Below are 118,849 nucleotides of genomic sequence, written 5' to 3' on the forward strand. Positions count from 1 at the left end.
ACCTTGTCTAGATGCAAGGGTCGACGTAGGGATGAGAATCGGTATTGTTCTCATATGGTATGTCTGATAATTATATGATGTCAAGTTTCAGTAGCTGCCAAAACACAAACACCATAACAACTATAGCCATTGTATTTCCTTGGAATTCTACTAATGAACATGAACAATAACTGTGAGAAGTACTGTAGCCTCTATAATCCGCCAGATCATGTTGCCACTTTGATTGCAATTGTCTGTATCAATGTCTATAGCAATCCCTGCCACTTTATAATTTCCTTAGTACAACCAGTCTTGCTTCCACCTATGCCACCTTTGGCAGAATAATTATCAGTGAGTTTGATGCAGACTGTACGGTTGAATTCATTTCTGTGTTTCTCAGGGTTTGAATTGTCTGTTGCAGGTTGTTTACGGGGGGGATCTTTGGGGTCACATATCCTGGTGGTGTACTTTTTTGGCTAAATTGTTAACGCAGTGTATTAGCCTTGGTTTATGAGTTAGCTTTGTGTTTACTGTAAGCTTATTTGCAAGCAGATATGTTGGAGGGTCCTTTGATGTTGAATCCCTAGTGGAGAATTTACTTGGGCAGCTTCTGGTAACCAAGCAATTTTGGTTCATGTGTATGATATCACAAACTCTACTAACCCGCTAATCATGTATGGCACAACCAATATGAAGAAGGTGATAAGTCTCTTGTACATAAAAGCAAACTTGATTTTGGAGATCCTTACAGGAAACATCAGATGATATGTAGGTAGGTGTATCTGTCCTTAGATAATCTTTTGTAATTTTATGCAATGCGCAGAGGGTCTTTAATTTTTTTTGTTTTTAATCAGCAGATGCTTATCATTGTATTATTGAACAGGTATCATCAGAAGGCACCAACATCTTGGACAGCGCTTACCACGGCATTTATTCTTTGTGATTGGTTTGTTAGTGGGATATATTTTGTATGGTGCTGCAATTCATATTGTCAAAGTTGAGGATGATTTCCATGAGATGCAGGAACTAAAAGTTCGAGCTGAAGCTGCTGATGTTGCCAAATCCCAGGTAGAGTTCTTGGTATTTCATTAGCATGGTTCGTAATGATTTCCAAGGGTTATTTTGTGGTCTCACTCTCTAACTGTTTTTTTCCTTTTGCCTTCTGTTTTTCAGTTTTAAGCGACTGTTTCTCATGAAATTAGAACACCAATGAATGGCATCCTAGGTGATTCCAAGAGTTCTCTTATCTCTCCATATTATGAAGTAGCTTGCACTTCTGTTGTACTTTCTCATTAGTTGTGTGTATTAACTTCATAATGTTGTATAGGATGCTTGCTCTGCTTCTAGATACGGAATTGAGTTCAACTCAACGAGATTATGCTCAGACTGCTCAAGCGTGTGGAAAAGCACTGATAGCATTGATAAATGAGGTGCTTGACCGAGCTAAAATTGAAGCTGGCAAGTTAGAGCTAGAAGCAGTTCCATTTGACCTGCGTTCCATACTTGATGATGTCCTTTCTTTATCTCTGAGAAGTCTAGACACAAAGGTTTAGAGGTATATCATGTTGTTGACTTAGTATGGTGGCTTGAAGATCACATTTCATTGTCCAAGTCACGTAATTTTTTTATTATATTTCCTTTTTCTTCAGTCAACTTACATAGTTCTTTCTTATTTTTTCATCTTTCCGGTCTCGTCACTGGATGCTGTTGTTCCTAATGCTTGCCCAACCTCCAATTCTCCAACCTTAACGGATATATTTTATCGTGGAAATAAAGTTGGCGGTCTTTGTCTCTGATAAAGTTCCAGACATTGTTATGGGAGATCCTGGGAGGTTCAGACAAATTATAACCAATCTAGTTGCAACTCTGTCAAAGTAAGCAATGTTTTCAAAGTTCATTTGTCTGACACTATTTGCATTTACATTTTCATTTACTTATTTGAAGCTGTGTGGAGGAAATATCTCTGAAACTGTTGATAACTTCAGCTCAAACTATTAATAAAGCATTCCTCCACCATCTTTCAACTGTCCCATGACAAAGAGGGAAATGTTTAAATTCTTCTTTTTCTTTTTGCGGCAATTACTTTGTTTACAAATTTCAATGCACTTCTTGATGAGAAATCTAACCTAAGAATTTTGCAGTTCACTGAACGAGGGCACATATTTGTTAAGGTTCATCTAGCTGAAAATATAAGTGCCACAATGAATGGAAAATCTGAGACATATCTAAATGGAGGATCAGATGACATTGTGCATATGGCTGGTGGTTATCAGTCCAAAACTCTCAGTGGATGTGAAGCAGCTGATGAAAGGAACTGTTGGGATAATTTTAAGCATCTGATTGATGATGAAGAATTTTGCTTTGATGCATCAAGTGAAAAGATGACCACTATTCAAGTTTCTGAGCAAGTCACTCTGATGGTCTGCGTAGAGGATACTGGTATTGGGATTCCCTTTTCTGCCCAGGATAGGATTTTCATGCCTTTTGTGCAGGCAGACAGCTCAACCTCTCGAAACTATGGTGGGACTGGTATTGGATTGAGCATCAGTAAGTGTTTGGTTGAATTAATGGGTGGCCAAATAAGCTTCGTAAGCCGACCCCAGGTTGGGAGCACATTTTCCTTCTTGCTGCAAATTTTGGTACATATAAGAAAAGTTCAATCGGTGATGCGAAGAAACATAATGTGGAAGATCTACCTTCTAGTTTTAGAGGACTGAAAGCCACAGTGGTTGATGGAAAACCTGTTAGAGCTGCTGTGACTCGATACCATCTGAAGAGACTTGGGATAATAGCTAAAGTTGCTAATAACATTAACAAGGCTGTTGCTTTATGCGGGAAGAACGGTTCATTGACATCTGGGTAAGCTCACATCATCCTTTGCTATTCTTTTAGGTTGGGTTTCAACCCGCATGAAACTGAGAACCTTTTTTAAAAAAAAAAAAAAAACCTGGTTGTATATTGCACTGTTGTCCCACCAGATTTCATTACTTATGTAACACCGCTTAGATAGCTTAGTCATGTGTTCCTAAAATACTAGGTGTGCCATGCAATCAGATTACTTCTCGTTTGAGTCTCTTCTATTTTGTTCATTCACTGAGTTAATCTAATTGAGTATGGCAGAGTGTTCCTGCCGGATATAATTTTGGTTGAGAAGGACTCGTGGATATCTGGAGAAGATGGAAGCTTCAATCTTAGGCAACTAGACTGGAAGCAGAACGGACATACAATTAAGTTGCCCAAATTGATCCTTCTTGCAACCAATATTAGTAATGCCGAGTTTGATAAAGCTAAGGCTGCTGGTTTTGCTGATACTGTGATCATGAAGCCTCTGAGAGCTAGTATGGTAGCTGCTTGTCTTCAGCAGGTTCTTGGTGTGGGTAAGAAGAGACAACAAGGAAAAGACATGCCTAATGGTTCCGCTTTTCTTCGGGCCTTCTGTGTGGAAAGAAAATTTTGGTGGTTGATGACAATATGGTGAACCGGAGGGTTGCTGCAGGTGCATTGAAAAAGTTTGGAGCTGATGTGAAGTGTGTTGAAAGTGGCAAAGCGGCGCTTGAGTTGCTTCAACTGCCTCATAATTTTGATGCCTGCTTCATGGACATCCAAATGCCGGAAATGGACGGGTATGGAATTTTTTATGCTTGCATTTAACTGTTTGCTCTTTCATAACTATATTTAAATCATCGATTATATCTGTAAATAATATTAAATAAGTAAGAGTGTTTTTTTTTTTTTTAAAAAAAAAAACCTCAGTTATATTAAATAAGTAAGCTAGATTATTTTTAACCTTTATGTCGAAGCTTTTATCATTAGAGAATCTGTCCTTCTGTGGCAAGTGAGAATATGTAGTTCGATATTTACTCTTAGATTTAATTGAGCGTTTGACAAGATGTCTTGAGTAGGATTAGGCTATACACACATCAGTACTTTTTTCAAATCTGACCTGAACATCTCATACTGCAAATACAATCAACCCTAGCTTAGAAAGGAAAAATTGTATACTAGAGTTTTCACCACCATAGCAGATCCACACAATCACAGGATAAAATAAGACCGAAAAAAGTGACAACGGAGAGAAAATTAAGCCATTTCATAAACTATGAAGTCAAGCTGTCCAGCTTCTTTCTCGGTGGTTGCATGCATTAATGGTAAGAAGATGATATTTCCTCTTATCAAATCCTAATCAGTTCTAGTACGGTGCTTTTGTAACTTGCTGCCGCTTCTTTCAAGAAAACTTATCCTTAGATATGCATGGGCTTTGTTACATTATCTAAATATTTTGAGGTTTGCAGATTTGAAGCAACACGACGAATCCGGCTGATGGAAAGCAAGGCAAATGAGCAGGCAAATGGTGGAGGTAATGAAGAAAATGCCTCTGAAAGCGGGTGGCATTTGCCAATATTAGCCATGACAGCTGATGTAATTCATGCTACCTACGATGAGTGCCTGAAATGTGGTATGGATGGATACGTGTCCAAGCCCTTTGAGGAAGAGAATCTCTATCAAGCAGTTGCAAAGTTCTTCAAATCCAAGCCTATCTCAGACTCATGACACCCAGCCATTTTCTGAGTTGAACTGAGCAAAGAAACCAAGATGGGGACATATTAAGAGGTGAGTTGGCCGCCAGCATTTTCCAGGTTTGGCCGGCTAGTTGTGCTTCAATGCAGATCCCAACACACGGCGAACCAGCTTGGTTACTAGGAAATCAGTGATGATTTCTAACCAGCATAAGTGAGACGTGATTAGAATTGGAGTAAATGTACCTCATAGCCCTGCATTATCCCCACTTATGTACAGTTTTTCAGGAGGGAATGGGCGGGCATGATGTAAATTCCATATATCTCTTCTGCATCACTATATATACTTATCTTTTTCACAAGGGGTTTTCCATTAGTTTTGGCCAGCGGGGTTTTCGGATTTGTAAAATTTTGTTGCAATATTTAATGTCTACGTTCAAAAGAACTTGCGCACGCTGGCAGAGAGGTACATTGAGATTACGAATCTAGTTTTTTTTTTTTGGGGGTAAAAACATAAAGATCACGAGTCTAGCTACGACTCCGGTATCAGTTACTTTGTGGGAAAACAATCTACTGGTAATGAAATCTAGTTAATGTATTCCTCCAATTTTATTTTTTGACATATTGTATTGAAATGGAAAAAATTTAAAATTTGATTAATTCTATTTTAAAATTTAGTAATTTTTAAATTTATCATCATTTAATGCACACACACAATATATGTTTTTGAAAAAAGAACAATTTACACAATAATAGATGATGGGTTGTGACTTCTAAACAGGAAAAAAGAACTTGGCTAATCATCAATGTAAACATAAAACAGAATGGAAAGGTCAGGTGGGGCATGAGCGAAGGTTTAGGGTTCAAACGTTGGTCATGTATATATAGTACAGCAAGCTAATCATGAGAGTCAAAATAAAATACAACTCATAATATACTAAAATAGAAACAGTGTGATTTATATTTATTTCTCTTAACACTAACGAGCGCGGTCAATGAAGCAGAGGGCCAGGTCAGACACAGCTCATAATTGAGAATCGTAAGTCATTTAATTCGGCTAATTGGATCTCTTGACCAATGACTCTCGCCCCCACCCCCCAGCTATCTCCCTACAATTTTTTTAAAATGTTGGGCCTATCCCATTTAAAAACAAAAAAAATCGATATGGGCTTCCCCGCAGCCCGTCCAGCATTGGTGTGTCTTTCTTTTGCTAGGTATACTATCCGACACTAAATGTGATATTTTTTTTAGTGGAGATTTAAATTTTAATTAACGAAAAATTAATTCTTTCTGGTAGACTCAACTTCATCAGTTGCATCAGTCTTAATATTGAAACAAAATGGGTTGATGTTGGAGTCAGAAACTAACTCACACGCATGCGCAGCGTTTTATTTTCAAAACTTATAATTAAGCTCACAGTTTTCAGTTGGGCAACCTGCTTGACATTCCGGTCATTGATCCCTTCACTTCAACGTTTTTTGGGACTTATGGTGTTATAGTAAATTATATGTCTTCTATGCCCACCTATTATATTTGTCACGATGATTTATTAATTACCTGATATAAATTAAGAGATTTCATTAGAATTAATTAAATTGCAAGCAATTTTATTTTCTTTCAAGGTAAACAAATGAAGTTTCTTTTCCCACCCGAGAAGTATAGTTGGAGTTATATTTATTTGAATGGAATTTAAAAAAAACAAAACAAAACAAAGATGTTAGCCGACGATTAAAAGAAAGTGTTCTATGAGTAAAACTAAATGGGGTAGGAAATAAATGGCACACATCGTCCAAGTTCTTTAAAATCAAACGTGAGGCACATTCCAATGGCATTGCTTCTGTTACGCGGACAAACGTGCCAGCTGTTATAATTAAGCTATAATCAGCCACCTTGCTGTTTTCTTCCACGAAACACTTTACCCTCCTTATAAGATGTCAATCGAAGAAATTGACACTTCAGTATTAATTACAAACATATGCTTACAGCGCAGTATTATATCCTATTCTTAATATAAAAGCCGATTGAAAAATGGATTTTCTCATACATATAATATATTAATCCATTTTGTACCTTTATTACTTGCAAGAGTTTTCACTGAGAGATAATTACTAGCCAATCATATAATGCATGTGATTCAAGGAAATATTTTGGAGGAACCAACATATATTTGTGACAAATAATCAATTTAACTGATTTTATTAATTTTTTAAAATTAGTTATCTAATTTTTATATTAAGAATCGGAGGTCCTAAAATATTGGACCTTCAAGCGGTTTTGTTCATAATGTCGTGCACGCTTATTTCTGACCCCATGTATCTTTTGTTTTTAACGTATAATTGGCCCACTGTTAGAAAAACTATCAAGAAAGTAATTAAATTGGTTAATTACCATTTTCTTCACTCCCTTCATCAATTGTCTGGTTCATTGAACACAGCCATGCAAAAAAGATACAAGCTATTGTTCTGTCCAGAACAAACGTTAAACTCTTTATCACTTAAAAAAAAAAAACTGTTGAGTTACCTAATAAGATATAAAAAATTAGCACGGGTTTCATTAAAAAGAATGGAGGATATAATAAAAAGGAGTAAATAGATTATGGTTAGATGGAAAAAAAGAAAAAGAAAACGGATGTGGTTTATCTCGCGGGAGTTAAAGCGGCGAGGGAGGGCCTACGATCGTCGCACATTCCAATAAATGCCAATGTCAGGCACTGTTGGAGTTGTTGACCAATGGCTTTTATTTCTACGTCGTATCATTAATATAAGATCCTATTTATTTTTATTTTATTTTAAATATAAGATCCCAATCTACTTTATCTTTCATATTTATATATTTTTTTCAAAGTAACCCTTCTAATAATGATAGTTTTAGTCAATACACTTGACTAATAAGAATATTTTAGAAAAGACAATACTTATTTAGACAAATAACTAACTCAACTTACTTTTTTAATCTCTTCAAATTAGTCAACTGGCTCTTATAATTAAGATCAGATGTAGTAGCTTCTACATTAATCCATCCGTACATTGTGCGGGTCAAGTTTCGGTCAAACCCAATATTTTACTTAAAATTGGTTTATGATATTAGAACACTTTAATTAATTTGTTGTAAGATTTTGGTTTACTGACTCCGTGATACTATCTATTCATGATAAAAATAAGGAAATAACAAAAAAAATATTTATTGAAGTTTAAAATGATAAATAGATAGTGTTCACTATTTTTATAAAACATTGGCTATTTTATTGTTATAAAGATTTTTACATGTACGTTAAAATTACTTATTTGTACTATATACGGGGAATAATTAGGCGGTTATAAAAATATAAGTAAACGCAAATATAAAAAATTTTGCAGACTTTTTTTTTAAATTTCTTTTATTAGAAACTGTTATATTCAAGATATTATCAAGTATTAAATATGAATATTTGTTTAATAAGAATTCAAACCTTAGTTATTAATCCTTTCCGTTAAAACCAACGTCGTTGGTAAATTTGCGGGCCTTTAATATGCTCTTAAGTGCTCTTAAGGTATCATAAGCTGTGAATCTTTTATTTTAATCTGATAAGTGTGGCTTCACGCTCGAATAAATAATACACACAAGATTTTCACAATGACCTCGCTTCTCACCCAGGTAAAGTTCTCCGTGTTTATTTGATTCTGTTCCTTTCTTTTTTCGCCTTTCAATTTGGAAAATTCATCTTTTGCCAACTGGACAATTCTTTTTTCTTTTTTTAATAACAAATTCTTTAATTTTAATTCTATATGGAACAATCCAAATTAAAACCGCCCACACAAATGGCTCGATGAGGCCAATTGGCATTTGCAACGCAAGACCAGTGGTCACAGATCATAGAAAAATTAAATCCGGTCCATGAAGTTGACTTTTATTGAGGCCAGCTATACCCTTTTTCTTTTTTCTCCTCTTCCTATTAAATTTAACCTAGATTATATACAATTTTCCTGTATTTTGAACCATACACTTTATTAACTATTAGAATTGCGGGTGATACAAAATTATGTTAAAAGGATATTATGTTTACGATTGGAGGGAGCATACTATTTTGAATGTGATACACAATTATAGATAACATTTTAATTCAAGAAAGTTAAAATTATGAAATATTTAATTTTCTCGACCTATGATAAAGTTAAAGCCCCCGGCTGCATCTGATCTGTTGGCCTAAAAACCAGTTCAGCGGTTATATTCTACTCCTCCGCTCTTTAATATAAGACCCATTTAACTAGTTTGATTAAATTAAGGAAGTTAGGTAAATTAGTTAATTATAAGAAATGTAACATGTTTTTCCTAAAATACCATAATCATCTTTCTTAATACCCCCTCTTTCTCTTCTACTTGATTATGGTTAAGGGAGTATCCATAGGGGTAATTTAAGAAAATTGATAAATATGAGAAATGAGTCTTATATTTAGGATCAAAACTAACCCAATAATTAGGTCCTATATTAAGGATCGGAGGAGTATCTATTATCAACAATAATGAAAAAAGGAATAAAAGATAAAACTATCAAAAACGTTGCCGAAGCAAGAACTAAAAATAGATATATTTGTATAGTGGGAAGAAAAGTTGTTGCCTTTTTCGTTTTGTCTATGTCTATGCCGTAAATTCGATAAAATCCTAACCTAACAAGAAAGTTTTAAAAAACCGAATCGGCCGAGTTTTGCAATTTAATAATTAATAATTAATTAATGAATTCTTATCTCACGGGCATGTACACCCATCAACACGCCTTATTACGTCTAGCCTACTCACCTACGTTACGTACAGTTTCCTTGTCTCTGTAGACTTTAGAGCGAAAGCAAATGCATTGTTTGGTTACAGGCCATCGATCCTTCATAAAACATCCTTCGAATGCGGGCCCCACACGTCATTCACGCACGATTTTCTCTCCGTCCACCCAACATAATCAAACAGTTCACAGTTTTATAGTAGTACCTTACTACTCTCTTCTCTCTGCTTCCTCTATTTCCGATTTTCCGCCGCCTGATCTTCTAATTTTATTCGCTTCCCAAGACGAAAGTCGGTGCTTTTTCACTCTTTTCCGTCCCAAGATTCTGATTTTTTTTTTTGGTGGGTTTCTCATCGGATGGAATGTTGTGATTAGCGTGCGCCGTCCTTCGTCCCCATAAAATTACCCTGTTTTCTTCGCGTCCCACCACAGCTCAATTCTGTTTCTCTTCTTTTTTGTTTCCTTGCAATTTCCGGGTTGGTTTTAACGGGAGGATGAGTGGACAGAAACATAAATATTGGATAAACTGTTCAAGAATACCGTGTAAGTCTGTTTTCCTCGCGTCTCTCCAGCAGGCCGGCTCTGTTTCTCTGTTTTCTCGAACTTTCTGGGTTGATATCCTCTGAAAAGGAAAAAGAATGGTGAAACCTCACTTGAGTTTCGGGCTTTCTTTTCTATGTCGTATCCTTTTGATTCTTTCCATGGTCTTGTTGGCCAAGTCTCAGGACGCAACGGTTATGACCATTCTCAAGAACTCGATCAAGGGGTCGAGTTCACTCCAATGGTCCGACCCGGATGTCTGCAAATGGTCTCACGTTCAATGCAATTCTGGGAAACGGGTCACGGCAATTCAGATTGGGAACTTGAACCTGCAAGGGTCATTGCCAAAAGAACTCTCCCAGCTCACAGAATTACAGCGTTTCGAGTGCCAATCAAACAGTCTTTCAGGGGCATTTCCGTCATTAGCCAGTTCCCTGCAACACCTTTACATTTCAGACAACGGCTTCACCTCTATGCCTTCAGATTTCTTCAAGGGCATGTCGACGTTACAAGAAGTAAGAATCGACAATAACCCTTTTCCTCCGTGGCAAATTCCAGACATACTCAAGGAGTGCGTAGCATTACAAACATTATCGGCGCAAAATGTTTCTTTTTTCGGAGAAATTCCAGATTTTTTCGGCAAAGATGGTCCATTCCCAGGTTTGACTAAATTGTCCCTGTGTTTCAATCAACTCGTAGGTGGGTTACCTTCGAGCTTCTCAGGTAGTTCGATAGAGCTACTGTGGGTGAATGGACAAAAGAGTACTTCTAAACTTAATGGCACGCTTGCGGTGTTACAGAACATGACTTCATTGAAGCAGATTTGGGTTCATGGTAATTCCTTCACTGGTCCTATCCCAGACCTGTCGCACCATGATCAATTGTGGGATGTGAGTTTGAGGGATAACCAGTTAACTGGTGTTGTTCCGTCGTCTCTTATGTCTCTTCCTAGCTTGCAAGTCGTGAATTTAACTAATAATTATCTTCAAGGACCGATGCCTGCGTTTAAATCAGGAGTACGTGCCGATATGCAGGGAATAAATCAGTTTTGCACGACCAAGCCTGGTCAGCCATGTAGTTCTTTGGTGAATGCTTTATTATCTGTGGTTGAACCGTTGGGTTATCCCTTGAAGTTTGCTCAAAATTGGAAGGGCAATGATCCTTGTGCTGGTAACTGGATAGGGATCGTTTGCGCAGGTAGAAATATTACGGTTGTGAATTTTCAGAGCATGGGCCTTTCTGGGACTATTTCTCCTAATTTTTCCAGCCTCACATCTGTAAAAAGGTTGCTTCTTGCTAACAATAATCTCACTGGCACTATACCTCGGGAGCTTACAAGCATGCCTCTTTTGCAAGAGCTGGATATCTCGAATAATCATATATATGGTCAGGTGCCAAAATTTCGGGAAGATGTGATTCTTAAATCAGGTGGGAATCCGGATATTGGAAAGGATAGGCCCACTCCTGCGGGACCCGACTCGGATAATACTGCAGGTACTGGTAAGAAACATCATTCAACAGTCATTATTATCATTGTTGTGGTGGGGCTTGTTGTTTTACTTGGTGTGGTAGTTGGGGGGCTCGTTTGGTTCAATAGAAAAAGGAAGCGTTCAAGCAAAACACAAGGCCAGAATGGCGTAGTGATACATCCTCGGCATTCTGGAGACAGAAATCACTTGAAAATCAGTGTTGTTGTGCTGGAACCGGCGCTAATGGAGGAGGAACTGATGGACGGATTACCAGTACTAGTAATGCAGCTGGTGATATTCATGCCGTGGAAGCTGGTGGTATGGTAATTTCAATTCAAGTTTTAAGAGAAGCTACCAACAACTTCAGTAGAGAGAACATACTGGGGAAGGGCGGTTTTGGCACCGTGTACAAAGGAGAATTGCATGATGGGACAAAGATTGCGGTGAAAAGAATGGAATCTGGAATTGAGGGTGAGAAGGGGCTGAGTGAATTCAAAGCTGAAATCACTGTACTCACTAAGTTCGTCATAAGCATTTGGTTGCTCTCATGGGGTATTGCTTGGATGGAAATGAGAGGCTTCTTGTGTATGAGTACATGCCTCAAGGAACCCTGAGCAGGCATTTGTTCAACTGGAAAGATGAAGGGTTAAAGCCACTGGAATGGACAAGAAGACTTATCATTGCCTTGGATGTTGCTAGAGGAGTTGAATATCTTCATGGTTTGGCCCAACAAACTTTCATTCACAGGGATCTTAAACCATCAAACATCCTGCTTGGTGATGATATGCGAGCTAAAGTGTCTGATTTTGGATTGGTTCGTCTTGCTCCAGAAGGAAAAGCCTCATTTGAGACCAGACTTGCTGGAACTTTTGGCTATTTGGCACCAGAATATGCAGGTATGTTGCAGACTCCTTAGTATAAATAATGATTCTATATGAACAAAAATTGGTTGCAAATCTACGGCAACTGTAACATGTTTCTCAACCCCCCGGGGGGGAAGGGAAACACCTGCATTGGGAAAGCAGAAGAGACCAATCATATGTTAGAAATTTTCACGGGGCTCAAAAAATAATTTTATTTCTTGCGTTGATTCTATGGTTTCTTAGCCTCATTGCTTTATAATCTTGCTCCTGCATTGATGGTGGAGATGTGGGTCTTCGTTCACTGAAAAAGCTATCTTAAGACCATCCATTGCTCTTGAAAAACGTGTCACATGATTTCATATTGTTGTCTTGTCTATGCCTTGCTATAGTTCAATTGGCTGAGAAACTGAAATGTGATTTTTCTTTTCATAAATGATTGGGTCAGTAACTGGACGAGTGACGACGAAGGTTGATGTATATAGTTTCGGAGTGATTCTTATGGAGATGATAACTGGTCGGAAAGCACTCGATGACAGCCAATCTGAGGAGAATGTCCACCTTGTGACATGGTTTCGAAGAATGACGCTGGCGAAGGACACATTCCGAAAGGCCATTGATCCAGAAATAGATGTGAATGAAAAACTCTACCCAGTATCAACACTGTTGCGGAGCTGGCCGGCCATTGCTGCGCAAGGGAGCCCCACCAGAGGCCGGACATGGGCCATGCCGTGAACATGCTGGCGCCTCTCGTGGAGGTCTGGAAGCCTGCAGAATCAAGTTCTGATGACATTGGTGGGATTGACCTTGACATGGACCTACCACAAGCTCTTAAAAAATGGCAGGCGTTTGAAGGAATGAGCTCCACCGCCATGCCCATGGATGCTACTTCTTCATCCGTGGTTTCCAGTGCAGATAGTACTCAGTCTAGCATACCCCCAAGGCCATTTGGACTTGGAGCTTCTTTCACTTCCTCAGATGGAAGATGAAGTTGGATAGGCATTTCATGGCGGGTGTATTACTCTTCAACCCAAAACTAGCCTCAAGCCTATATTAGTTTTATGTTTTCTAGGAGCAACAAAAAATATACTTTCTGCTACAGGTTTTGGCATGCAAGCAATTTAGAGATGATGTAAAAAGATTTTATCTTTAGTGGTTTTCATATGGGTTTGAATCAGCTGATGGGTTTTGCCTTGTTGCAAGGAATTTTAAATTTTTCACAGGTTTGATTTTGCTTTTGAATGCAAAAGAAAAGGGAAAAAAATCTTAAATGGTGTTCGAAATATATCTCTTTTTTTATGATCAAAATCATTTAAATATACGTTGGCAAAAAAAAAAAAGAAATAGTTAGGTGCAACTTTAACTATAATCTTATTTCTCAGTTGGAATTTTGTCCCTAATATTTTTAGTAGTACAATTTGTCTCTAATTTTTGGGTGTGATTTTGAACATGAGAAGTAAAATTACACTAAAAAAAAAATTAAGGGTCAAAATTGTACTAGAAAAAAGATCAAGGTCAAAATTAAACCTTAAAAAAAAGATCAGAGATAAAATTATATCTAAAAAGTAAGATTAAGAACAAAACTATACCACTAAAAGATTAGAAATAAAATTACATCTGAAAAATAATAGAGTTGCGTCTTAACAAAAAAATCATTTAAATCCAACGGAAGCCAGGAATACAGTCCCCACGGGGACAGAGAGTGTGTTCTCGAGCGCCGAATGTGGTGACCGATGGGGTCATGAAAGACGGACACGTGGTGGGAAGAGAGTGATCGGTGGGAATATGCTTTAGAGGTTTAATAGAGACGGTTAATATATTGGGAATAAACTGAGATATGAAAATGATGTATTGTGGCCAGCTGAGCTCCTTCACACGTCGTGATTTATATTCCTTCTTTTATTAGGATTCACTTCCTGTCCAATCCAAAATGGACTTTGGCCTTATCCCCCACGTTACTCCACAAACCCGTAGATTCCATTTTTATGTGGGGATTGCAGTGTTGTCGTATCCTAAATTATGATTTAATTAATAAATTAAAATATTTATGGTCGCCCACGGTAATTTCATGGTCAGGTGAGTCCTAACAGAATCTCATGAAATCCATTTTTTTAGATAGAATTTTGAATAATTATAGTATGTGATCTCCGATCTACTCTAGAAGCAGCCACAAAAAAAAGGAAGCAATTTCACTATACATTATATTACTTGACACCTTATACTAATTTTTAATATAAAAGCTATCTAAGTTAATTTAAGTAGATGAAGGAAACAATTTCACCATAATATTTTTTCCCAACTTGTAACGGATTTGAGGATATTAAAAGAATTAGTTAAATTAATTATTTGTACTTAATATGTATTATTTTTTCTAAAATACCCTTATTAATCATGCTCATTTGTTAAAACTATTATTTGATGAAACTTTTAACATGTACAACTACTGTAATTACTATTTTGAAAGAAAAAAAAGAATAAATATAAGAGACAAAAAGCAGTATTATATTTTTTTGTTAGGAGTCAAACTCATAACCTCTCGTTTACAGGAAAAATAATAGAGATAAAGGAAAATGCAACTTGGTATTGTTGGGTTACCAGACTCCCACTAAAAGTTGATATCTTAAAAGCAGGGGAAGATAAAAGATCATCGTTTCGTGTCGGTAATATAGGATAGCATATATGATAACTTGTCACCCCAATACGATCACAGCAGTGACGATTGAACAAAAGAAAGAATACAGCTAAAAGCTGCGCATTTTATCAGTCCAGCTTCAACTTCAGAGAGTCTCCTCAGATTTCGCCATTTGGCAATCTCTTTTGTTGGGATCAGATTCTTTTGATGCCAATCACTCTACTTTGGGGATTTGAAATCTCCTCGTTATTGTCACTGCATGGAGTTCCCATGCGTGATCCGGCTTTGCCATAATGGCAAGTATAAGACGAGACTGGTTATGGAGAAGGAAGGAATTCTCCTTCTTCTTCTTCTTTTTATTTTTTATTTTACGTGGCCTGGCAACCAAAATACTCCCTTCCCCACTCACTTGATTATGATTGAGAAAGATTCATAGACGTAATTTAAAAAAAAAATTACTACATCGGATCCTTAATATAAGATCCCGTTTGACTTTTACGTTGGTCCTTGATGATGCCTCTGTTGTTAAAGCACTCAATTAAACTAGGTCCTAATTGATTTGTAGTTTAGGATCGACCTAGGTCATTACTTCCAAGGAGCAATTTATGGGTTTCTTTAGGTAAAAATTCAGGTGATAAAAAAAATACTATAAATTGGACCTAAACTAAAATGCAAAATTCTAATTGTAAATGCAAGATGCAAATGCCCTAAAATCTAAATGAAAATTAAATTAAACTAAATGAATGCAATGCATTTTTGGGGGGGTTTTTTTGAAGGAAAATAAAAATAATAAATAAAGAGAATTAATCAGAAAGCAAAGAAAATTAAGAAGTGAAAATTGAGAAGTTCTCTTCAGGTAAGGTAGGGGGACAACTTAAGCTTCCATCAAATTGTCTCCTCCTCCAAGCTCTTTGGTGCAATTCACGGGCATGTGACGCACGGTGGATGATTTAGGTTGGTGAAGCACGCGTGGAGCAATTGATGAGAGTGGATGTTGCGGTATGGAATGGAATCAAGGAATTATGAGAGGCCGTGAGACTAGAGAAGTAGTGGTGAAGGAGGAGGATTTGACGTTCAAGTCTCTTTTTTCCTGCGTTCAATGGAGAAGGATAAAAATAATATGACGGTGGATGATTGAGGGGTCCTAGGCGTTGAATTGTCCTCTCAAATAAGGAAATTATTCTAATGGGAGAAAAGGAAATTTTTCTGAATCCAAAACTCAAGCCCATTAGTAATTAATTGACCCACTTGATATTAGCCATTAGATTGTGCTTAGATTCCAAGAAACAATCTTGCACCATTGGATTTCCTATGTGCCCCTTTCTTGACCTACAAGAATTTGAGTGCATCCATTAATGTAGATTATATCCAAATATAATTAAAAATTAAATATTAAATCTACACAAGAATTAGGCAAGAAAGTGCAGAACTTTCTAAAAATAATCTTTCTAAAAATATGAGACTTGTTTTCAAAGAAATAGGAAAAATTAATTCCAAGTCAAAAATAGGAAAGCACAAAATATTCATATTTTTAATCCAAAATCTCAATTTTTATGCAAAATCCAAAAATCAACCAATTAATCCAATTATGCATAAAAAATCTAATTAAGCTCAAAATTATCATTTAAATCCTGAATTAATGTGGGATAAAATATATAAAAATTGGGCTTTATCAGTCCTAAATATAAGACTCCAATCCATTTTGTCTCTCAAATTTACTCATTTTTTCCAAAACAGTCATTCTAATAATTATACTACCTCCGATCCTAATTATAAGGCCTAGTTGACTAATTTAAGGAGATTAAGAAAATAAATTAAGTTAGTTATTTGTAATAAATAAGTATTGTCATTCCTAAAATATCCTTGCTAATTAAGTGTATTGGCTAGCACTGTCATTATTAGAAGGACTATCTTGGAAAAAAATACATAAATATGAGAGAAAATGGATTGGGGTCTTACAATTAGGACCAAACTAAAAGTCAAACGGGGTTTTATATTAAAGACCGGAGGTAGTATTTTTAACCAACATACTCATTAGTAAGGATATTTTAGGAAAGACAATACTTATTTATTACAAATAACTAACTTAACTTCTTTTCTTAATTTTCTCAAATTGGTCAACTAGCTTCTATAATTAGGACCGGAGGTAGTAGTAAATATAAGAAATATGTTTTATGTTTGGAACAAAAATTAACTTAATAACTATGGTTCTATATTAAGGATCGAGGGAGTAAAGTTCTTTTTTCTTTTTGATACAAAACCAAAATAAAAGTACTTTTCTTTTTCGCTAAAGCATAGGTATCCTCTTCTTATTAAAGATAATCCTATTTGAGGTACTGTTAGACACTAAATGTGGATATCTTTTTTAGTGGGAATTCAAGTCTTAGTTCGCAATGTTATGAAAAATTAGTTTTTTTTACTAGACTCAACTCTCGTTAGTCAAAACCAAAATAAAGTCATGATGATCTTGTTTGCTCGGGCTGTACTGCTAGTATTATTGGTGTGTAATGGGCTCAGTCTGGCCCAACCCTCGAGCCTACTTAGTCCATGTTAAGTTTATTTGGGACAGTACCAGACCATGTGTGTTAAATATCCATTTACAACACCATTTTGCTCCCTATAAATGGAATTTTCCCCAAACCCAAATAATTAGAGGTTAAACAAACGAAAAATAAAAATCTACTTGAAAAATTCGACGATAGAATTACTCCTATTTCCCGTCTTCGAGTGATGAGATTTGCTGGGCCTTCATCTTAATGTCAAGTAATGATAATATCAAATACTATGACGTACGGTAATATAGTTCTCTACAAATGCACATGATTATATTTATACATTAAAAATTTAATCTGACAGCAAGAGTGCAAGACATTGTTTTTTCTCAAATTATTTTCTATATATCTCTAAAAAGGCTGAGAAAAATATATCCAAAAATTGCCTATCGAGACCTCGAATTATACTCTGACCGTAGTGACGGGGGATAGACAATTTTGACTGGGCACATTTTGATACAACTAGTATTATAATATATCATAGCAGCTTCAAAGATACAGTCATTTATATTAATCATTTTTATTTTTTCAATAAAGTATATGGACTACGTTACTAATGTGGATTAATTTGAAGTTGAAGCATGTTTCCCACTAGATTTGACAGCCCAGTGCTAAACAGTGAAATATGGAACATACTCTTTTGATCTTATTTATAAGGTAGAGAGAGAAGATTTTTTTTGGGTCTTATTTATGAGTCATTTCATTAAATTTTTACCATGAATGTACTATATTGTCCTTCATTAGTTATAGTGTAGATAGTTATTTTTTTTTAAAAATGTATATATTAAACAGGGTTGAAGTTGAAAAGTTGCTATATTTTAATGAAGAGTTAATGCAGTTTAAAGTTTTTCCTGGTCTGTGTGAAATATATTGAAAGTGCCTTATAAATAGGACTAGAGGAATGTATAAGTATGTATATATATTTCTGTCCATGATGCACTCTGCTGAATAGGTTAATTATTGACTGTTGATTGATATGTTGAAAATCGTATGGATAAATATGCCCTGATATTACTGACTTGCAATTGAAGCTATTTGGAGGGAATCCATTTTGCCTGTTTAACCGCAATAACGAACACTAATGCTGGTTGGAAAAAAAAGAAAAGAAAAAAGGCCTTGATAATATTAACGTCAATGTTAATTATTCATAGCTTTTAAAGGAGTGCATGGCTTCCAGGATCCGCATGAATAATTATTACGACTATATTGCCAATGATATATTTTTTCTTAGCAGTTTAATACGATAACCATTAAAAATGTTTTATAGTTGCTGGCAAAGAAAATGTTTATAATCGCCAATAATTTGTTTGAAGGTAAAATTTTTTTTAAAATCAATTTTATAAAAGATGATTAAATATTAATAATTAATTATTCATGTATCTGGTTAATTACAAATTATTAATAATCAATATCCATATTATTATTATTGTTATTATTATTTTGTTAAGCACAGTCTCCCTGAGGCCTCATCTCAAAGCTCAAACCCCTCCGTTCTCTGTGACAACCCTAATTTCCACGTTTCCACAACTCTCCACTGACATCCATGGAACACCGAGTAGTCAGGACGCTGCTTCTCTCATCTCGAGTCTAATCCCTGATTGATATCCACACCGCAAGCTCAACCAGTTCTTTACCGGTTCTGTAACTATCCTCAGAAAATGGCTCTTGCGCCCATAGAGTGTATATACGTAACAGATGACTGTGTTCGTGAATGGAAGAGTGGCAACCCCTCTCTCAGGGCCTCTGAACCCGTCCCATTGCTTCGCTTCCTCTATGAGCTTTGTTGGACTATGGTGGGTGATTTCTCTAAGTTTTCATACGAATAAACCATATGTTCACGTGTGTTTATATATTGAAAATGTTAAATTAGGGAGGTGTTTAAGGAAGTACCATTTCTTCAATTCTGGGACTAAGGACTGGTTTTTGGTTCTGTGCTGCTCTCAGGTTCGGGGTGAATTGCCGTTTCAAAAGTGTAAAGTAGCATTGGATTCTGTCATTTTCTCGGATAAATCTTCGGCCGAAAAAGTAGCTTCAAATTTCGCGGATATAGTAACCCAAATGGCACAGGACGTGAGTTACTGCTCCCTTGGATCTTTTATTGAGCAATGTTCCCTTCTCTCTGTCTCTGAATCCAGCATTAATTTACTGTTTCTACCTCACATCTATGCTGCTGCTGCTGCCCTGGGCTGAAAAGAATTACTCCGATTCTTTGTAACACCAAAGTGCCTTTTAGACGGTTTTCCAAGCTCCAATTACTTCTTTGCTATTGGAACATAACGGTTGCACTATTATGTCGCTCATTTTGATGAAAAAGCTGCTTCAAAAACATGGAGAAATTCAAAGCAACAGCAAATGGCTCCTAAATCTCTAAAGCTTCATTTTTTTTGAGTATATAGCCACTTTTACTTTATTTGAAGGATCATGTTAATTGTATCTCAAGCTAACAACCGTAATGCTATTATAAATAGAAATAACGCAAGCGTCCATTTTATCACCTCTTTCTAAAGTGTTGCTGCCTAAGCTCCCTGCCCTTGGATATTATTTTGGGTGAGGGAGTAATGAATTATTTTTGAAAGCTTGATTGATGATCTTTCTGTTAATATCTTGTTGTTCAGTACACTTAAATAAACTTGCCTGCTCTCTTGATTACAGCACACAATGTCTGGGGAGTATCGCACCCGTCTCGTCAAACTGGTCAGTATTTGATTTGATCTTCTGATGCTTTAAAACTATTGCCTTTCGTGTAAAGAACAAAGATTTTTCCTAGCTGGGTTTATCTTGGCTCTTAATGACCCTGATTTCTTATTTTCTTTAAATAAGAAATGGGCTTCTTATAGCATGGAAGTTTAATATAATTTACTTCTGTTACCTTTACTTTAATGCTTATAATACACTTGTTTTTAGGCAAGATGGCTTGTGGAATCTGAAGTGGTCCCAATTAGGCTACTCCAGGAACGTTGTGAGGTGTGATTTTCTTTCATCGCTTGTTTATAATAACTTAGTTTTCCTTTCTATTTTTGAGGCTTCTGGTGATAAGTTGAGGCGCCTCACTAATGCTTAATTCTTTTGGGAATTAGTAATTTCACGTATTTACATCATTTTATATGAATGATATGCATATGTAGGAAGAATTTTTAGGGGAGGCTGAATTGATCAAAATAAAGGCTCAGGATTTGAAGGGAAAAGCGGTGAGTAAATGGTTTTCAGAAATTATATGGCATATGATAAATGTCTTAGGTGCTTGCTATATCTCTTCTTTTCTTAATTTGTGATTTTTTTTTTTGGGCACCGGGAGACATGTATTCCTGTATAGTCAAGTGGTTAAGGGGGGCAGAGCAGATGTACTGAGGCTGCATATAGGGTTCGAGCTGTTAGTGATTGAGGTTTTAACAGCTCCAAAGCTTACATGTTGTGGTCCAAAGCCTATATCAGAGGATTAACTATGTGCCATGATAAATTATACTTGTGAGGGGCATAACATTGATTAGGTTGTCATTCATCCATCGATCAGTGCTAATATTTTTCCGCTTGCACATGTATAAATGCTGGAGGTGTTGATAAAGTCCTTGTTGCTCTTCTCTTGTGTAAATGTGTCTTGTCTTGTCTTTTCTTTCCTTGAACTGGCTAACTGTTGCTTATCTCTTGTGGACTTGGGTTTCTCTCCTTCGGCTGCTCTTAGCCTAAAAATTTAATATTGTAACATATTTAATTTCTTTGATTGCTAAGCTTGTTCTCTTTTGGTCCTGTTCTTGCTTGCATCAAATATACAGGATCTATATTTCGGCTTGAATAAAATCTGATGAATCTTATGTATATGATTTTTTTGTGCTGTTGATTTCAGGTCAGAGTTAATACACGGCTTCTTTATCAGCAGACCAAATTCAATCTTCTCAGGGAAGAGAGTGAAGGCTATGCGAAACTGGTATGAGCTCTGGTTTTTGTCTTTTATGCATTTTTTCCTGACCATATTTGCTATGAATCTTTTGTTCCTTATTGCAACAATTTCTGACCAAAGAGCATCGCACTGTCTTTTTTCCTTTCCTCTTGTCATATAGTTCTGGTAAAGTCACCTTTAGCCGGAAGTATCCTCAGAGCATTGAAAGTAAATTACCTCATCCATACAAAATACATCTACTCAGGATTCTACGTTTGCCAAATATTGATTTTTGACTGATTATAGCCTGTAAAATCATACATTTGGTTTTGCAGAACTATGGTCACAATGGTTAGAATGGAACGCATGAGTCTCTTGTCTGAAGTTTCTTCTGTAATATCAATGGCTTCCCCTAATGGATTTACGAAGCAATTGGAATACTTTCTTTTTAAATGTTCCTTATCCTGAAAAAAAAATTAGACTATCTGGATTGGGGTTGTGAGAACCAAACAGCCAATTGATTCGTTGACTGACTGAATATACAAAATCATGACCCTCACGAATAATTTTGCAAATCATTTTAAACTATTGTTAAGAGACATCAGCCACTGATATATGTCCGCCCTAGCTATTGAAAGGGAAGCAATGCTTGCTTTCTGCGGTTGGTGGTTCTGTAGTTTAGTTTTGTTTGTACTGAGAAATGTTTGAATGTCTATTCCTTTGACGCATATCACATTTCAAGCATGTATGCTTTCATTTTTATGTGGTTTTTGTTGCCCCAAAATTTTTTCAGGGGTTTTACTTTGTCTATTTCACGAATGGGAGGATGTAATAAGTGGACAAAGAAAATAAATCAAGTTTCAAATTCTTATATTTGGAAGTTGGATATATTTGTTGGATCAAATCTTGAAATTTCCAGACATGATACTATTGTATGTTGCATCATATTTCTATCAACTCTACAGGTTACCCTTCTTTGCCGGGACACTGAAGCTCCAACCCCAAAAGCAGCTGCAGCTACAATCGGGATTATTAAGGTTTTAATGATTTTCAAGTACCGTTACCATTCCTTTACCCTTAATCAGTTTATGGTCAAATTTGCTAATTTATTTGACCTCTGCAGTCATTAATTGGCCATTTTGATTTGGACCCGAACCGTGTTTTTGATATTGTGAGTTGCTTCTCTTTTCTCTTTTAATGAACACTACTGTGCAAGTTCATCTGTTTTTGGTGATTCTCTGAATGTTTTGATGACCAAGTTACTTCTTGCTCCTTTTAAATAATTCTATTCAGGTTCTCGAGTGTTTTGAACTTCAGCCTGATAACAATGTCTTCTTAGAGTTGATTCCTATATTTCCCAAGGTGGATGGCATCAACCTGGTTTTATTCCTGTGTTCATTATGTGATAATGAATCTGAAGATATTTATGTTTTTATGTCTTTTATGCAGTCTCATGCTTCACAGATTCTTGGATTTAAATTTCAATATTATCAGCGAATGGAAGTTAGCAATCCTGTACCTTTTGGGCTCTATAGACTGACAGCCTTGCTGGTGAAGCACGAATTTATTGATCTTGATAGCATGTAAGATTTTCTGCTTATTGATAATCTAGTGCTGTGTCAATATGTAATAGTAGTCCAGTGGCTGAATGAATGCTTTATTGTCCAATCCGTGGTAATGACCTTAAATTATACTTAAATACGCCATTTGTTTGACTGATAAACGACAACATCACGCTTTATTGTGTGAGTTTTGCTATCCGCTTATTGGTCCAAAGCGGAGAATGGAATATGCATCATATACTTGTAGCAAAAATTATGTTGTATTTTGATTTAGATCTATGACTGTGTGGTCTGCCTGACTCAAAACAATGTGGTTAAGTTTATTGGCTAGTACTTCATACTTACCAATATTATCCTAAGGCCTTGGTCGATATGAAGAATGGAATGAATAAAAGTAAATTTATGGGTAAGACTTGACACTTGTACCCTTACTTTATTATATAAAAGGCATATAACATGTGAGAAATGATGAGTGATGATTGCATGGGTAAAATAGACATTACACAAATTTTCCCATTCTGATTCCTTTACCATCCCTGAACCAAACGGACCCTAATTTTTATGTATATTAATTTTTTTGAAGCTGTTACTGTTTCAGTCCACCTTACCCAATCGTCATTTCCTTGATCAATTTTAAAGACTCTTCTATATTTCCAATGAACTATGCATCTAAAGGTTACTCTAATTTGTCTTTTTTAGACTTCTACTGTTATAAAATAAATCCTGCATCTAAATAGCATTTTGCTATAATTGGAGGGTGGGAAATTAAGCAAGTTTGTCCAGGCTCTGGACCTACACTATTATCAGTTGTTCTTTGCCCCTGGCCAAAGGTGGGGATTAACAATTGCGTGTTTCCATAAATTGAACACTTTGTTAAACAGTTAACAATTAATTTTTCTAACACATAACACTGAGCTGTTGAATTTAGTGTAGAATGCCTGGGATTTTGTATGACACTTAACAATTTGATATGCATACTACAGTAATTTGGTGGATAATGAATTAACTAAGCTGTAGTTATTTCTTATACTTTGCAACTTGCAGCTACAGTTATTTCTTGTAACTTTAGGACCTGACTTTCATCTTGGTTACAGATATGCCCACCTACTTCCCAAGGATGAAGAATCATTCGAGAATTATAACATTTTTTCTTCCAAGCGATTTGATGAGGTATTATGGTTTGACAGTTTCCTGAGCATATTCTTATCTTATTATGCTGGAATTATTGCAACATTTTTTATGACTGTTAGTAAGCATATAATGCTGTGGCATGTTGTGTAGTGGCTTATTCTTTTTATTTGTTAGGCTGTCTTGTTAAAGGTGAGTGGCGGATTGACAGACTTGGGAAGCCCACCTGTTGGTAGTGGCATGGTGGGAGGCAGTGTTTCTTGCTTGAGTGTTGTGAGGTGGCCAGTTTCTTAAATCTCAAAGATTAATAAATTAATAAAAATAAATGTGAACATGACTTAAGTAGTTGATATGACGTCAAATACTCAAATATGACAAATAAATTATCGTTGGGGATGGAGTTCGTACTCAATTGCTAAAAGTCCAAGAACAGATTTTTTTTAAAAAATTATTTAGATTTCACATTTTTCATCTGCCTCTATCATAATCGGACCAATAGACAGTCTGAGTCAATGGTGGGGCCATGAATCAAAATTGTATTTGACTAACTCCTAATGGAGGGCTTGATAGCTGAGACGTGCAATTTGCGTAGAAAACTAAGGCATTGCTACGAACCCATTACCTATTAGAATTAAGAAGCAATACTTTCTGGCTGAGATGAGGAAACCCATGAACATCCATTCTTAAGATCTACACTGCCTTGGCAGGGTATGGTTCACTCTTCTGAATGCAATGCAGTTAGTGATTTCTTCTTATTTCCTTCTTGTTTTATAATTATATGCTTCAGATAGGCTGGTTTGGTTAAAAAATCTATATATTTTTCTGGCTTGCCTAGAATATGAATTGGGTTAGTGGGATGCAGCTGCAGACTATGAAAAATCTAGAGAAGTGGACACCCCAAGCTGCTTAGTTTTTTGGGCCATTTCAGCCAAGGTTCCTGTGGGGTTATACCTTGTTTAGGCTAACTCTGTCTTGGTTGCTGAGGCCTCTGCGTTGCATCACCTTGGTCTGTGCCAGGGTTTGGACAACTGTTTCTGAGAGTAATGGTCTCATATTGCGACAAACTTGATGTTTTCAAAGTTGAAGGTTGCTTATAATATAAGGCAGCCAAACTAACTGGCCTGGCTTGTAAAAAATTTAGTTATCTTAGATTTGAACAAATTTAATTGAATCCTTACCCTGGGTGGACATTTGAGGGTTGAGGTATAGGTGATAAAACTGATTTTACACGAGTAGTACTAGCTGTTTTTCTACTAGTTTTACTGCTTATTCTTTTTTTAATGCAATATGGGCTTGTCGGATTTTCAATGAGGTTAACAATCTTATCACAGGCTAACAAAATTGGAAGAATAAACCTTGCTGCTACTGGAAAGGATTTGATGGATGATGAGAAACAGGGGGATGTCACTATAGACCTCTTTGCTGCTCTAGATATGGAAACCGAGGCAGTTGATGAACGAATACCAGAGCTTGAAAATGACCAAACTTTGGGCTTGCTTACTGGCTTTCTTTCGGTGGATGACTGGTATATCTGTAATTCTAGTTGTAGAATGCCTGCTTTATTGGCTTTCACATGTTTTCTGGCCTTTTTTGGGGTTCACATTTTATGGTTCAGTATACAAAATTAGATGGTCCTCTACTTCCACATATTATTTTATATACCATGTTAAAGAACCTCTTAATTGGGCGGATTTAGCATTGTATGATAGTGGAAGGATGAGTTTTAATCTCCTAGGCAGTTGATATCCTGGCAGTGCTAATGTTGAAATTAGCTCGTATTTTTTTGGATATTTTTTGCCATTCTTGTGTATGTTCAAAGGCATATACGTATCTGGCCAAAAAAAGCCTACTTGTAGAGCATTATAAGGGTCTAAAGCTATTGTATTGGCTAAAATTTCTAAATGTATACTGAGATCAGTAATCTCTGTGATGATGATGAGATAAGTGATTGAACCTGATATTCTTTGAATTTTTTTGGAATATTGGGTTTATGTCTTGATAATTTGTTTCATTGATGAAGTGGAGCTCTCTCTCTTGTACTTTGTCTTGATAGACTTTTCTGTTGGCAAATATTCATTGATAGGATCTTTTGCTTTATATTGCTTTTGTTTTCACAGGTATCATGCACATATTCTATTTGATCGTCTCTCACCGCTCAATCCAGTGGAACATATTCAAATATGTGACAGCTTGTTCAGGTTAAGATTTTGTAAAGTCTATTTCCCCGTTTCTATAGTGTTATCATAAGCACAGATAACATGTATATTTGGTAGAATCACCTCTAATGTTAGGAGATTGTTGTTCTATCAAATTCATTTATGATGTTTATCTTTTCTGATTCAGCATGTAACATGCTTTAAATTACAAGTGCTTCTGGAGTTTAAATGATTCTGCTTTCCCTTTTTTTTTGTTCTCTTCATTATTTTGGTATTCCTACAGGCTTATTGAGAAATCAATTTCTCCAGCATATGATGCTGTTCATCAAGCACATCTCCAAAACCCTGGCCCTTCTTTGGGAGGAAGCAATGATGCTATGGATGTAGAAAACTATTCTGGGCATGGTTCTTTCATTGATCTTCCAAAGGAACTTTTTCAAATGCTTGCTTGTGTTGGACCTTATGTCTTCCGCAATGCTATATTGCTGCAGAAGGTGTGATTCATTATTTTGTCATTCTGGTTACTTCATCGTTGTTTAGTATTGAATGTCTTGTGATGAGTATAATGTCCCTCCTTTACCTTGTATGAGTAGGTTTGTCGGGTATTGAGAGGTTATTACCTTTCTGCCCTTCAGCTGGGAAGTGGTGGTGATGTTGCCCTGAATCCTGAACCTAATGTGAATCGAAATCCTCGACTGCACCTCAAGGAAGCAAGGTTAAGGGTGGAAGATGCTCTAGGAACATGTCTCCTACCTTCTTTGCAGTTAATTCCTGCCAATCCAGCAGTTGGGCAGGAAATTTGGGAACTTATGAGTCTTCTTCCTTATGAGGTTTGCCTTTATGCCAGTTTTCCCCCTGTTACACGATTACTTTTAACCCATGATCAAATAACTTGGTTATTGAATCCTTTATATGTTTAGGCTCGATATCGTTTATATGGTGAATGGGAAAAAGACGATGAGCGCAATCCTATGCTCTTGGCTGCAAGACAAACAGCCAAGGTTGGCAGTCTGTACTAGTTTTAACATAACTGCTCTGGTTGTTGGACGTTTGATTCTCTGTTAGCTTCATTCTTTTTGATTTTTTTGGCCTTGCCAGTTGGATACCAGAAGGATTTTGAAACGACTAGCAAAAGAAAATTTGAAGCAGCTTGGCCGGATGGTTGCAAAATTAGCTCATGCCAATCCTATGACTGTACTGCGAACAATTGTTCATCAGGTGGTGATTTATAATCTTGAATTATGTGGGGAAATCTGGCTGTTATAAATATTATTCATTCTGGTATGTTAATTTTCAATTTTTTTTAAAAATTCAGATTGAGGCCTACAGAGACATGATTACTCCTGTAGTGGATGCATTCAAGTATTTGACCCAGGTCTGAATATTTTGTTGCATTCCGTGTCTGATTTCGTTATGGCTGTTTCTATTGTTGGTACGCACCAAATCATGCAGATGAATATGCCTGGCAATTTACTTTTTCTATCTCAGATAATGAATATAATTTTATAAGAAGATATGTGCTAAGTTGCCTAGTTTCAAGTTTTTCACACCCAGTAGTGGCAAATATTTGAAATTAGCAAATAATGAAAATTTGATCTGCTATATTAAGTCTGTGAAAGGGACCTTGGGAACTGGCTCTCTAAAGCTAGGAACTGTGTTTGTCATCTTTTTCTGTGCTTTTGAGGAGTTTTGGCTGTTAAATTCACTTTTTGTACTCATGAGGATAGTGTGTTGTGTTGTGATCGGGAGTGCATGTGAATTGGTTGGAGAATATTCAGCCTGTAGGCCTACCTTGTATTCAGATTATGACTTGAATGATTCAGAGAACTATTCAGTTTGCATCCTCTGTTCTAGTCTGTCTCAGTTTCCTTTTCTATTCTTCTTTACTCCTGTCTCTCTTCTTTCTTGCTCTGTCTCCGTCTCTTCTGTCTCTTGTAAAGATTATAAACATCGATCAAAGTACTCCTGTTTGGGCTATGGTCTGACAGTCTGTTTGTGGAGGTTGGTTCCTGTCTTTTTTCAAGACTGTAAATCATTAGTTTCGTTGTATTTTTTGGTGTTTTCCCCCTTTTTTAATTGGTATTTGTAATCTTTCTTTTAATGCTTTTTTAGTGCAGTTTGACAGACTTATGAATTTAACTGTGCTAATTTTCTTGAACAGCTTGAGTATGATATATTGGAATATGTTGTGATTGAACGCCTTGCACTTGGAGGACGTGATAAGCTAAAGGATGATGGTCTTAATCTGTCAGATTGGCTTCAGTCATTAGCGTCATTTTGGGGCCACCTGTATGTATATGTTTTATTTTCATCTCCACCCTCTCTGGATGATTGAGGGATGAGGGTTGGTTTATCTTTTGCTTGACAGTACATGAATAAATTATAGAAATTTTGGTTACAATCCTGGTGTTTGCATTTGGGTATTGCTGAAAGAATGCTGGGTGATCCATTTTATGCTTGCTAAAATGTTTATTTCAATGATTGATCTAACAAGTAATTGAGGATTGTCTTTTTATTGTTTTGCCTGCTTTTCCGTGTCTTTTTACTTCCATGTCTTGTTTGATATTTCATTGTCTATCAAGCGTTTTTATGCCTTCACCCCAATGTATGGAATTCACATTTGGATACATCCGGGGTACCTTGTATCAAATTCCAGGTTGCAGATCAACCTTAGCAAATGCAGTATTACTGGACATTTCAGCTTTGTGTCCTTGACTGGTGAGGTCTGATCAATCTAAACCAGTTGCCAGGCATGCTCAGACTGCTGTGTGATTATGGTTATTGGGCTTTGGTGGCACCTTTTTGGAATGGGAGTATGATATTCATTGAAAGGGTGTGCTACTCAGTGTCGTCCTTTTGAAGTCAAACTGTTAGCCTCTTTTCCTTTTCGTCTGTAAGGAAGGCTAGAAAGACGGGAAGTTCTGTAAAAGACATACAAGTGACTTTTCAGATGCAATTGCGTCAACATGTCTAATGGCAAATTGTTGGGCCTTTATAAAGTTCTTTTAAGTAATTAAGTTGGACCTTGGTCTTCCTTGTGTAGCATTGGAAGTTCAGTGCCTTTTGCGGACACACTTAGTTAATGAAGGAAATGGTAATAGATTGAATGTGTAGTAAATGCATGAAATGGGTTGGAGGTCATCCAGATTATTGAGTTCTCTGGGATGATTTGTGGTGTATATCTAGGATCTAAAATTTTCGTGATTTATGGCCATCTGTAAGTTTAATGATGAAATGACTGGTCATAGCATTGTGTAAAGTGGTTTTGTTCTGTAGGAAGGCTGATCCTAATTACAAGCTGGAGGTTAGCCATTCTGTATATGCATATTGTGTCGAACCCAAAGAAGTTAGGGTTTAAGCTGTTACTCTGGTGGAGAGAGCAGAGCCTGAAACTGACTTTGGATGGTTTCTCTGTGATGATTATAATATATTCTGAAATCTTATTACTAGCAAGAGCTGTGCTCCTTTTGTCGGACATGAGTGCTGGGTCTTGTCACCTTTGTGTTGGACTAATATTAGGTAGGTTTGGATTAACTGGATGGAAGTTCATGGGGTTGTAGCTCTCTTGAAAGTGGCATAATCTATTAGCTATTGCTTTCTTCTCTCAATGATGATCGGAACTTCAATATACCATAGGAGTTCTATCTTTAACTTTTCCTGAAGCCGTTAACTGCCTATATTTACAGACATAGTGGAATAGCACTGTTAGATAATAGACGCTTTCTTGAAACACACAGGATACGGCCAAAGAACAGCTTTTCATTTGGTCATATCATCAGTAGGTTGTCTGATGATTGATCAACGGGGATCCAGGACAGGATGGTTTATGATAGCTTTGTCTGTGTAGCTGACATGACCCTGCCTGCTGATGAAATGATTGTGTGGAATTTTCATACTAAGTGTTGTTACTAAGATATATACTCCAAAAGGAAAGAATGATATATTTATGGGCTGCGTTATATATGCTGAAGATACCTGTTAAATGAACAACTTTGGGGGCTGTTACTCCTCACAGAATAGCTTTTTGCATATGAGGAATGTGGAGTGGAATATCTGGAGCAGTTTGGTTTGATTTTCTTCTCTCTATCTACCTCCATACATTTCCTTTCTCTTGATGTTTATGGTAGTTTAGTTGTGAGTAATAATTTACAAGGGATGGAAGTGTGCTGGTACCTTGTATGAATTTTCTGTTTTTTTTTTGGCTGGGTTATGTATATGTTGAACGGGTTTATCGGGTAGCTCGTTAGAATAGGTTCTTAAGTGTTTACTGGGGATATGTTATCATCTTGATGTTTTCGACGCATGGTCTGTTCTATGGACTCTTCCTAACGTTAAATACTGATGCATATGTTATATTTTGGCAGCTTTATGCTTCTGTTGTGCAACTTTATTGTTGAAGTAAAACATTTTCGTTATTCATGAATTTGAAGGGAATTTATCTCCAATTTGCTGTCTGAGTCATCATGTGCTATTCTTGGACTCCATTAGCTTTCATTGGGAACAAATTTTTATATTCAACTTACCTCTCCCCAAGCTTTAGTGAGCCAATGGAAGAGAGAAAAAACTGGCATGAATTGAATTGCTTTTTTTTTTTTGGGTTGTGTTTCCTGTGTGACATTTTAATAATAAATTTGTGTAAGGTTAGTATAAGTCTACAACTAATATAAGGCCAACGTTGTAATTGTTAGCACACTTTCTTTAAACAAGTTGTCACACTATTGTTACACACTCCATCAATTTGAAGACCCAATTAAAAGAACACCAAAATCTAAACTTAGACAACTGGATACTGATTCTGATCCTTCTTGATGTTGACACTCCTAATTTCCATTCAATAACTTTAGAAAATGATGCAGGAATGACAAGAAAAGCTATGCGAGTGACTATATTGTATGTAATGTAAAAAAATTAAAACGTGATTTTCTGGTATGAGATATCCATCTTTTTAGTTGTTCAAATAAAAATAACAGAGAAAATGATGAAATATATTTTTAGTTCAGAAGATATTTTTTTGGGTGTGAATGGGGTATACAATATTTTTTTTTTCCCTATTTGCATCTGATGTGCTGAAACCATGGATGGCATAAAGGTGACTTTAAACTTCTTTCTGGAGGAAAAATTGTCATTCATTACATATGGCTATGGAAGGCGGGTTCCATTGAAGGCTTGAAACTTATTTCCTCAGAGTATCCAACACCTATGTATCAAATAAGCTTCTTATGCTTTCTAGCTGCAATTCGTTCTCCTCTCCAAGCTTTTCCAATCTATCAAAGGGCAAAAATATTTTTATAATTGTTTTTGGCTGCTCGTTTATGTTTGATTCAATTTCCCTTGTTTGCTGGCATCACATGGTTTATCCACCATTTAGACATGGTTCAAGTGGCTTGTTGTTTGTTAGACATGGTTCAAGTTTTTTCTTACGTTCTTTCAGTTGTTGATTTTCTGTAATAATGACTGGGATAATTCTTTTGTGTTCATGTTTTTATTTTTGGACATTATTCTTATTAGTACTTTTATTTTTATTTTTTTGTTGGTCAATGAAGTGGGAAATACGTGAATATGATTATTACGTCAAAAGGGTACAATGTTCGTGAAATGCCTAACTGAACTTTTCAATGATTTGTTTGTTGTAGGTGTAAGAAGTATCCATCAATGGAATTGCGGGGCCTTTTCCAGTATCTTGTGAATCAGTTGAAGAAAGGTCAAGGAATTGAGCTTGTTCTTCTCCAGGTTTCTTGCTGCTACTTTATTTTTTAAATGTATTATTAACCTGATATTGATTGTTATAGTCTGTTTATATTGAAAGAATATAATGTAGTTAATTTAATGGGTTGCAAAACTGTTTGATTGATGTAGAGTTTTTGTGTGTTCAGAGGAATCATGATTAAGATCTTTACTTGGGTTTTCTAACAAACTTGCATAGAAAGCTATTTAATGGTGTGAGAAAATTTTGGTTGTGTAGGAGTCAATGGATTCTTTTCTCTATATATCTATCTCATGGCATGTAACAAAGCCAAGTGCCTTGAATAATTTTTTGAATGGCTTTCTCAGGAGCTCATCCAACAAATGGCAAATGTACAGTATACTGAGAATTTGACGGAGGAACAGCTGGATGCCATGGCTGGGAGTGAAACTCTCAGATATCAAGCAACTTCTTTTGGAATAACTCGAAATAACAAGGTATGTATAGTACAGCTTAGCAGTATTCAGTAAATTCAGTGATTCATATGAACTTCATATGAGGTGCCATCATGAATGCATCGGCAACCTACTTATGTAGCCTAATATTATCTGTACTCTCAAGTCTCTACAACTTAGCTGCATAGTAAGATGTTCTCTAGTAGATAATGCATGAGCCATTTTGCCAGCAATGCAATGTTTTGCATACCAAAGTTTCTTTAAGATGGTTTATCTGCTTCTCCTGCTCATTGGACCAGAAGTTTTTCATTTCAACGGAAACCATATTGCCACTCTTCTATGTAAGCATTTTTATTTTATTTTCTTTTTTTGGAAGCAATTTTAATGGATTCTTAAGGAGGGAAAACTTATAAAGAGAATGCACAACGAACTACGTAGCAAGTTGACAATTAAAGGATGTATTTCACCTTAATTTGCTGAATCACCCCCCTCCCCCGCCCCGGGGGGGGGGGTTTGTGGGGAGGATCCTGAATTAAGCAGACCCTGTTACTTTATTTCAATTCAGGGTTTTGGTTATACTCAATTTTGTTTGGTGCAATTAATCATATATCCCTTTTATTGGCTTTTTATGTCTCATGTATTAGGTTTTCTAATTGAATTTATCTTCCTGAAATTATGCCTAGTTTTATGCGCTTAGTTTAAAGGGGATATTAAATTGTCAATTCAGGCATTGATCAAGTCAACTAGCAGACTGAGAGAAGCATTACTTCCAAAAGATGAACCAAAATTGGCAATCCCCCTCCTATTGCTTATTGCTCAACACCGTTCGCTGTAAGCCTTCAACTAATGAGTACTAGAATTTATGCTTTATATTTTTCCGCTGAGTTTATTTTCTTTGCAGTGTTGTTACCAATGCAGATGCACAATACATTAAGATGGTTAGTGAACAGTTTGATAGATGTCATGGAACGCTTCTTCAATATGTGGATTTTCTTTGCGGTGCAATGACACCAGCATCAACATATGCTAATCTTATTCCTTCCCTTGATGAAATAGTCCACTTGTACCACCTGGACCCAGAGGTTTGTGTGCTCTTTGATTGTATGTTTTGTACAGTTTCTACTTGTTCTCATTAAAATTTCTGCTCCATTGTATCACTATTTCTTTTCTTATGTGCCCCTTAGGGATAGTATTTATAGTACCTCATTATTTCTTTTCATTTTCCCTTACGTAGGTTGCTTTCTTGATATATCGTCCTGTGATGAGACTTTTTAAGAGTCAGAGGAATCCTGATCTATGTTGGCCTCTGGATGACGGTAATGCAACAAGTGATGCTTCTACAAATTCTGAGACTGATCCTGTAGACAATACTTGCAGTATGGTTTTGGATCTTGGATCAGCTCAGAAGGCTGTAAGGTTGTAATCCCAAACTTTATTTTGTATTTTTTCCTAAAATTTTCCCCCATACTTTCAGGTTCATTTTAAATTGTTAAACTAATTTCTTAATGCAATTTATCTTCTATTGTTGATTTTTCATTGATATTCTAGTTTAGTCCAATCATGACATTTGAACTTTATGAAGTAGCGGGTACTGTGCTTAAAAGTTTTCCTTCGATAACTTCTGGGTTAACTGCTTTCTAAATGTATGCAGGTGGTCAGATCTTCTTGATACTGTCAAAACTATGTTGCCTGCAAAAGCATGGAACAGCCTATCCCCTGATCTTTATGCTACCTTTTGGGGTCTGACATTATATGATTTATATGTTCCTAAAAGTCGTTATGAATCAGAAATTGCCAAGCTGCATGCTAATCTTAAATCTTTGGAAGAACTTTCGGACAATTCAAGCTCAGCAATCACCAAGAGGAAGAAGGAGAAGGAAAGGATCCAAGAATCTCTTGATCGTTTGAGTAGTGAACTCCGTAAACATGAAGAAAATGTTGCATCTGTTCGTAGAAGGCTTTCTCATGAAAAGGACAAGTGGTTGAGTTCCTGTCCTGATACCTTGAAGATCAATATGGAGTTTCTTCAGAGATGTATTTTTCCTCGCTGCACTTTCAGTATGCCAGATGCTGTCTATTGTGCCATGTTCGTGCATACTCTTCATTCGCTTGGAACACCATATTTTAATACGGTCAACCACATAGATGTTCTGATCTGTAAGACCCTACAACCAATGATTTGCTGCTGCACAGAATACGAGGCAGGAAGGCTTGGCAGGTTTCTGTATGAGACATTGAAGATTGCTTACTATTGGAAGGTAGTTAATTACTTATTTTTGGTTTGCTACTTTACTTCAGTTTTCATTTTTATTCTGTTGCTAAGTTTCAGTGGTTGTTTTATTTTTTACTTTTAATTATTGTCGGTTGATGTTTTCCTATTTTATCCTTCTGCAGCGTGATGAAGCTATTTATGAGCGTGAATGTGGAAATATGCCAGGCTTTGCTGTTTACTACAGATATCCAAACAGCCAACGAGTTACATATGGGCAATTCATTAAGGCAAGTTTACTCCTTTCCAATTGCCCTGCATTTTGTTCTAGCCTTTGTGGTGTAATCCAATCTATGCTGTCATTACTCTCAATTTGGTTTTTTGGTGACGTTTCATCTTTCTGACAATCAAACTACAACATGCTTGCCTGGACTAGGGTTCAATTTTCAGCACATTCGTTGGCATATGTGCTACTGAAATCAATGTTTCTTATAGCTCATTTCTTTATGTTATTCCTCCATTTTCTTGTTGAGGTCTAGTAGTTTGAATAATGTAGTCAGTGAATAATTTGGCCATCATCAATACATATGCTCAAACTATTGAAGAACTTTGTTATGCCAAGACCATCTGACCTAGGATTATGACATCAAAATTTAGTTGAAATATCTTTGGACACCTGTTGCCATTGTATATTGTAATTTTTAGTGATAGTTCAAAATGGTTCTTGAATTGCTACTGACCTTAGTGGCATGAAAGCTCCCTTGTAGCCGGTTTGATCTGACTTATATTCTCAGGCCTATAGCGTCTGTCCTTTTAATTTAGAAAATGGTTATTGAATTGGTGTGGGGATTGTCTAGTTGATATTTAGCATAAATATCTCATTCCTTGTTGAAATGAATTTTTGCTTCTAACTATGAACAACTTGTTTTTGCTTATAATTTGCAAGAGCCATGATGCATTTGTTGCTGCAAAGGGCTGGGATTTTTTAAACTCTTCGTATAATTTTTTTTTGTTTTCACATCTACCTGAATTGACAGCTCATAACGATTTTATTTGTGCTGCTATATATGGGGTGACCCCTTCGAAATTTGCTTTTTGGCCAATAGGTACATTGGAAATGGAGCCAGAGAATCACCAGGTTACTCATTCAGTGTCTAGAATCTAGTGAGTACATGGAGATTAGAAATGCTCTCATAATGTTGACAAAAATTTCTAGCGTTTTCCCTGTTACAAGGAAGAGTGGGATTAATCTTGAGAAACGGGTAATTTTTTTATTTTTTATTTTTTGGGTAATAATTCATAATATTATTGCAATTTTTTCTTACTGGGTCATCAATGCAGGTAGCTAAGATCAAAAGTGATGAAAGAGAAGATCTTAAGGTTTTGGCAACTGGTGTTGCTGCTGCATTAGCTGCTCGAAAGGTGTGATATTACTTTGGCTATTTGCTTAGAGTTGATAAGTTCTAACACAACTTATTTTATTATTATTTTTTAATTTTGCAGCCTTCTTGGGTTACCGATGAAGAGTTTGGAATGGGTTATCTTGAGTTGAAACCAGCACCAGCTATGACTTCTAAATCTTCCCCAGGTATTTCGGCAACTGTTCAAAGCGGCACTGGTCCCAATGTTTCTCAAATGGAATCTTCCAGTGGAAAACATTTGGACTCCGGAAATACTGTCAAGGAACAACCAAATAGAACAAAACCTTCAGAGGGTAAGTCAGAAAGAACTGAAAGCATTCCAGCCACTAGATCTGATTCTGTTCAAGTAAAACTCAAGGGTAGTTCATTGGTGAATGGACTAGATGCTCAATCATCTTTGCCTTCTGCTGGACATTCTGGAACAGCAAGAGCTGTGGAAAACCAAAAGCAAGTAGATGAGTCCACAAATAGATCATTGGATGAAAACGTGACCCGAGTGACTGAGGTATCTCTTAATTTTTAAGCTGTTCAGTTAGCCATTTTTTTTCTGTACACTGAACTTTTGTATATGATCTAATGCTATCACTTTCACCATTAGTTGTGTTTTATGATAATCCATCAGGGGAGGTTTTTTGTGATTTTTTGTGTGATGATTTGATTTTACTTTTCACAGTCAAGAACTTCAACAAAACGCTCAGTGCCTGCTGGTCCACTTTCGAAGTCCTCAAAACAAGATCCTTTGAAAGAAGACGGTAGATCTGGAAAATCCATTTCTAGAACTTCTGGTTCCTCTAACGCTGATAAGGATCTACAAAGTCATGCATCAGAGGGAAGACATACTGGAACTTCCAATTCTTCTTTGGTGAATGTTAATGGTAGTTCTGCTTCTGCTAAAGGTTCAGCTTCATCGGCAAGAATTTCGTTAGATTCTAGTGGTGGTGAATCTAGAGCAGATGTTGGAGCTGTCAAGTCTTCTGATATCAGGGCTTCTATGGTGAAGGATGATGGACATGATGTTTCTGACTTTGCAAAAGGACCCTCATCTCGTGTTGCTCATTCTCCAAGGCATGAAAACGTAGTTGTTGCTTCAAAGTCTGGTGATAAGGTTCAGAAGAGAGCTAGCTCTGCTGAGGAACCTGACAAACTAGTTAAGCGTCGGAAAGGGGATTCAGAGGCAAGAGATCTAGAGAGTGAAGCTCGATTTTCTGAAAGAGAGAGGTTGATAGATCTTCGATTGTCTGATGACAAATCAGGACCTGATGAACTAAGTGTCTACAGGGCAGGTGATAAGCAATTGGATAGGCCAAAGGACAAAGGCAATGAGAGATATGAAAGGGAACACAGGGAGAGATTGGACCGCTTGGATAAGTCCCGTGGTGATGATTTTATAGCTGACAAATCTAAGGATAGGTCATTGGAAAGATATAGTAGAGAAAGATCTATTGAAAGGATGCAAGAGAGAGGTAATGAAAGGAGTTTCAGTAAACTGCCTGAGAAGGCTAAGGATGATAGAAACAAAGACGATAGAAGTAAATTGCAGTATGGTGATGCAACTTCAGAAAAATCTCATTCAGATGATCGCTTCCACGGGCAAAGCTTGCCTCCACCACCCCCCTTACCACCAAATATGGTTCCTCAGTCTGTTAGTGCTGGCAGGCGAGATGAGGATCCTGATAGAAGGTACGGAGCTACAAGACATTCTCAGAGACTTTCTCCAAGGCATGAAGAAAAGGAACGGAGACGGTCTGAAGAAAATTACTTAGTTTCACAGGATGATGCCAAGCGTAGAAAGGAAGATGATTTCCGAGACAGGAAGCGGGACGAACGGGATGGATTGTCATTGAAGGTATAAATAAGTTATGTTTACTAATATCTACCACTCTACAAGATCTACAACTATATGTGCATTTATTGTTTAGAAGACTTCTAGTGCTCTATATGATGTATTACAGTTCAATTTCATTGGTCATGCTCTACAGTACGTGATATTTGTGTCTACTTAAGACTTAATTCCTTTTATTGTTTATGGTGAATATAAGGAAAGAATGTAATTTGATTATTACAATTTGCATGCTCCTTGATGAGTAAGGATTCTCTATCTCTAAATTGTGGGTTAAGTTGCTTCACTGATCGAAATTAATTCAAAGGACTGATAGAGGGCCCAGACTTTCTGGGATACTGTCATTGTCAAGATAGCCATTTCTGCCATCTCTATGGTCAAGCGTTAGCTAGATGGTTGCTACTTGCGTCTGCTTTGTCATCTATCTTTGAGAGGATTTCTTACTGGTCTTTCCTTTATATTTCTTTCTAATGTATTCCCTTCCTTGTTAGCAGATACTTTTCTATGCTTCTTTCTCATAGCACTCGTTCTTTGTTACAGGGCTGTTTTGGTCCAGCATGTAGTAGTTTCTCAAATATTAAGATGCCCATTTATTGTTGTTTGATAAAAACTGACAGACAACTAAATGCTGCATTTTTCTTTGTTTTCTTTTATGAAGGAAGAGAGGGAAAGGGAAAGAGAGAAAGTGAACATTCTGAAGGAAGACATGGATTTAACAGCTGCATCTAAGAGGCGTAAACTTAAGAGAGAGTATCTACCAACAGGTGAACCAGGTGAGTACTCGCCAGTGGCCCCTCCGCCTCCTCCTGCGGGCATGAGTATGTCACAGCCATATGATGGGAGAGACAGGGGAGAGCGAAAGGGACCTGTAATGCAGCATGCAAGTTACATGGATGAGCCAGGTGTCAGGATGCATGGCAAAGAGATGGCTAGCAAGATGAACCGTCGCGATTCAGAACCGTATCCTTAACTTTGATTTTATTTGCGCTGTGCTTATAGTAATATATTATTTGTATTTTCCGTCAATTCAACAATATACGGGTTGATCCTTCAAGAATTTTGTTGTTACATTGAACATGCATGTTTCATCTGCATTCTAAAGGTAAGTTCATTTACTTTTTCCTTTGCTGTTACCTCTGCATTCATTAGAGGAAGCTTGAGTAAGTGAAGTACTGAAACGGATCTTCGGTGTTATTGCTGTTGGCAGTGCATATTTAACCGAAAAAATTTCCGAGTTTAAGTCCTTTACTGTCAATATAGCTTGTACGACCGAGAATGGGATGACGAGAAGAGACAGAGACCTGATCAAAAGCGACGGCATCGGAAGTAACGGTTCAAGAAAAGAGGGGCATATGGGAATTCCTTATTGAACTCCTGGAAAGTAGTTCAATCTTGCGGCTGCTGTAATTTTGAATTGATGAAAGAGAATACACATAGGTGGTGGGTTCACATTCCTTTTATGTAAATACCCACCCTTGTTTGCTTCTAACTTGTCAGTTTTACGGCTTTTAGCAAAGCCCTCGAGGGGAAATTATGAATATTGAATTGACTACTACACTTGTATATAGCTTTGTATATTCTGGGCGTTCATTGATCCATTGTTCCTGCCAATGTTGTTACCTGAGTAGTTCATGCCATGTTAGCAACCCCTTTATTCCTTTCTGTTTGGTGAAATATCTTTTGAATCTCCATAATTCAAGGAACAATTTCCTTCATAGGCAGTACGGGATGGCCCTTTCTCCCTTGCATTTCATCTAACATTTGTGTTGACTTTGAAAATAATGATTTACCGTTCTGAGGCAATTTGCGCCCGAGGCAAATTTCAATCAGACTTTATAGAATAGTCAGAATTAATACAAATTCCAAAAAAAAAGAATACGCTTTACGTTGTGTGAAAACTAACTGTTCATATTTCAATTTTTTTTCCTTTTTTTAGTGGTTCATTTTTTGAGTAATCGGTGATACACCATTACCATTTCTGAAGGCCCAAAAAGTAAATTAAATATCAAGTATTTCAAGTTCGAAAACAAAGAATGGTTTTGGCACACGAAGTACATTTTGGGGCTAAAAACATGACGCAGGACAATGCGAGTCTACTCCATTACGGAGCCAATGGAGAACTGGAAGATTTGAAAAACGTGTGCTCAAGTTGATTTTATAACTTCGATGACAGATTTAATAATTTAATGCTCTCAAGCATCATTCATTTATACAAGTTATTTTTAACATGTTCTACTTGAATAAAGATTAAAAAAAAAAAACTTTCAAGGACGAATAAAAATATAGGTATTTACAGAGGCCCAGGAAAGAAAGAACGAAACAAGAGCCTCCAACGCCAGTCAAGGTGCCCGAGGAAGACGATGAAGAAAACCACGGATTTAGTAATATTCAAAGTCAACCCTTAATAGTCAGTCAACTGACCCTAGCCGCCTTGAGTACGACTCTTACGACCTGCCATCCACCTACGTGCTATTACTCCCATCTCTCCCTCCCTCGAAAACCAAAACCATGGCTCCTGGCTTTCTCTTCCCTTGTTTCACCCTCTCCTTCTTCTCCCTCATTCAATTCTCAATTTCCCAGAATGCTGTCAATTTTACCTCCTTCAATGCCTCAGGCTCCCCATGGCGTCCAAACGAGAATCGCTTCCTTCTCTCCCCGAATTCCATTTTCTCTGCTGGCTTCTTCCTCATTTCCCCAGATCGGTACACCTTCTCCGTTTGGTTCAAAAACGTCCCGCTTGACGCTGCTGCCGTCGTGTGGTCTGCAAACTTCGGTTCGCCGGTCAATGGCTCCGCTTCCCTCGTCATCACCTCCAAAGGCGAGCTGTTTCTCAGTAGCACCCGCTTGGGAAACGCGTCGTCTGCTTCCAATTCCACATCGCGCGTTCTCAGACTCAGTGACCAAGGCAACTTGAGTTTTGGGGATTGGAATAGCTTCGCTAACCCAACCGACACCATTCTCCCGAACCAAAATATCACGGGAATCGAGCTTCGTTCCCAAAATGGGCGCTTCACATTCGTCAATTCCACGTATCTGAATCTCTCTTCCTCCATGGCTAATTATTACAACACCCCTAGTCCGTTGGTGAGCATGGACGCCCTCGGCAAGATGACTATGCAAAGTGGCGCTTTTCTTACAAGCGATTACGGCGACAATCGGCTCCGAAAAATGGTTCTCGGAGATGATGGGAATCTCAAAATCTACAGTTTCAACTCCGAGCCAAAAACCCCGTGGGTTGAGGTTTGGTTAGCGATGTGGGAACCGTGTAAAATCAAAGGCAAATGCGGTCCTTATGCTATATGCTTGCCTTCAACTGGTATAAATGATTCGACTTCATGTGTTTGCCCGCCTGGATTCAAACAAAATCAAGGAGGGCCTCAACAAGGTTGCGCAAGGAAAACCAAACTCACCAACAACATCAAATTTCTGAAGCTCGATTATGTGAACTATACTAGCAATAGCACTAACATGGACAGTATTCCAGCTAGAAACTTCACAATTTGTGAATCTAGATGCAGAGCAAACCCCAAATGTCTTGGGTTTGGCTACAAATATGATGGATCTGGTTTTTGTTCTTTGGTGCTGAATGAACTCCTATATGGTTATTGGTCTCCGGGCACTGAGGCTTCGCTGTTTCTTAAGGTAGACGTATCCGAAACCGAAGCCTCCAATTTCACTGGGATGACACAAGTTTTGCAGACATCGTGCCCTGTTCAAATCAGCCTCCCACTACCTCCTAAAGATTCGAATTCCACAGCTCGTAACATTGCCATAATCTGCACTCTTTTCGCTGCTGAGCTCATTTCCGGGGTCGCCTTCTTCTGGTCTTTCCTCAAGAGGTACATCAAGTACAGAGACATGGCTACCACTCTCGGTCTCGAGTTCCTTCCCGCTGGTGGCCCAAAACGGTTCTCGTATGCCGAGCTCAAAACCGCCACCAAGGACTTCTCCAACCTCATCGGTAAAGGTGGCTTCGGTGAGGTTTACAAGGGAGAGCTAGCGGATCATCGCGTTGTCGCCGTCAAGTGCCTCAAGAATGTGGCCGGCGGCGACGCCGAGTTCTGGGCAGAGGTCACCATCATTGCCAGAATGCACCACCTCAACTTGGTCCGCTTGTGGGGCTTTTGCGCCGAGAAAGGTCAACGAATCTTGGTGTACGAATTCATCCCGGGCGGGTCATTGGACAAATACCTGTTCCGTCGACCCCGGGCCGGGTCCAAAAATGGGGAAGTATCTACGGATTCGGATCCAAAGCATGACCCAAAGACGGAACAAAAACCCATCCTTGACTGGAATATCCGGTATAGGATAGCCCTTGGTGTGGCAAGATCCATAGCATACTTGCACGAGGAGTGCTTGGAATGGGTTTTGCATTGCGATATCAAGCCGGAGAACATCCTACTGGGGGACGATTTCTGCCCAAAGATTTCAGATTTTGGATTAGCCAAGCTCAGAAAGAAAGAGGATATGGTAACCATGTCTAGGAGGAGAGGGACTCCGGGTTATATGGCTCCGGAATGGATAACGACGGATCCCATCACCTCCAAAGCTGACGTGTACAGCTTCGGATGGTGCTGCTGGAGCTGGTGAGTGGGGTTAGGAACTTTGAGATCCAAGGATCAGTGTTGAACAGTGAAGATTGGTATTTTCCTGGGTGGGCCTTCGATAAGATGTTCAAGGAGATGAGGCCCGAAGACATTCTGGACCGTGAGATCAAGCAGTTTTATGACAGCAGGGCCCATTTTGATATGATCAATAGGATGGTGAAGACGGCCATGTGGTGCCTTCAAGACAGGCCGGAGATGAGGCCCACCATGGGAAAAGTGGCTAAGATGCTGGAAGGCACAGTGGAGATTATTGATCCCAAGAAGCCCACTGTCTTTTTCCTTGGGGATGAATAACCCCGCCCATGTCAAGCTCTGCTTTTCCTTTTGCCTCTTGTAGAATAAAATTTAGGTGGTATGCTTCTTGCATGCACTGTCGTCAGATTCAAGTCTTATGTAAAATGTGTTCAGATGGATTGACAAATCAACCGTCTATGATTGGATAAATAGCCTGTTCTAAAATTTATTTTTTCCTGTAGTTATACGATATGGATTAAAGTTTAAATTGAACTCTGATATTATATTACTTTTTGTATGAATTGTTGCTCTTGCTATGTTTGTGTTTATTAAAGTTGTTCAGGCAGGGACCAGTTGCATACATTCACGTTCACTGGGAAAAATAATGAGGAGACTAGTTGCAAATGCTTTATAGGGACCACAAGCAGCCTCCGGGGATAAGTACGCTTTTTCTCATCTGGATGCAATTCTGCCCACAGAATTTAATAATTCCAACAAGAAACATCGAGCTTACCGTTTTTGACTTTTGAAGGATAAAACACACAATGATAAATAAAAGAATATATTCTATTCAAAGGGAAAGGCACTTTCCCGTTTTTCCTATCCTAGTTTTCCTTTGGTCTGAATGGAGGTAAAGAGAAAATCCACATTACACCAGTGAATCATACATGATCAAACATTAAAGATTCAAAAAGATAAGAAGCTGCGTGTAAGATGGGATACGCAACAACAAATAAGTAATAAAATACTGGACTGCAGGAAGATGCTGCAAGGGCAGGCTTCAGATTGAAGAGAAAGTTCTAGATATAACTATATTGCAATGATACTTTTAACAAAAGCAAATGTTCTTTGCTTTCTCTTGACGAGCAGCATCTACTCATTGAATATCATGAAGGACTTGAAGACCACCTTAGCTGGTCTTGAAGAAGAATTGCTAAGAAGTCAGCATCAGTGTGGTTTGTAGAACCCATTGTCAATTCAGGTTCTGGGCATGGGGGATAATAGTGACCAACAACAAAAGTTCCTTCAACACAAGCCAATTCTTTAAGGTGAGAAGGATTAGGGCCAAGAGCCTCTGACAATAACGCAAAGATTGTATGACCCAATTCCCTTATTTTCTTTGAATATTCAATAGCAATGCCCTGGAAGGACATGATCTTTTCATCAAGGGTAGGAAAATTAATAACACAAGAACCCATGAGAAGCGGACCTTATAAAACTACTACAAAAGCTAAGAAAGTGCAGGAATAATACCAAAATTTGTATCATCAAGCTTCAATGATATATTGACTGTTTAAACATTCACTTGATAAACTGTGTAAAATATCATGAGAACAGTTACCGGCTATGGACCAGACGATATAAAATATAAACAGTAATTTACCCTGTAATAATCATTCTAGTACCCATGAGAAACCACCCTTGTGAAAATACTGTAAAAGCTAAGAATATGCAGAGTTGATACCAAAATTTGTATCACCACAATGCCTGCATACTTCTGGCATATCTTCTGGTTTTGCTGGACTGGGAACCACGAAGAATCCAAGTGTATACCTCCGGTTAGCAGGATTATTTCTGAACAGCTTAATAATGGAATAGTAAATGACTCTCTAGTTTCTTTTTCTTCTTATCTCGTGAGTAGAATTGCTTCCTCACCTCAGAATCTTGTTCATGCAATCTACGAATTCCGTTGATCATTTCACCCAAAACATTATTCGAAATCCCATGATTAATTATAAAAAACCCCATTTCTGGCATGCACTTCCAATTTTCTCAACTACTTGAATGCGTAGACTGAATTAACTGACTTGAGCTTGTGATCCCCATGGTTGAGAAAAGAAAGTTATGGTATAGAGATTCCCGTTGTGACCATTTTCTTTGTTCCACTATAAGCCTGTGGGATATTATCACATAATAGGCTTTAAGATGAGAAGCATATTTTGGTGACCGATAACCTTTTTTGGAGCATGAGACAAATGATCAACTGTTAATTATATACTAGTATTAGTCAATAAATAAGTTATAAAATAGTGGAACTCAATGGCATGCCATGATGGCAGCATATTCATGTCGGCCAAAAAAAAAAAGGGGGCATGGTAGTTTCCTAGTCTTTTCACCTTGGTTTTCCTTTGAACTTATAGGATAATGACGTGCACTTTGTTGTCTATTAGGGCAAAAATCTTCAATAGTAGCGCCCTTATAGATTGGTGGATTTTCTTCTGATAACAGTTCCTTAATTGGACCATGCCAAACCTTCGCTGTACTTTCAGCTGGTTCATCAAGATTTATAAAGAAGCTTGCTGTGGAAATTCTTGGGCCTTGAAAAATCCCTATGAAACAAGCTGATGAACCTGTCATTTGCTATAATCGACACAATCAACAATGACATAGATAAAAATTAATATGTATAATCCTAAATCCTCAAAAATTATTTTGGAAAAGAAGGTTTCATCTCAGATAAACAAGCCGTTCCATCTCAGGAAAGAGGCTTCGTTTCTAATATCATTCATTACACTGTAGCCAATAATTGTCATCAAAAGCAAAGTAGAACAGCATTCATAACATGTTTATGTTACAAGTTAATGCAAAATATTCTAGAAACGGCACATGAATCTTGATGTAGAAATCAATCCCCAAAATAATGCCCTAGTCATAACTTCCTGAAATATCACACTTGCTGTTTTCTTGTGCTAGTGCTTAGCTATCGTAATGACTAAAATTTTTTTAACAAGTATTATATATAAGCTATAGACGGGTAAGGCTCTCTGTATCATTCATATGACCAAAAGTTGCCAAAACCAAAATATTATACTCTTCAGTCCATCTTTCAGCGAAGTACTTGCCTTTTATACTTATTATTTTTAATAGATTTGATCAGCTAGATGAGAGCCATTTCATTTGCTAGCTTGTTTGAGCCTGCGATTATCGAGAACTATTAAACTGCATGCTATTTTTTCTCAAATTTTTTTCTACTGTGAATGTTTTGCGCTGTTCAAGTGATTTGTCCAACTTTTAAACTTCAAGTGATTTGTCTCACATATATATGTAAATTTTGCATGATGACTCAGGTTAACGCCACCATCAGTGACGCAGGTGGAAGTAATTGATTTTGTTGTGCTTGAATTTCTTTGGTTGCACCTTTTTTAATAATATTGCAATCGGAAATATGAAATTCAGCGAAAATGCAGTTGAGGAAATACTTGCTATCGTTCATGAGCTTTTCTCATCTGAAGCAATTGTGCCCACAGAAGTTAATAATCGCAACAACAAAAGTTAAGCTTATCGTTTCTGACTTTCGAAGGATAAGACGCACAATGATGAATAACTAAAATATTCTATTCAAAGGGGAAAAATCACATGGAAATGTTTAGCATTCATCAGTTCATATTGGAAAGGATTTGGTATTACAATTTGTGCAGGACTTGCTGCCAGATTGGAAATGTCTGTAAATGACTGAAACCAAAGGCAGAAAGTTAACTATTATACAGCATAAATCACACTGCATCAGGATCAATTCGATATTATTCTTCATAACTGCTTCATAACCTGAAGGGCTGCAAGGAAGAGTCCCCGTCAAGGCCCTTTGAGAAATAATATGTCAAAAAGTCTTTTACACTTGTGTCCTTATATAATGGTTTGTTTTCTTCCGATAGCAATTCCTTAATTGGACCATAAACCCTTGAGGTACCTTCATCTTTGTATTCATAATTTATGAAGAAGCTTGCTATGGAAATCCTTGGGCCTGTTTGGCTTGCCAACACCCTATGAAAAACACTGATGAATCGGTCGTTTGTAATAAGCTGCACCATCAACAATGATCCTTATCAGTGAAATCCTTCCAAATTGTTCTAGTGAACATGTCGATGATTTGAGTTGCTTATATTTAAGATTCATTCGGTATGTTGTCATCCTTATTTCAATATTTTCTTTGTCAGGAGACATTGACATTTGGAGCAACAGCAGAAAAATTCTAGCATAATATATCACCAGTTTAAATACTGCATCACATCGGTGAATTTTCATCTGTACTAATGAAATATATGAGGTTCAAAGCTTTGAGTGATAAATGCCAGAACAGAACATAAAGAGCATACATGCTGATATGCACAAGCATGGTTTCTTTCATATTCTGCATCATTATGCAGATTCTGGTTAAAACATGGCAACACTGACCTGGAGAAGATCTCCAATGTTAATAACAAGAGCTCCATGCACAGGAGGAACATCGACCCATTTATTATCATGAAGGACTTGAAGACCGCCTAGCTCGTCTTGAAGAAGTATGGTCATGAAGTCAGCATCCGTGTGCTTGGATGTGCCCATAGTCAGTTCAGGCTCTGGGCATGGTGGATAGTAGTGGCCAAGAAGAAAAGTTCCTTCAACACAAGCCAATTCATTGAGGTAAGAAGGATTAAGGCCAAGAGCCTCTGATAATAACTCAAAGATTGTATGACCCAATTCCCTTATTTTCTTCGAATATTCAATCGCAATGTCCCTGGAAGCAAAGGGTCATTTCATCAAGGATAGGAGAAGGATCAAAAGGGTCAAAACACAAGTGGCTAGCCTTGATGTATTGTAAATATAAAACGAACATGATTGTTAAGAACACTGCAATGGCTTCTAAAGAATAGTTCAAAGCATCATAGACTTTCAGTGATAAATTGATTGTTTAAACATTCGCTTGATTAACTCTGTTAAATATCATAAGAACAGTTACTGATTATGGACCAGACAATATAAAATATAAACAGTAATTTACCCTATAATAATCATTCTAGTACCCATCAGAAACTACCCTTATAAAAGTACTGTAAAGCTAAGAACATGCAGAACTGATACCAAAATTTGTATCAACACATTACCTGCACACTTCTGGTATATCTTCTGGTTTTGTTGGATGGGGAGCCACAAGGAATCCAAGCGTATCCCTCCAGTTAGCAGGATTATTTGTGAACAGGTTAACATTGGAATAGTAATTAAATTTCTTCTTCTTTTCTCGTGAGTAAAACTGCTTCCTCACCTCAGAATCTTGTTCATGAAACCTACGAATTCCGTTGATCATCTCATCCAAAACATTATTTGGAATCCCATGATTAATTACCTGGAAAAAACCCCACTCCTGGCATGCACTTCCGATTTTCTCAACTGCTTCAATGTGTAGATCTGAATCGCTGTGTATGCCTGCCAGGTCAACGATGGGGATAGCGAAGTTGGAGTTGTTTTCTGATCTCTCTGTGAGATTCAACTCCCCAGAATAAAACATGCGTGGGATCTTCGTGACTCCGGATTCTAAAAGACCTTTAACTCCAGTTTTTGATTCATCAAATGCTTTAACTTCAGCTTCCCTGTCATAATTAGAATCAGCCGAAGCTGCATCTAACTCACTTGAGTTTTTGATCACCATGCTTAGAAAACGAAAGTAATGGAGAAACCAGTTGTGCCTACTTTCTTTGTTCCACAATGAGCCTATGGGATATAACAGGTTTTTGTCACTGTTAAATGAATGTATATAAATAGTAAAATAGTGGAACTCAATTGCTTGGAAGTTTCCCGTTCCTTTGAATTTCAAGACAAAGGCGTTCACTTCACTCTCTGATTAAGACATAAAACAAATTTAGTCTTGTCAAACTTTTTAAGGTTCAAGCAGATAAGAAGTTCCGCATTGTTTCATCCACTTTGAATGTGGAAAAATGGCATAATCAACAAATATATATTGACCTGTTGCACTGCTTGAAATGGTAAATTTTTTTTTTCTTTAACTTTCTTATTAACTTGAGATTCAGACAATTATTTTTGTTTTCTGGCTAGAGAAAAAACTAAGCTCATAATGATGAAATTTCAACTACATTAAACCCAAAAAAAATAAAAAAACTGATTTCTGCCTTTTCTTTTATTGGCCTCCTTTTTCTATTGTGATTTCTCGACCTTTTCTTTTGGCTCTCCTGCATGCAGGGGTTACAACATAGACTTACGGGTACAAAGAAGAAAGTACCCAGTCATCTCGATTTTCGAAAGTTCACCTTTGTTTCGATTTTTAAAACTTCGTCCTTCGCTTGAGTTTAAACTTCAAGTGATTTGTCTCACATATATATGTAAATTCTCCATGATGGCTCAGGTTAACGCCACTATCAGTGACGTAGATGGAAGTAATTGATTTTATTGTGCTTGAATTTCTTTGGTTGCACCTTTTTTTAAAAAAAAATATTTCATTCGAAAATATGAAATTCAGCGAAAATGCAGTTGAGGAAATACTTCCATCGTTTATGACGTTTTCCTCATCTGAAGCAATTGTGCCCACAAAAGTTGACAATTGCAACAAGAAAAGTTGAGCTTATCGTTTCTGACTTTTAAAGTATAAGACACACAATGACGAATAAAATTAAAATATTCTATTCAAAGGGAAGAATCATAAGGAAATGTTTAGCACTCATAAGCACATATTGGAAAGGATGCGGTATTACAATTTGTGCAGGACTTGCTCGAGATTGGAAATGTCTGTAAATGACTGAAACAAAAGGCAGAAAATTATTATATAGCATACATCACACTGCATCAGGGTCATTTCAACATTATTCTTCATAACTACTTCATAACCTGAAGGCCTGCAAGGAAGAGTCCCCATCGATGGCCTTTGAGAAATAATGTGTCGAAAATTCTTTTACACTTGTGTCCTTATATAATGGTTTGTTTTCTTCCGATAGCAATTCCTTAATTGGACCATAAACCCTTGAGGTACCTTCAGCTTTGTCGTCATAATTTATAAAGAAGCTTGCTATGGAAATCCTTGGGTCTGTTTGGCTTGCCAACACCCTATGAAAAACACTGATGAATTTGTCGTTTGTAATAAGCTGCAAGATCAACAATGATCCTTATCAGTGAAATCCTTCAAATTGTTCTGGTGAACATTTCGATGATTTGAGTTTCTTATGTTTAAGATTCATTCGCTATGCTGTCATCATTATTTTAGTATTTTCTTTGTCAGGAGACATTGACATTTGGTACAACAGCAAAAAAAATTTAGCATAATATGTCACCAGTTTAAATGCTGCATCACATCGCTGGATTTTCGTCTATACTAATGAAATATATGAACTTCAAGGCTTTGAGTGAAAAAGGCCAGAACGTAGAGAGCATGCATCCTCATATGCACAAGCATGGTTTCTTTCATTTTCTGCATAATTATGCAGATTCTGGTTAAAACATGGCAATACTGACCTGTAGAAGATCTCCAATGTTAATAACAAGAGCTCCATGCACAGGAGGAACATCGACCCATTGATTATCATGAAGGACTTGAAGACCGCCTAGCTCGTCCTGAAGAAGTATTGTCATGAAGGCAGCATCGGTGTGCTTGGATGCGCCCATAGTCAATTCAGGTTCTGGGCATGGTGGATAGTAGTGACCAACAACAGAAGTTCCTTCAGCGCAAGCCAATTCATTGAGGTAAGAAGGATTAAGGCCAAGAGCCTCTGATAATAACTCAAAGATTGTATGACCCATTTCCCTTATTTTCTTTGAATATTCAACAGCAATGTCCCTGGAAGAACATGATCATTTCATCAAGGCTCGGAAAAGGATCAACAAGGGTCAAAATACAAGTGGCCAACCTTGATGTATTGTAAGCATATAACGAACATGATTGTTAAGAACACTGCAATGACTTCTAAAGAATAGTTCAAAGCATTATAGACTTTCAATGATAAATTGACTGTCTAAACATTCACTTGATTAACTCTGTTAAATATAATGAGAACAGTTACTGATTATGGACCAGAAAATATAAAATATAAACAGTAATTTACCCCATAATAATCATGCTGGTACCCATGAGAAACCACCCTTATAAAAATACTGTAAAAGCTAAGAATATGCAGGACTGATACCAAAATTTGTATCACCACATTACCTGCATACTTCTGGTATATCTTCTGGTTTTGTTGGATGGGGAGCCACAAGGAATCCAATTGTATCCCTCCAGTTAGCAGTATTATTTTTGAACAGGTTAAGATTGGAATAGTAATTAACTTTCTTCTTCTTATCTCGTGAGTAAAATTGCTTCCTCACCTCAGAATCTTGTTCATGAAACCTACGAATTCCGTTGATCATCTCATCCAAAACGTTATTTGGAATCCCATGATTAATTACCTGGAAAAAACCCCACTCCTGGCATGCACTTCCGATTTTCTCAACTGCTTCAATGTGTAGATCTGAATTGCTGTGTATGCCTGCCAGGTCAACGATGGGGATAGTGAAGTTGGAGTTGTTTTCTGATCTCTTTGTGAGATTCAACTCCCCAGAATAAAACATTCGTGGGATCTTCGTGACACCGGATTCTAAAAGACCTTTAACTCCAGTTTTTGATTCATCAAATGCTTTAACTTCAGCTTCCCTGTCATAATTAGAATCAGCCGAAGCTGCGTCTAACTCACTTGAGTTTTTGATCACCATGCTTAGAAAACGAAAGTAATGGAGAAACCAGTTGTGACTACTTTCATTGTTCCACAATGAGCCTACGGGATATAACAGGTTTTTGTCACGTCGATTTAATTGTACTCAGATTTTAATAGCTCAAACAAGATAAGAAGCATATTTTGTTGGCTGGGTCTGATTTTTTGATGATGAGACAAATTGTCACATGTTAAACGAATGTATATAAATAATAAAATAGTGGAACTCAATTGCTTGGAAGTTTCCCATTCTTTTCACCTTGGTTTTCCTTTGAATTTCAAGACAAAGACGTTCGCTTCATGCTCTGATTAAGACATAAAACAAACTTTGTCTTGTCTTGTCAAACTTTTATTAAAGTTCAAGCAGATAAAGTTTCGCATTGTTTCATTCACTCTGAAAAAATGGCAATCTATTTTGAAAAATGGGATAATCAACAAATATATATTGACCTGTTGAACTGCTTGAAATGATAAATTTCTTTCCTTTAACTTTCTTATTAATTTGAGATTCAGACATTTATTTTTGTTTTCTGGCAAGAGAAAAAACTAAGCTCATAATGATGAAATTTCAATTACATTAAACAAAAAAACTAATTTCTATCTTTTCTTTTAGTAGCCTCCTTTTTCTATTGTGATTTCTTGACTTTTTTTTTTCTTCTTCTGCCCTCCTGCATGCAGAGGCTACAATAGGGGTATTCATAAGACAGGACGAGACAGAGACAACCCTGTCCCAGTACCGTCCCGATAATTGAGATGGGATGGGACGACTTTCCCGTCCCGTCCCAATTGTGAGGGGACATAACTGGGATGGGACAGGGACGTCCCATCTCTCTTTTTTTAATTTAAAAATTAACAATACGGGAAATATAAAAAGTTATAATAAAAACTATGTGAGAAAAATATATAAAAATGATGAAACAATGACAAAGAAAAATATTTTTTGTAATCATGAGAGACAAAAAATAAATAAACCTAAAATATTCACTACAAAAAATATCATGTAATTCATACAAAAACAACTTATAAACAATTAAAAAATAACAATTGATAAATATCATTACCAAAATACTATTACAATGATAAATAAAATAAATATATAACAACTAAAAATAAAAATAATATATTGAGACGGGATTGGGACGGGACACTCCTGTCCCGCATCCCGTCCCGTCCCGAAATAATTTTGTTTCGTCCCGCTTTCATTCCATTTCAAAAGTTTTCAAGACAAAATTGTCCCGTCCCAAAATGACTGAAACAGGGACGGGACACTGGGACGAGACACAGTTGAACACCCCTAGGTTACAAGATAAACTTACAGGTACAAAGAAGAAAGTATCCAGTCATTTCGATTTTCAAAAGTTCACCTTTGTTACTATTATCAAAACTTCGTCCTTCGCTTGAGTTTAGACTATCCTTCAAAATAGAAATAATTAGTGGGGTGTTACTGGTGCTAAAAGGCTATTGGTTAAGAAAAGTTTGATCAGCATGGAAAATTTATTGTGCTGGATTTATATATTGCTGGAGATGTTGATTATAACCTTGGACAAAATATTAGAGATATCAGATATGAATTAAACCAATCATGAGCCGAGACTTCTATCAAGGAAGTGACCTTTAATATGATACTCAAGTCTCTGAAGTGATCAAAATTTTAATCCTTACCGACGCCAATTAGTTGAAGCTTTGGACACAACTGCCAACTCATAATTGATAACTTCTGCTTTGTACACGTAGGAAGGAATACATTTCAGAAATATGATATACAAATATACAATATGATCTAAAGTAGGAATCCATGAGAATCAAAAGTGCACCGATAGATCCCTCTTTTTTTTTTCCATACTTGCTTCATAATTTGAAGGCTTTTAAAGAAGAGTTTCCATCAAGGCCCCTTGAGATATTATTTGCCCAAAAATCTTTAATAGTGGTGCCCTTGTAGATTGGTGGGTTTTCTTCCGATAATAATTCCTTAATTGGACCATAAACCTTTGCTGTATTTTCAGCAATGTCATCAAGATTTATAAAGAAGCTTGCTATGGAAATTCTTGGGCCTATAGGCCTTGCTAAGACCCTATGAAACACGCTGATGAACCTGTCATTTGTTATCAGCTGCACAATGAACAAGGAAACGGATGCATATTAATATGTAAAATTCTCGCAAACTGTTTGGGTGAAGAAGCGTGCCAGTGATCCTACTGTTGGGGAAATTAAGCTGTTTCATCCCAGAAAAAAGGTTTGATTTCTAATATCATTCATTACACTCTAACCAAAAACTGTCGTTCTCTAAAATCATGTATTTACATCAAAGGAAGGAAGAACATCATTTCTAGCATGTTTATGCTAGAGTTAATGCAAAATATTCCAATTATGGTGCATGAATCTTGATGTAGAAATCAATCACCAAAAGAAGGCAGCAGTGATAACTTTTAAAATATAGCACTTCTATTTTCTTGTGTTTAGTTACAGTAATGACTATATGCAAGCCATAGATAGACAAGGCTCTTTGTTCATTCATACGACCAGAAGTGCCAAAAACCAAAATATTTACACTCTTGATCTTAGCACTTGACTTTTATACTTCCTATTTTATAGATTTGAGCGACTGAGGGCCACTTGATTTGCTAACTTGTTTGAGTTTACCATCATCCATACTTGCGTATTCTGATATTGTTATTAGCTGATATATGTTTTCTTGGGATTCCATTGATTCCAACGCAGATTGTTTTGCTACAGTTCAACGAATACATGAACGCAAGTGATAGTTTTGTAGGCAGTTATGACTATGAAGGATAAGATACTAAGGAAATAGGATATCAACATTAACAATTACCTGTAGAAGATCTCCAATGTTAACAACAAGAGCTCCATGCACAGGAGGAACATCAACCCACTGATTCTCATGAAGAACTTGAAGACCACCAATCTGATCTTGCAAAAGGATTGTCATGAAATCAGAATCAGTGTGCTTGGTAACTCCCATAGTTGACTCAGGTTCTGGGCACTGTGGGAAGTAGTGACAGAGAAGAAAAAGCCCTTCCCCACAAGCCAGTTCCTTAAGGTAAGAAGGATTGAGGCCCAGAGCCTCCGACATTAACTCAAAGATTGTATTACCCAATTCCCTTATTTTCTTTGAATATTCAATTACAATCTCCCTGCAAGAAGCTAACAATTTCATCATGCATTGGACAAGGATCAGATTGAACAAATGCAATGAAATTGCAGAGTTGATTCCAAAACTTGCAATAATCACTTTACCTACACACTGCTGGTATATCATCTGCTTTCGCTGCATCAGGAGCTACAAAGAGTGTATCCCTCCAGTTAGCAGGTCTGTCTTTGTGCATGTGAACATTGGAATAGTACCTAACTTTCTTGTTCAAGTCTCTTGTGTAAAACTGCTTTCTTATCTTAGAGTCTTGTTCATGAAACCTTCGAATTCCATCAATCACCTCATCAAAAACATCATTTGGAATCCCATGATTAATCACCTGGAAAAATCCCCAATTCTGGCACGCACTTCCAATTTTCGCAACAGCTTCAGTGTGTAGAGATGAATCGTTGTGTATGCCCGCGAGGTCAACGATGGGGATTGTAAGGTTTGAGTAATTTTCTGAGCTCTCTGTGTGGTTCAACTCCTCAGAATGGAACATACGTGGGATCTTTGTCAGCCCAGAATCTACTAGACCTTTTACTCCAGCTCTTGTATCCTCAAACGCTTGAAATTCTGCATTCCTATCATAAGTGGATTCACTTGAGCCTGTGTTCGCCATACTGAGAAACTAAGCACTTTCTGTTCAATTGAAGCGAGAAGAGAGAAGACCAAAAAGTCAAATCATAGCCCACAATCAAGCAGTGAGGATACGAGTTTTTGTTTTGCTTTGCTTCTGTTTTTTGTTTTGTACTTCTTTCTTTTCTGGGCTAATATCATGAAAGAAACTTTCAAAGAAAAAATAATTATGGACCTTTTTTATTCCACATGCAGACGAAAAGTGACAGGTCATTCAGTGTTGATGAGGACCTGCCGCCGAGCTTGACAGGTTATTGTATCTAGGCCAGTATGCCTTTGGACATTTTTCAATTCCATGCAACTTTTGAATGTGGGATTATTAATTGATGGTTTTTTTTAATTAAAATTCAAAAATCTTGTTAAATTTTTATAGGAGGATTCAACAAAAAATTTAATTATAAAAAAGTCTTTATAACAAGTTATCAGCTTGAACTTATTATTTTTCTCTATTCTGAAACTTGTCATTGTTTATTATTTATTTATCAATAGATTTTAAAGTGATTAATTTTTTTTATAACCTCATTGTAATTCTCCCACTTTTTAAATTTTATTAATAATTCTCTATTACTTTAGTAACAAAATATAAAAAAAATCAAACCTCAAAATTAGGCCTCAGGATTTTTTTTTATGAATCACTAATTGAATTATAAGCAGTGGGGTGTTCAAATCATCGTTTCAAATCTAGTCAAAAAAATCATTGTTTCAAATTATCTAGATAACAAAATTATGATTTGAACGATAAATTATACGATTTATTCCACTTTTTTACTTGAAAATTAAGGGAAAAATAAAAATGGGTAAGGGCTCAGCTTTCTTTGTTTTGTTTTTGCTAGACACACATCGGGCATTAAATACAGTACTCTTACACGCTCAACTCTCTGCGTTTCACAAAATTTAACTTCCAGGCTTGGTATGGTGCTCAAGCAGTTGGGCTTAATCAAGCCCAATTTCTGAAAATGGTCCAAATACATAAGAGGAAGCTAATTTGGAGATCCTTATAATTTTCATCGATTTTGAATCAAATCAGGTTTTTTTTTAAAAATTGAGTCCTTTAATTTTCTCCCATTAGATTTGTTAGTCCCTGCTGTTAAATAAAACAAACACAGTTAAAATTTCTATTAATAGGCACAGCTTTGAAACATCTTCTCGATTTGAAAAATCATGTCCGTCTATCTCTTCCATCATATCCCAGGCTTTGAAACCAAGCTCCCCCCTTCATCTTTTGTACAATATATATTTTTTATGTTAACAAATGGGGCTTTTTATGGTGTCTCCTTGGATCGCCACAAATGGAGCAAGCACAATGGATAGAGATTTCCCTATTAAAGTGAAGCTTGGAAATGGAGGAAGAATGACTTGACTTGAACCTTTGCATTTTGTCAAATCTTTGGTTGAGACCAAACTTAGAGGTTGATGGTACATCTAGGAATGCAATGCTTTAGAGGCATTTAATTTTAACAGCAATCATCACAATTCCAGTTGCTGACCTGTGAAAAATTTTACTTTGTATAGTTGTCGAATGGCTGAAGAGGTGGGAAGGAACGGCGATGAGGTTAGGAAAGGAGAAAATGTTGAGGAACGAGGGGGGAAGCGTGATCTCAGAGCTTGGATCATGACAGAAGAGAAGGACGGGCAAGGTGTTTCAAATGTCCAGCTCTGCTTACTAACAGAGACTGTAACAGTCTTTGTTTTAATCTAACGGTAGGGACTAACAGATCTAACAACAGAAAGTTAAAAGACTCAATAAAAAAAACTTGGGAACTTGATTCAAAATTGATGAAAATTATAAGGACCTTTGAATTAGTTTTCCCAATACATAAATACAAATTTTGTTAACAAGGGTTGTTTAGCCTGATTTTGTTAACAAAAATATGAATTTTGACCACATAAAAACTAAAAATTAACAAAGATGATTAAACCTATGAATTATAGTAGTACTTAAAAATATAACAAAAATTATAAATTCGGTTAACGCTCTGCTTAACAGGCTAGCCCTTTTTTTTTTTTTTTAAAGGTATTGGCTCAAATGACCCGATTAAGCTCATATCCTCATTTTCCTCAGAGCCAGCTTTAGAATTAAGCGGGCCCTAACTAACTCGGCCCATCTAATCGGGTCCAAATTATTGGTTTTAGCCCAGTCCTTACTCAGTCTGGCTGCAGCCCATAAAACTTCTCTCTCTTTATCTTGCAGTTTTGTATCTTGGCCAATGCCGTCGCCCGTAATACCCCACCTCCAAGGTCTTTCCAGCTTCACGGGATGTATGAAGAGCTATCCAAAACGCATAAAGCGGGTCGGGTACACCCCACCGTCCGCATTGGCCGAAGTGCGAAGTGCATGGTCTTCACTTTTGCGCTCAACACGCTAGGGTTTTAGAAGCCAAGCCGGGGTTTTACACATCTTCCTCTTTCTCTCGGTCTTAGAGATCTGAGAGTCAACTATCTCCTCTTCCACTTCCTGCTAATACTTGTTCGATCTTGCTTGCAATGGCGACCATTGCTCCCCCAGTTCCTGGTTCAGCAGCTGACGCTAGTGCACAGAAGAAGGTGGAGGAGAAAGTTGATTACCTGAATCTTCCCTGTCCGATTCCCTATGAAGAGGTCCACCGTGAAGCTCTCAGTCAGTCTCTTTCTTTTTACTTTTTGTTATTTCTGATAGTAAGCTTGGCATTGCTCAGTTCTTTTTCGGATCACTGAGAATGGGAGAACCATGCTGATTGGCCATATCAATTTTTTTCCGAGTTATCCGTATTACTGCTTTTGGTAACGTCCATGATGACGGAAATACTGAAGCTCAGACTTATTTGTATTGATCATTCCAATTGCATTTCTGTGCAAGTAGCAAGAACTGTATGTTGAAATAAAATGAGGGGTGTGCTGAAGCTCGATTTATTTATTTATTTGCTATATTTTTGGATGTAACACTTGAATATATGTGTGCTCGTGAGCAGTGTCTTTAAAACCAGAGCTCTTTGAGGGGATGCGCTTTGATTTCACCAAGGGACTTAATCAGAAGTTTTCTCTTAGTCATAGGTAATGCTAGTATGAAGTTTCATGATATTAATTATTGCGGCTGTCAAGTTTTGTTGAGTTTGAGTATAGTCTTTTTTCTGCTATTTCAGTCTGTTCATGGGGCCTACCGAGGTTCCTTCTCCATCATCAGAGACCCTTAAAATCCCTACTTCTCACTATGAGTTTGGTGCGAACTTTATTGATCCTCAGGTAAGCTGCATTCTACACCCTTTACTTTAGTGGTGGTATTCTTTAAATGACCCCCAGCGGATGATTTTCTACAGTTGATGCTTTTTGGGAGAATAATGACTGATGGGAGGCTAAATGCAAGAGTCAAGTGTGATTTAACAGAAAAACTCACCTTAAAGGCCAATGCTCAGGTATGCTTGTTCAGTCACACGATGTTCTATGGGCTTAAAAATGTTTGAAAGTTTGACGTCCTCAGTTTTGTACTGGCACCCGCACTGGTTGCATAATTGTATTATATCTTTTCAACTCCTCTACAATTATTAGAGGTTGTTACTATTTTGATGGGCTGATTTTGAGTTTAAGGTTTTAATTGAAAATTATTGACACCATAAATAAAGTTTGGGGCCGTAATTAACTGGGATATTTGCACACAAAGATTTTGGCTACCAACAACCTCAGTTGCTTCCCCCTTCTCAAGCTTTTTTGCTTTATGTTTTTCTTTCTACTTCGGCATTACCTGTTATTCCTCATGTGTTTGGACAGCTTACAAATGAACCACATATGTCTCATGGGATGGCCAACTTTGATTATAAGGTGAGCCACTATTGCTTATTACTTGTTTATTATGGTCCCGCTTATGTCTAATGAAACATTTCCTCTTTTAGTTATTCTTTTTTAACGTCCAAGCATGTCTGAGTTTTTTCCATGGGGAAATGAACAAACCTTTATATTTTTACAGGGAACAGACTATAGGACACAGCTTCAATTTGGGAATGGAGCCTTATTTGGAGCAAGTTATATTCAGGTAGAAGATCTGCTTGTGTTGTGTATAAATTTAGTCCTTTTGTTTTTTCCATGTTTGAGTAGAGAAGGCTTTGCTTAAAACAATAAATAACATAGGATGCATGCAAAATTGCAAATAAAGAATATGAAGAATTTTATAAACTTGGGTTCTTTTCCTTGAGTCTGTTAAAACAATGATAACAATGACTGATTATTTTAAAATGTTCCATTTTGTATTTAGAAGGATACTAATTGAATTGTGCAAGGGTTCAATGTAGGAAGTGATGCTATGTAAACATGTGAGCTTCTGAGATAAGGATGATGCTCCTATAAGTCTAATGGGGTGCCCAATTTCTGGAAATAATAAATGCAACATTTTGGTTCGTTTTGATAGAAAAATACTATTTACGTAGTTAGAATATGGAATTACTGTCAATAACCTCGTTTATCACAAACTGTTTAGCCCAACCTGCTGCATGATTCGGGAGAATCAGTTGTTTTATGTCATCGGGATGTTTACTGAAAGCGTTGACTGTCTTCCAGAGTGTGACACCTTATTTATCATTGGGTGGAGAAGTATTTTGGTCTGGTCAACATCGGAAGTCTGGCATTGGTTATGCTGCTCGGTACAACACTGATAAAATGGTATGATTGCTGAGGGGCAGCCCTACCTTATATTATTTGCAGTTTCCTCTTACTTCATTTGCATATCTTCTTATATTTACATTTCTTTATTCTCTCACTTATGTATGACTTATTTTCTTGCTCTTTTGGTTGTAACTAGTTTGGCTTTGAATTGATTGAACTTGTCCCACGGGCGCCATTTATCTATCTTCTAGGATATGTCTCTATTAATATTTTGCAAGTGTTTTTGGCGTTCAGCTGACACATTAATAAATCCAATGACTTGTTTTCGCTTAAGACATTGGAACTGTCCATTGAACGAATTGACTTGTTTTCCTAGAAAACAGTATGAATGATTTAACTTGCTTATGTACATGCAGGTTGCTACAGGGCAAGTAGCTAGCACTGGAATGGTTCTTCTAAGCTATGTTCAGAAGGTTTCTGAGAAGGTGAGCAAATCAAAATGCAGGAGAGCATTATTGTCTTCAACTCAGTGTTTCTTATACAAAATATATTTTTCAGGTGTCTCTAGCATCAGAGTTCATGTATAATTACATGTCAAGAGATGTCACAGCTAGCTTTGGTTATGATTACATTCTTAGACAGGTACCTTTGCTTTTCTGGCATTTTCACTCATGTAACCAATTAATATAACATGGATGCTGCAATTTCAAACAGTTGTGATAATTATTAGTATGTTAGTTAAATTGTACAGCTTTGCTTTTCCTATGATATTGGCAGGAACAGAGTAAAATTTTTAATTTATTGAGGCAGACTCCTCATCTAGATGTTTTCTCGATATAACTCCTTTACAGAACTCTGAAAGCTTGGTGTTAGTTTGATTGATTATTTCCATGATAAAGTGGGGAGGAAGAGATTTTGAACTGAATTTCAAGGATGCATTTGCTGTAGGAACATAACGGCCTAAGTGTTTGTGTGCAAAAAAGACATTCCAATTAAAATGATTACTTGGTCTCTCAAAATCAGAGGGGATTGTACTGCCAAGGGTGTTATTAAGGGGATAATAACTGCTTTAAAGGAAGTATGCTATCTGGTTAGCCATTGGTTAATCTGTTGGTGTCAATCTCCTATCTTACCTCAGTTTTTCTAGATTATGCGTCTTAGTTCATTTATTGATGTTATCTATGGTTAATGAACAAGGATCAACTGCTGGGTTTTAGTAAGGTCCATTATTGGGTAAAATTACTCCCTGTGGTCCCCCTCTTTTTTACCCGTTGCTCCCTGTAGAGAAAACGTAGAAGAAAGAAACACATAATTTATGGTATGTGGCTGTGGAAGTGCATGAGATGATACACCTGAACCTCAACCTGTTTCTATACGATATTGTGATGTGAAATAATAAAATGTTACAATTATGTGGATCACAGTGTGGTCAAAGGCTGTTTCCTCATAATTTATGGTTTTGGAATGTTCATTTGAGATTTCAATAGTTCTGGTAACGATTGCAATTGATTGATTTTTGGCTTCTGAGTTCATTAGTTGACTGAAAAAGTCTGTTGGATGTTTCTTTGGGATTGGCTATGATTATAAATTTTCCATTCTTAAAGCACTCCCTCTGGTCCTATTTATAAGCTTTAAATTTGAGAATGAGTGTGGTCTATTTTATAAGCTTTAATTTAGATTTGTGTTAATATTTAATGTGTTATTTTCAATTTTTCCCTTAATTTACTTTTTCTCCTTTACCAGCATTGCTCTTATCACATTTTTCCACATATTCTTTTTCATCCTTTTTTCTCATTTATTATAGGGATATATTTGGGAACAAAAACATATTTCTAACCTATTTATTATTTTTGACTAATTTTAACTAATTGTTCGTTATCCACGAATTAGTTATTTGAAGCTTATAATAAGGACCGAATGGAGTAGTATGAAGTTGACTAGTATTCAATTTTTCTTGTGGTTGGTATAGTGCCGCCTGAGGGGAAAGATTGATTCCAATGGCACTGCCTCTGCATATCTCGAGGAACGGTTGAATATGGGTCTCAACTTCATTCTTTCAGCCGAGGTAAGACACCATTGCTCCTTTCTGCTTTGAGTCTATGTGAAATGGGTAAAATCCTAGGTTTGGTGGGGGCTATCCAAATAAGTTTTAAGTTGTTGATCTTATATTCCTTTGGACCATTTCTTGCTTAGTTTCTGCCTTTTTCCTTGACATATTTTCATTTATATGCAGCTTGATCACCGGAAAAAAGACTACAAATTTGGGTTTGGTTTGACTGTTGGAGAATAGATTAGGAGGACTGGAAGATTTTTTTATCCCTCATTGCTGGTGCCAGCGTAGCGGGCTTTCTTGCTTCTTTTGATCTGATTTTTTTCTCTCGCTTTTTTGAAATTAGAGAAAGGAAACTGAATGCGGAAAACATCATATATGTGATCCCCAACTTGCTGCAGAAAATTGAGTAGTCATATATCTGTTTGGAACAGGGGCCGAAGACGAGTTTCTATTTGGATCCCGTCTAGTTCCCCTCTTAGGGCCTGTAGAGCGATCAGAAATTCAAAATATTAATAATGCATTTCGTGATGAGATTCATGGCTCCCGTTTTATGTGATGAGATTCATTTTGGTTATTGCCTTTGCCTCTAGTGGTGTGGTTATATCCCACCTTTACATTCCTCAGCTTTCCAAGGTGGCAGTGAGACCCCTGCTCCCAGGATGTCATGGGTCCAATCACATCGCATGTACTGATTGGTTAAAATGGTACTGATATTTGTTCCGCTTTTACATTTGGTAAATTTTATTCTCTTATTGGGGATTTTCTCCTGGCTTAACTGCTATTACTTGTAAATATGGCAGCGTTCTTTATTTTTGTTCTTGATTTTTGTGGGGAAACTTTTTTAACAAGCGCTGTTATGTTGCCAAATTGAAAGAAGTGGTTGATGATTATTGTCGATATAACAATGATGTTAAAGGGACCACAGGTGCAAGCGTTTTACGCGTTCCTTCTGGTTTCTCCAGAGAAGTAATTTTGAATTATCATCTCAAAAAAAAAAAAAAAACACCACGTCACGCATTAAAGGTGAAAGTTGGGAAAAAAAACAAAAAAAATTCAAGTCTTGTGCTTTTTTCTAATAGTCAAATGAAAATATAATAGAACTTACATTTTGTGGTTGTAGACGGTAGACTGCACGGTAATTGATAAGTGATTAATTTACAACCTCCAATAAATAATTAACTCCCCAAAAAGTTAGTTAATTATCCCCTAATTTCCTTTGCCGTTATTCCCTTCTTCCATGCTACCAGTCTTCTTTTTTCCTTCTTAGGGTTTTCTGTAAATCTAATCCAATCTTCCCTTTTATTATTTTGGGAGCACATCGCCTTGTTGTTTTGTTCCCCAAACACCTATTTTGGGCTTATGCTGACCCAACAAGGATCCGTGGGTCTCGACTCCAAATTGGAGCCTCTCAATGAACGGTCAGGATACATCTTTCGATCCTTCCATCCGCCTAGGCCGTCAGATCCCTTTTGTTCGGTCCCTCATATGCCCCAGCTTCGGCCTGTTCGGAATCAATAGCCCGTCGAGAAGGATTAACCGATTAGCCACAATTTTTGGCTACGTTAGTTTCCCATCCCTTTTCGATGCTCATGGAATTCATTGTTTCTCGTCTTCGCTTTTCAAATTTCAAATCTTCCTGAATCGTTCGAGTAGCGTTTGCTTTCAATCTCTTCAACGAGAGTCTGCTGTTAGTTTTTGTTTTATTGTTGCACATTGATGTGTTTTTTCTTCTTATCGTCTGTTAAGGGAGTAGAACTCTAAAGGAGCACTATTTGTCGTCCAGTCTAAAAGATGAAGGTATGCAAATGTCTGAGGTTCCCATCTTTGTTAATTCAGTATGATTTTTATTTGTAATGCTAGAATGTTTTCGCTTCTCCAGTTCAACATTGCGAATCCCACCACCGGGTGCCAGAAGAAGCTTGAAATTGATGATGATGCTAAACTGTGAGTGAAACGATTTTAAAGCGTTCGCTTGCCTTTTGATTTAATTCTGCTTCTCGTTCTAAGCGAAATTGGGTTGGCAAATATATTCTTAATAACTTTAACTGGTAACTGCGCCCCATTGACTTCTCAAATTGGTTTGTTTTCACTTAAATACGACATCAGGCCGTAAGGGGAAAAAAAAAGGAACCTTAAATACGACAAAGCTCAGACGAACTTCTGCGGGTGTTAAATAAAACATTGACAACTCTTCTCAGGGCCTGTTTGGTTTGAGGGGAAGGAGGGGTAGGGAAGGGGAGAGGAGGTTTCATCCTCACCTTGTTTGGTTTGATTAAAAAGGAAGGGAAGGGAGGGTATTTAATGATCTCTTGTTTGGTTCAGGGAGGGGAGGGGAGGGGAGGGATAGGAATAATCAATTTACCATTTTACCCTTACATATTAGTTTATGTTTTTTATTGACATACTACTTCCGGTTCTAATTATAAGACCCAGTTGACTTATTTGAGGAGATTAAGGAAGTAAGTTAAATTAGTTATTTGTAATAAATAAGTGTTGTCATTCCTAAAATATCCTTGCTAATTAAGTGTATTGGCTGCATTAGAAGGACTATCTTGGAAAAAAATGCATAAATATAAGAGAAAAAATAGATTGGGATCTTATAATTAGAACCAAACAAAAAGTCAAACGGGGTCTTATATTAAGGACCGGAGGTAATATTATATAAATTAATTTACAGCTTAATTTAAATCATATAATTTAATAAAAATTCCGTCTTATCATGTTAATATGTGTATTAAAAAATTGGTATAGTAATTTTTTATTCTAATTAATATAATAATATATTTAAAATAATCAAATTAACAAATTTTATATGCTCTAAGAAAAATGAAATTTTATTTTCTTTAGGCTATCTTTTTTTCCAGCTTTAAAGTATATTTAATAAATAATATATTTATAAAAAACAAATAATTTTATAATATTATAATTTTTTATTTAAATAATTTTTATAATATATTTTTAATTATAATAATGTATATATTTTTTATTGTTTTACTTAGGATAATATATTTTTTATTTGAAATAAATATTATAATAATATATTTTATTGGTAGAAGTGAAATACTAAAAAAACTATAAGGGCATAATGGTCCAAAATTTTGACTCCCCTCCAAAAACCCCCAATTTGGAGGGGAGCCAAGATGGAGGGAGGGAGGGGACATTTTAGCTTCCCTCCCCTCTAAAATTTTTAACCAAACGAGGAGAGGGGCTCATTTTCCCTCCCCTCCCCTCCAACCAAACAAACCCTCAAAGAAAAAAGAATCTCGCTCAAGTTTATTGATGTAACCTTTATTAAGTCTGACATTAATTCTTAAGATATTCTTCTTCATGGATGAGGTCCGCACATTTTCTGTGCATCTCAGTGAACTATGCAATTGTGTTTCGACTGAGCACAATGTGTGGTTGTAACTTGAGTTTTAACATTAATCCATTGCAGCCGAGCATTTTGGGACAAGAGGATATCAAGTCAGTGGAGATGCACTGGGTGAGGTAAAAGCTTCTACCTTCTGTTTAGGGGTGTTCACGGGACGGATCGGGACCGGGACAGACCCGTCCCGGTTCCGTCCCGATGAACAGTAACGGGACAGATTTTCTGTCCCGTGTCCCGGCCCGTCCCGGGGTTGTCCCGGTCTCGGTCGGGACGGGACGGATCCGGGACGGGACCGAGACGTCCCGAAATATTTTTTTTTAATTTTTTAATATTTTTTTAATATTTTTTTTAATTTTTTTAAAAAATTTTCATTTTTTTAATTATATTTTTTTGAGCTTAAATCTTATAAAAACATCTTTTTTATTTGTTTGGGCACTCTTAAACAAAAGCTCAAAATATTACATATAATAGTTATTAAAAACTCTAAACAAAAGCTTTTAACACAATAAAAACTTGCTAAAAATTCTAATCATCAATAATCTCAAATCATTAACAAATATAAAAACTCTAAATAGATATATCCATAGTTCCATACAATAGTCTCAAATCTTAAAAAAATATAAAAAAAATGATATTATATAAAAAATTAAAAAAATTAATTTTTTTTTTAAAAAAGGGACCGGGACGGGACGACCCCGTCCCGTGTCCCGTCCCGTCCCGGTCCCTTTTTTGTCCCGTCCCGGTTTGTCCCGTCCCGAAAAATTTCGGGACGGATCCGTCCCGTCCCAATAAGACCGGGACCGGAACGGGCCGACCGGGACGGGCCGGCCTTGAACACCCCTACTTCTGTTTATAGTTTGTCTTTAATGATATTGAACACAATCATTGATTATTTGTTTTATTATTGATTGTTTACAGGAGTTTAAGGGCTATGTTTTCAAAATAACTGGAGGATGTGACAAACAGGGTTTTCCAATGAAGCAGGGAGTGCTGACTCCTGGCCGTGTTCGTCTCTTGCTGCACAGAGGTTAATGTTCTATACATGTTTTCTTTCTTCTTCTTCTTCTTCTTCTTCTTCTTCTTTTTTGGTTTCCTTTTGCTGTGCAAATGATGATTTTTTTCCTCCTTCTGTTTGACTGAACAGGAACTCCTTGCTTCAGGGGCTATGGCAGAAGGAACGGAGAGAGGAGAAGGAAGTCTGTTCGGGGTTGCATTGTCAGTCCAGACCTCTCTGTTCTTAACCTGATTATTGTGAAGAAAGGTGAGAGTGATCTTCCGGGATTGACTGACATTGAGAAGCCCAGAATGAGAGGACCGAAAAGGGCTTCAAAGATTAGGAAATTGTTTAATCTCTCCAAGGAGGATGATGTCCGCAAATATGTTAACACGTACCGCAGAACCTTTACAACCAAATCTGGTGAGTCTACTGTGCTTTATTTGATGTCTGATCATGAACAAATTAAATCTTTAGTATGGATATTTTGTGATGATGTTGCTTAATATTTTACAGGCAAGAAGGTGAGCAAAGCTCCCAAAATTCAGAGGTTGGTTACTCCCTTGACTTTGCAAAGGAAGAGGGCAAGGATTGCAGACAAGAAGAAGAGAATAGCCAAGGCCAAGGCAGAGGCCGCTGAATACCAAAAGCTGCTTGCCAGCCGACTGAAGGAACAGCGTGAGCGCCGCAGTGAGAGTTTGGCCAAGAGGAGGTCTAAGCTCTCTGCGGCATCTAAGCCATCAGTTACTGCTTAATCTCTCATGTTTAGTCCTCCGTATTGGTTTTGATGGTAAATCAGTTAATGAGATGTCATGGTAGATTTAGATGGATTTTATTTTTCCACAGTTTGGTGCTGATGGGAAGTTCACTATAGATCAACTTTCTTTTGAAGTTTTAGTTAAATTTTGTTGCCGCTGGCTTCTGTAGTTGTTGGAAGCTTGACATACAACAGAGCTTATTCTTCTGGAGCACAGTACTAATGTGGAAGCACATTGTGCGTCAACCCTGTGAATTCAAGTCTCAAAACGTGGAATTGTTAGGTCTCCAAAAAAAATTTAAAAAATAAATCGCAAATATCGATTCAGATATAAAATAAGAAACTACAGATGCAAAGTAAATCTGCGCATTTTCCGTAGATTCCTCCTGAGCCATAACTTTAAGGGTTGCGTTAGGACATAGGAAATGGCATCTCTCCTGTTCTGAGATAATGATTTGCCAATATTCCTTTGCTAGGCTGCAAGATCTGAGGACATGGTTTAGGTCTTCCGAGCCCTTTCCGCAAGTCTCACATTTTGTTGCTGGCCATGTGCCTTCTCACCCTTTCGCAATTAGTGAGCAATTTGTTACTTAACACAAGCCGAAGGAAGGTTCTAATTCTTTGTGGCCTTTTCCGCTTCCATGGTAGATCCCAATGCGTATTGTCTTCATTCCAATAATTTGCTCTACCTACCTATTCAGACATCACGAGATTTCACCCAGCGGAATAGATTAAGCCGGGGGGAAGATGCTCAGGATTTGGTTAACAATGGCTGCAGTAGAGATTTATTAATTTACAATTAAGTGAATTGATATTTATAATTTATGTTTTAGAAAAAAAAGATGTCAGGAATCTATTGTCATATATTCAATCTCTTGAAATTTTATTGTCGTTCAGTTAGTGGTTTAGATTCTTAACTATGCCAGTGTTAAAATTAAAGCTGTTCACGGAACGGATTGGGACCAGGACAAGCCCGTCCCGGTGAACAATAACGGGACAGAAAATCTATCTTATGTCTCGGCCCGTCCCGGTGAACAATAACGGGACAGAAAATCTATCTTATGTCTCGGCCCGTCCCGGGGTTGTCCCGGTCCCGGTCGGGACGGGACGGATCCAGGACGTCCCAAACCTTTTTTTTTTTTAAATTTTTTTAATAAAATCTGATTTTTTTTAAATTATATTTTTTTGAGCTTAAACCTTATAAAAACATCTTTTTATTTTCTTTTTTATTTGTTTAGGCACTCTTAAACAAAAGCTCAAAATATTACATATAATAATCATTAAAAACTCTAAACAAAAGCTTTTAACACAATAAAAACTTGCTAAAAATTCTAATCATCAATAATCTCAAATCATTAACAAATATAAAAACTCTAAATAAATATATCTATAGTTCCATACAATAGTCTCAAATATTTAAAAAATATGAAAAAATGATATTATATAAATAGGATAAAAAATTAAAAAAATAAAAAGGAACAGGGACGGGACTGGGACGGGATGACCCCGTCCCATGTCCCGTCCTGATCCCTTTTTTGTCCTGTCCCGTCCCAATAAGACCGGGACCGGAACGGGCCGACCGGGACGGGCCGACCTTAAACACTCCTAGTTAAAAGGAAAATAGAAGCTGCGTGTGTGCATAACTGATGCATCTGGAAATGCATTTTATCTCCGAAAATTTTATTTGAGTAGCACTTTGTCTGTGACTGAATTTTATTTATTTGGGTATGGAACTGCAAAGACAACTTTGTTGTTGCTTTTATATATATTGAAATGAAAAGAAAATTTTTGGCCAAAACAATGAAAAGAAAATAGTTTCTTTTTTAATTATGTATAAAAATTCGTGTAACATCTTCTTATGGGATGAAAATTAATATTTTATGAAGTCTCAAAATGACAAAAACAATAAAATAAAAAATTAGAGTAAAATATAGGAAAAATTACACAAAGGTCCCACATAAGACAATTAATTCATAAAAAGTCCCTGGAAATTCCAAAATGATCCCTAAGTCCCCACGGACCTGTGTGTAATAAATTAAAATTATGAAATTACCTATTTACCCCTATTAATTTTATTGCAGTAATTTATTTACAACCTCAATAGTGGCTGTTGACAACCCGAGGAGAAGTGATTAACAATCTCGGCAGTACTCCTGACAACTCACTCTGTGGGATACTAGGGGACACTGCCGAGGTTGTTAACTACTTCTCATTGGGTTGTCAACGGCCACTGTTGAGGTTGTAAATAAATTGGGGTAAATAGGTAATTTCACAATTACAATTTATTACATACAGGTCCCTGGGGACTTGGGAGTTATTTTGGGATTTTGAGGGACTTTTTGTGAATTAATTGTCTTGTATGGAATTGAGTGTAATTTTCCCTAAAATATAATGACATCTTCTCTAATTTTTATTAATTATATAATGCCAATTCCGCATTATTTTTAATTTTTTTTTTTTTAAACTTCTACATTACTTTCTTGGATCTCTTTTTGCCCAGAACTTTCCTAGACCTAGATGATACCATGGACCTACACATGCACACACAAAAGGGCAGTGTTGGCCGAAAAAATTTTTTGAGTAAGACTTTTATTACTGTGTAAATGAAAAAAAAAAAAGGCAAGTTTTTTTTTTTGGGCTGAGGATGCTGCTCTGGTCGGCCATTTACCAATTTGGGTTTTGATTTCTGAACCGAACTTCTATGGGCCTTGATTTGAACTCTGGGCTCATTAGTGGGCTCTTCCAGCCGCATCATGAGTTCCAAAAGACAACGTTGTGTTAGAAGCCAGGGGAGACTATTATGGGCCTGAAGCCCAAGACACGTTATGGGCTCTGAAGCAAATAAGATCGTCTCTGGGTCTTGATTTGAACTCTGTGCTCAATGGTGGGCTCTTCCAGCTAGAATCATGAGTTTGAAACGACAACGTTGAGTCAGACACCAAAGGGAGATCCATTATGGGCCTCTAGCCCACGTTTTAAGCCCAAGGGTATTATGGGCTCTGAACCGAATAAGGTCTTCTCTGGGTCTTGATTTGAACTCTGGGCTCAATGGTGGGCTCCTCCAACTGAGTCATGACTTCGCAACGACGACGTTGAATCAGAAAGGGGGATTATGGGCCTCAAGCTTAAGTTCTGACCTTATGTGAACGGTTAGGATTCCGGTTCCCATCTTCTTGTCAATCTGAGTCGTTAGATCACGTGTCCTCATCCCAAGCAGTCAAGCTGTTCCTTACAAAACCCTAGTTTCAGACCCTGCTCAGTTTCTCTAGCTCGCCGAGAAAGATTAACGCTAATTTGAGCTCCGTAAGTGTCCCCTTTGTTCTTCCTCTCCACAATGTGTTTAGGATTTCTGGTTCTTTCATATTCGATCTGATAGTTTCAAGCTTCCTAAGTTCTTTGTGAAGCGGGTTTGCATTTAAGTTTCTAAATCGTGGTTCTGCTGTTCAATTTGAGTTTTTCTTCTTCTCGTTTTTTTCCCCTTAATGTTTTTATCCTTCATATATTTCGTTGAATCTACTTTTCCTCCTGCTTATATGGCGATGGGATGTTTCAGCTAGGGCAGAGCTGGGTAGAGATCCTTTAGTTTATATAATATGGATGTTCAGATTGATTTATAATGCTATGATAAATGGATTGTTATGATTTTTTTTCCACTTTCTCTTTTGGTTTTAGATATTTCATATTTGAGATTGGAATTTGGTTTTTTTCGGCTGCCCATTGATGCGTTTTTCTTCTTATTTTAGTTTAAGAGAGTAGAACTTCTGCGGAAGCACTACTCGTCATCCAACCTAAAGGATGAAGGTATGTGGATCTCTGAGGTGCTTTATCTCTCCGATAATGACATGGTCTGTAATGTTAGATTCCTTTCAATTTTCCAGTTCAACATTGCCAACCCCACCACTGGGTGCCAGAAGAAGCTTGAAATCGATGATGATGCTAAACTGTAAGTGAAAACATTTTGAAGTGCTTCAGTGCTTTTTATAGAATTATGCTTCTTGTTTAAGTAAAACTAGGCCGTTAATTTCTCCGAGAGTCCTGTGTCCATCTAGTAACTTCTTCATCAGCATGCCAAGATGCCCTAAAGAACGTAGACGGGCGACTTCAAGCCTTTGAGTCATTGACTTTTCAAATGAATGCTACTGTATTTTAAGTGGGACAAAACATTGACAAATTTCATGAGGCATTTCATGTTCGCTATCATGTTCTTACATAATTAGGCATCATAGATGCTTCAGAAACCAAATTTCGTTGCATGTCATCATTTTATTAAAGAACCTAATAGCAAATACATAATTAGATTTGCTCATTGCCCATGCTTCTTAGTGCACTATGCAGTTGTATTGTGAATGACCTTGATGTGTTTCTCTTACATGGTTTAAACATTATTCAATGGCAGCCGAGCATTTTGGGACAAGAGGATATCACAAGAAGTCAGTGGAGATGCACTAGGGGAGGTAAAATTTGCTAACTTCTGTTTGGAATTTTCCTATTTGAAATTGAATACGATGTTTAATTATTTGTTGTTTTGTTAATTATTTGCAGGAGTTTAAGGGCTATGTTTTCAAAATAACTGGAGGCTGTGACAAGCAGGGTTTTCCAATGAAGCAGGGAGTGCTGACTCCTGGACGCGTTCGTCTCTTGCTTCACAGAGGTCAATGCTTTATGTATCATTGGTTTTTTGTTTCCTTTTGTTTTGTGTAACTGCTGACGTGTGGTGTTTCTAGGAACTCCTTGCTTTCGGGGCTATGGCAGAAGGAACGGAGAGAGGAGAAGGAAGTCTGTTCGGGGTTGCATTGTTAGTCCAGACCTCTCTGTTCTTAACCTGGTTATTGTGAAGAAAGGTGAAAGTGATCTTCCAGGATTGACTGACATTGAGAAGCCCAGAATGAGAGGACCGAAAAGGGCTTCAAAGATTAGGAAATTGTTCAATCTCTCCAAGGAGGATGATGTCCGCAAATATGTTAACACGTACCGCAGAACCTTTACAACCAAATCTGGTGAGTCTACTGTGCTTTATTTGATGACTGATCATGAACAAATTAAATCTGTAGTATGGATAGTTTGTGATGATATTGCTTAATATTTTACAGGCAAGAAGGTGAGCAAAGCTCCCAAAATTCAGAGGTTGGTTACTCCCTTGACTTTGCAAAGGAAGAGGGCAAGGATTGCAGACAAGAAGAAGAGAATAGCCAAGGCCAAGGCAGAGGCTGCTGAATACCAAAAGCTGCTTGCCAGCCGATTGAAGGAACAGCGTGAGCGCCGCAGTGAGAGTTTGGCTAAGAGGAGGTCTAAGCTCTCTGCGGCATCTAAGCCATCAGTTACTGCTTAATCTCTCATGTTCAGTCTTCCATATCGTTCTTGTAGGATAAGTGAGTTATTGAGGCGTCATGTTAGTTTTAGATAGACTTTATCCTTCGAGTTTAGTACTTTTTGCGGAAGTAAGCTATATAATCAACTTCTTTTTGAATTTTGTTGTATTTTTTGCTGCTGGATTTTCGTTGTTGCAAATTTGATACAATTTTTCATGAGTCTGATATTCTGATCCCGTTAGAAGATAGTGGCGTGATTAATAATAGGGATTGAGCTACTTGCGTGACTACAACCGTAGCATCAGGAAACACAATTTTATCAGAGTCTGGCATGGGCATGGCGACTTGAGTAGTGGTCAACACGTTCGAAATGATAATATTCAACAGACCATTAGTCCATTATTGAGCTTGAAGGCCTTATAAGAAATGCTGCCAAAACTCTTATTTTTATTGCCCCCGGCGAAAATAACAATTTAAACAGGGTGAAATGGGATTTTAAAACCTATACATCTGGCGAGCTTATACAAAGAAGGTGATGCCATGGAATACCATGTTTGTTGAGTCATCTGGGTTTGAAGGTGCAACAACGTCTCCGCTTCGCTACTGAGCTGCACACGAGAACTGAGAGAGTATTCTCTGCAGTCCAAAGGCGCGAGTAAAGATTAGAGCTGTTTCAGAGCTCTCATATAGCCTTCGTACGCCCCTGGGGAAGATTCTAGGTAACGATTGATGAAGTAGGTGCCACGGTGAGCATCAATGGCCTTTGTAGTTGGGGGGGGGGGGGGTTCCGAGTTCCAACTTACAAGGATCATTAAAGCAATTTGGGTTTTGGTGGCACGTTAGGCCCCAATACGCCCGCAGGTCATGTCACGACTCATGAGCATCATTGAAAGTTTTGAAATTTGTTGGCATTGAACAAGAAATAGATGTTCAGGCCACCCTTCGCAGATATCATTGAACAAGCTAGGATGTTAATGAATATATACTGGGTATTACTATTAATTTCATGTACAAAAAGGTTAACTAGTATGCTGATTCTTTAGCTGGATTGCCACATAATTGCTCATGTGACTCCCCCCCCCCCCCCATACATCTTCTACCAACAGCGAAGAATAGTTACGGTTAAGGCTGTTAACAAGACGGGAAGGAATTTCCGTCCCGTGTCCCTCTATCCTGTTTTTTTTTTTTTCTTTTTTTAAAATACAATTTTAGGTATGAATTTTTTATATTATAATGTGTTTTTTTATTAGGTTTCTAAAGATGAAAATATTATTAAAAAATATTATGTAAAAAACTCAATTATATAATATAAAAAAAGTGTAAAAATAGTACTGTATAAAAAAAATACCGCAAAAAAACAGTGTAATAGTTTTATGAATTATTTTATTGAGAAAAAAAATTTTATTGTGATAACACTGCATCTGCAACTTAAGAGCTGAGAATCACTATAAAAAATAATTATTATTAATAGATAATTAAAAAAACCCAGAAAAGGATGATTCCATCCCGTCCCGAATTTTTTTTTTGTCCCTTCTTGTTCCATCAAGTTGAACACTCCTATTTACGGTGTGGAAGATGAAAAGAAGACTTCAAATAAATTTACTTCATACACAAAAGCTGAAATTTAAGCTTTTAATCACCTGCTTAAAAACCACGAGCTTCCACTTTTTGCATCTTTGACCAACGTATTACTGTAAGACGGTGGTGAATGAAAAGATGACGAGAGAACATGTAAATTTTTTTTTTTTAAATATGTATCGATTGTATTCCTGAAAGGAAAGTTTCAAAAGCATCATACTGTGACCGAATTCATAAGGGAAAGAAAAGGGTTTCAAAATGCCGTTTACTTTAAGGTGGTTAGCCGACAAAGCTTTCAACTTGTTCAATTTTAATATTTTTGGGGAAAAAAAGGGCAAAGCCTAACGTTCAGCCACAATGAGGCCTGCAAAAACAATGGGGAAGAATGCATGAACAAATTTTTATTGGCGACAAGGAACATAAAACCTAACCCTAACTCAAAAGACAACTTTAGAAATTCAAAGGGCCTGACAAGGACAAACTACACACTGTTTGTTGATGCCATGTCTATGTTCACATGTCCCTTATCTTCGTATCTACCAGGATATGTTTGGTGAGAATATATAGATGTTTGTATTATTATCAATAAAATTTAAGATAATATAATAAGATATAAACATTGCAATTTATTTTTTTAAACCCTGCATAAGGTTTAAACTTAGTTATTATTCAATAACTGTTTGCTAAAATAGATCTCATGCAATTCATGAAGTTTGAAATGACTAGCAATGTATATGATTTTTTTGTAAGAATCTAATTGGGATCTTATGCTTCTCAATTGAAGATCTCAATTGAAATGAATTCAATTTCTCAACTCAATTTTTGAATTGGTTTTAGTCTTAAATATAAAACCTATTTTTCATATTTATCAATTTTTTCTAAATTACCCCTCTGGATACTCCCTCAACCATAATCAAGTAGAAAGGGGAGAGGAGATATTAAGAAAGATGATTATGGTCTTTTAGGAAAAATGTCACTTTTCTTATAATTAACCAACTTACCTAACTTTCCTAATATAATCAAATTAGTTAAATGAGTCTTATGTTAAGGATTGGAGGAGTATGAGCTCAATTGATTTAGTGTGAATTAGGAAAAGTGGTCTGACGTTTGTTGAAAGATATTAGTGTAAGCTTTTAGATAAATTATGAAATAGTGAAAACTAAATGACTAGTGGTGGAGTGAAGAGTGGGATAACAAATATTAGAAAAGGGGAAATGGGAATGTGAAATCCAGTTGTAGGGAGGGCCAAGTGCATGTGCATGTGCAGCAACAAGACCCACAAGATTTGGCTTTTTAATAAGTTTGTGGGGACACCAAATCTTTGTTATTTCTATTCTCTTCATTCAACCTTTTCGGTTTTCAACTCATTTCTGTCTCCCACAGTCAAAGCCCTAACATGAATTCTGCTTGCTCTCGTCTCTCACTGGATTTGCATCTCTTCACCAAAGTAACAGTTAGGTATGTCTACTTCTACTCCCCCGGCCGTAACTACTTTAGAATGTAATTTACATTATTGAGTGAGTTTTATATTTAAAATCAGAGAAATAAAATTTTTTTTTTATCTGGAAAGTACCACATCACAACACCCACCAATTGTTCCTTATGAATATTAATAAAATTGTTGCCATGCCTGTAATTTAATCAGGGACGGTTTCAAGATTTTTTTTTGGAAAATAATTTATTTTCTACCCAAGTTTTAATATAATTGAATAAAGCTTAAAATAGTACTATAGAGATAAACACATAAATTTGATTAACATAATGGGTGTGGCATCATGATAATTGCAAATCAGATTGGATAAGGACAACGATACTTGGATATATTCTCAAGGATCTCCAAAATTTAAAAAAAAATCACCGCACAAGAGATTGAGGAAACGTTGAACGTGGAAAGCTATATACATAGAGTGCTAGATAGAAGAAATAAACGGCAATTTCAAATGAAATTCTTGCTATATAGATTCAAAGTTTCCACATAAGAACATCAATTTAAATTGTACTATTGCCCTTATGCTGTACAAGCTCACCCTGTTACTTTTCTCATAGCAAGAGAATCTCAACCTCCCAGCTGTTGAATTCAATATGGTGAATAGTGGGGTTGAGTTTCCCTTAAAAGGTTTCAACTGAACTTGTCCAAAAAAATGGTGAAAAATAAAATCACAGAAGAAAGAAAGACAGAGGAAATGTGATAATAACTTTAGGAAATCAAAACGAAAGGTGATCTATGAGGGATGGCTTTTCTTGGGCGTTTTCTTGGAATCACAACCTCAGCTCTCTCATATGGCTCTGCCTCAGAGATTGATGACTCAGTTTCTGAGTTCTGATTATCATTCAGAGAATGGTCAGAAACTTCTGGTTTTGGAGAATTGATTAATTTTGGCTCCGCTGAAATCACTGAGATCTGGAAATTGCACATGATTCGAATGAAAAAATTGTTCAGATTCAAGAAAAGTAAGCAACACAATTGACCGCACTTGAGAGTATCGCAGTTACCTTGCATGATATGGAACAGAAGCAATTACGCTCATCTTGTAAATGCTTTCCACATTCTTCACAAACACCTCCTGACTTTGATTTGCTCGACGGTTTGGTATCTCGGGATAGGGATTCAGGAGTACTTACATCAACAAATTTCTCTCTCTTTGATGGTTTGGTACTCTTTGATGAAAGCCGAGGATTGAGATGTATGATCTTTTCATTATTTGATATGTAGGTCTGCCGAATCACATCACCATTGTAAGGAAACTATGCTCATCAATCTCAAATTCAAGTGAAAAGCTTGCTATGATCGTGAAAGTTAGTTTGCTGAATAAGACGTACTCAGAGAGAAATGAACATCAGTCAGAAAACTTATTTCATAGATTTCCAAATCAGAAAATTATCGGGCAGAATCTAAGAAGGATAGACACCACGCACGATAAAGTCTAAATTGTGGAAATATAACTTTAAGTATCATCTCATATCTTATAGGAGTGCTTATCTATGTGTGTAGATACAAATACCACGCAGCTCTTTTCAAATGTTCATGCTTCATAGATAGAAATTCGTTTCATAATTAATAGGATAAAAGATTTCTGATGTAAGCTCATTTTGGCAAATTTAGCTCATTGAATTCAACAAATTAACATACCATTGATGTTTAGGAATGCTGGAGAAGAGATACATTTATCTCTTAACATTAGTCTCACCCAACCCATAGATACATTTATACCCGATTCTACAACTAATTGGAGAATAATTTAATTCTACAACTAATTGGAGAATAATTTAAGTTAAGCAAGTACAAAATCAATTTCTTTCTAATAATGAATTAAAAGCTATCTTGTGTTAAAACAGAAGAAAACCTGAATTCTTGAGGAGTCAAAATACTTCTGCAACTCTGAATGGCGAACAACATCTTGGTAAACGTATTTGTATATCTGAATCCTTCTATGGAGGGTATGAGCTCCCTTGCAATGCCTGCACAAGCTAAGTTCACAATCTATACAGAAAACATTCTTCTCATTATACCTAAGGTGTTGATGATCATCACAATGGCCAAAAGTGCTATGCAAGAGAGTTCTAAGCCATTCTGTGCTCTTCTTTTCCTCAGGTAATAGAGTGTGTCTCACCTGCAAAATTCAACAATTTTCCCCAGAAGGAATTAAAAGAATCCAAGGCAAAATACAGTTCAAGAATCAAAGGGGAAAATTCCAATAGCAAGCCTTCTCCTTCGTCAAATCACCAGATGGCTGATTTGTTTACACACAATAACCCAGTTTAATTAAACCATAATCAAGATAGCCAGTAAACTCAGTTTGGAAAATTCATATTCCCCTTGACTGACACCGAGTAGATGACAGAAAAATCACTCCAATGCACAATACAGTTCAAAAATGAAAAACAAAAATTTTAACAAGAAGTCATCTTCCTCGTCAAATCAGCAGCAGATGAATTTGAGTACACTCTATCTCAGTTCAAACCTTATTCAAGACAACCTATAAACTCAATCTTCACAATTCATATTCCTCTTGACAGAAACCAAATTGGAGACAGAAAATCACTCCAAGAAGTGTAATTGATTAGTGTTAATATCATATTCAAGAATCATAAGCGCAGTCCAGCCAGAAAGCTCAAAACATGGAAATGAAGTCAAATAAATAGAATTAAAATTGAAAAAAAATGCAAAACCGATGAAGCCCATCAATCAAAGAAGAAAGAATTCTTTTCGTGTTCTTACCATCTCTGGAGCACGATTTTGATTTCAGAGAACTAATAGAGGCGGCGGGTGGTTGATGAAGAAGCACAAAACCGAGAAGGCTCTAGTGTGCAGTGAGAAGTTCAAAGGCAAGAAAAAAGCGAGGCATATAGAAAGAAATATGGGGTTAGATTGATAGCATTATAAAGAGAAATGCAATAATTAGAGAACCCGGGAAAAAAAAAAAAAAAGGAAAGAAAGGAAAAAAATTGAAAATGGAAACAAAGCCCTTTTACAGAGCAGCGTTGCTGTATGCGTTTTGTCAGCAGAGGGGTGGCCTACCATCGGCGGGAAGAGCGAAGAGGTCAGGGCCGTTGGATTGGACCGCCATCGTACGGTGTCGCTGTTTCAGAATCCTTGGGGCCAATGTACTGAATATATCGTGGGACCCACGGCAGGAAAATGAGACCTGAAACGCGGCGTTATCACAAACGTACCCGAGGCCCGACTCCCAGTTCCCGCCAATTTGACCGAGAATTTCGGAGTTGCTATTCTTTTTTTAATTATTATTATTATTATTCTTTTTCGCTTTGCCACCGTTTTCTTTTTGGAAATTATTCACAGTGATTTACGGACACTAATCAATTCACGAATCGTAAATATTATTTATTGCCAGTTGCTTTTAGCATATGTTATCTATTATTTAATTATTATCGTGAAATACTCATATATATAAATAATACAAGGTGAAAACAGACTATTTGTCTATATGATATCAATATCTAGATTCTGTCAAATATTCTTCACATAAATATTGTAGGAAAAATCTCAAAAAAAAAAGTACTATTATAAATCAGTTTTATTTACTACACTTTAATAATATTTGATTATACTTAAAAAGTAAATAATAACATATTTTTTAAGAAATTCATAATTTGAGATTTTGAAATTCAAGATATACTTTTTCAGGGTTTTTCAATATTGTTTATTTGTTGATACACAGAAATATGCTATATCCAAAAAAAATATTTGTGAACCAAATACTTCTCATAAAAATTCCATATATTATATATAGATGAATATAAATTTTTGAAAATATGAAATTACAAAGTTGTTTCTTTCATTAATTGTGGATTTATTTGGAATAGCGTTGAAAAGTATTTATAACCACGTTTTAAGTAAGTCGAAACAAACTTTTCTACCATACAGTAGGGGTGCACATGGGCTGGGCTGGGCAGGGCAGAACCCCTGCCCGATGCCCAGCCCGAAACATGAACGGGCTGCATTTTGCAGCCCGCTGCCCGGCTCTGCCCATAGAAGCCCTAACCATTTTGGGCTGGGCATGGGCGGGCTGGGCAGGGCGGGCTTTGCTGCCCAAATGGTGATGACCTACCGATATCACATGTAAAAAAACTTTCATCCATACCTGAAAATTACATTTCATAATTTTATATTTTCACACATTAAAATTATCCAAAAATAATTCAAAACAAGTCTTAGGAAATATCCAAATAAATAATATTCATAATCTATTTAGAACAAAACAACTCTCAAGATTGTAATTAAAGTCTTGAAATTCAAACGGTTTGCATTAATCTCCAGAAAGTTGAGAAAAGAATAAAACATCTGAAAAATTGAAGAGGGGTTGAAGCACATTGAGATATTCCATTGGGAGCCAGGGATGGCGATGTAATAGAAACTTGATTATCCATTTAAGTGGCAAAAATTAAATGTTACCTAAAGGATTGCAAAAAGATATTAAAACTGAAGCAATAGGCTAACAGGAATAACATAGACCATATAAAAATGGGGTGAAAATAATTGTAAAAAGAAAAATAAAAAATCTTATAATCTCATAATAATGTAATATAACGACTTTTAATATGTAAATACTTATTATGCGATACAATGCAGTTAGCAGTCCATACAACTAAAAGACTTCTTTCTATCATATGACTTGTTCATAAAAAATTAATACAAAATAACTAAATATAAATTAAATAGGAAACATGTAATTCAGATAATTAAACCCCAATTTTCTTTCCATGCTCCTACCCCAATCTTGTTTTCTATCTTGCATAAATATTCAAAATTGTTTATTTATACAAATATAATGTATGAATTTCATTCTCTAACAAAGAAAGTTGTTAATGACATAGAGGGGAAGATTGACTTATAAATAGCCAACACTACAACAACAACAAACAATAGGATATGCACAATAAAGCTCACGAAGAACAAGTTAAAAACAAGATACTACTGCTTCTTTAGAAGAATTAGATCCCCTAAAATAGAAAACTAATAGACATGTAATAATAATAAGTTAAATTGCAAAGAGGAGGGAGATAACTTTTTTTTAGGTAAAGAAATGTAATATATTAATATTATTTTATAAATTATAATATATATAATCTGGGCAGGGCCAAATGGGCAGGGCAGCATGTCCTGCCCGATGCCCAGCCCTGCCCATGAAATGCCCAGCCCAAAGATGCCCATTCTTTTTCGGGCTGGGCTGGGCAATTTTTCTTCGGGCTCGGGCGGGCTCTGCGGGCATTTGGGCTTCATGCACACCCCTACCATACAGCATGTTTATGTTGTATTTTACAAATTACGTTTGAAAAACTACTTACAAGCTATTTCAAAAATAGTCTTATAGTGTACTAATTTGATTAGTTTTTTTATTTCTTCTTATGACATGCAATCAATTGTTATTTGTTCCCATGTTGATTAATATGATAATTATGAAAATGCTTGAAGTAGCCTGAGAATTAATTTGAAAGCAAACAAATCAGTGAAATGGTAAAAACCCTTTTTAACCTTCGTATTAATAATAAATTATTTCAACTTTAAATGCGGTGTTTCTTTCCTTCAATGTATCATTCATTCGGATACAATTTTTTCCCATGTCGGTTTATCATGTGTGTTTAAATCTAAAACTAACTGATAAAATAATTTCTATATTCAAATTACAGTAATCTTGAGTTTACTGATATGTGTGTGTGTAAATAAAATAACTCGGTGGTGTTGGAGATCCTTAAATTTTTATATATAAAAAAAAGACTTGTTCTAGCAAGAAAATGATGAATTAATTAGAATGTATTATATAAGAATAACTTTTCTTTATAGGCTATTAAAAAGGTTATTTATAACTAGCAATGCATAAAGACATATTTTGTAAGATAATGCAGATGGGTGGAGTTGGGAATTCATCTTAAGTATAGTTTCTCTTGAGATTATGTGGATTATTCTAATAATGTAATTTTTTATATCTTGATATTGTTTAGTTGCGGGGATTTCAAGTATGGATCGGTGAAGTAAGAAATTGTGGACTTCAATGTTGAAAGAGTTTGGAATGAATTAATGAGCTGACGCAAGGCATTTAGAATTGTACGTGTCACGTGTATTAATTTTTATTTTCAAAGTATCATGAAAAACTTGACATGTCTTTTTCCTCTTGTCCTTGACCCCCAACTACCATCTAGATTTTGAATAAATTCAATTAAACAACCATGAGTTATGGCCTTAATCACCATAGGGACAAAACTTAAAAATACTCCTCCAGCTCATTAATATGAGACTCAATTGTTGAGTTAGTTTTTGTCCTAAATATAAGATTCACTTCTCATATTTATCAATTTTCTCTGAATTACCCCCATGAATACTCTCTCAACCATAATCAAGTAGAAGAAGGAGATGAGGTATTAAGAAAGATAATTATGGTATTTTATAAAAAACATGTTACATTTCTTATAATTAACTAACTTACCTAACTTTCTTAATCTAATCAAATTAGCTAAATGAGTCTTATATTAAGAACAGGAGGAGTATATATTTTAAAATTATAAAATGTCTCACATTTTGATTTTTAAACTAACAACAGCACATAGAAAATGTGCAACATTCGTGATTGAAAAATATATATATACTCCTCCGATCCTTAATATAAAATCTATTTAACTAATTTGATTAGATCAAGAAAGTTAGGTAGGTTATTTAATTATAAGAAATATGACATATTTTTCTTAAAACACCATAATCATCTTCCTTAATATTCTCTCTTCATCTTCTGCTTGATTATAGCTAAAGGAGTATCCATAGAGGTAATTTAGAAAAAAATCGATAAATATGAAAAATAGGTCTCATGTTTAAGACCAAAATCAACTCAATAATTAAATCATATACTAAGGACCGGAAGAGTATTTAGACTAGCTAGAGATGTCTACGTAGCAAGAAAACTATGTGGCATTTTTGTTTTTTGAGGTTCAAATATATAAATCGATCCAAGGCCAAAAAAATATACTCTTCCGATCCTAAATATAATATCCTTATATACACTAATATAAGAGTCTTATATTTAGTATCGGAGGAATATAAATCAATCTTAATTTGGGTATTATTCTTGCGATCCCTGCTCCCAAGCATGTTTTCGGGTAATATGGTTTCTATTTCACTGAGGAGTAATATTTATGGAGAAAGAATTTGCGTAAATGTAAATTGATTCAAGTTCAACCTCACCGATTTCACTCACATTTCATAATATTCCTGGGATTATACTACCTCCACGTAGATAATTAATTTAATAATACTATAAAAATTAGTTAAATTAGTTATTTGTAATAAATTAATATTATTTTATGTAAAATATTCTTATCAATTACTCATAAAAACTCCTTAACATGTATAATAACTGTATAAATTATTTCAGGTAAAATAAATTAATATTGGAAATAAAATAGATTGGAGTTTTATATTTAAAACTAAATTGAACTTAGAACTAATTCTTATATTAAAAACAAAAGGCAGCATCTTAGATTGAACCCTAAATAACAATATAAATGGAAAATATTTTATTTTGTGTTTAATAAATAAAAATTAGAAGTATGTATTTTGTTCTTTAATTAATTTTACATAATGTTTTATTTTAGTTTTTTTACTTCAAAAAATATATTTTTAATCATTTAATTTTAAAATTATTATTTTTTTGGGACAAAAAATTCATTATTCTCAGAAGGTATTTTTTGTAATAATCAAAGTTGTTTTCAAAACTAGATACGTCAACATTTGATAACATTTTATTAACATTTAAAATTTCAATATCATTTTTTGTTAATAATATTAAGATTAAAAGATTAAAAATATTTTTTTAAAAATTAAAAAATCAAATTAAGATCTTATATAACATTAAAGGACAAAAAATTTTAGTCAAAATCGGGAAAAAAACAGTTTGACGAGAAAAAAGAAACTTTTTTTTTTTTGTTTATTGAGAAGAAAAGGAAACTTTAAGGAAAAATGATAAAAAAAGACAGCCAAAATAGAAAAATTGTAAATGGGAACTCATGATAATATTAATATGGGTTTTGATAATAAATTTTATAAAAAGATCCCTATATGTAATTTTTTAATTTTTAATTTTTTTTTATTTTCCCAAACTTTAACAGGAGGAAGGGCCAATTGGAATAGTATAACACGGCGCGAACTCTCGGTGGCATAACTGCATTCCTATGCCGTTGTTCTCAAATTACCGAACTGCCCTCGTCATTTCATGCACATCAAAACTACCATCTCCACAATCTTCATCAACGTTTCCATTTTCTCTCCGTGCTTTCTTGCCCGCCATTGTCGCCTCTGGCTTTGTCAAACATTGTATGATCTCAAAATGACTGTAAGTTTTCGCTTTTCCATGTTCTTTTGCTTAGATCTGCAGAGTTCGTCATACATTCTTCTCACTGTTTTTGGTGATAGTTCCTATGAATTTCTAAGTATCACTATCCATTGTCCTATGAAGTTTGTGTTCGTTTTACGATTCCATATGGATTTTCCGGATATGTTTTTCTTCGTTGTTTATTGATTGTTTTTAAGCTCTGCTTGGACTCTCAGATTCTACTTCCAGTACTAGATAATTTTTTGCCGGATGAGAATTTCCATCGCAGTTCTTTCATAATTTGCCTTCCTTGTTAACCATAGGCAGTGATACATAAACCCATATGATTTTGCAGCTCAAATTTTCAATAGATCTTCTTGAGTCGTCCATGTTGCAATAGGGGCAGTATAGTTTACAGTTAGTGGCAAAATACAATTGGAATTGGTAAAAACATAATGCTTAAGGAAGATCTTCAGATAAATTTATCATGGAAGGCTTTTTTTTCCCCCTTTCCTCTTTTTAACAATTTTCAGTTCTAGAAGAATAAAGCAATCTATATCTCCTTTGTTTTGATTCGCTGTTGGCCTTAAGGGGAGCCATTAATCACCTTATGGACAACCTAGCCAGTCAATGCGCTAAACGTGCAGTGCAAATGCCTCCACGCCCACCCACAAAACCTATAGATGTGGGGCTTGACGCAATCACTGCAAAGAAATAAAGTTGCATTGTAATTAATAGTTATATCTTTAATGATACCAGAGTGAGGTCATAAGTGTTAGTTTTCTGGGTCTCCCTTGTGTGTATGTTGGGGGTGAATAGTGGCCTTTGAGGGGCCAGCAATCACCAATTCGTCAGTGCAGCAGGCATGCACTATGCAGCCTCTTATGCCTTCTCATAGCTCGCATTGATGTAGGGTTTTGTACCGTCATTATAACGAAATAAAGATGCGTTATGACTAATATCTTTTGATACAACGTAAGTGCTTAATTCTAACATTTCCAATCTAAGCCTAAAAGCTTATATTTCTTATCTGGTTATTGGTATGCGCCTATGCGGGGTTACAGAGCTGGCTTCTTTTAGTCGCTGACTCGTTTCACTGCGAATACACCGGAATTTTATGGTTGAAAATAGACAAAGAAAATTCTTTGCAAGCTGATCTGCTTAACTAATCGGCCCCTAAATGATATTTACGCACTTATGAAGGAGGAACCTGGTAGATATTGTTTTAAATCTTGAATCAATGCGGTGGTATTGCTATATGTAATGATCCTATGCCAAACTGATTATTGACATGTTGATTTATGCTAAACAAGAAACGTAATGATTTATTAATGAACAAGTTGATGTGATAATCTAGAAATACCTGATTTAGCATTTCATATGCAGGCCTGTGTGGAGCATACCGATCAACAAGCATCTAACTGGACGATCCATGTTTCAGATGTGAGTAAAAAATTTGTTCACATTATGATGATAGAATCCATGATCACGGATCAATATCATGTTTTCTGTATAGACTCCTATGCATAATATAAACTTGCATGACATTATAAAACATGCCGTATTAGAATGAGCATTTGAAAACTAGTGAGTATATATGCCACACTTACGAGATAATCTAACTGCATCTTTGCTCAGTGGACCCAAAATGGCACGAACAGGTCTATTTTCATTTGCATTTTGATTCATATTTTATCTGCTGGTTTCGGTTATAACCTTGGTTACTTTTCGATTATGTCAAAGATCATCCTAAAAAACAATTCTATGTGCCTTATGTTGTGTATTTAAATTAATGCCAAATTGTTTAAGAGTTTATCTGATTTCGGTTATTCCTTGGCAAAGCATCAAGTTGATTCCTCTTTTATCTCTGACAGGTAAGAACAGTCAAGGTTAGTAACATATCACTGGCAACTTCTGTGAAGGATATAAGAGATTTCTTTTCATTTTCGGGCGACATTCAATATATTGAGATGATAAGGTCAGTTCGGTTGCATTTTTATGTTTTTGTTATAGGCGAAAGGTCATCCTCAATATCTTTGATGGTAATTCCATAGGGAAAGTGAGATCACTCAAGTTTCATATGTTACCTTTAAGGAATCAAAGGGAGCAGACACAGCAGTACTGTTGACGGTACATTCTTATGCATACAAGTGTTATATTAAAAACTAGATGCGTTCATACCAATGTACATAATTTTCCTTTAGCCCATGCCTTCCAGAAATCATAGAGACTTGACTATTTTTTTATACAGGGAGCCAACATAGGTGATCACTGTGTCAACATCACACCCGTTGAGAACTACCTGCTGCCTCCTGAAGCCCTTCCTTCAGGACCAGTAAGTACCAGATCATTAATCTAAATTTCGTTATGCATCTTATATGCAATTGCTTCTCTACTGTTGTAGCATTTTAGGCTGCTCAAAAGAGAATGATAAGCAACACTTTACAAGATTTACTTTTTGCTGATGAATACAGAAACTTGCTTGCTACTTCATGTAGTTGATGAACCAAGACTGCGGTGTTCGGTGTCTATGTCATGATGTTAATAAGATGAAAGTTTTCGGCACTTTTTTTTCCTTTGCATTTTCCTCCAAGATGATGGCATAAAATCAGCTTGAACTTGAGATTATATAAATGGCCCGTCCATAAAAAGATTGCTGCATTGAGCTAGATAACAAAATAAATGGCTATGCGATGGATGTGGTACTCATCAGCATTCGTTTGCTGAGTATATTCAATTTTTTTTTTCTTTTTGTGATTGGCGAGAAGAAATCTTCAGATCTTTAATTGGATCTATATGGATGGAGAAGTTAACTAGAGGATATTTGCTTTTTTCTTCACTTCATGCCCCTTTTCCAAAGTTATGAGTTTAACCTCCCATTATTCTAGTTCTAGATATCGGACAGAGCTTCTAATGAACACTGTTTCTTGCAGGAGAAAAAGCCAACTCCTGCGGCAGTTAAGAAGGCAGAAGATGTGGTAAGTACCATGCTCGCGAAGGGTTTCATTCTAGGAAAGGATGCAATCAACAGGGCAAAATCCTTTGATGAACGTCATCGTTTGACGTCAAATGCTTCCGCCACGGTAGCTTCCATTGATCATAAAATGGGTTTAAGTGATAAACTAAGCATTGGAACAGCCATACTGAATGAGATAGTCAAAGAGATGAATGACAAACTTCTAGTCACCGAAATGACCAAGTCTGCTCTCGCTGCTGCTGAGCAGAAAATGAGTAGCGCTCGATCCGCTATCATGAGCAATCCTTACTTGTTAACCGGTGCTTCATGGCTGTCAAGTGCCTATACCATAGTTGCTAATGCAGTTGGAAATGTCAGCATGATGACCAAGGAGAAGGTTGAACAGGCTGAGATGGAAAAAGAGATCATTTTCAAGGAAAATGCAGGGTTCCTTGATAAGTTTGGGAGGATGCACTTTGATGGAACTTCAGCTGCGGGCCTTCCTTTGTTTTCTGTCCATTCAGGCAATGTCCATATGTGATTGCAACTCACTCACAATGATCCCTCACGGAACATATCCTTGTCACCAATGCGGTTAGATTGATTATTAATCTTTATTAGTTACAGCCAAAGTTGATGCGACTTTGTTGAGCCGACGAATCTGTCAATGTTGAATCTAATAATGATGTAAAATTGTCTGACAGACTTAATCAATTCTTAAGTATACATCAGCAATTTACGGAAAAGATTCATTATTATTTGTCGACATTTTATTGAATTTTATTTATTTTAGGGTTAATATAATTTTTAATAGTGATTGAAATTTATTTAAGTCCATTTTAGTTTTAGTTCTTCGAGTTTCAAACATGTGATTTTAATTTTTGAAATTTAATCCGTCTTAAAATGTTCTCTAGAAATATAATGATGTTAAAATCTATATAAATAGAAATGAGTTCTCAAAACATGACACAATGGAAAATTTATCAAGCAAATATGAGGGGGAAAAAAAGAGCTAAACAATGATGTTTTGGGGACTTGTTCTTTGATTTTTTTTTTCCCTTCTATTATCCACACAAGATTCAGTTAGATATCATCTAATGAGTTCACATTACCACCTTAATACCATTTATGACAATTCAACAGATTTTAACACCATTACACTTTTAAAGACTAACATTTGATTGACTTTTAAAGATTAAAACTATAAGTTTAAAATTTGAAAGAGCAAAACCAAAATAAGTTGACCAAAAATTATATTAAATCTTTATTTCATCAAAACCCTTTTCAGCCAAGTTTGATAGCAGACATTTTAAACATTAACGTGCTGTTTGACAAAGACAAATTCATAATGCAAGAACTAAATTTTGTATTACCCTCAAGTTTGTTTTGGTCAGGCCAAGAACTAGTTGTTTTTATAGGGCATTAACATTTTCAGAAGAATCTTGTACCTATTGCTAAGTTTTTACAGGATCACTGAAAATCATTTCATCGAAGTGAACACAAGAACCCCCCAGCTGATACTTTAAGGGGATTGACAAACTCAGAATTTGAGCACATCAAAGGAATCTTTTGAATAAAAAATAAATACGCAAGGAAAAGATAAATCAGATATGACTCGATTCTTCCTACAAATCTAATGACAAGCGGCTATAGTTTTCTACTTTTTATTCATTTGTTTGTTTATTATTTCATATTTCTGAAACAATCATATCAAGAACGTTGATGTCAGGCAGCTTTTTTTATTTAAAAATAATTTATAATATAATATCCATAATTTTTATAATTATTGATTCGCTTCCGTATTAAAAAGTTACTAACAATTTTTTTTTTGGAATAATCATTGTCATCGCCGGCAGAAAAAAATATCATCATCGTCGTCGACATAATATGAATATGCCCTGAAAAGAGTGGGAAGGTTTATATAATTTTAACAGATTTGAACGGTAAGTTTTGTATCTTGCTCTAATTATGACTAGCATTGTACCGATGACGCAGGAAGATGTTCTTATAAATCATGTCTAAAATATTGTCTTGATATTTAAAAGCTGTGATATAATAATTAATATGAAATATGAAAAATGATTCTAACAATAATTCAGGTATTAATTGTTGAAAATCAATAAAATAAAATGCTGCCAAGTCCGAATTACTGAGTAGATGGCGAAATAGGATGCTTACTGAGTTGGCTTTCACCTGGTAATCTGCGGTCTTGTCAGGGAGACTGGAAGGTGAGGCCGTGCAAACATAAAAGGATCGGTGAGGCTCTTGATCCCAACATCTAAAGGGAGATCGGTGAGGCTATCAAACCTTCACTTGCCGATGCCTCGGTGATGTCAGATTGACGCTCGGCTCTTTTGGTAATTCTCCTTTGTCGTTTGCATACTTCGATTCTTCCCCTCCTTTACAGAAACGCGCGCCCGCGCGCTCTCTTGGGCTCTTTTCATTTCACGTGTTCTGAAACTTTGATCGTTTGATATTCGAAATGGCTATCGGTCTTTGACATGCAGATTCTAATTGAGCTATGGTTGAACTTGAACATTTGAAAGTTTAAGCTTGGACTGATGCTCGGAATAAGTTAATCTGTTCTTTATTGGGTCATGTGCGCTTGAATCTAATTTGATTTTATGTTGGTTTCAGCGTTAGAAATCTCTTTGACGTTTGCACAGTGCACATATTTTGTTTTCTGGTGAGTATGGGAGAACTTGCGTTGCGGGTGAAGGTTCAGACTGCTTCTTCTTGTTTTTTTTTTTTTTTTGGGTTCTTTGTTTGCACTGGTTAGTGATAACGAAGGAGGAAAAGAAATCGGGGCAACAATAAAGGTTCCATGGAAACGTAAAACCAATTCTTATAGTAGTGCGAAGGAAAAAGCTAACTGTGCTTCCTTTCGCTATTGTGCGTTGTAGTTTTTCAACGAATCTCAGGGTTTGAGCGACGGAAGTCTTTTTCTCTAACTTCAATGTAGCATTCCGCTTCTAAGTTGCTTATCCTTGCTTATGTTACCTTTGTGCCTTTGTCCTTGCTATCACTCTGCATGTTCTCTCCATCGACATTAACCTCAAAATTCATAAGCAGCTGTAGTTAGTGATGAAGGACCAGGAAGGTGTCCACCTTATCCTTTCTTCCTATCTGTATGAGACAAAACAACCTGAACTGCATCACTTGATTACCCTAAGGCGTTATTTTTCCCCCATCGCTTTTGTGAACGTAGGTTATTGCATCACTACGCTGAAGCTTTTTTCATAATTTTTGTCATTTATGTTGCTGTTGCCCATGATTCAGTCAAACACATAATTTATAGTCAATCATAGTCTCGTGAATAATTCATGGCCCGAATTAATTAGGCTTTTAGCATGAGTTGTCATGTCTTTGAACCCTCTCTTTTTAGTCTGTGTTTTTATGGTGCCTGGACTTGTGCCTCTTTTATACGTATATGTCTTGTGACTCTGAATTGTTTGTTGTTTAGGTGTTCTTTCTCTATCTTACGTCATTAGATATTGGAAAGGACAATGGGTTTATCATCTGCTGCTGTTTCCAAGGAAGCCATACAATTATGCGTATTTGATTTGAGGAGAGGACAGCATGAAGGGCAAGAGCTGGATAAGATTTTGTTTTTCTTCCCAGCTGATTTGCCCTTCTCTAAACAACTTTCTGTTATTGGGCTTAGTGAAGGACTGATTACATTTACAAGGTAAGCTTCACTGTTATCATGTATGTGACTTGAAAGAGAAGTTGTCTAGGATCTAATATCTGCATAAAAACTTGATATTATTGTGGGATGGTGATATATCCGTAGGACTTTTGGTTCTTATATTTGTTTTTAAAGCTTCAATTTGGGGCTTATCTGTAATAACCTATTCTACCAGTTCAACCAGGTTTTCGTGGTCCTATAAACATTCCATCTTGGATATTTATGATTAAGTTCTTACTGGTTTTTGAGAAGCTTATACCCTGAGTTTGCAGGATTTTCTCTCCAGAGGCTGCATGTGAAGTCATTGAAGCAGAAAGGCATTCTCATGTCTTTTACGAGGCAGAACCAGATATATGGATGGTGATGGTATGTAATTTATTTTTCTCTAAATTTCCGGAGCTCATAGATCTATTTAATGAATGATTAGATCTAAATTTTATTGCGAACTTGTAAGACATTGTTATCATTATGGAATTTTTTTAATGATTCAAACATTATGTGTGATGTTCTTCTAAAGTACTGATGCCATCCTTATCTTGTCTCCTTTTCTTATTTGGAAGTTAAATTATCAGCTCATCTACTTTCTTGCAGTCATGTCATGTGGTCGTTTTTGTGTAATAAAGGCTAAGCCCTTTCAGCAATTTGTCTTTCAAATTTCAAAACAATATGCCGTATGGGGTGTGTTGTGGTTTTTTATCTGGTAGAGGGCATTTGTTGGGGTGGAAATTGATTTTTTTTTTTTTTACTTATTCTGTATCTCTTTGATTTATGCTAATTTGTTCATAATAGTTTCATATGATAGCGGTGCATTTTAGATGAGACTGAATAATGATGGGTGATTGATTGCTGCAAAACATCTCCTATTCATAGATCTGCGCCTGCCTTTTAGATGAGACTGAATAATGATGGGTGACTGAATAATGATGGATGTCAGGATTTGCTTGTACGTGTGGGTTTGGTTTGAGCTCATGCAATATGCTTTTCAACAATTAATTAACATCCTCCTTGAGCTAAATGAATATGCAGTTTTTGAACATTTCTTAGTGAATACTTCATTGATCATATTTGTAATGAATATATTACTAGATCAAATTTAGTTTGTTGAATATATAACATGAGTGAACTTGCCTTTAATTTTAAGTTGTTACCTTATAGGTGGTTGAGAAAAATAATGATGCAGAAACTACATGGCGGGATGATGCATTGAGAAAGGTTCTCAAGGAAATACACTCGCTTTTTGTTATGTTTCATGGAACTGTAAGGGCTATGATTGAGAAAGAACCTAGTGGAGGACTTGTCAGACGTCATTTGTATTCTTTTATCATGGATTATTTGAGGGGTAAGTCTTCATGATAGAAAAAACCTATGAAATCTTGATTTCCTGTTTGTGTTATGATTGAAGATGTTCATTGTAAGCCATAATTGTCAGCGTGTAAAAAGCGGTCTCCATGGGATAGTTGCTGCTGTGGTAATGGTGAAGTTGCTGTATCAAATGGTTTCTTTGGATCTATGCTGCCTGAGTGATGCCGAAGTAGCTCTATCTCTTACCTTAATTATGAATTTTCTCTTTGAGGCAGATTTTCTTGTGGGGAAAAAGCTTCTTTTACCATCATTTCGTGATTGTTTGAAGGAACGTGGGACTGTGCAGATGTTGACAATAGGTCGGGAGGCTGCTATTGAGGTTCAGGTTAGATGTAGTTTGAGCTATTGTCATATACACGAGATTTGAAACTACTGCAGTTATTCTGAATCTAGGATGCTAAGCCTCCTGGATTATTAACTACTTAGAATTCTTTCACAAAATCTTCCTGTTCCCGCTGTAGTGGTGATTTCATTGCTTGCAGCAATCAGCAGTTGGTCCCCATCTCACTTTTTCTCCTCTTATTTTCTTCATTTTGCATTTATTTCTATGACAAGTGCTAATTATGGCTGGCCATTATTAACTTCCTGAAGAACTAATTTTTGGTTGTGAAAGAAGGGGGTTCTACGTTTTATTTTATTGGCCTGATTCTGCCTTTTCGTTAATATTAAGAAATCTTTTATAGAATTATCATCCGAAACTAGAGCCACTTTGAGGACAGGTTATAGGAGCACGGTGAAGATTGCCAAAAGTTGATATTGTCTGTAGAAAATGTCTTATGTATTCTCTGTTCATTCTCCCTCATGTTACGTAATCCTACTCATACGATTATCAAAGATCCTATGGTTTCTCATTACGTAATCTGTAAATATTAAAAAGAGAGTGATTGACATGCACTAATCACTTTTTATTATCATGTTGACTATCTTGGTTAGGTGTTCTTGTTCATGGTTTAGTGTAATATTGTTTTCAGCAATCGCAAAGCATAAAATTTGGATCACACTGCACATGGGAGTGAGGGGTGTGCCATAATTGAGACCTTAGGTCTGATTCATGCCAAGAGGGAGGAAGAAACCTACATTTCTCAACTTTATCTTTTCATGCATGGGTTTTTTTTTTTTTTTTGCCCCCTGTTTTTCTCTCAACTCTCAGTAAAACAAGGTGATAGTGGGTAATTAGTAAGGACATAGCATTAACTTACATTTAGCTATCATTTACTTTGAACAGGGTAATGTTGTCATTGTTTATTCCCCAATGACAAATTGTAAAACTATATCCCTTAGTTAACTGCTTTTAAGCATTTGTATTAATCTTTGATGTTTGCTGTTCCCAAGACCATAATATTTTTCTGAAGGGAAAAAATTTGGCTTGCCACCAATTGATTGATTTTGTCTTGATTTGGCAGTCACTTGTTAGAGTGCTGGATTCTTCAGCTGGAAACGCTCCCTGCCATTCATTGATTTTATATCATGATCTGCTGGTGTCCACAACTCTCTCTCCTGTATGATTCAACCTCAAAGTGCAATTTCATTTTTTAATAGAATTTGTCTGGGCAAGTTGCTGATTTACTGTTAATTCTTTTGTCAGGATGACACCATAAACTTATTTACCTATGCTGTTCTAAGGTTAACCCCCCGTGCTTTATCCTCTGGAGCAAGTTCCTGGTCCTACTTACGCAAAGGCAATGCTGCATCTAATGCTGCTGCTGGATCTGACTTGACCCATCCAATCTCTTTTTCAGAAAGCTTTTACGGCTCATCTGATATGCCCCCCGGGGGGTATAGTCACTATCATGTTGTGAGGCCCTTACAGCCAGACAAATGGTCCAAAGGAAAAGATGGTTACCTTGTCACTGATTTATGGGGTGCTGAGGTTGGTACGTGGGTATATGCCACTCCAACAGTTGGGTTACGACAGACAGAGGATAGAATGTATCTCTGTGCTTATCAGCATAGAAGCCTTACTTTGATTATTCTTCTTCCTGTATCCTCCATTATCAATGGGGAGCAGGGTGTGTCAGTTGCCAAGCAACAAATACTTGAACATGTAGGTTCCTTCTCTATTATAGTAAATTTTGTTGCCTCATTAGCTTTTATTCTTTATTTAAGCTTGCACAATTATCCTTTTGCTAGTTTTTCCCCTAAATTTTTGGATTAATTTATCTTATCATGAGCTATTTCTTGGATTTTATATAAAGCCCGTAGTAACCGGGGTTGGGGTAGTTTTTCATTGTCTCTCCCTCTCTTTCTCCATTATTTGCTAATGGGTCTACATCACTGCTTTTTAAGTGGGGCTGAATTGTGGTTTTTAGTTTTTGGTTCTGCTTCAATTTATTCAAATGGAACGCTTTTGCAAGTTCACTTGTGAGTGGAGAGCTCATGAACCCAAATTCTCTCTAGGAACTTATAAAATGCTAATTGAAGCTTTGCTTCTGTAGTCCTCCTTCCTCTGATCCGCTGTTAAATTGTACAATCATAAGCATTTTTCTTATTTCAAAATTTCAAAAGGTGTTCTGAGTTGAAACCTAAGCAACCTAAGCCAATGTTTGTAGCATAATTATCCGCCTGCTGAGCTCAATCTTTTTCTTTTCTGAATACATCAGGCAGCACTTAAGATATTGAAAGTTGAAGAGAAGCTATCAAAAGGATGGGGTGGTGAAAATGCATATCATGTCAGTGGATATCGCTATTTATTAGTGGATAGTGACCGAAATGTATCCAGGGCCTCCCCAGCAGCAAAAGTTACAACTTTAACCAAGGTAAAGCATCTTCAGTTTTGACTGAAACTGTGCCTCGGCGTTGCATGGTTGCTCTATGTTATCCCCTGTGGCACCTTGGGGACATTGCTTCTGTTTAAGCAAAGGCAAGATGGTTTGCTATGATAGCTACACTTGAAGAAACGCTCCCAGCTTGTGAAAATTATTTTTCAAAATATCTATTCATGCCCGTTGATGAATGCATCCTAGATCATCAAGATTTTTTTTTTTTGAAAAAGAAGGTCGTGATGTTGAAACAGGCACTGTTGTTTATTCTATTTTAAAATTTATTTTAATCAAATATAATATGCATTTTATAAACTGAAAGACATGTTTGTTATTTAAAGATCAAGCTAAGCTTTAGAGCAGTGCGGTTTTTAATGGTTGGCACCACAGTGTACTTGCGTATTGGGTTCTTCTTGTCTGTTAATGCATGTTTGGTCATTCTTTATGGTTTGTTGCAGGAATCTTTACTTGCTATGAATAAGCTTAGGCAAGAAGTTGAGTTGGAGAAGAGTAGAGCAAAACATGATGATTCTGGTTGCGAGAAGGATTTGGAGATGTGCATTAGAGCTAAAAATAATGCTTGGGTCATTGCTCGAGTGACAAGAGGGAAGGAGCTTTACATGGTGCTAGAGAAAGCTAATGAAACCCTTCTTTATGCTTCAGATGCCGTTGAAAAGTTCAGCAATAGGTAGGTATCCCGTTTGTTCCATTGATGATGTGCCTAATAATGTGCCTTTTTTCTTTTCAAAATCTATTATGAGCATTATAAGGGAAAAATTAAAACAGAAGGGAAAAGAAAAGGCCCGAATATGCATGCTGAAGATTTCAAGTCAAGAACATTAGGTAATTTTCCTGGTGAAAAATATTTATACTGACATTTTTTTTTCCTAGAGAATAAGGAATTTGTTACTTTTTCTTCTTCTGTTGATTTTTTGGAAAAACTTCATTTAAATGCAATGCTTGGCGACATCGAGGGAAATTGCAAACTTTTTAACTCTAATAACAAATGGAAATCTATAGTATTAAATGTGTGACTTGCTACAAACGTTGTTCCTTTTGTTTATTCAAGTTGTATACTCACTCACTCTACTCGGAAGGACTAACTATAAACAGGTAATGAATTAACGAGCAAATTTTGAACGAATAATTCATGTAGAGGACAAATCACGCGCTAGAATTTAAAGATCTATGTATCAACAAATTGTCACCAAATCAAGCTACAGTAGGTTACCTCCTCCTGCGTTGTTCGATAGCAAAGGTGGAAGGTGAAATTAGGGATCGAAATCAGGAAGACTACTTGTTTTGTGGACATAAATGACGAAATTCATGCTGATTCATAAAGTCAGTGCATGCATTTCAATTTTCCTAGAACGCTTGGAAAAGAGCTATAATTTGATGTTGATTGAATGTTGCAGGTATTGTGATGGGGCTTTTTCTCTGGACTAGAGTATCTTCCAACTACGATGGAGCTTGATTAGCATTTTCCTAACTTTTTTCTTCTCCTTAGAGTTATACTTTTCCCACTGTTAAATTTGCTAACAAGGATAATGACGAAAGAATGAAGAATCATGCTGTATGTATGTATATAAGTTTTGTTCTTCAGCTCCGTTTGCGGCCCATCTTCTCTCCAGAGTAGAGTTGACTGACTGTATAAGCCATTCTTTTCCAGACGTTTTATTTATCAGAGGGAAGATTCTCGCCTGGATGTAATACTAGGAGGGAGCATGCAAATTGTATCTGCATTTAGGATCCAGCTCTGTGGCTAGTTTATTCTTTGAACTTTCTATGAGCATTCCATGCTGAATGTTTGGTATTGGATATTAATGTATGAATTTGGATAAAAATAGCTGTTACTAAGAATAAGAAGTCTTGCCCTTTATTTATTTTTTTGGTGAAAAGTCTCTTGCCATTTATGTTCCACTCAAACAGCTCTTTCTAATAATAAGTAAAGTTGAGCCACTAATCAAGTTCTGTTTTTTTTGTCCAAAAAAAAATTGTATTCAACTTCAAGTATAAGCTCAATCTGCAAAATGGAAACCATATTTATGCATCTAGTACTAATCTCAGAAAGTAAAGAGTTATTTAAGAAAATATGGGGCATGCAAATTTGAAGTTCATTCGACACTGAATAATTACATTTATCTAAGTATCTAATTATTTTACCATAACGATCATGATACGTATTCCATAAATTTGTACTCACAAAATTCACACAAAAAAATGAAGTCTTTTTTCAATTACAAAAAAAAAGAGAATTGTAATGAGATTTCAAGTAACAAAAATAATTACTAAAAAGTTTTAATAATAATCTAATAACTTGTAATGATAAATTTTAAAATAAAAATAACTTTTAAAACTTGTTTTATAATTTTGTTTTTTTAAGATTTCATTATAATTCGTCTTAAATATATCTGAGTAAGGGTAGCCTTTTACGTCATTGGCGGGGAACAAATATGGGCCAAATTGGCGAAATGGACCTACCCGACTGGCTAGGGTTTAATCTCGGAAAAGGGAAACGCAAAGTGCGGTAGGGTTTTGCGATTTCACTATATAAGATGAGCTGTCCTGAGGCATTGGAGGGGCTCTTGTATCGAATCTTCTGATCTTTCTCGCTCAGCGGTATCCCATATGTTGTAGCCTCGCTGCATTTTTCTTCTTCCGGAAATTTCCTGAAACTTCTATGTTAGTGTTTATGCCTGTGGGTGTTTTGGTGCTGTTTTTAATATCATTCTTTTATCTTAAAGATTTCCTAGGATGTTCTTGTTCTGGATTTACATGATTCGTTTGTCTCTGATGAGGATGGAGTTTGAATAAACTTTCGTTCTTCTGATAAACATTTCATGAAGAATGTTTTTGGAGACCTGAACTGAAGAGACATTTTGAATGATAAATACACCCTTTCTTAGGTTTGTGCCTTTTTTTTTTTTTGCTTCCGTTGGGTGCGTCTATTTTTTTTCCTATTGGTTTTGGGACACCGGGGCCTAGATCTCAACCTTTGAAGCAAGACAGAATTTTCAGCAAACGAATCCTTGTACGAAAACAAAACAAAAGAACTTAAGTGAACTGGCAAAATAAATCAGCAAATGGGCACAATTGTGAAGTACGTAATTGTCAGAAAATTAAGGCTTTGTTTAATTTTCTTATCCCGGGATCCGGGGTTGGCTACTGAATCGAAATGCCTCTGATGATGATTAAATAATAACTTTCGTTCTTCCGAGTTGTCCATGTGGAAAACTAATGGAGACCTGAACTGAAGAGGCTTCTTGTTAAGTATTTCCTCCGCCTTCCCCTGAGTTAAGGTGCGGTTCTGCGAATCAAATAACATTGATGCTAGCTTGGCTTAAGCAGTTTATAATTTCATGTGCTTGGAAATATGACGTGGGGGCTTGTTTCTGAAAGCAAGCTGTCTTTTGTCTTCCGTGGCATCTTTAACTTGTTGCTCTGTTTGAGGATCTCGTCACCTAGTGCTTAGGAATCCAATGGCCATGAAGAAACTTTCGATTGACTGATTTGTCTTGTCCATGTAGAAAATTCAAGGGGAGCTGAACTGAATAAATAGGCTTTCTGCTCTATATTTTCTGACCCTTTTGACTTTGGTCAGTATGGATCCTCAATAATATTCGAAGGAAAAAGAGCACAATTGGGCTGATGGATCATTTCGTTCGTTGGTTGCACTCTTCAAATGTTTTAGGGGAGCTCATTTTACCTTTTTCTGCGTTGAACACTTTCATTTTAATATCGCTGTTTTATTTACCAAATTTCCCTGATCCGTCAACTCTTCTCATTATTACTTCTAGGGAGTTCATATCCATTTGCAATGTTTGCGGCCTTAATATCTACAATTTTCCTGAAATTTATTCATGAGTAATTTTGTTGCTCTAAGATTCATTATTAATAACATGTTATTTTTCAGATCAGTTCCACCACCTTATTTGAAATAATTTCTCAACTAAAGTACAGTTTTGTACAAAATGAGATATCCATTCCATAGCTGCTTGTTTACAGCCGCCCAATGGATGAAGATGTAAGTTATATTGTGCTCTAGTCATGAGTACTGCATGAACTTGTGCATAATAGTCTGGGTTCAATATGCGTGTTTTTCCTACTTGTTCTGGTGGTTTAATGATGTTAAAGTCTTGAGAGAAATAGTATGGCGGAAAATTGGACAATGTTTCCTCTTTCTATGATTTGCACATGTGGTCCGAATTTCATCAATGCTGTAAATACAACAGATCTTATATTCCCTCTTGACTTATTCGTGGGAAGGAGCGTAGGAAAGTGTTCACCTTGCTTTAACTTTTCATCATACTTTGTCGATTCAGAGGAGTGAGAATGAAGAAGAGGAATTCGATACTGGACTTCTGTGCTCATGAGTGTAAAGAAGAATAACACACAGGTATATTCTGAGACTGGATGACAGGGTCCAGCTGTGTCTGCACTACAAGGGGCCTTTGATAGGCATTGCAATATGGTTCTTGAGAATGTCAGCCAAAGCATTCTTGGGTTCCCATCTGGTGCCAAAGATTAGTAAAGGAAAGTAAAGGCACAACCGTCATTGTTCTGAGGAAACCCCGAGTGCTTGGTCCATTGACCATCAAGTTTGCATCCATTTAATATTAGATTAAATTGCTCTTCTAGGTGCTCATGTTAATTCTGAGTGAGCCGTAACATGTGAGCATTGTAATTTTCTGATGTAGGAGTTGTAAATTTTACACAGCTTCCATGTATACTACTTATTCTTTTGTCCAGCCTTCGACAACATAGATATTTTGAAGGAGTACCCCTGAAGTTGGTGGCCGGCACCCTCTCTTGCCAACTAAATGGATTCTTCTCAGCATCCTCATACGTGTCGTCTCTTGATTAGATAATCAGAAAACGTTACAGTACTCTTGGAAGCACCAAATCCCTAGGGTTGGCGGACATGTCCCATAAAAGGTCAAACCGAGCTGCGAATCGGCATGCTCTCAATGAAGGGTGAACGACTCGCCACATGTCCCATCTCCGAATGGTAATCAGAAGCGTGTCGGAGGACTTAAGAGTGACAATACTCTTCTAATCTTGTTTATAAAACATTTTCAGCATGTATCAAATAAATTAAGAAAAATCTTAAATTTATTAATTTTTATTTAAAATTTAATAATTTTTAATTTTATCATTATAAACTATTATAAATGGGACTAAAAGAGTATAAGTTCGGACAAGCTCCTCGGAGAGGAGCCCCACGCAACCGTGATCCCTAGCGGATCCACCATCTTACTTTTTTCGCATCTCAATATTAATCACGCGAATGTTTATTCTTTAAAAAAAAAAATTTTAAAAAACCTCCAATGCCGACTAAATTTAACACTAACGTTACCTGGCCCAAATTGAAAACAAAGTGATTCAATAACAAGTTGACTGAAAAAACACTCGAAACGCTATTTCAGAGTTGCAATTTTTCGATATTTCGACAATTTATCAACTGAGCGCTGACATCTTTTACTCATAATATATATTTGTTTGAAGAGTGTTCATAACATGATACTTCTAAAATACAGAAGTTGTATTTGTCCGCTCTTTTCGGTCCAATTAGTCAAATCTCCAGTGACAATGAATTTTGTCACTGGAGAACAAATATTTAATTAAGTAATATATTCATAAATAAAAGGACAATAATTTTGTGCGTGTGTATTAAGCTTGGAGAACAAAACCAACTTAATTGTCGTTGAGTAACTTTATAATAATAATAACAATAATCTAAAATCGTGCAGTATCGAGTCATGAATTTATCAAACCGCAATTTTATAAAATATAAATAATACCATTAAGCTAAATTCGGGAAAAAAAAACCTAAATCCATATCGTTCATAAAAAAACAAATAATCCAATGCCCCAGTAATTCTTTCAAAGCACCAAAGTGAACAGACGCGCGATCCCTAAATCCCCTTGGTATACCGGGGAAAAAAAATCAACGCACGCACAAGATTTTCCATCCCTCCAGATCGCGGATTTTGGAAATAATGATATTTTCTCCTAGGCTACTACTGCAAACTTAAAAAACAAAACAAAATCCACAGTATTACTCGGGGAAAAAAACTTTAATCAAAACGACCAACAAAAAATAATTAAATTCAGCATAAAATATGCACCTCAAAGCAGTACAAAGCCTACCAACTTAGAGATCCTTTTTAACCCTTTCTTTTAAGCTACTCAGACTAACTAGATCTCACTGGAAGTCAAAAATAACCGCACCCACAATCATACAAAAATGATTAGTTGCAAAGTGGTGAAATACGCAAATCCTCTTACTTGAGATGCAAGAACTCATAGTAACATCTCAGCAATCTGGACAGCATTAAGAGCAGCTCCCTTGCGAATTTGATCCCCACAGACGAATATGTCCAACCTATAATCCCACCATTTATATAGAATAATTATCATAAAATATGATGATACCTAGGAAATTATGGAGTAAATTGACTGATTCTGAAAGAGGTTTACCCGTGATTCCCATCTTGAGACAAGTCACGGCGAATCCGCCCTACAGCAACATCATCTTTATTTGACACTTCCAACGGAGTAGGAAAATGATTCGATGCACGGTCATCAATAACCACAACACCTGGAGCTTTCTTTAGAATATCTCTTGCAGTATCCTGAAGCAATTGGAAAATTAATCAACCCAGGATATTGCAGGTTAGTTCTCATAGGTGTTGACTCTCAAATCCATCATAGGTTATCACCCAGAAAAAGTCAGAATGGATGAAACAGAAAGACTTAACTTACACTACAAAATGGGTCTTATATTTAGGACCAGAAGGAGTAATAAGATTGAGTTTTAGGAAAAGCTAAAAAAACACTGGACAACATGCAAAGCTAATTCTTTTACGAGTTTCAGAGGCAGACAATACTGATAAATCCAATTTATGTGTTAGAAATATGGAACGTATTTAGATCCGATGAGGCCTAAAAAGTTTTTAGATTTGAGACAAAATGCTACTACAACTTCGTTAATATAAAAAAAAAAAAAAAAAAAAAAAACAAACAAAAATTGTGTCCCAGAAAACATATAAACATGACAGCATAAACTACCTCGTCAAGGGGTTTCTCAAATTGGAGGTTTACACTCTCAGCGTGAGCCCTCATGACAGGAACTCGTATGCACGTAGCAGTTACTCTAACATCCTTGTCATTCTGCAGAAGATTCAAATAACATAAATCAGAAAAGGCTCCAGATAAGTATGTAAAACTAAAAGCACAATGCAAAATCATTGTAAAATGAGCTAATAAAGAAAATGCCTTTCCAACTTACCCAGATCTTCCTCGTCTCCTTTACCATTTTCATCTCCTCTTCATTATAGCCATTTGGGAGAACGGATGCATTATGTGAGAACAGATTAAAAGCATACTGCAAAATAATATTATTAGAAAGTATTCCTTTGACATTTGATACTAGTAATTATATCGAGATCGGGCCAAACCTGTTCCTTAAATATTTGACAAGTTGGCGGCCTTCCGTCCAATACCTTAATTCACACAAATAATGACAATTCATGATTGAAAGCAATGAAATTGGTTTCACCACTCAAATGATCATATTGATAGAACTTGAAAAAGAAAATGACAATCTTCTCAGAGACTGAACCTCACGAGTTTGCTGCTCAAGCTCTTCCATTGCAGCTGCACCAGCACCGCTAGCAGCCTGATAAGTGCTAACAACCATGCGCAACACCTGGAATGTAACTAATGATTGAGAAGCTAATCATGCATAAGAAAAGCATGAAGGATGCAAGTAGCCAGGTAAACATCAATTCATAATCAAGCACACCGAAATTGATAGTCTAGCTATAGTATGATTTTTATCCGATAGGATGAATAGTTAGCAACAGTAAAGAGTGAAAGTTTTCCAATAAATTTCATTCACAATGTACATTGATCAACGAGCAGTTCCGAAATCAAACCAAGTAGACAAAAAAAGAAAAATCTAACAATGATTAATAACAAAACACGTCTCAATTTGTATCATAGGCTTAAATAACCATCTCCAACTTCAAACCTTAGCTCGTCGATGAAGAGGAGTAGCGGCCATTAAGCATATAATCGTCGAGCAATTGGGATTCGCGATGAGCGCCCCTCTACCCATTCCAAGCTTAATATTTTCCATGGCCTCAGGATTCACTTCTGGGATCACAAGTGGCACCTTCTCGTCCATCCGGAACGCCGAGCTATTATCCACAACAATAGTCCCTCGATCAACAGCAATGGGCCCGAACTCTCTGCTGATCGAACCGCCAGCACTGAAGAGAGCAATATCAACGCCTTCGAAGCTCTCGGGGGTGAGTTCCTCGATGACATATTCATTGTCTTCGAACGTGAGGCGTCTGCCGGCGGATCGTTTAGAAGCGAGCATTTTGATGGAACGGTAAGGGAAATCGCGGTCAGAGAGTACGGAGAGGAATTCTTGGCCGACGGCGCCAGTGACGCCAACGACGGCGACAGATGGTCCGCTTTCTTGAAGGGACATTCGGACCTTGGTGGGAACCGCGAATCGTCTGGGCTTGCCTCGGATAAGAGGGGTAGATGCAGAGAAGAAGTGGTTCTGGAGAGGAAGAGAGAGAGAAGTCATTGTGGAAAAATGTTGGGAATCAGAAGAGATTGAGATGGAAGAAGAGAGTGAAGTAGGGTTTAAGGAGAGAAGGAGGGAGGGCGAGAGAGAGAGAGAGAGGGTTTTAGGGAAGAAGAGTAGACTGGAATGAGTAATGACGGCTGAAGGAAAGTGCCTCTGAGTGGTTTCAGCTTTCAGAAACAGGGGACTGAGTTAGGCCAACACCTTACGGCGGCACGTGGAATCGGGAAAAGCAAGCCAGGCAAGTTTTCCAATTAAAATATTTAATTTTATTAACTGAAATATTTAAAAAAACAAAAGAGATCATGTTCCAAAAATTTAAGATTACTAATTTGCCATCATTATCTAATCGACCAGGCCGGAAAAAAAAAATAATTATCTGATTGACTATTCTCTCTCTGTTTTTTTCCCCTATCATATCAAACACTTAATTTATTAAATTTATACAAATGTAATTAAAAAGTATATGCTTCAAAGATGTTAAAATACTGAGTAAAATAATAAGTTGGATCATTGTTCCAAGAGGTTATAAAATAAACTTGGACAAGACAAAATCAGGCAGAAAGATGTTACGCCATAAAATGAAATGTATTGTGATATTAACGTAGCATTAAACAGACTCAGACAATAGCATACGATGGATGGGGTTTATACAAATTATTGTCATCTTATAACTTGAAACAAAATCAGCATGCGCTCCATACAATAATAAACATTCTTAAAGCGTATTAATTAATTTATCATTCTGGTCCAAAAAAAATATTTTAACTCGTCATTGCAATGCAAGTATAATGTGGCATTAAATGGAAGGTGAAATTAAGAAAAATAGTTCTTATATAATACATAGGGTTTTTATATATTTTTTTATTTGATTGTTTTTCTTTAAAGACAAGTAAATAAGATCTGGGGGAATACAAGGTATGAAAACAAAATACGTTTTCTTTTTTTCTAAATTTAGGTTCTTGAAACTCTTACGGGCCGGGCTTTATGAGACAATGTTCCCATTTAGAGTATAATCCAAAACGGTTAAGCCCACATGTTGTGAGCCTCAAAACAAAAGCAAAAAGCCGCACCCATGGGCTGATCTCAATTCAAGAGCTCGCCAGAATATAAACAGCTCATAATTCAATTCGTAAGAAGTCAGCGGAGTAATTTATAAGATTATGAGTTCAAATCCTACTGGTAATATAAATTTCTTGTTATTACTCATTTACAAGTATCTGTGTAAGCACTTTAAACTTGAAGGCATACTCTAAATCTGGTGAGCTTTTCAGTACTTAGCTCCCTTAATCAAAATCAAAATCAAACTATTCATGAATTCCCAATACGCTTTTCAATTCTCAGCAAAACAGAACGAGTCATTTATCCTCAAAATAACCTCACTCAAATTCACAAAGTTCGCAAAACAGAAAAGAGCAAATCAGAATGATCGTTTAAGCAAAAGGAAAGGAGCGAAGCAGGGACAAGAAGCACGACAACTATAAGTTTATCATTTCATGCATTCGTGTTACATAGTGATAATTCTATTTTATTCATTAATTTATTAAACTGATATCATTATGCTATCATGATTTATTTATATATGTTTCAAAATATTAAATGGGTATTGAATAGATGTTATATGTTTTTATTTGCATGATTCATGGTTCAAAAATGTAGAAGAGGCCATGCATGATGATGAATTGCGAGAAATTCAAGGGGCATGTCGTTTTGTTCTTCGGTTGGGATAGAGTCTTTGATTGTGTTTAATTTGCACCCCTCGTTTTTCTTGAACAAGCAAGTTTTAAATAAAATTCTTTCAAAGCCATAATTTTTTTTTTTAATGAAAATATGTGATACATAAATCTCAACAAGACAATTTGGAAAACTCAAACCATGAAAATGACAATTAACTCTCCCAGTCAATCAAATTCCTTATAATAATAATAGCACCATAATACATATTACCTCCGATCTTTAATATAAGATTTCGTTTAACTTTTATTTTAATTCTAAATATAAGGCTCCAATCCACTTTATCTGTCATACTTATTCATTTTTTCCTATGATAGTCTTTTAAATAATAGTAGTTGTAGTCAATAAAATTGATTAGTAAGGATATTTTAGAAAAGACAATATTTATTTATTACAAATAACTAACTTAACTTATTTCATTAATCTATTCGAATTAATCAACTAACTCTTATATTTAGGACCGAAGGTAGTATATATTACATCTCTTCATAATGACACCGGTATAATAGTACAGGGAGAGTTGCAGCATTCAACGGCCTGATGACTCATATAATGAAGAGAAAGTTCGCTAATTATAAAGTACCCAAATCACAACTATGCTTCGCAGGGCACACAGTGAAAATTAATACCTAAGCACAGGTTCAGAAATTCTTACATAGCACTCTTCTTGTCCAGCGAGTTAGTACATCTACATAAATAAATATATATATATATATTCATAAACTGCTTACACAACCATATTTAAATCACATATATGCATTAGTGAAAGTGGACGATGGTGGATCATAAAGATTCTTGTTGGGGGTCATTCGGTTGGATATTATTGTTGTCAGTGAGGTCCTTGAGATCTATGTACATTCCACTTATGAAAGCCTTTGTTTCTCTGGTTGGTTCCTCTATGGCTTCCTTCAGCTTGCTCAGTGCCACGCAATATGCTTCCTGTTAAATAACAATACATTTATATACACATGTCATGATTGAGTTTGCATGCATGGCTTCAATTTGCTTCATAATATAATTAAACACAAGGTTTTTGATTAATTCGAATACTATATACTTACCATGAAGTGATCAAGCTCTGAAGAACTGGGACTAGTGGTGTGGTGGGATCTGGGCTTGGAATTCACTGACTGCTTCACTGCATCTTTTGCTGTGTCAAATTCTGCAGTTTCACCTAATCCCACCTGCTCAAATAATGCACACTGAAATCTCTATGCTGTGCATGTGCCAATTCCCATATATTAAGAATTTTATGTTCAGTTCCTAATATTGCTAATATATAGATCCTTTAAAATGACAAACCTAGTATATACAAAACCAAAACTTAAGCTGCGTGGTTGTTCAAAAGTATCCAACTTAAGCCAAACAAAAACCCATAACAACACACGTGCGTCCTAATTACTGGAACACCAAAGTGGAAATCGCCTTTTTCTTTAAGAGTATATATATCTTTCTATCCCTTTTTGTCATCACCATCTTCTCTTTTCTATTGCTTGCAGGCGTTCAACACACAAACGCGAAATTTGTCTTTGAAAATGAGCCTTTGAGAAATGGAAATGGGAAAGTTTTGAAGATGAGAAATGAATTATATATGAATTACCTTCAAACAGTTGAAGTGAGACTGGATCAGAATGCCATACAAAGGATGGCTTGCAATCATCTTCTTGAGACGAAGTTGCTCATCAGTGTCTTTGTCTCCTGTATGATCATTTCTGTCCACCACCACCTTTGGCTCTCCTTCGTTTTCACCATTAATGGCAGCTTCCATGGTCTGATATCTCTCTCACTCTCAACAGTCTGAGTCCAAGTCAGTGTCAGAAACACGAACACACGGTAAGCAATTATATTTTATATCTAGCAAATATATATACGACACATGAACGGAGCATGTGTGTGTATCAATCATCATTATTGATGCAATTGAATGTGTGTGTATCAATCATCATTATTGATGCAATTGAAGTGTTACTATCAAAGTGGTGCGTGGGGCTTCACTGCCCCTGGGTTTTGGATCTTTGTGCTGTTAATATTACCCTCTGGCCAGTAAAATAATTTGCACGACCATGTCAATGAATGAATCCAAGAGAGAGAGAACAAGGGAACACGATGAGGAAAAAAATCAAGAAAAAGCTGAAGGGATGAGAATTACTGTGAGGTCCTAAAGAAGGAACATAATCATCAAAAAGTTTCGGTACAAATAATAACAGAAATTCCTGCTCACTTGTTATTACTAAGACTTTTTAGGATTACATTTCTTTCTTAAAATCTCATAGTGATTTTGAAAAATTGCAGGGGAAAAAACAAGTCAAGGGTTTTGGTTGTATGATTAAAGGAGGTTTGAGAGTACTTGCAGGCAGTACCTCTTTTTGGACTTTTTCCTGTGAAACTGAATGATTTCACCTTTGTTTGACAATAAAGTTTGGTCTACCATTTACTTCTCTTATTGTTACATCGTTTTCCAGTTCGGAAACGACGACTAGTTACACCAACTCTTTAAGCAAACTTCGTCCCTTCAAGGACACACACAACCGCTAGCTCAGAGTAATATATATATATATATATATCTGTGTGTGTGTGTGTGTGCATATGTATGTATGTCAGCATTTTAACTTTCACTGCTGCCCAGGTTAAAATTCTGATGATATTCCAAAGGTTTCAACTAGCACATTATCACTGTCATTGCAGACTTCTTATTTAGCAGTCATTTTCAAAACCAAATTTACTCAGCAAGCTAAGAAATCACTGGCCACGGGTCCCCCCCCCCCCACAATTTGTTTAATAATTAATTTAGAAAAAAATTGTGGGTAAACTGAGATTTGATATACAAATGCTCTTCCGGTCCTAAATATAAGACCCAATTTATAGTATAAATTACACTATAAATTGGGTCTTATATTTAGAACCGGAGGAATATCATATTTTTCTTCATTACATTCCATTCGGCGTTGCGGAATAAAATTTGTTGCTACAAAAATACGTCAAGAAGTGTGTCTTCTTGGCCTCCCGGGTTTGATGATGAAGTCATCGGTAACGAAATTCCTCTGAAAATATAAATTTTTGTTTATATTTTTACTGTTTGTTTTATATCTTTTTTACCATAACTACTAGAGTAACCCAGGTGCATGGGAAAGAAGATGGACACGAACAATTCCTATAGATCATACCAGATTTTTTTAGTATTTAAGTTTTGCTTGATTGTACGAAGGTTTTTATTTAAACCAAAAAAAAAAAAGGCTACATGAAAGATATTTAGAAAAAATAAGAAGAATCGTACTAAGCTGGAGTAAGAAGTATAATAAAACTTATGAATAGTATTACGACGTGTGAATTATACATTTGATATTGATAATATATCAAGTCTATTTTTATATGAGAATATGGAAAGAGTTAGAATACTGGAATTGCGATGGCGGCACAATCTCAAGCTTTGCAAACAGATGGGAAGTAACTTGCACGTGTTACCCACGTGAGTCATTCCCCAGTTGTTTTTTTCCCCCTTGTTGAGCACAAGTATTTCCATAGTAGAAATAATTATATTTGAGATATTGTTGAGTATTAAATGTATACACTTTTTCTAATTTTAATTCGTCATTTTGTGAGGGACTTACACCTTTCATTAGACCCAACAAGCGTTGGTGTCATTTCCTAATTTTTCTTTTCTATAGACACAGGTATCTTCTTATTAAAAATAATTTTATTTGAAGTATTATTAGACATCAAACGTTTACGTATTTTTCAGTAGGGATTCGAAAAGATAAACATTATGTAATTCGAATTGCTTAACCTTTGGGCCGAGCTAGGCTTTAAGGCTAAAGCCAACCCAAGGCCCCAGTTATTTTTCAATAATTTCTCTTTGATGCTTGTTATAAGGATTATTGTTTTATATTTCTTAATATAACATATTTTGTTTTACGTATTAATTGTTTCCAAATAATATGCCTGACTAACTATAAGATTTATTAACTAATTAACCAAGCTTCTCTACTCTAACCAACTAGTTTTATTAAGAATAATTTTGATATTTTATAAGAACTAACTGATTTTAACTTTTTTTTTTTTTACTTGCATAAGGTAGTTGATTAAAACATATAAAAATTATCAGAAATAATAATAAACTAATTATAAGTGGGATTGAGGAGCTTCATGGAATTCTATCATGCTTGTAAATAATTGATCGCCCATATTTAAGAATAACTGCGCACGTTGGCCCAAAAAAAAAAAACAAAGAATAACTGCGTACAAGTCCTAAATGGAAAAAAAATTAATCACTCTCAGATCTAACTATTTGTAGATACAAAAGCTTAAATTTGTATTAAAAAAGCTTAATTTTTTTCATATGGAAAGTGTTTATAATTCTCCCTACTTTTTTTTAATAGATAAATGGATATTCATTAATAGTGGTATTAATTTTTCCATCCTTGAGAACAGAACGAATCTCCTAATGTACATTGCTTCATTTCCGCTTAAGTCTTATCAAAAAAAATAAAATAGAATTGGAAAAAAAATTTGAATATTCATGAGCATCAAACGGAATTTCACTAAATGGGCCAGAAGGCCCATTTCAGTACTGAACTAAGTAACTAACCCATCGTGTTTGTATTTCCAAAATAAACGCTCTTTTTTTGTCGGATAAATAAGGAATCCCCGACAGTATTAAAGTAATAATAAAAGAACCAAGTTGTGCCGGAATTATTGACCATAAAATCATATGGGAAAAGAAAAAAGAGAGAGAGAAGGGGAATGGTCCGTCCAGATTTGAAACGACTTTCACCATCCGATATGATAATTACAAAATATTTTAAATTTTGTCTACTAATTTTATTGATCATCCATTGGTTTCAAAGACGGAGACTTGCCAAAGAAGGAGCGGAAAATGGCAGCCATTCGTAGTAATTTGAATATATACTTCTCCTCATCATAACTATCTCCAAAGAAAAAAGAGCCCACAAATCTTGACCAATCTTAAACCAGAAGAAAACACATAAAGTATTATTATAATAATAATAGCGATAAACATTAATTGAATCAAAATCATACGAGATAGACATATGATTAGATAATTTTTACTGCCAATTATTTTTTTGAAGTACGAAGCAGGCCAGAAAGGAACAAAGGAAAACTAAGCGTTTGAATTGATCACGTGCCAAAAGAGTCATAATGCTTATGCTTTTCAGATCATAAATGGGTTTATGTTATAATGAATAGAAAGGATATATAAATATTAAACGAGGTGAAGGGAACAATAACAGGCCATGAACTACCAGGGTTTGGTCGAATCCCATCCAGTCCATCAGGCTGCTTTATTAATTCCAACTTTTGGCGATTAATGTTTTTGGCAATCTATTTAGAATTCATTTTTGGTACACCCACTCTTATCCAGTTGTACCTTTTTATTCTATTCAATTCACATGCTTTGATGGCCACTTCCAACTCCCAGTGTTTGATGGCCATTATTCTTTTTTTATCAAACATCTGTCTTCACTTGCAAAGTGCGTGGAGTTCATTAACTGAAAATGTCTGTATTTTTTAATTTTGAGAAAATGAAACTCTTAGTATGTGTTTGGATCCCATGGGGGAAAACACAGTTTTTAAGCAGAGTGTTGGTTTCCATGAGCATTTACCCAAACACCTAAAGTTGTTTGCTCCGCGCATTATTTCTTGCGCGTTTTTCGAAGGACTATAATATAAAATTATAGGGGTATGATTAGCAATTAACGAATCACATGGACTAAATTGATAGTTAAGAAAAACTCAGTGATCAAAAGTTCTATTTTTTTCATTCATTTTTTTTCGTAAAAGGAATTGCCAATAATCATGTGTCTCCAGAGCTAACGATTTGAAAAAAAAAAAATACTACCTCCGGTCCCTAAGACAAGACTCTGTTTGACTTTTATTTTGATCTTAAATATAAGATCCCAATCTATTTTGTCTCTCATATTTATACATTTTTTTTTCAAAGTAGCCCTTCTAATAATAAGAGTTCAAGTCAATACACTTCATTAGCAAGGATATTTTAAGAAAGACAATACCTGTTTATGACAAATAACTAACTCAACTTACTTCCTTAATCTCTTCAAATTAGTCAACTGACTCTTATAATTAGGATCGGAGGTAGTACATTAAATAACTCTTTCATCAACCCTTTTAAGAGAATTGCATCATCCTAAAAAGTATATATACGTTAAAAATGCTATGCGTGGTGTTTTTTTTTTTTTTTTGCCAACCATGTGAGGTTAAATACTAAATAGTAGTAATGTGAAAATAATGGTTTATAACAAGACGTAAATTAAATACTCTGCATGTTGGCCCCAAAAAAAAAAAAAGTCTGCGTGCTGCCGCTCGTGAGCGCAATCAAGTGGCGTAATGCGTTCCGCGTGGATATAAGTATTTAACAATGGTTGTACGTGAGACACGTGTCAATAAATAATTGGTGAACGTGGACTGGGGACATTTCCACCCTACGATATAATGGAAAGCTGAATCCGTAAATATAAAATGTAATGGTACTAATATGTGACAATAATTTGTTGAGCCCCTCATGAAGCCGAAGGGCCATAATTCCCCAAATATATATTATGCTAATTAATAATTAAGATTAATATAATATTTAGTCCCTTAAATTTCAAGCTATAAATTTTGGTCCCTCAACAAAATGGTCTAAGTTTTGATTAAATTATAAAAATTAATATTTTAAATGAACAGAAATTTAAGCCACCAAAATATATGGTTTGAAAATGAAAGAAATAAAATCAAAATAAAAGTAAACTTAAATGACTAAAATTTATATTAACTCTAATAATTAATATTAATAACCGGTGGTATTATAGTTTGATAGTATAGAGTCAATTAAGTTCATGAATTGCTATCTTCTGCTGGTGACCTGTCGACGTTAATTATTCAATTTTTTCACTAAAAAACTCTTCTTTTTTTAATTAACTGTGGGTTTTCAGAAGTACTACTTTCTTTTTTTTAATATAAGACGTAATTAATTAATTTTAAAAAATTAAAAAATTAAAAAAATTAGTTATTTATTATAAATATATATATTATCTTTCATAAAATATCATTACTATCATGTATATTAACTATAATTATCATTTGTTAAATATTTAACATGTACAATTACTACGAAGATTATTTTTGAAAAAATAGATAAGTATAAAAGACAGATTAGATTGAGATTTTATATTTAAAATCAAATTACAAATCAAATAAATTTTTATATTAAGTACTTGAGGTGATATCTTTTGGTTCAGTAGAACTTGTTGGAAAATGAGTAATATTATCGTTTTTTTTTTCCAAAAAAAAAGGTCAGATTTATTTGAAAAGGAAAATGAGTATTTATTCCACTTTCAGGAATTGTGGCGATTCACTTAAAGCAAGAAGTGCTTCTCGTGCACGTAAATTTAAGGGTTTAATCACATGATTTTACAATTATTGGCATTACCGAAATGACACGTCTAAAACACCACCGGGTAAATTATCCCAAGTTCGGTCATTGTTATAAATAATTAAGATATTCTAAAGCAAACTCTGGACAGGACAAAATCAGTTAGGCAAAAAGATGTTGCACCATAAAATGAAGTGTATATACTTACGTAGTATTATACCAAGTCACACAAAAAGCATCCAGTGGATAGGATTTATATAAATTATTGTCACTGGATCGAAAATTTATTATGATAATATCCTATCTTATCTTGAAAGATAAATCAGCATGTGTACCATTAAAAAAATAATAATATTTCAATTGCGTAATATTTTAAATTATCTTCTCAACTACAGTACAGTACAATACACTGCATAGGAGACAAAACCTAAGACTAGGATTTTTTAGATTTGGATCAGACCAATGCAAGTGTATTAATATATGAAGTATGGTTTGGTAGAATTTGATATTTAATTTGAATAAAAAAAAGTTAAATCATGTAGCTCAAAGCTTAGACAAATTTATAATTGCTAACAAGTTAACTCTTCAATTTAAACTCAAAATCTCATCTAAACATAATAGCCGGTGGCATCGTCACGTAAACCGTTGACATAAGTGAGGAAAAAGACATGGTTGGGAATTTAAGAAACGCCGACTTCACAAATCACAACTTTAAGGACCCAGTCAAATGTTAAGGAAGTGTAAAGTGAGGATTTCACAAGCCTTCTGTAGAAATGCTTTAGACAGCAGCATTTGATTTTTTTACGTTGGAGGCCGCGGTAATAATGGTTTAATTTTCGAACACATTTATAATTTTATTATAAAAACCAAAAGCCGCAGTGTGTTGTGATTGTGATGTGGTGGTGTGTCAAAAATAGAAAGTCTCACGTTGAAAAGATCATCTCGATCTAATATGAAGGTGTGTGGATGTGTCCTTGTAGAAGTCCCACCTTCATTAATTTTCAAAAAAATTCAGGTGATAACTGTTTATAAATAAGTAGTGACCAATATTAATTCAAGGCTTTTAAGCATATCGAGCTCTTGAATTTTTTTAGTATTTCTTTTCCTTTTCATATATTCTTATGCTTATTTATATATTGATTCGGTTTTAAATATAAGATTTATTTTGTAATATAATATAATAAAATAAATTTTATATTTAAGACTGAATAAATATTTATATTTTCCTGCCTGTGGTGGAATAACTTATAGACACTATGTTCATGGAAGCATGACTCGAATCATGTTTTTATTTTATTTTGTTTTTATTTTTCAGGTATTTTTCCAACACAATGCACATTAAATAGGCTAGTTTAAACTCTAAGATATGCATTGATGAAGAGAAGTCAAATATTCAAAGGAGATAAGTGGATAACTTAAGAACACTGGAATGTGCACCTGAAAAGCGAATATAGCTACCCAGTTTCTCTTTTTGGACGGTTTGGTAAGACCAGAGAAGCCTTCCAATGCAAGGATCAACCGATACACACACACAATTGGGTGAGGACGGCTTCACAAAAAGGAGAAACTCAAATGAACAAACACCTATGCATAGACAATGATACTATCTCTGATCTTAATTATAAAATCTCATTTATAGTTTATGATCGAGATCTTATAAATAGGATCGGATGTAGTATTTCTTAAAATGTAATAAAAAGTATAACGATTCACTCTTATAACATGATAGAAATTTAAAACTAAAAATCCAATTGAATTTGGGTCCTAAAGTAAAGGCGCATATGAGTCATAGCATGTCTATGACCTTATATCAGTAACTGGATTCAAATCCATTCCCTTCCATTGCTATTTATTTAATGGTATTTGAAAATATTTCAATCAATGGAATATTTTGCCCCCCTAAAAGTTTGAAAATCAGCTAAAGTAATGGTTAGGAAAAAAAAGCAGTTAGAACGAATCGAATGTTCAAGACTTCGAAGTTATGTGATTAGCAAAGCTATATGGCGAGGGATAATAATGGAAAGCCATTAAAATAAGACGAGTATTTGAGGAGATTAATTAGAGAGAGGAGGGATTATTAGTCGTGAAAAACAAAAGCATGATGCGCGGAGAGAATAATTTTATTGACGTAATTGGATGGGATAAGAAGATAATGATCGCAAATAATACTTAATCGGAAAATCTTTAATCACATTCGCATTGCCGTGTGGGTTCAGTGACAGTGACTTTGGATAATGTTCAAATTCACAACAAGCGCGTTACATTTTTCCCAACCTCGACAGTACATTACAGGGTCTTTTTTTCTTTTTTTTGGATTTCTCCTCCGGTATCCAGGAAAATAGACATCTTTCAGCCGTGACAACGTCCCCAGACTAATCCGGATCGAGAGCTTGCAAGGAACCTTTCGGTCGGCGCCCTCTGGCCCCTTAGGGTGCTGCATTCCCACAGTTCGAACTCGAGACCTGTGGTTAAGCTAGGACAACCCCAGCCAGCTGACCTAACCCCTTGGGGTTACATTGCAGGGTCTTAATGTCACATAATCCGCGAATATTTAAACTTCTAAAAAGATAAGCTTCCCACAATTTCTATATTTATTTCCAAAATTTAAAATCCCACATGTATATTTATTTTTTTTGGGTCTCAAGTCACACCCTCATCCCACCTTGATAAGAAGTTTGAATTCAAAAAGGAACTGTTCCGTGTATAAAAATCTGATAATTTTGTATTTACCTCTTAATATGTTACAATAAAATAATAATTTTACTATCTTTTCTATCTTAAATATAAGATCTGTTTTATAGTATAATTTATGACCCACTTTATATGCTAAATTACACTACGAAGTGGGTTTTACATTTCGGATGGAAGGAGTATTAAATTATCTTAAAAACAAGAGTTAATACTTTTTTTAATCCTTAAAATTTAACTCATAAAATTTGAAATTAATGGTTCATTTAGGAACCAACAAGATTGTCCCGAATGCAAAAAACTCTTTAACCAAATCAAAATAAAATAATATTTCAGAAATACCAAATCCAAATGAGTTCGAATTTATTAATCTAAAAGATTAAGGGAGTATTTGACAACACCTGAAATATTTTTAAAAAAATATTTTTACAAATTTTTTCATATATTTACTCTATATATCATAAAATTATTTTTAAAATTATAATTTGATTTTTACCTAAATATTCCTAATTTACTTGGAGTGAGTTGATATTAATTATTTGGTCACGAGTTTTTTTAAAATTGGATCTCATTTTTTTCTTTTCGGGTGATATGGAATTATGGATCTCTTAGAATCCAAGAGGAAGGTGCACGCACTGAGGCACTGCAGGGAAACTATTCCTTGCAGGTACACCTAATATGGTACGTACGTTCGCACCAGAGTTTGCCCCTTCCCCTCTTGTCCTTTTCCTTCGACGCCAACCTCACTGTCTCCATTAATATCCCCTTACTCTCTTCCTTCCCCACCCGTCCGATCAGACCATCCTCCTCATGTCTCATTCTCATCCAACGGTTAGTAATTCGCCGCGCTTGATCAACGATCATCGAACATAGATCGTCCCCACAGAGTAGCACACGCCGTGAGGGTGTATCTCCATTGAGACTCCTCAACAAGAATGAAAGAACCGGGAAGACTTGTGCGAGGAAGAAAACCAAACCTTATCCACACTCATGAGTTGAGAAGTGTGAAATTGCCGCCCTGCCCGCCTGCTCACTCTGTCCGGCTCCTTTTGTCCTTTTTGGTGCAGTTGTGGTTCAAAAATACGATGAGCGTTCAACACGTGTCTCATGCTTCCACGTGCCCCATAGTACCGCGTAGCAGCCTCCCCACCTCACCTAACCAAACCCTCCTCGACTTGGTGCTTATCCTTTCTGCATTAATCTGTTAAAAAAATCTCGGAATAAATTAACATAAATTTAAACAATATAATTTTTTTTTTTTGCCAAACAACAATATAATATTATTTGGAATCTCGATTCTGGCAACTATTATTCACCGTTACATAAGTCCCGCTTGCGTTTAAATTTATAAGCCTAAAGCCATTATTTTTTTAGCCACCGATACGGTAAAGTGATTGACTTCCTTTCTCTGCGTATCGGGCAAATAATGTAATCTAATTTACAGTGCTAGTGTCCAATTTTCAAACACACTCACCCTCATACACTGTTTGAGAAAATATTTCAAATAACAAATATACTTAGATTTTTTTTTATATCATTTTTAAGGAAAATGTCTGATCTTTAATAAAATATTAAGGTGCGTTGTTAAAATAAGTGGTATTTTGTGTAGTTTATTCAAAATATTAAATTTTTTATATTGTTTTTTTTAATCCTTTACTCATTGGAAGATACTCATGTATCATACCAAAATAAAAACACAACTTTATACTTATATAAAATTTTAAAAAATAGTACTAAATATCAATTGAGCTAAACCCTCTTGCTGGTCAAAAAAAAAAATTGAGCTAAACACTCCAACAAATTTTATATTATTTGTGAACACAAATGAACGTTGATCTTAATGAAATACTCTGATCTAAGTGGTTAATCTTTTAAAAACAAGCGAATAATATTGCAAGTTGGATATGGAGCAGCGTGGTGAAGTGGGTCCCAGCGGGGACATAGCGAAGTGACCATTGCGGCGTCCAGCTGTCAACGGTGGTGGGTCGGGGCTCCAAATTCAAAGCACTTTCTACTTCACGTGGCCCGAGATTTTCACCGCGTCCGTTTTGCATTTCCAGCTTATCCACTCGACCCTCTCTTCCCAATCAAATCGATTCTTCTCATCGTCTTTGGACGTGTCGTCTACTGATTAGGTAACCGGAAAACGTTACCGTGCTCTTCGAAACACCAAATCCCTACAGTTGTCGGAGATATCCGATAAATGGTCAAACCGAGGCACGAATCTCGATCCTGTTTATGAAGCGTGGACAACTTGCCACGTAGCTCAAAGGGAGCCCATCACCGAATAGTAATCAGACACGTGTCGAAAGTCGAGCGCATGACAGCTAATTTCGGACAAGCTCGCCCCCGAAGTGGGCCCCACAAGAACCATGATGCCTCGGGGCGGACTTACCAAAGGACAAAGGATAAGGTCGAAGTCTAGAAATGATAAGCTGCATCTCACGCCATAGGTTACCATAGACACGTAGCCGTTGATTCGGATGAGTTCATGTCTAGTTGACTAATCTAACTGTTGATAGTGGCTTCTTATTTTTCTTACTCTCTCTTGGTTGAGACAAAACAAGAAACAAATGGCGAAGCTGTTGACCCATAAACACTAGGGAGCTTCCAAAAATATCACACTGTGATAAGCTGTCCCAGCCCAGTGGAGAGAGAGAGAAAGTGATGAGCGAGAAAGCTCCATAAAGCTACCAAAAGATAATTTAAAGTTTTCTATATTTTTTATTAAAAAAATTATTATGAATTAATATATATTTTTCCCCATATTCCTCTTCACCACCCCTTCTGGTTGGACCAGATTGGATTTTTCCTCCTCCAACGTTTTTATCTGGATTCCAAATTTTCTCCCCATCCAATCAAAAATGGAATTCAAATCTCAATCAAACTGGTAATTTCCTCAGCCGTTTCTTTAATCAACTCGGGTTCGTCCTGTTTCTTTCTTTTTTCCTTCCTTCCTCCCTTCATTTCTTTCTCTTCCCCTCTTCTCTGAAGTTCTCTGCTTGTACATGACAACAACAATTTCTAGAGGATTGTTTGGTTGCTGTTTGTTGTCATAGCCGTATTTATTTTGATCTGAATCTATTCCATCCCTTTTGTTCCCCTCTTATCTGGAATTACAACTAGTAGGTAACTACATGGTGTATCTATCCCTGGCCTTGATCCACTTCTCTAAGCTCATCTTCAAGCTGCTTCTGCTCTTCTCTCTCTTTTAATGCTCTCCTTCCCTGTCCATCAGACGTTAATCACCTCCTCCTCCCATTTCACGTCCTGTAGTTCCTCATCTTCTCAATTCAGGACCAGTGTTTTCTGACCCGCATCTCGAAATCTCTGTTTTTAAAGGAGTTATCTTGAGTGAGTGATTTATTTGTTAGTTTAGTGCTGTAGCTTTTGTGATTTTCTTAGAAAATGGTTTCAAGATCTTACTCAAATCTATTGGACCTAGCCTCTGGTGATTCTCCATCGTTTGGGTTAATAAACCGCGGGATGCCCAGGATTATGACAGTGGCTGGCTTCATTTCTGAGGTTGATGACGACCCAGTGGAGAGTGTGAACTCTGATCCCTCCTCGTCGTCGGTCCACCGCGAACGGATCATAATAGTTGCGAACCAGCTTCCAATCAGGGCTCAGAGGAAGCCAGATGGTTGTAGTAGCAGTAGTAGTACTAGGAATTGGTTGTTCCAGTGGGATGATAATTCACTACTTCTTCAGTTGAAAGATGGATTGGGTGATGATGATATTGATGTTATTTATGTTGGGTGTCTCAAGGAAGAAATCCACCCAAATGAACAAGATGAGGTCTCACAATTTCTCCTGGAAAATTTCAGATGCGTCCCTACTTTTCTCCCTTCTGATCTGTTTTCAAGATACTATCATGGGTTTTGCAAGCAGCAGCTATGGCCTTTGTTTCACTACATGCTGCCTCTGTCACCAGAACTCGGTGGTAGATTCAACAGGTCACTCTGGCAGGCTTATGTCTCTGTGAATAAGATTTTTGCTGATCGAATTATGGAAGTGATTAACCCAGAAGATGATTATGTTTGGATCCATGATTATCATCTCATGGTGTTGCCTACATTCTTGAGGAAGAGATTTAACAGAGTGAAACTTGGGTTCTTCCTCCATAGCCCATTCCCTTCTTCAGAAATTTACAAGACATTGCCCATTAGAGAAGAACTACTGAGAGCTCTTTTGAATTCAGATTTGATAGGTTTCCACACATTTGATTATGCACGGCATTTCTTGTCCTGTTGTAGCCGGATGCTTGGCCTTAGCTATGAATCAAAGCGGGGTTATATTGGGCTTGAGTATTATGGTAGGACTGTTAGCATAAAAATTCTTCCTGTTGGTATCCACATGGGTCAGCTTCAACAAGTGTTAAGCTTTACTAAGACAGAAGAGAAAGTTGCTGAGCTCATTAAGCAATTTGCAGGTCGAGGAAGGACATTGATGCTTGGAGTTGATGACATGGATATCTTCAAGGGAATAAGTTTAAAGCTTTTGGCAATGGAACAGCT

The 118,849-nt window shown here is 36.1% G+C and overlaps 13 protein-coding genes, 2 long non-coding RNA genes, 2 other non-coding genes and 3 pseudogenes across 26 annotated transcripts in view; 13 read left to right on the top strand and 7 right to left on the bottom strand.

Moving 5' to 3' along the window:
• The first annotated feature begins 531 nt into the window (after positions 1–531).
• Positions 532–4,941, top strand: LOC114724875 (histidine kinase 4-like; annotated as a pseudogene).
• A 4,867-nt stretch (positions 4,942–9,808) lies between these two features.
• Positions 9,809–13,292, top strand: LOC114724898 (receptor protein kinase TMK1-like). The gene is given in 5 exon segments (XM_028911355.1): positions 9,809–11,477; positions 11,480–11,774; positions 11,777–12,151; positions 12,564–12,755; positions 12,758–13,292. Coding segments are annotated over 5 exon segments (2,802 nt in total). The 5' UTR covers positions 9,809–9,884; the 3' UTR covers positions 13,105–13,292.
• Positions 13,293–15,897: 2,605 nt separating this feature from the next.
• Positions 15,898–38,881, bottom strand: LOC114724870 (uncharacterized). The gene is made up of 3 exons (XR_003738359.1): positions 38,660–38,881; positions 17,414–17,426; positions 15,898–15,908 (listed from the first exon to the last, which is right to left on the bottom strand). It is a non-coding gene; the product is annotated as an uncharacterized LOC114724870 (long non-coding RNA).
• Positions 18,781–39,348, top strand: LOC114724867 (THO complex subunit 2). Of its 3 annotated transcripts, XM_028911325.1 has the most exons (33): positions 18,783–19,092; positions 19,244–19,369; positions 19,952–19,993; positions 20,204–20,263; positions 20,425–20,487; positions 21,141–21,221; positions 22,139–22,210; positions 22,297–22,344; positions 22,467–22,535; positions 22,623–22,756; positions 23,830–23,905; positions 25,195–25,388; positions 25,981–26,061; positions 26,303–26,513; positions 26,613–26,849; positions 26,940–27,020; positions 27,118–27,237; positions 27,335–27,394; positions 28,181–28,308; positions 31,653–31,749; positions 32,071–32,199; positions 32,885–32,988; positions 33,059–33,239; positions 33,392–33,573; positions 33,809–34,415; positions 34,552–34,656; positions 35,473–35,628; positions 35,708–35,788; positions 35,870–36,080; positions 36,171–36,292; positions 36,461–37,633; positions 38,286–38,587; positions 38,888–39,348. In XM_028911325.1, exons 1-33 carry the CDS (start codon positions 18,958–18,960, stop codon positions 38,955–38,957), a joined length of 5,538 nt encoding a protein of 1,845 aa, XP_028767158.1. In that variant the 5' UTR covers positions 18,783–18,957; the 3' UTR covers positions 38,958–39,348. The 3 variants fall into 3 exon arrangements, with proteins under 3 accessions (XP_028767159.1, XP_028767158.1, XP_028767157.1); XM_028911324.1 differs by having other exon boundaries at positions 35,870–36,292; XM_028911326.1 differs by lacking the exon at positions 38,888–39,348 and having other exon boundaries at positions 18,781–19,092; positions 35,870–36,292; positions 36,461–37,638; positions 38,282–38,587.
• Positions 39,349–39,785: 437 nt separating this feature from the next.
• Positions 39,786–42,770, top strand: LOC114724868 (G-type lectin S-receptor-like serine/threonine-protein kinase At1g34300; annotated as a pseudogene).
• Positions 42,771–45,786: 3,016 nt separating this feature from the next.
• LOC114724846 (1-aminocyclopropane-1-carboxylate oxidase homolog 1) lies at positions 45,787–47,919 on the bottom strand. 2 transcript variants are annotated; one of them, XM_028911293.1, is made up of 3 exons: positions 47,331–47,919; positions 46,642–46,963; positions 45,787–46,268 (listed from the first exon to the last, which is right to left on the bottom strand). In XM_028911293.1, the coding sequence occupies exons 1-3, from the start codon at positions 47,870–47,872 to the stop codon at positions 46,008–46,010; spliced, it is 1,125 nt and encodes a 374-aa protein (XP_028767126.1). In that variant the 5' UTR covers positions 47,873–47,919; the 3' UTR covers positions 45,787–46,007. The 2 variants fall into 2 exon arrangements, 1 of the variants encoding a protein (XP_028767126.1); XR_003738358.1 differs by having other exon boundaries at positions 46,185–46,268; positions 46,563–46,963.
• A 1,056-nt stretch (positions 47,920–48,975) lies between these two features.
• Positions 48,976–51,064, bottom strand: LOC114724847 (1-aminocyclopropane-1-carboxylate oxidase homolog 1-like). Its single transcript, XM_028911294.1, has 3 exons — positions 50,375–51,064; positions 49,684–50,005; positions 48,976–49,316 (listed from the first exon to the last, which is right to left on the bottom strand). Exons 1-3 carry the CDS (start codon positions 50,914–50,916, stop codon positions 49,056–49,058), a joined length of 1,125 nt encoding a protein of 374 aa, XP_028767127.1. The 5' UTR covers positions 50,917–51,064; the 3' UTR covers positions 48,976–49,055.
• Positions 51,065–52,397: 1,333 nt separating this feature from the next.
• Positions 52,398–54,791, bottom strand: LOC114724848 (1-aminocyclopropane-1-carboxylate oxidase homolog 1-like). Of its 2 annotated transcripts, none has more exons than XM_028911296.1 (3): positions 54,171–54,791; positions 53,746–54,067; positions 52,398–53,024 (listed from the first exon to the last, which is right to left on the bottom strand). In XM_028911296.1, exons 1-3 carry the CDS (start codon positions 54,683–54,685, stop codon positions 52,764–52,766), a joined length of 1,098 nt encoding a protein of 365 aa, XP_028767129.1. In that variant the 5' UTR covers positions 54,686–54,791; the 3' UTR covers positions 52,398–52,763. The 2 variants fall into 2 exon arrangements, with proteins under 2 accessions (XP_028767129.1, XP_028767130.1); XM_028911297.1 differs by lacking the exon at positions 52,398–53,024 and adding an exon at positions 53,121–53,592.
• Positions 54,792–57,061: 2,270 nt separating this feature from the next.
• LOC114724849 (mitochondrial import receptor subunit TOM40-1-like) lies at positions 57,062–61,875 on the top strand. Its single transcript, XM_028911298.1, has 11 exons — positions 57,062–57,319; positions 57,651–57,732; positions 57,822–57,921; positions 57,996–58,091; positions 58,444–58,494; positions 58,640–58,705; positions 59,227–59,328; positions 59,688–59,756; positions 59,830–59,913; positions 61,241–61,336; positions 61,505–61,875. Exons 1-11 carry the CDS (start codon positions 57,187–57,189, stop codon positions 61,559–61,561), a joined length of 936 nt encoding a protein of 311 aa, XP_028767131.1. The 5' UTR covers positions 57,062–57,186; the 3' UTR covers positions 61,562–61,875.
• A 1,018-nt stretch (positions 61,876–62,893) lies between these two features.
• Positions 62,894–66,443, top strand: LOC114724882 (40S ribosomal protein S6-like; annotated as a pseudogene).
• Positions 66,444–69,712: 3,269 nt separating this feature from the next.
• Positions 69,713–72,018, top strand: LOC114724881 (40S ribosomal protein S6-like). The gene is made up of 7 exons (XM_028911336.1): positions 69,713–69,748; positions 70,189–70,246; positions 70,324–70,388; positions 70,842–70,899; positions 70,988–71,096; positions 71,170–71,442; positions 71,536–72,018. Exons 2-7 carry the CDS (start codon positions 70,241–70,243, stop codon positions 71,772–71,774), a joined length of 750 nt encoding a protein of 249 aa, XP_028767169.1. The 5' UTR covers positions 69,713–69,748; positions 70,189–70,240; the 3' UTR covers positions 71,775–72,018.
• Positions 72,019–75,266: 3,248 nt separating this feature from the next.
• On the bottom strand, positions 75,267–77,691 carry LOC114724889 (uncharacterized). Its single transcript, XM_028911343.1, has 4 exons — positions 77,552–77,691; positions 76,677–76,943; positions 75,826–76,047; positions 75,267–75,733 (listed from the first exon to the last, which is right to left on the bottom strand). Exons 1-4 carry the CDS (start codon positions 77,552–77,554, stop codon positions 75,530–75,532), a joined length of 696 nt encoding a protein of 231 aa, XP_028767176.1. The 5' UTR covers positions 77,555–77,691; the 3' UTR covers positions 75,267–75,529.
• Positions 77,692–77,784: 93 nt separating this feature from the next.
• Positions 77,785–86,879, top strand: LOC114724811 (binding partner of ACD11 1-like). Its single transcript, XM_028911266.1, has 6 exons — positions 77,785–77,937; positions 84,537–84,593; positions 85,025–85,128; positions 85,205–85,280; positions 85,402–85,485; positions 86,084–86,879. Exons 1-6 carry the CDS (start codon positions 77,785–77,787, stop codon positions 86,645–86,647), a joined length of 1,038 nt encoding a protein of 345 aa, XP_028767099.1. The 3' UTR covers positions 86,648–86,879.
• Positions 86,880–88,289: 1,410 nt separating this feature from the next.
• LOC114724866 (vacuolar fusion protein CCZ1 homolog B) lies at positions 88,290–95,813 on the top strand. Of its 6 annotated transcripts, none has more exons than XM_028911319.1 (12): positions 88,290–88,463; positions 88,744–88,792; positions 89,570–89,794; positions 90,067–90,160; positions 90,950–91,133; positions 91,224–91,268; positions 91,372–91,481; positions 92,560–92,655; positions 92,742–93,200; positions 93,757–93,912; positions 94,374–94,603; positions 95,331–95,813. In XM_028911319.1, exons 3-12 carry the CDS (start codon positions 89,613–89,615, stop codon positions 95,359–95,361), a joined length of 1,587 nt encoding a protein of 528 aa, XP_028767152.1. In that variant the 5' UTR covers positions 88,290–88,463; positions 88,744–88,792; positions 89,570–89,612; the 3' UTR covers positions 95,362–95,813. The 6 variants fall into 6 exon arrangements, with proteins under 6 accessions (XP_028767152.1, XP_028767151.1, XP_028767154.1 ...); XM_028911323.1 differs by having other exon boundaries at positions 88,450–88,463; positions 89,598–89,794; XM_028911318.1 differs by lacking the exon at positions 88,744–88,792.
• A 681-nt stretch (positions 95,814–96,494) lies between these two features.
• LOC114724834 (uncharacterized) lies at positions 96,495–98,715 on the top strand. The gene is made up of 2 exons (XR_003738357.1): positions 96,495–97,939; positions 98,238–98,715. It is a non-coding gene; the product is annotated as an uncharacterized LOC114724834 (long non-coding RNA).
• Positions 96,702–96,791, top strand: LOC114724902 (small nucleolar RNA Z159/U59). Its single transcript, XR_003738363.1, has one exon. It is a non-coding gene; the product is annotated as a small nucleolar RNA Z159/U59 (small nucleolar RNA).
• Positions 97,093–97,175, top strand: LOC114724901 (small nucleolar RNA Z159/U59). The gene has a single exon (XR_003738362.1). It is a non-coding gene; the product is annotated as a small nucleolar RNA Z159/U59 (small nucleolar RNA).
• Positions 98,716–99,835: 1,120 nt separating the features above from the next.
• LOC114724879 (aspartate-semialdehyde dehydrogenase) lies at positions 99,836–102,642 on the bottom strand. The gene is made up of 7 exons (XM_028911333.1): positions 101,951–102,642; positions 101,540–101,626; positions 101,376–101,420; positions 101,207–101,302; positions 100,987–101,088; positions 100,396–100,550; positions 99,836–100,300 (listed from the first exon to the last, which is right to left on the bottom strand). The coding sequence occupies exons 1-7, from the start codon at positions 102,518–102,520 to the stop codon at positions 100,219–100,221; spliced, it is 1,137 nt and encodes a 378-aa protein (XP_028767166.1). The 5' UTR covers positions 102,521–102,642; the 3' UTR covers positions 99,836–100,218.
• A 2,132-nt stretch (positions 102,643–104,774) lies between these two features.
• LOC114724804 (protein KNATM-like) lies at positions 104,775–106,040 on the bottom strand. Its single transcript, XM_028911260.1, has 3 exons — positions 105,855–106,040; positions 105,316–105,438; positions 104,775–105,193 (listed from the first exon to the last, which is right to left on the bottom strand). Exons 1-3 carry the CDS (start codon positions 106,020–106,022, stop codon positions 105,038–105,040), a joined length of 447 nt encoding a protein of 148 aa, XP_028767093.1. The 5' UTR covers positions 106,023–106,040; the 3' UTR covers positions 104,775–105,037.
• Positions 106,041–117,166: 11,126 nt separating this feature from the next.
• The window catches only part of LOC114724850 (alpha,alpha-trehalose-phosphate synthase [UDP-forming] 6), a 4,258-nt gene continuing 2,575 nt past the window's right edge, over positions 117,167–118,849 (top strand). Inside the window, exon 1 of the mRNA XM_028911300.1 lies at positions 117,167–118,849. This exon is cut by the window's right edge and continues 909 nt beyond it. Coding sequence (XP_028767133.1) covers positions 117,741–118,849 — 1,109 coding nt within the window. The 5' untranslated portion in view covers positions 117,167–117,740.

The sequence above is a fragment of the Neltuma alba genome, unplaced genomic scaffold (genome assembly GCF_004799145.2).
Source record: "Neltuma alba isolate B1F8T4 unplaced genomic scaffold, ASM479914v2 tig00012201_pilon, whole genome shotgun sequence".
Taxonomy (NCBI): Eukaryota; Viridiplantae; Streptophyta; class Magnoliopsida; order Fabales; family Fabaceae; genus Neltuma; species Neltuma alba.

What these genes read in the sequence shown, in the direction of transcription:
- LOC114724867 (XM_028911324.1), top strand. Translation starts at nt 18,958, where the DNA reads ATGGCTCTTGCGCCCATAGAGTGTATATACGTAACAGATGACTGTGTT. An exon ending in GCGTCATTTTGGGGCCACCT is followed by an intron (nt 28,309 to 31,652) that starts GTATGTATATGT and finishes TGTTTGTTGTAG; the next exon opens with GTGTAAGAAGTATCCATCAA. An exon ending in AACCGTCGCGATTCAGAACC is followed by an intron (nt 38,588 to 38,887) that starts GTATCCTTAACT and finishes CTGTCAATATAG; the next exon opens with CTTGTACGACCGAGAATGGG.
- LOC114724846 (XM_028911293.1), bottom strand. Translation starts at nt 47,872, where the DNA reads ATGGTGATCAAAAACTCAAGTGAGTTAGATGCAGCTTCGGCTGATTCT. An exon ending in GATATACCAGAAGTGTGCAG is followed by an intron (nt 46,964 to 47,330) that starts GTAATGTGTTGA and finishes CTTTGCTTCCAG; the next exon opens with GGACATTGCGATTGAATATT. An exon ending in ACATTGGAGATCTTCTCCAG is followed by an intron (nt 46,269 to 46,641) that starts GTCAGTGTTGCC and finishes TTGATGGTGCAG; the next exon opens with CTTATTACAAACGACCGATT.
- LOC114724847 (XM_028911294.1), bottom strand. Translation starts at nt 50,916, where the DNA reads ATGGTGATCAAAAACTCAAGTGAGTTAGACGCAGCTTCGGCTGATTCT. An exon ending in GATATACCAGAAGTATGCAG is followed by an intron (nt 50,006 to 50,374) that starts GTAATGTGGTGA and finishes ATGTTCTTCCAG; the next exon opens with GGACATTGCTGTTGAATATT. An exon ending in ACATTGGAGATCTTCTACAG is followed by an intron (nt 49,317 to 49,683) that starts GTCAGTATTGCC and finishes TTGATCTTGCAG; the next exon opens with CTTATTACAAACGACAAATT.
- LOC114724848 (XM_028911296.1), bottom strand. Translation starts at nt 54,685, where the DNA reads ATGGCGAACACAGGCTCAAGTGAATCCACTTATGATAGGAATGCAGAA. An exon ending in GATATACCAGCAGTGTGTAG is followed by an intron (nt 54,068 to 54,170) that starts GTAAAGTGATTA and finishes AGCTTCTTGCAG; the next exon opens with GGAGATTGTAATTGAATATT. An exon ending in ACATTGGAGATCTTCTACAG is followed by an intron (nt 53,025 to 53,745) that starts GTAATTGTTAAT and finishes TTCATTGTGCAG; the next exon opens with CTGATAACAAATGACAGGTT.
- LOC114724849 (XM_028911298.1), top strand. Translation starts at nt 57,187, where the DNA reads ATGGCGACCATTGCTCCCCCAGTTCCTGGTTCAGCAGCTGACGCTAGT. An exon ending in AAGTTTTCTCTTAGTCATAG is followed by an intron (nt 57,733 to 57,821) that starts GTAATGCTAGTA and finishes CTGCTATTTCAG; the next exon opens with TCTGTTCATGGGGCCTACCG. An exon ending in GGTACAACACTGATAAAATG is followed by an intron (nt 59,329 to 59,687) that starts GTATGATTGCTG and finishes ATGTACATGCAG; the next exon opens with GTTGCTACAGGGCAAGTAGC.
- LOC114724881 (XM_028911336.1), top strand. An exon ending in ATCGATGATGATGCTAAACT is followed by an intron (nt 70,389 to 70,841) that starts GTAAGTGAAAAC and finishes ATTCAATGGCAG; the next exon opens with CCGAGCATTTTGGGACAAGA. An exon ending in GTGGAGATGCACTAGGGGAG is followed by an intron (nt 70,900 to 70,987) that starts GTAAAATTTGCT and finishes AATTATTTGCAG; the next exon opens with GAGTTTAAGGGCTATGTTTT.
- LOC114724889 (XM_028911343.1), bottom strand. An exon ending in TTGACTCCTCAAGAATTCAG is followed by an intron (nt 76,048 to 76,676) that starts GTTTTCTTCTGT and finishes GTGATTCGGCAG; the next exon opens with ACCTACATATCAAATAATGA. An exon ending in TCTGTTCCATATCATGCAAG is followed by an intron (nt 75,734 to 75,825) that starts GTAACTGCGATA and finishes TGCAATTTCCAG; the next exon opens with ATCTCAGTGATTTCAGCGGA.
- LOC114724811 (XM_028911266.1), top strand. Translation starts at nt 77,785, where the DNA reads ATGGAAACAAAGCCCTTTTACAGAGCAGCGTTGCTGTATGCGTTTTGT. An exon ending in GGACGATCCATGTTTCAGAT is followed by an intron (nt 84,594 to 85,024) that starts GTGAGTAAAAAA and finishes TATCTCTGACAG; the next exon opens with GTAAGAACAGTCAAGGTTAG. An exon ending in AAGCCCTTCCTTCAGGACCA is followed by an intron (nt 85,486 to 86,083) that starts GTAAGTACCAGA and finishes TGTTTCTTGCAG; the next exon opens with GAGAAAAAGCCAACTCCTGC.
- LOC114724866 (XM_028911319.1), top strand. Translation starts at nt 89,613, where the DNA reads ATGGGTTTATCATCTGCTGCTGTTTCCAAGGAAGCCATACAATTATGC. An exon ending in GGACTGATTACATTTACAAG is followed by an intron (nt 89,795 to 90,066) that starts GTAAGCTTCACT and finishes CTGAGTTTGCAG; the next exon opens with GATTTTCTCTCCAGAGGCTG. An exon ending in AGCAACAAATACTTGAACAT is followed by an intron (nt 93,201 to 93,756) that starts GTAGGTTCCTTC and finishes TGAATACATCAG; the next exon opens with GCAGCACTTAAGATATTGAA.
- LOC114724879 (XM_028911333.1), bottom strand. Translation starts at nt 102,520, where the DNA reads ATGACTTCTCTCTCTCTTCCTCTCCAGAACCACTTCTTCTCTGCATCT. An exon ending in CTCTTCATCGACGAGCTAAG is followed by an intron (nt 101,627 to 101,950) that starts GTTTGAAGTTGG and finishes GTTACATTCCAG; the next exon opens with GTGTTGCGCATGGTTGTTAG. An exon ending in AGGAGACGAGGAAGATCTGG is followed by an intron (nt 101,089 to 101,206) that starts GTAAGTTGGAAA and finishes AATCTTCTGCAG; the next exon opens with AATGACAAGGATGTTAGAGT.
- LOC114724804 (XM_028911260.1), bottom strand. Translation starts at nt 106,022, where the DNA reads ATGGAAGCTGCCATTAATGGTGAAAACGAAGGAGAGCCAAAGGTGGTG. An exon ending in CTCACTTCAACTGTTTGAAG is followed by an intron (nt 105,439 to 105,854) that starts GTAATTCATATA and finishes TTATTTGAGCAG; the next exon opens with GTGGGATTAGGTGAAACTGC. An exon ending in CAGAGCTTGATCACTTCATG is followed by an intron (nt 105,194 to 105,315) that starts GTAAGTATATAG and finishes GTTATTTAACAG; the next exon opens with GAAGCATATTGCGTGGCACT.